The sequence below is a fragment of the Pleurodeles waltl genome, chromosome 8, assembly GCF_031143425.1.
Source record: "Pleurodeles waltl isolate 20211129_DDA chromosome 8, aPleWal1.hap1.20221129, whole genome shotgun sequence".
Lineage (NCBI taxonomy): Eukaryota > Metazoa > Chordata > Amphibia > Caudata > Salamandridae > Pleurodeles > Pleurodeles waltl.
In genome coordinates this window covers 1,226,514,790-1,226,658,968 of record NC_090447.1, presented here as the reverse complement: position 1 = coordinate 1,226,658,968, position 144,179 = coordinate 1,226,514,790, and positions in this window count along the sequence as shown.

Here is a 144,179-nt window from a genome sequence, read left to right as displayed (position 1 = left end):
CTCTGGGGGCTCTCTGAGTTGCTGAGCGCCCCCTCTGTCTCCTCCTCAAAGGGGCGACATCCTGGTCCTTCCTGGTCCTCATCAGCACCCAAAATCCTTAACTGCGACTCTTGCAGCTAGCAAGGCTTGTTTGCGGTATTTCTGCGTGGAAACACTCATGCATCCTTCAGCACACAGTGGGATATCTTCTGACCAAAGGAGAAGTTCCTGGCACCTTCCGTTGTTGCAGAATCTTTGGCTTCTTCCACCCAGAGGCAGCCCTTTTGCACCTTCATCTGGGGTTTAGTGGGCTGCTGCCCCCCCTGAACACTTGCGTGACTCTTGGACTTGGTCCCCTTCCTTTGGAGGTCCTCAGGCCCAGGAATCAATCTTCAGTGCTTTGCAGTCAGTTGTGGTCTTTGCAGAATCCCCTATCTCGACTATACTGTCTTTCTGGGGTAGTAGGGTAACTTTACTCCTAGTTTTCAGGGTCTTGGGGTGGGGTATTCCGGACACCCTTACTGTTTTCTCACAGTCCCAGCGACCCTCTACAACCTCCCATAGGCCTGGGGTCCATTCGTGATTCGCATTCCACTTTTGGAGTATATGGTTTGTGTTGCCCCAGGTCTATGTCTACCTATTTCATCCTATTGTGATTCTACATTGTTTGCACTACTTTTCTTACTGTTACTTACCTATTTTGGGTTTGTGTACATATAATTTGTGTATATTACTTACCTCCTAAGTGAGGGTATCCTCTGAGATACTTTTGGCATATTGTCATTAAAAGTAACTCTGAGTATTGTGTTTTCTTATGATATTGTACTATATGATACAAGTGGTACAGTAGGAGCTTTGCATGTCTCCTAGTTCAGCCTAAGCTTCTTTGCCAAAGCTACCTCTAACAGCCTAAGGTGCTAGAAACACCTTTATTCTACTAATAAGGGATAACTGGCCCTGGCACAAGGTGTAAGTACCCCTAGGTACCCACTATAAGCCAGGCCAGCCTCCTACATTGGTGGTGGAGCGGTGGGCTTTACCACTTTGTCATTTGGTGCTTTTCATAAGAAAATCTTACACCAAATAGTTCAGTATATGTACATTGAACCAAAACAGTTCACTTTTCTGCTCTAAAACTTTCTACTAAGTTTCTGAAAAGTTCTGAAAACTTTTAAAAGTTTTCTGAAAGTTTGAAAAAGTTTTTTCTCTGTACTTTCAAAAGTTCTAAAACTTTTTCTCGCTCTGTCTTAAACCTTTTCTATCATGTCTTCAGTAGAGGTCACTCCCAAAGTTGTTCAGGCAACTTATGAGAGTTTAAACTACAAAAGTTTGAGGGGTCTTTGCTTAGAAAGAGGTTTTAGCCTTGGTAAGAATCCAACAAAAGAGTTTCTCTTTAACCTGCTCTTAGAGGATGACCAGAACCATTCTGGCCCATCTCATAAAAGGGAGGTAGGAGGGGAAGCTTCCCAGTCAGACTCAGAGGAGTTCCCTGAAGAAGCTGGGGAGGGTTCTTACAAAGACCTGCCATCTAGCAGGCCACCTAGGGACACTGGTAATGTTAGAGGGTCACACATTAGTAGGGCATCTTTCACTCCTAGAGGCCAGGTTACTAGGGTCCAGCCAGTTAGGGACAGGTCTCTCTCTGCCAATTCCCAAATCTCCTCTGTATCCAAACATTCCCAAGCCTCCCACCCTGAGGATAACTTAATGGAAAGGGAACTCAGAAAGCTGAGGTTGGAAGAGACCAGACTGAAGCTTAAACACAACAGCTGGCCTTAAACAGGGAATCCCTAGATATAGAGAGGGAAAGACAGAGAATGGGGTTAGGGCCCATGGTGGCAGCAGCAGTATTTCTGATAGCAATCCTGTTAGAGAGCAAGATTCCAGGAATCTGCATAAGATAGTCCCCCCTTACAAGGAGGGTGGTGACATTAATAAGTGGTTTGCTGCACTGGAGAGGGCCTGTATGGTACAGTTGGTCCCTCAAAGGCAGTGTGCTGCTATATTGTGGCTACCTTTCACTGGAAAGGGTAGGGATAGGCTCCTTACTGTCAGAGAAAGTGATGCCAATAATTACAAAGTTTTGAAGGATGCACTCTTGGATGGATTTGGCTTAACCACTGAACAATACAGGATTAAGTTCAGAGACACCAGAAAAGAGTCCTCTCAAGACTGGACAGATTTTGTTGACTGTTCAGTGAAGGCCTTGGAGGGTTGGTTACATGGTAGTAAAGTATCTGACTATGAAAGCCTGTATAGTCTGATCCTGAGAGAGCATATTCTTAACAATCGTGTGTCTGATTTGTTGCACCAGTACTTGGTAGACCCAGATATGACCTCTCCCCAAGAATTGGGAAAGAAGGCAGACAAATGGGTCAGAACAAGAGTGAATAGAAAAGTTTATACAGGAGGTGACAAGGATGGCAAGAAGAAAGATGGTGAGAAATCTCAGGATAAGCATGGGGATAAAGGTAAAACTAAAGATCCTTCTTCAAATCCTAAAAACTCTTCAGGGGGTGGGGATATATCAACTTCTTCCTCTTCTACACAACCCACACACATTAAAAAGTCTTGGTGCTATGTGTGTAAAAATAAAGGCCATAGGCCAGGGGATAAGTCCTGCACAGGTAAACCCCCTGAGCCTACCACCACTAATACATCAAACTCTAGTGCCCCTAGCAGTAGTGGTAATAGTGGTGAGACTGCTGGCAACAGTCAAAATAAGGGTGTAGTTGAGTTCACTTATGGGTCCATCATAGAAACTGTAGTAGTCAGTCCCAAGACAGTTTCTGTCACACCTGGTGGTATTTGCCCTGCCACACTGGTTGCTTGTCCCCTTACAATGGATAAGTACAGGCAGACAGTTTCAATTAATGGTGTTGAGGCCCAGGCCTACAGGGACACTGGTGGCAGTATCACTTTGGTGCCTTAAAACCTAGTGTCTCCTGCACAACACATCATTGGACAACAGTACAAGATTTTTGATGTCCATAACTCCACTAAGTTCCTTCCCTTAGCTATAATTCAGTTTAGTTGGGGTGGAGTTACTGGCCCTAAGCAGGTGGTAGTATCACTTAGCTTACCTGTAGACTGTCTCTTAGGTAATGACCTAGAGGCCTCAGGTTGGGCTGAGGTAGAGTTTAATACCCATGCAGCCATGCTGGGTATCCCTGAGGAATTGCTTCCTCTCATTTGAGCTGAAATGAAAAAGCAAAGGAGAAGCATAGTGGAGCCCCGGGGATGCATGGAATTGGCACCCTAATGCCATATTTGGCATGGGGAGAAATTTTATGATCTTAGACATGTTACATGGCCATATTCGGAGTTACCATTGTGAAGCTACACATAGGTATTGACCTATATGTAGTGCACCCGTGTAATGGTGTCCCCGCACTCACAAAGTCTGTGGAAATGGCCCTGAACTATGTGGGGGCACCTTTGCTAGTGCAAGGGTGTCCTCACACTTAGTAACTTTGCACCTAACCTTCAGCAACTGAAGGTTAGACATCTAGGTGAATTTATAAGTTACTTAAGTGCAGTGAAAATGGCTGTGAAATAACGTGTGTGTTATTTCACTCAGGCTGCAGTGGCAGTCCTGTGTAAAGGTTTGTCTGAGCTCCCTATGGGTGGCAGAAGAAATGCTGCAGCCCATAGGGATCTTCTGGAACCCCAATACTCTGGGTACCCAGGTACCATATACTAGGGAATTATAAGGGTGTTCAAGTGTTCCAATTGAAATTGGTAAAAGTGGTCACCAGCCTATAGTGACAAATGTAAAGGCAGAGAGAACATAAACACTGAGGTTCTGATTAGCAGAGCCTCACTGACACAGTTAGTCACTACACAGGTATACACATTCTGGCCACAAACTATAACCACTGGGGTCCTGGCTAGCAGGATCCCAGTGAGACAGGCAAAAACAAACTGACATACATGTAAAAAATGGGGGTAACATGCCAGGCAAGATAGTACTTTCCTACAAGAGGGTGTTAGCACCTCCACCCAGGAAGGGCTTTGTTCTGTATCCTAGAGGGCAGAAGCCCTCACCTCAGGCGTACAGATTTGTGTCTGGCAGTGGCAGACTGGTCAGGACCAGTCAGCAACCATGCCGGGGTAGTTCGCGTTTGCAGGGCGCACCTCTAAGGTGACTCTGAGGTACATTTTATTATAAATACAACAGTGGTACCTATTTGGATTTATCATTCTGAGTTGTTTGATACCAAACAACCTAGGGTTCAGGGTGACCATCATGTAGCTGTGAAACTCATGTTGACCAGTGTCCAACACATGTTTTAAAATGGCTGCTCTGTTCACTCTCTATGTCCCAGGTTTGGCAAGAACACGGGGGGCATATTCCTCATGCGGCTATGCACTCATATACAATATATTGCGCCCTGCCTTAGGGCTCGAAGGCCTGCCAGAGGGGTGACGTATCTCTATTGCGTGCAATGTGTAGTGGACAGGGTACACAGGCAGTGTGACATGTCAAGTATGCCTTTTAAGATTGCACCAGTACACTTAGCCTGCAAAGGCAGTGCTGGGTACATCTTGATGCATGGCCCTAGAGGGTGGCACAATCAGTGCTACTGTCCTCAAGGGCCTGCCCTTAGTTCCCCGTACCCTGGGTACCTAAGTACCATTTTCCAGGGACTTATAGTGGCAGCTAAAGGTCGTGCCAATTACCTTTGCAATTTTTAGGGAAAGAACACTGGCACTGGGAAACTATTTAGCAGGACCCCAGTGCTCATACGTTTGTGGCCTATATGTGTTCCCTGTGTGGTGCCTAACTGTATCACTGAGGCTCTGCTAACCAGAACCTTAATGTTTATGGTCTCTCTGCTTTTACAATTGTCACTGCAGGCTAGTGACTAATTTTACCTATTCTGATTGGCACACTGGAGCACCCTTATAATTCCCTAGTATATGGTACCTAGGTACTCAGGGTATTGGGGTTCCAGGAGATCCCTATGGGCTGCAGCATTTCTTTTGCCACCCATAGGGAGCGCAGACAATTCTTACACAGGACTGCCACTGCAGCCTGAGTGAAATAACGTCCACGTCATTTCACAGCCATTTTACACTGCACTTAAGTAACTTATAAGTCACCTATATGTCTAACCCTCACTTGGTGAAGGTTAGGTGCAACGTTAATTAGTGTGTGGGCACCCTGGCACTAGCCAAGGTGCCCCCACATTGTTCAGGGCAAATTCCCCAGACTTTGTGAGTGCGGGGACACCATTACACGCGTGCACTACATATAGGTCAAACCTATATGTAGCGTCACCATGGTAACTCCGAACATGGCCATGTGACATTTCTAAGATCATGGAATTGTCACCCCAATACCATTCTGGTATTGGGGGTGACAATTTCATGCATCCCCGGGTCGCTAGCACAGAACCCGGGTACTGCCAAACTACTTTTCCGGGGTCTCCACTGCAGCTGCTGCTGCTGCCAACCCCTCAGACAGGTTTCTGCCCCCCTGGGCCCTGGGCAGCCTGGTCCCAGGAAGGCAGAGCAAAGGATTTCCTCTGCGAGAGGGTGTTACACCCTCTCCCTTTGGAACTAGGTGTGAAGGGCTGGGGAGGAGTAGCCTCCCGCAGCCTCTGGAAATGCTTTGATGGGCACAGATGGTTCCCATCTCTGCATAAGCCAGTCAACACCGGTTCAGGGATCCCCCAGCCCTGCTCTGGTGTGAAACTGGACAAAGGAAAGGGAAGTCACCACTCCCCTGACCAGCACCTCCCAGGGGAGGGGCCTAGAGCTCTTCCAGTGTGTCCCAGACCTCTGCCATCTTGGATTCAGGGGTGTTGGGGCATAATGGACAGCTTTGAGTGGCTAGTGCCAGCAGGTGACGTCAGAGACCCCTCCTGATAGGTGCTTACCTCTCTTAGTAGCCAAGCCTCCTTTCTCAGTAGCCAAACCTCCTTTTTGGGCTATTTAGGGTCTCTCCTCTGGGCTGTTCCTCAGATAACGAATGCAAGAGCTCACCAGAGTTCCTCTGCACTTCCCTCTTCAACTTCTGCCATGTATCGACCGCTGACTGCTCCAGGACGCCTGCAAAACCGCAACAAAGTAGCAAGACGACTACCAGCAACATTGTAGTGCCTCATCCTGCCGGCTTTCTCGACTGTTTCCTGGTGGTGCATGCTCTGAGGGCTGTCTGCCTTCACCCTGCACTGGAAGCCAAGAAGAAATCTCCCGTGGGTCGACGGAATCTTCCCCCTGCCAACGCAGGCACCAAACTTCTGCATCACCGGTCCTCTGGGTCCCCTCTCATCCTGACGAGCGTGGTCCCTGGAACACAGGAGCTGGGTCCAAGTGTCTCCCACAGTCCAGTGGCCCTTCTGTTCACATTTGGTGGAGGTAAGTCCTTGCCTCCCCACGCCAGACAGTAATCCTGTGTACTGCGTGATCTGCAGCTGCTCTGGCTTCTGTGCACTTTTCCAAGGATTCCTTTGTGCACAGCCTAGCCTGGGTCCCAGCACTCCGTCCTGCATTGCCCAACTCGCTGAGTTGGACTCCAACGTCGTGGGACCCTTCTTTGTGACTCTGGGTTGACCGCTGTCCTCAGATCTTCTAAGTGCCTGTTCCTTCGGTGGGTGCTGTCTGCTTCTCTGGGGGCTCTCTGAGTTGCTGAGCGCCCCCTCTGTCTCCTCCTCAAAGGGGCGACATCCTGGTCCTTCCTGGTCCTCATCAGCACCCAAAATCCTTAACTGCGACTCTTGCAGCTAGCAAGGCTTGTTTGCGGTATTTCTGCGTGGAAACACTCCTGCATCCTTCAGCACACCGTGGGACATCTTCTGACCAAAGGAGAAGTTCCTGGCACATTCCGTTGTTGCAGAATCTGTGGCTTCTTCCACCCAGAGGCAGGCCTTTTGCACCTTCATCTGGGGTTTAGTGGGCTGCTGCCCCCCCTGAACACTTGCGTGACTCTTGGACTTGGTCCCCTTCCTTTGGAGGTCCTCAGGCCCAGGAATCAATCTTCAGTGCTTTGCAGTCAGTTGTGGTCTCTGCAGAATCCCCTATCTCGACTATACTGTCTTTCTGGGGTAGTAGGGTAACTTTACTCCTAGTTTTCAGGGTCTTGGGGTGGGGTATTTTGGACACCCTTACTGTTTTCTCACAGTCCCAGCGACCCTCTACAACCTCCCATAGGCCTGGGGTCCATTCGTGATTCTCATTCCACTTTTGGAGTATATGGTTTGTGTTGCCCCAGGTCTATGTCTACCTATTTCATCCTATTGTGATTCTACATTGTTTGCACTACTTTTCTTACTGTTACTTACCTATTTTGGGTTTGTGTACATATAATTTTGTATATTACTTACCTCCTAAGTGAGGGTATCCTCTGAGATACTTTTGGCATATTGTCATTAAAAGTAACTCTGAGTATTGTGTTTTCTTATGATATTGTACTATATGATACAAGTGGTACAGTAGGAGCTTTGCATGTCTCCTAGTTCAGCCTAAGCTTCTTTGCCAAAGCTACCTCTAACAGCCTAAGGTGCTAGAAACACCTCTATTCTACTAATAAGGGATAACTGGCCCTGGCACAAGGTGTAAGTACCCCTAGGTACCCACTATAAGCCAGGCCAGCCTCCTACATTGGTGGTGGAGCGGTGGGCTTTACCACTTTGTCATTTGGTGCTTTTCATAAGAAAATCTTACACCAAATAGTTCAGTATATGTACATTGAACCAAAACAGTTCACTTTTCTGCTCTAAAACTTTCTACTAAGTTTCTGAAAAGTTCTGAAAACTTTTAAAAGTTTTCTAAAAGTTTGAAAAAGTTTTTTCTCTGTACTTTCAAAAGTTCTAAAACTTTTTCTCGCTCTGTCTTAAACCTTTTCTATCATGTCTTCAGTAGAGGTCACTCCCAAAGTTGTTCAGGCAACTTATGAGAGTTTAAACTACAAAAGTTTGAGGGGTCTTTGCTTAGAAAGAGGTTTTAGCCTTGGTAAGAATCCAACAAAAGAGTTTCTCTTTAACCTGCTCTTAGAGGATGACCAGAACCATTCTGGCCCATCTCATAAAAGGGAGGTAGGAGGGGAAGCTTCCCAGTCAGACTCAGAGGAGTTCCCTGAAGAAGCTGGGGAGGGTTCTTACAAAGACCTGCCATCTAGCAGGCCACCTAGGGACACTGGTAATGTTAGAGGGTCACACATTAGTAGGGCATCTTTCACTCCTAGAGGCCAGGTTACTAGGGTCCAGCCAGTTAGGGACAGGTCTCTCTCTGCCAATTCCCAAATCTCCTCTGTATCCAAACATTCCCAAGCCTCCCACCCTGAGGATAACTTAATGGAAAGGGAACTCAGAAAGCTGAGGTTGGAAGAGACCAGACTGAAGCTTAAACACAACAGCTGGCCTTAAACAGGGAATCCCTAGATATAGAGAGGGAAAGACAGAGAATGGGGTTAGGGCCCATGGTGGCAGCAGCAGTATTTCTGATAGCAATCCTGTTAGAGAGCAAGATTCCAGGAATCTGCATAAGATAGTCCCCCCTTACAAGGAGGGTGGTGACATTAATAAGTGGTTTGCTGCACTGGAGAGGGCCTGTATGGTACAGTTGGTCCCTCAAAGGCAGTGTGCTGCTATATTGTGGCTACCTTTCACTGGAAAGGGTAGGGATAGGCTCCTTACTGTCAGAGAAAGTGATGCCAATAATTACAAAGTTTTGAAGGATGCACTCTTGGATGGATTTGGCTTAACCACTGAACAATACAGGATTAAGTTCAGAGACACCAGAAAAGAGTCCTCTCAAGACTGGACAGATTTTGTTGACTGTTCAGTGAAGGCCTTGGAGGGTTGGTTACATGGTAGTAAAGTATCTGACTATGAAAGCCTGTATAGTCTGATCCTGAGAGAGCACATTCTTAACAATCGTGTGTCTGATTTGTTGCACCAGTACTTGGTAGACCCAGATATGACCTCTCCCCAAGAATTGGGAAAGAAGGCAGACAAATGGGTCAGAACAAGAGTGAATAGAAAAGTTTATACAGGAGGTGACAAGGATGGCAAGAAGAAAGATGGTGAGAAATCTCAGGATAAGCATGGGGATAAAGGTAAAACTAAAGATCCTTCTTCAAATCCTAAAAACTCTTCAGGGGGTGGGGATAAATCAACTTCTTCCTCTTCTACACAACCCACACACATTAAAAAGTCTTGGTGCTATGTGTGTAAAAATAAAGGCCATAGGCCAGGGGATAAGTCCTGCACAGGTAAACCCCCTGAGCCTACCACCACTAATACATCAAACTCTAGTGCCCCTAGCAGTAGTGGTAATAGTGGTGAGACTGCTGGCAACAGTCAAAATAAGGGTGTAGTTGAGTTCACTTATGGGTCCATCATAGAAACTGGGGTAGTCAGTCCCAAGACAGTTTCTGTCACACCTGGTGGTATTGGCCCTGCCACACTGGTTGCTTGTCCCCTTACAATGGATAAGTACAGGCAGACAGTTTCAATTAATGGTGTTGAGGCCCAGGCCTACCGGGACACAGGTGGCAGTATCACTTTGGTGCCTTAAAACCTAGTGTCTCCTGCACAACACATCATTGGACAACAGTACAAGATTTTTGATGTCCATAACTCCACTAAGTTCCTTCCCTTAGCTATAATTCAGTTTAGTTGGGGTGGAGTTACTGGCCCTAAGCAGGTGGTAGTATCACTTAGCTTACCTGTAGACTGTCTCTTAGGTAATGACCTAGAGGCCTCAGGTTGGGCTGAGGTAGAGTTTAATACCCATGCAGCCATGCTGGGTATCCCTGAGGAATTGCTTCCTCTCATTTGAGCTGAAATGAAAAAGCAAAGGAGAAGCATAGTGGAGCCCCGGGGATGCATGGAATTGGCACCCTAATGCCATATTTGGCATGGGGAGAAATTTTATGATCTTAGACATGTTACATGGCCATATTCGGAGTTACCATTGTGAAGCTACACATAGGTATTGACCTATATGTAGTGCACCCGTGTAATGGTGTCCCCGCACTCACAAAGTCTGTGGAAATGGCCCTGAACTATGTGGGGGCACCTTTGCTAGTGCAAGGGTGTCCTCACACTTAGTAACTTTGCACCTAACCTTCAGCAACTGAAGGTTAGACATATAGGTGAATTTATAAGTTACTTAAGTGCAGTGAAAATGGCTGTGAAATAACGTGTGTGTTATTTCACTCAGGCTGCAGTGGCAGTCCTGTGTAAAGGTTTGTCTGAGCTCCCTATGGGTGGCAGAAGAAATGCTGCAGCCCATAGGGATCTTCTGGAACCCCAATACTCTGGGTACCCAGGTACCATATACTAGGGAATTATAAGGGTGTTCAAGTGTTCCAATTGAAATTGGTAAAAGTGGTCACTAGCCTATAGTGACAAATGTAAAGGCAGAGAGAACATAAACACTGAGGTTCTGATTAGCAGAGCCTCACTGACACAGTTAGTCACTACACAGGTATACACATTCTGGCCACAAACTATAACCACTGGGGTCCTGGCTAGCAGGATCCCAGTGAGACAGGCAAAAACAAACTGACATACATGTAAAAAATGGGGGTAACATGCCAGGCAATATGGTACTTTCCTACAAGAGGGTGTTAGCACCTCCACCCAGGAAGGGCTTTGTTCTGTATCCTAGAGGGCAGAAGCCCTCACCTCAGGGGTACAGATTTGTGTCTGGCAGTGGCAGACTGGTCAGGACCAGTCAGCAACCATGCCGGGGTAGTTCGCGTTTGCAGGGCGCACCTCTAAGGTGACTCTGAGTTACATTTTATTATAAATACAACAGTGGTACCTATTTGGATTTATCATTCTGAGTTGTTTGATACCAAACAACCTAGGGTTCAGGGTGACCATCATGTAGCTGTGAAACTCATGTTGACCAGTGTCCAGCACATGTTTTAAAATGGCTGCTCTGTTCACTCTCTATGTCCCAGGTTTGGCAAGAACACGGGGGGCATATTCCTCATGCGGCTATGCACTCATATACAATATATTGCACCCTGCCTTAGGGCTGGAAGGCCTGCCAAAGGGGTGACGTATCTCTATTGCGTGCAATGTGTAGTGGGCAGGGTACACAGGCAGTGTGACATGTCAAGTATGCCTTTTAAGATTGCACCAGTACACTTATCCTGCAAAGGCAGTGCTGGGTACATCTTGATGCATGGCCCTAGAGGGTGGCACAATCAGTGCTACTGTCCTCAAGGGCCTGCCCTTAGTTCCCCGTACCCTGGGTACCTAAGTACCATTTACCAGGGACTTATAGTGGCAGCTAAAGGTCGTGGCAATTACCTTTGCAATTTTTAGGGAAAGAACACTTGCACTGGGAAACTATTTAGCAGGACCCCAGTGCTCATAAGTTTGTGGCCTATATGTGTTCCCTGTGTGGTGCCTAACTGTATCACTGAGGCTCTGCTAACCAGAACCTCAATGTTTATGGTCTCTCTGCTTTTAAAATTGTCGCTGCAGGCTAGTGACTAATTTTACCAATTCTGATTGGCACACTGGAACACCCTTATAATTCCCTAGTATATGGTACCTAGGTACTCAGGGTATTGGGGTTCCAGGAGATCCCTATGGGCTGCAGCATTTCTTTTGCCACCCATAGGGAGCTCAGACAATTCTTACACAGGACTGCCACTGCAGCCTGAGTGAAATAACGTCCACGTCATTTCACAGCCATTTTACACTGCACTTAAGTAACTTATAAGTCACCTATATGTCTAACCCTCACTTGGTGAAGGTTAGGTGCAACGTTAATTAGTGTGTGGGCACCCTGGCACTAGCCAAGGTGCCCCCACATTGTTCAGGGCAAATTCCCCAGACTTTGTGAGTGCGGGGACACCACTGCACGCGTGCACTACATATAGGTCAAACCTATACGTAGCGTCACCATGGTAACTCCGAACACGGCCATGTAACATATCTAAGATCATGGAATTGTCACCCCAATACCATTCTGGTATTGGGGGTGACAATTTCATGCATCCCCGGGTCTCTACCACAGAACCCGGGTACTGCCAAACTACTTTTCCGGGGTCTCCACTGCAGCTGCTGCTGCTGCCAACCCCTCAGACAGGTTTCTGCCCCCCTGGGCCCTGGGCAGCCTGGTCCCAGGAAGGCAGAGCAAAGGATTTCCTCTGCGAGAGGGTGTTACACCCTCTCCATTTGGAAATAGGTGTGAAGGGCTGGGGAGGAATAGCCTCTCCCAGCCTCTGGAAATGCTTTGATGGGCACAGATGGTTCCCATCTCTGCATAAGCCAGTCAACACCGGTTCAGGGATCCCCCAGCCCTGCTCTGGCGTGAAACTGGACAAAGGAAAGGAAAGTCACCACTCCCCTGACCAGCACCTCCCAGGGGAGGGGACCAGAGCTCTTCCAGTGTGTCCCAGACCTCTGCCATCTTGGATTCAGGGGTGTTGGGGCATAATGGACAGCTCTGAGTGGCTAGTGCCAGCAGGTGACGTCAGAGACCCCTCCTGATAGGTGCTTACCTCTCTTAGTAGCCAAGCCACCTTTCTCAGTAGCCAAACCTCCTTTTTGGGCTATTTAGGGTCTCTCCTCTGGGCTGTTCCTCAGATAACGAATGCAAGAGCTCACCAGAGTTCCTCTGCACTTCCCTCTTCAACTTCTGCCATGGATCGACCGCTGACTGCTCCAGGACGCCGGCAAAACCGCAACAAAGTAGCAAGACGACTACCAGCAACATTGTAGTGCCTCATCCTGCCGGCTTTCTCGACTGTTTCCTGGTGGTGCATGCTCTGAGGGCTGTCTGCCTTCACCCTGCACTGGAAGCCAAGAAGAAATATCCCGTGGGTCGACGGAATCTTCCCCCTGCCAACGCAGGCACCAAACGTCTGCATCACCGGTCCTCTAGGTCCCCTCTCATCCTGACGAGCGTGGTCCCTGGAACACAGGAGCTGGGTCCAAGTGTCTCACACAGTCCAGTGGCCCTTCTGTTCACATTTGGTGGAGGTAAGTCCTTGCCTGCACACGCCAGACAGTAATCCTGTGTACTGCGTGATCTGCAGCTGCTCTGGCTTCTGTGCACTTTTCCAAGCATTCCTTTGTGCACAGCCTAGCATGGGTCCCCAGCACTCCGTCCTGCATTGCCCAACTCGCTGAGTTGGACTCCAACGTCGTGGGACCCTCCTTTGTGACTCTGGGTTGACCGCTGTCCTCAGATCTTCTAAGTGCCTGTTCCGGTACTTCGGTGGGTGCTGCCTGCTTATCTGGGGGCTCTCTGAGTTGCTGAGCGCCCCCTCTGTCTCCTCCTCAAAGGGGCGACATCCTGGTCCTTCCTGGTCCTCATCAGCACCCAAAATCCTTAACTGCGACTCTTGCAGATAGCAAGGCTTGTTTGCGGTATTTCTGCGTGGAAACACTCCTGCATCCTTCAGCACACCGTGGGACATCTTCTGACCAAAGGAGAAGTTCCTGGCACCTTCCGTTGTTGCAGAATCTTTGGCTTCTTCCACCCAGAGGCAGCCCTTTTGCACCTTCATCTGGGGTTTAGTGGGCTCCTGCCCCCCCCTGGACACTTGCGTGACTCTTGGACTTGGTCCCCTTCCTTTGGAGGTCCTCAGGTCCAGGAATCAATCTTCAGTGCTTTGCAGTCAGTTGTGGTCTTTGCAGAATCCCCTATCTCGACTATACTGTCTTTCTGGGGTAGAAGGGTAACTTTACTCCTAGTTTTCAGGGTCTTGGGGTGGGGTATTTTGGACACCCTTACTGTTTTCTCACAGTCCCAGCGACCCTCTACAACCTCCCATAGGCCTGGGGTTCATTCGTGATTCGCATTCCACTTTTGGAGTATATGGTTTGTGTTGCCCCAGGTCTATGTCTACCTATTTCATCCTATTGTGATTCTACATTGTTTGCACTACTTTTCTTACTGTTACTTACCTGTTTTGGGTGTGTGTACATATAATTTGTGTATATTACTTACCTCCTAAGTGAGGGTATCCTCTGAGATACTTTTGGCATATTGTCATTAAAAGTAACTCTGAGTATTGTGCTTTCTTATGATATTGTGCTATATGATACAAGTGGTACAGTAGGAGCTTTGCATGTCTCCTAGTTCAGCCTAAGCTTCTTTGCCAAAGCTACCTCTAACAGCCTAAGCTGCTAGAAACACCTCTATTCTACTAATAAGGGATAACTGGCCCTGGCACAAGGTGTAAGTACCCCTAGGTACCCACTATAAGCCAGGCCAGCCTCCTACATTGGTGGTGGAGCGGTGGGCTTTACCACTTTGTCATTTGGTGCTTTTCATAAGAAAATCTTACACCAAATAGTTCAGTATATGTACATTGAACCAAAACAGTTCACTTTTCTGCTCTAAAACTTTCTACTAAGTTTCTGAAAAGTTCTGAAAACTTTTAAAAGATTTCTAAAAGTTTGAAAAAGTTTTTTCTCTGTACTTTCAAAAGTTCTAAAACTTTGTCTGGCTCTGTCTTAAACCTTTTCTATCATGTCTTCAGTAGAGGTCACTCCCAAAGTTGTTCAGGCAACTTATGAGAGTTTAAACTACAAAGGTTTGAGGGGTCTCTGCTTAGAAAGAGGTTTTAGCCTTGGTAAGAATCCAACAAAAGAGTTTCTCTTTAACCTGCTCTTAGAGGATGACCAGAACCATTCTGGCCCATCTCATAAAAGGGAGGTAGGAGGGGAAGCTTCCCAGTCAGACTCAGAGGAGTTCCCTGAAGAAGCTGGGGAGGGTTCTTACAAAGACCTGCCATCTAGCAGGCCACCTAGGGACACTGGTAATGTTAGAGGGTCACACATTAGTAGGGCCTCTTTCACTCCTAGAGGCCAGGTTACTAGGGTCCAGCCAGTTAGGGACAGGTCTCTCTCTGCCAATTCCCAAATCTCCTCTGTATCCAAACATTCCCAAGCCTCCCACCCTGAGGATAACTTAATGGAAAGGGAACTCAGAAAGCTGAGGTTGGAAGAGACCAGACTGAAGCTTAAACACAACAGCTGGCCTTAAACAGGGAGTCCCTAGATATAGAGAGGGAAAGACAGAGAATGGGGTTAGGGCCCATGGTGGCAGCAGCAGTATTTCTGATAGCATTCCTGTTAGAGAGCAAGATTCCAGGAATCTGCATAAGATAGTCCCCCCTTACAAGGAGGGGGGTGACATTAATAAGTGGTTTGCTGCACTTGAGAGGGCCTGTATGGTACAGTTGGTCCCTCAAAGGCAGTGTGCTGCTATATTGTGGCTATCTTTCACTGGAAAGGGTAGGGATAGGCTCCTTACTGTCAGAGAAAGTGATGCCAATAATTACAAAGTTTTGAAGGATGCACTCTTGGATGGATTTGGCTTAACCACTGAACAATACAGGATTAAGTTCAGAGACACCAGAAAAGAGTCCTCTCAAGACTGGACAGATTTTGTTGACTGTTCAGTGAAGGCCTTGGAGGGTTGGTTACATGGTAGTAAAGTATCTGACTATGAAAGCCTGTATAGTCTGATCCTGAGAGAGCATATTCTTAACAATCGTGTGTCTGATTTGTTGCACCAGTACTTGGTAGACCCAGATATGACCTCTCCCCAAGAATTGGGAAAGAAGGCAGACAAATGGGTCAGAACAAGAGTGAATAGAAAAGTTTATACAGGAGGTGACAAGGATGGCAAGAAGAAAGATGGTGAGAAATCTCAGGATAAGCATGGAGATAAAGGTAAAACTAAAGATCCTTCTTCAAATCCTAAAAACTCTTCAGGGGGTGGGGATAAATCAACTTCTTCCTCTTCTACACAACCCACACACATTAAAAAGTCTTGGTGCTATGTGTGTAAAAATAAAGGCCATAGGCCAGGGGATAAGTCCTGCACAGGTAAACCCCCTGAGCCTACCACCACTAATACATCAAACTCTAGTGCCCCTAGCAGTAGTGGTAATAGTGGTGAGACTGCTGGCAACAGTCAAAATAAGGGTGTAGTTGAGTTCACTTATGGGTCCATCATAGAAACTGGGGTAGTCAGTCCCAAGACAGTTTCTGTCACACCTGGTGGTATTGGCCCTGCCACACTGGTTGCTTGTCCCCTTACAATGGATAAGTACAGGCAGACAGTTTCAATTAATGGTGTTGAGGCCCAGGCCTACAGGGACACAGGTGGCAGTATCACTTTGGTGCCTTAAAACCTAGTGTCTCCTGCACAACACATCATTGGACAACAGTACAAGATTTTTGATGTCCATAACTCCACTAAGTTCCTTCCCTTAGCTATAATTCAGTTTAGTTGGGGTGGAGTTACTGGCCCTAAGCAGGTGGTAGTATCACTTAGCTTACCTGTAGACTGTCTCTTAGGTAATGACCTAGAGGCCTCAGGTTGGGCTGAGGTAGAGTTTAATACCCATGCAGCCATGCTGGGTATCCCTGAGGAATTGCTTCCTCTCATTTGAGCTGAAATGAAAAAGCAAAGGAGAAGCATAGTGGAGCCCCGGGGATGCATGGAATTGGCACCCTAATGCCATATTTGGCATGGGGAGAAATTTTATGATCTTAGACATGTTACATGGCCATATTCGGAGTTACCATTGTGAAGCTACACATAGGTATTGACCTATATGTAGTGCACCCGTGTAATGGTGTCCCCGCACTCACAAAGTCTGTGGAAATGGCCCTGAACTATGTGGGGGCACCTTTGCTAGTGCAAGGGTGTCCTCACACTTAGTAACTTTGCACCTAACCTTCAGCAACTGAAGGTTAGACATATAGGTGAATTTATAAGTTACTTAAGTGCAGTGAAAATGGCTGTGAAATAACGTGTGTGTTATTTCACTCAGGCTGCAGTGGCAGTCCTGTGTGAAGGTTTGTCTGAGCTCCCTATGGGTGGCAGAAGAAATGCTGCAGCCCATAGGGATCTTCTGGAACCCCAATACTCTGGGTACCCAGGTACCATATACTAGGGAATTATAAGGGTGTTCAAGTGTTCCAATTGAAATTGGTAAAAGTGGTCACTAGCCTATAGTGACAAATGTAAAGGCAGAGAGAACATAAACACTGAGGTTCTGATTAGCAGAGCCTCACTGACACAGTTAGTCACTACACAGGTATACACATTCTGGCCACAAACTATAACCACTGGGGTCCTGGCTAGCAGGATCCCAGTGAGACAGGCAAAAACAAACTGACATACATGTAAAAAATGGGGGTAACATGCCAGGCAAGATAGTACTTTCCTACAAGAGGGTGTTAGCACCTCCACCCAGGAAGGGCTTTGTTCTGTATCCTAGAGGGCAGAAGCCCTCACCTCAGGGGTACAGATTTGTGTCTGGCAGTGGCAGACTGGTCAGGACCAGTCAGCAACCATGCCGGGGTAGTTCGCGTTTGCAGGGCGCACCTCTAAGGTGACTCTGAGGTACATTTTATTATAAATACAACAGTGGTACCTATTTGGATTTATCATTCTGAGTTGTTTGATACCAAACAACCTAGGGTTCAGGGTGACCATCATGTAGCTGTGAAACTCATGTTGACCAGTGTCCAACACATGTTTTAAAATGGCTGCTCTGTTCACTCTCTATGTCCCAGGTTTGGCAAGAACACGGGGGCATATTCCTCATGCGGCTATGCACTCATATACAATATATTGCGCCCTGCCTTAGGGCTGGAAGGCCTGCCAGAGGGGTGACGTATCTCTATTGCGTGCAATGTGTAGTGGGCAGGGTACACAGGCAGTGTGACATGTCAAGTATGCCTTTTAAGATTGCACCAGTACACTTAGCCTGCAAAGGCAGTGCTGGGTACATCTTGATGCATGGCCCTAGAGGGTGGCACAATCAGTGCTACTGTCCTCAAGGGCCTGCCCTTAGTTCCCCGTACCCTGGGTACCTAAGTACCATTTTCCAGGGACTTATAGTGGCAGCTAAAGGTCGTGCCAATTACCTTTGCAATTTTTAGGGAAAGAACACTGGCACTGGGAAACTATTTAGCAGGACCCCAGTGCTCATACGTTTGTGGCCTATATGTGTTCCCTGTGTGGTGCCTAACTGTATCACTGAGGCTCTGCTAACCAGAACCTTAATGTTTATGCTCTCTCTGCTTTTACAATTGTCACTGCAGGCTAGTGACTAATTTTACCTATTCTGATTGGCACACTGGAGCACCCTTATAATTCCCTAGTATATGGTACCTAGGTACTCAGGGTATTGGGGTTCCAGGAGATCCCTATGGGCTGCAGCATTTCTTTTGCCACCCATAGGGAGCTCAGACAATTCTTACACAGGACTGCCACTGCAGCCTGAGTGAAATAACGTCCACGTCATTTCACAGCCATTTTACACTGCACTTAAGTAACTTATAAGTCACCTATATGTCTAACCCTCACTTGGTGAAGGTTAGGTGCAACGTTAATTAGTGTGTGGGCACCCTGGCACTAGCCAAGGTGCCCCCACATTGTTCAAGGCAAATTCCCCAGACTTTGTGAGTGCGGGGACACCATTACACGCGTGCACTACATATAGGTCAAACCTATATGTAGCGTCACCATGGTAACTCCGAACATGGCCATGTGACATTTCTAAGATCATGGAATTGTCACCCCAATACCACTCTGGTATTGGGGGTGACAATTTAATGCATCCCCGGGTCGCTAGCACAGAACCCGGGTACTGCCAAACTACTTTTCCGGGGTCTCCACTGCAGCTGCTGCTGCTGCCAACCCCTCAGACAGGTTTCTGCCCCCCTGGGCCCTGGGCAGCCTGGTCCCAGGAAGGCAGAGCAAAGGATTTCCTCTGCGAGAGGGTGTTACACCCTCTCCCTTTGGAACTAGGTGTGAAGGGCTGGGGAGGAGTAGCCTCCCGCAGCCTCTGGAAATGCTTTGATGGGCACAGATGGTTCCCATCTCTGCATAAGCCAGTCAACACCGGTTCAGGGATCCCCCAGCCCTGCTCTGGTGTGAAACTGGACAAAGGAAAGGGAAGTCACCACTCCCCTGACCAGCAGCTCCCAGGGGAGGGGCCCAGAGCTCTTCCAGTGTGTCCCAGACCTCTGCCATCTTGGATTCAGGGGTGTTGGGGCATAATGGACAGCTCTGAGTGGCTAGTGCCAGCAGGTGACGTCAGAGACCCCTCCTGATAGGTGCTTACCTCTCTTAGTAGCCAAGCCTCCTTTCTCAGTAGCCAAACCTCCTTTTTGGGCTATTTAGGGTCTCTCCTCTGGGCTGTTCCTCAGATAACGAATGCAAGAGCTCACCAGAGTTCCTCTGCACTTCCCTCTTCAACTTCTGCCATGTATCGACCGCTGACTGCTCCAGGACGCCTGCAAAACCGCAACAAAGTAGCAAGACGACTACCAGCAACATTGTAGTGCCTCATCCTGCCGGCTTTCTCGACTGTTTCCTGGTGGTGCATGCTCTGAGGGCTGTCTGCCTTCACCCTGCACTGGAAGCCAAGAAGAAATCTCCCGTGGGTCGACGGAATCTTCCCCCTGCCAACGCAGGCACCAAACTTCTGCATCACCGGTCCTCTGGGTCCCCTCTCATCCTGACGAGCGTGGTCCCTGGAACACAGGAGCTGGGTCAAACTGTCTCCCACAGCCCAGTGGCCCTTCTGTTCACATTTGGTGGAGGTAAGTCCTTGCCTCCCCACGCCAGACAGTAATCCTGTGTACTGCGTGATCTGCAGCTGCTCTGGCTTCTGTGCACTTTTCCAAGGATTCCTTTGTGCACAGCCTAGCATGGGTCCCCAGCACTCCGTCCTGCATTGCCCAACTCGCTGAGTTGGACTCCAACGTCGTGGGACCCTCCTTTGTGACTCTGGGTTGACCGCTGTCCTCAGATCTTCTAAGTGCCTGTTCCGGTACTTCGGTGGGTGCTGCCTGCTTCTCTGGGGGCTCTCTGAGTTGCTGAGCGCCCCCTCTGTCTCCTCCTCAAAGGGGCGACATCCTGGTCCTTCCTGGTCCTCATCAGCACCCAAAATCCTTAACTGCGACTCTTGCAGCTAGCAAGGCTTGTTTGCGGTATTTCTGCGTGGAAACACTCCTGCATCCTTCAGCACACCGTGGGACATCTTCTGACCGAAGGAGAAGTTCCTGGCACCTTCCGTTGTTGCAGAATCTTTGGCTTCTTCCACCCAGAGGCAGCCCTTTTGCACCTTCATCTGGGGTTTAGTTGTCTCCGGTCCCCCCCCTGGACACTTGCGTGACTCTTGGACTTGGTCCCCTTCCTTTGAAGGTCCTCAGGTCCAGGAATCAATCTTCAGTGCTTTGCAGTCAGTTGTGGTCTTTGCAGAATCCCCTATCTCGACTATACTGTCTTTCTGGGGTAGTAGGGTAACTTTACTCCTAGTTTTCAGGGTCTTGGGGTGGGGTATTTTGGATACCCTTACTGTTTTCTCACAGTCCCAGCGACCCTCTACATCCTCCCATAGGCCTGGGGTCCATTCGTGATTCGCATTCCACTTTTGGAGTATATGGTTTGTGTTGCCCCAGGTCTATGTCTACCTATTTCATCCTATTGTGATTCTACATTGTTTGCATTACTTTTTTTTACTGTTACTTACCTGTTTTGGGTTTGTGTACATATAATTTGTGTATATTACTTACCTCCTAAGTGACAGTATCCTCTGAGATACTTTTGGCATATTGTCATTAAAAGTAACTCTGAGTATTGTGTTTTCTTATGATATTGTGCTATATGATACAAGTGGTACAGTAGGAGCTTTGCATGTCTCCTAGTTCAGCCTAAGCTGCTTTGCCAAAGCTACCTCTAACAGCCTAAGCTGCTAGAAACACGTCTATTCTACTAATAAGGGATAACTGGCCCTGGCACAAGGTGTAAGTACCACTAGGTACCCACTATAAGCCAGGCCAGCCTCCTACATTGGTGGTGGAGCGGTGGGGTTTACCACTTTGTCATTTGGTGCTTTTCATAAGAAAATCTTACACCAAATAGTTCAGTATATGTACATTGAACCAAAACAGTTCACTTTTCTGCTGTAAAACTTTCTACTAAGTTTCTGAAAAGTTCTGAAAACTTTTAAAAGTTTTCTAAAAGTTTGAAAAAGTTTTTTCTCTGTACTTTCAAAAGTTCTAAAACTTTTTCTCGCTCTGTCTTAAACCTTTTCTATCATGTCTTCAGTAGAGGTCACTCCCAAAGTTGTTCAGGCAACTTATGAGAGTTTAAACTACAAAAGTTTGAGGGGTCTTTGCTTAGAAAGAGGTTTTAGCCTTGGTAAGAATCCAACAAAAGAGTTTCTCTTTAACCTGCTCTTAGAGGATGACCATAACCATTCTGGCCCATCTCATAAAAGGGAGGTAGGAGGGGAAGCTTCCCAGTCAGACTCAGAGGAGTTCCCTGAAGAAGCTGGGGAGGGTTCTTACAAAGACCTGCCATCTAGCAGGCCACCTAGGGACACTGGTAATGTTAGAGGGTCACACATTAGTAGGGCATCTTTCACTCCTAGAGGCCAGGTTACTAGGGTCCAGCCAGTTAGGGACAGGTCTCTCTCTGCTAATTCCCAAATCTCCTCTGTATCCAAACATTCCCAAGCCTCCCACCCTGAGGATAACTTAATGGAAAGGGAACTCAGAAAGCTGAGGTTGGAAGAGACCAGACTGAAGCTTAAACACAACAGCTGGCCTTAAACAGGGAATCCCTAGATATAGAGAGGGAAAGACAGAGAATGGGGTTAGGGCCCATGGTGGCAGCAGCAGTATTTCTGATAGGAATCCTGTTAGAGAGCAAGATTCCAGGAATCTGCATAAGATAGTCCCCCCTTACAAGGAGGGGGGTGACATTAATAAGTGGTTTGCTTGCACTTGAGAGGGCCTGTATGGTACAGTTGGTCCCTCAAAGGCAGTGGGCTGCTATCTTGTGGCTATCTTTCACTGGAAAGGGTAGGGATAGGCTCCTTACTATCAGAGAAAGTGATGCCAATAATTACAAAGTTTTGAAGGATGCACTCTTGGATGGATTTGGCTTAACCACTGAACAATACAGGATTAAGTTCAGAGACACCAGAAAAGAGTCCTCTCAAGACTGGACAGATTTTGTTGACTGTTCAGTGAAGGCCTTGGAGGGTTGGTTACATGGTAGTAAAGTATCTGACTATGACAGCCTGTATAGTCTGATCCTGAGAGAGCATATTCTTAACAATCGTGTGTCTGATTTGTTGCACCAGTACTTGGTAGACCCAGATATGACCTCTCCCCAAGAATTGGGAAAGAAGGCAGACAAATGGGTCAGAACAAGAGTGAACAGAAAAGTTTATACAGGAGGTGACAAGGATGGCAAGAAGAAAGATGGTGAGAAATCTCAGGATAAGCATGGGGATAAAGGTAAAACTAAAGATCCTTCTTCAAATTCTAAAAACTCTTCAGGGGGTGGGGATAAATCAACTTCTTCCTCTTCTACACAACCCACACACATTAAACAGTCTTGGTGCTATATGTGTAAAAATAAAGGCCATAGGCCAGGGGATAAGTCCTGCCCAGGTAAACCCCCTGAGCCTACCACCACTAATACATCAAACTCTAGTGCCCCTAGCAGTAGTGGTAATAGTGGTGAGACTGCTGGCAACAGTCAAAATAAGGGTGTAGTTGAGTTCACTTATGGGTCCATCATAGAAACTGGGGTAGTCAGTCCCAAGACAGATTCTCTCACACCTGGTGGCATTGGCCCTGCCACACTGGTTGCTTGTCCCCTTACAATGGATAAGTACAGGCAGACAGTTTCAATTAATGGTGTTGAGGCCCAGGCCTACAGGGACACAGGTGGCAGTATCACTTTGGTGCCTTAAAACCGAGTGTCTCCTGCACAACACATCATTGGACAACAGTACAAGATTTTTGATGTCCATAACTCCACTAAGTTCCTTCCCTTAGCTATAATTCAGTTTAGTTGGGGTGGAGTTACTGGCCCTAAGCAGGTGGTAGTATCACTTAGCTTACCTGTAGACTGTCTCTTAGGTAATGACCTAGAGGCCTCAGGTTGGGCTGAGGTAGAGTTTAATACCCATGCAGCCATGCTGGGTATCCCTGAGGAAAAGCAAAGGAGAAGCATAGTGGAGCCCCGGGGATGCATGGAATTGGCACCCTAATGCCATATTTGGCATGGGGAGAAATTTTATGATCTTAGACATGTTACATGGCCATATTCGGCCCTGAACTATGTGGGGGCACCTTTGCTAGTGCAAGGGTGCCCTCACACTTAGTAACTTTGCACCTAACCTTCAGCAACTGAAGGCTAGACATATAGGTGAATTTATAAGTTACTTAAGTGCAGTGAAAATGGCTGTGAAATAACGTGTGTGTTATTTCACTCAGGCTGCAGTGGCAGTCCTGTGTAAAGGTTTGTCTGAGCTCCCTATGGGTGGCAGAAGAAATGCTGCAGCCCATAGGGATCTTCTGGAACCCCAATACTCTGGGTACCTAGGTACCATATACTAGGGAATTATGAGGGTGTTCTAGTGTTCCAGTTGAAATTGGTAAAAGTGGTCACTAGCCTATAGTGACAAATGTAAAGGCAGAGAGAGCATAAACACTGAGGTTCTGATTAGCAGAGCCTCACTGACACAGTTAGTCACTACACAGGTATACACATTCTGGCCACAAACTATAACCACTGGGGTCCTGGCTAGCAGGATCCCAGTGAGACAGGCAAAAACAAACTGACATACATGTAAAAAATGGGGGTAACATGCCAGGCAAGATGGTACTTTCCTACAAGAGGGTGTTAGCACCTCTACCCAGGAAGGGCTTTGTTCTGTATCCTAGAGGGCAGAAGCCCTTACATTGGCTTACTGGAACACCCTTATAATTCCCTAGTATATGGTACTGAGGTACTCAGGGTATTGGGGTTCCAGGAGATCCCTATGGGCTGCAGCATTTCTTTTGCCACCCATAGGGAGCTCTGACAATTCTTACACATGCCTGCCACTGCAGCCTGAGTGAAATAACGTCCACGTTATTTCACAGCCATTTTACACTGCACTTAAGTAACTTATAAGTCACCTATATGTCTAACCTTTACCTGGTAAAGGTTAGGTGCAAAGTTACTTAGTGTGAGGGCACCCTGGCACTAGCCAAGGTGCCCCCACATTTTTCAGGGCAAATTCCCTGGACTTTGTGAGTGCGGGGACACCATTACACGCGTGCACTACACATAGGTCAATACCTATGCGTAGCTTCACAATGGTAACTCCGAATATGGCCATGTAACATGTCTAAGATCATGGAATTGCCCCCTCTATGCCATCCTGGCATTGTTGGCACAATCCCATGATCCCAGTGGTCTGTAGCACAGACCCTGGTACTGCCAAACTGCCTTTTCAGGGGTTTCACTGCAGCTGCTGCCAACCCCTCAGACAGGTTTCTGCCCCCCTGGGGTCAAGCCAGGCTTGTCCCAGGATGGCAGAACAAAGGACTTCCTCTGAGAGAGGGTGTTACACCCTCTCCCTTTGGAAAATGGTGTGAAGGCAGGGGAGGAGTAGCCTCCCCCAGCCTCTGGAAATGCTTTCATGGGCACATCTGTGCCCATTTCTGCATAAGCCAGTCTACACCAGTCCAGGGGACCTCTTAGCCCTGCTCTGGCGCGAAACTGGACAAAGGAAAAGGGAGTGACCACTCCCCTGAGCTGCACCTCCCCTGGGAGGTGTCCAGAGCTCCTCCAATGTGCTCCAGACCTCTGTCATCTTGGAAACAGAGGTGCTGCTGGCACACTGGACTGCTCTGAGTGGCCAGTGCCACCAGGTGACGTCAGAGACTCCTTCTGATAGGCTCCTTCAGGTGTTGCTAGCCTATCCTCTCTCCTAAGTAGCCAAACCCTCTTTTCTGGCTATTTAGGGTCTCTGTCTCTGGGGAAACTTTAGATAACGAATGCAAGAGCTCATCAGAGTTCCTCTGCATCTCTCTCTTCACCTTCTGCCAAGGAATCGACTGCTGACCGCGCTGGAAGCCTGCAAAACTGCAACAAAGTAGCTAACACGACTACTGCAACTCTGTAACGCTGATCCTGCCGCCTTCTCTACTGTTTTCCTGGTGGTGCATGCTGTGGGGGTAGTCTGCCTCCTCTCTGCACTAGAAGCTCCGAAGAAATCTCCTGTGGGTCGACGGATTCTTCCCCCTGCTACCGCAGGCACCAAAAAGCTGCACTACCGGTCCCTTGGGTCTCCTCTCAGCACGACGAGCGAGGTCCCTTGAATCCAGCAACTCTGTCCAAGTGACTCCCACAGTCCAGTGACTCTTCAGTCCAAGTTTGGTGGAGGTAAGTCCTTGCCTCCCCACGCCAGACTGCATTGTTGGAAACCGCGTCTTTTGCAACTTCTCCGGCTCCTGTGCACTTCCGGCGGAAATCCTTTGTGCACAGCCAAGCCTGGGTCCACGGCACTCTAACCTGCATTGCACGACTTTCTAAGTTGGTCTCCGGCGACGTGGGACCCCTTTGTGTAACTTCGGGTGAGCACCGTTTCACGCATCCTCATAGTGCCTGTTTCTGGCACTTCTCCGGATGCTACCTGCTGCTGAGAGGGCTCTTTGTCTTGCTCGACATCCCCTCTCTCTCCTGACGCAATTTGCGACATCCTGGTCCTTCCTGGGCCACAGCAGCATCCAAAAATGCTTACCGCACGATTTGCAGCTAGCAAGGCTTGTTGGCGGTCTTTCGGCGGGAAAACACTTCTGCACGACTCTCCACGGCGAGAGGAATCCGTCCTCCAAAGGGGAAGTCTCTAGCCCTTTGCGTTCCTGCAGAAACCTCAGCTTCTTCTGTCCAGTAGAAGCTTCTTTGCACCCACAGCTGGCATTTCCTGGGCATCTGCCCATCTCCGACTTGCTTGTGACTTTTGGACTTGGTCCCCTTGTTCCACAGGTACCCTAGATTGGAAATCCATCGTTGTTGCATTGCTGGTTTGTGTCTTTTCTGCATTATTCCCCTATCACGACTTCTTTGTCTTCTGGGGAACTTTAGTGCACTTTGCACTCGCTTTTCAGGGTCTTGCGGTGGGCTATTTTTCTAACCCTCACTATTTTCTAATAGTCCCAGCGACCCTCTACAAGGTCACATAGGTTTGGGGTCCATTCGTGGTTCGCATTCCACTTTTGGAGTATATGGTTTGTGTTGCCCCTATCCCTATGTGTCCCCATTGCATCCTATTGTAACTATACATTGTTTGCACTGTTTTCTAAGACTATACTGCATATTTTTGGTATTGTGTACATATAACTTGTGTATATTTGCTATCCTCATACTGAGGGTACACTCTAAGATACTTTGGCATATTGTCATAAAAATAAAGTACCTTTATTTTTAGTATAACTGTGTATTGTGTTTTCTTATGATATTGTACAAGTGACACTAGTGGTACTGTAGGAGCTTCACTCGTCTCCTAGTTCAGCCTAAGCTGCTCTGCTAAGCTACCATTATCTATCAGCCTATGCTGCTAGACACCCTATACACTTATAAGGGATAACTGGGCCTGGTGCAAGTACCCGTTGGTACTCACTACAAGCCAGTCCAGCCTCCTACATTGGTTGTGCAGCGGTGGGATAAGTGCTTTGAGACTACTTACCACTCTTGTCATTGTACTTTTCATAAGAGAAAAATATACAAAACAAGGTCAGTGTGTGTACACATAACTAAAAAGTTTTGCATTTCCTCTTTTCACTCTTTTCTAAGTGCTGAAAAGTACTTCTAAACTTTCTAAAAAGTTCTAAAAAGTTTAAAAGTTTTTTTCTGTCTTTCTAAAAAGTTCTGAAAACTTTTTTCTCTTTTTCTATCACTTTAACTCTCTCTAAAAATGTCTGGCACAGGCCAAAATGTTGACCTCTCCAAGATTGCATATGATCACCTTAGCTGGAAAGAAGCAAGGAGTCTCTGTGTAGAGAGAGGTTTGAGTGTAGGGAAGAATCCTTCCTTGGAATTGTTACTTAACATGCTTAGAGAACAGGATAAGGCAAAAAGTGCCCCAACTGTTGAAAAAGTAGCTAATGGTTCCCAGTCTGATCCAGGGACTCCCCCAGGAAAAGGTTCAGGAAAGAAACTTCTTAGCCTGCCCATTACTAGACAGTCTAGCATAGTTGGTAATGATGAAGAGTCACGCCATACAGATAGTGTTGTCTCACATCATAGCAAGAGCATTCATTCTCACCACAGTAGAAGTGATGTGTCTGTTAGCCAAGCTGCTAGGGTGCCCTCTGTAAGGGACAGGTCTCCTTCTGTTCATTCCCATCATACCTCTGTGTCTAGGAATGTCCCTCCCACCAACCCTGATGACAGATTGTTAGAAAGGGAACTCAATAAGTTGAGGGTGGAACAAACCAGACTGAAGCTTAAGAAGCAACAGCTGGATTTGGATAGACAGTCTTTAGAATTAGAGAAGGAAAGACAGAAGTTGGGTTTTGAAACCCATGGTGGCAGCAGCAGTATTCCCTATAGTCATCCTGCAAAAGAGCATGATTCCAGGAATCTGCACAAGATAGTTCCCCCTTATAAGGAGGGGGATGACATTAACAAGTGGTTTGCTGCACTTGAGAGGGCCTGTGTTGTACAGGATGTCCCTCAAAGGCAGTGGGCTGCTATCCACTGGCTATCATTTAGTGGAAAAGGTAGGGATAGGCTCCTTACTGTGAAAGAAAGTGATGCCAATAATTTTACAGTTCTTAAGAATGCACTCCTGGATGGTTATGGCTTAACCACTGAACAATACAGGATAAAGTTCAGAGAGACCAAAAAGGAGTCTTCACAAGACTGGGTTGATTTCATTGACCATTCAGTGAAGGCCTTGGAGGGGTGGTTACATGGCAGTAAAGTTACTGATTATGAAAGCCTGTATAACACAATCCTGAGAGAGCATATACTTAATAATTGTGTGTCTGATTTGTTGCACCAGTACCTGGTAGACTCTGATCTGACCTCTCCCCAAGAATTGGGAAAGAAGGCAGACAAATGGGTCAGAACAAGGGTGAACAGAAAAGTTCATACAGGGGGTGACAAAGATGGCAATAAGAAGAAAGATGGTGAAAAATCTCAAGATAAGCATGGGGATAAGGGTAAAACCAAAGATCCCACTTCAAATCTTAAACACTCTTCAGAGGGTGGGGATAAAACAAATTCTTCCTCTTCTTCTCAACCCACACACATTAAAAAGCCTTGGTGCTTTGTGTGTAAAAACAGAGGCCATAGGCCAGGGGATAAGTCCTGTCCAGGTAAACCCCCTGAGCCTACCACCACTAATACATCAAGCTCTAGTGCCCCTAGCAGTAGTGGTACTAGTGGTGGGACTGCTGGCAACAGTCAAGCAAAGGGTGTAGTTGGGTTCACTTATGGGTCCATCATAGAAACTGGGGTAGTCAGTCCCAAGACAGTTTCTGTCACACCTAGTGGCATTGGCCTTGCCACACTGGCTGCTTGTCCCCTTACAATGGATAAGTACAGGCAGACAGTTTCAATAAATGGTGTTGAGGCCTTGGTCTACAGGGACACAGGTGCCAGTATCACTTTGGTGACTGAAAACCTAGTGCACCCTGATCAACACATCATTGGACAACAGTATAAGATTATTGATGTCCATAACTCCACTAAGTTTCTTCCCTTAGCTATAATTCAGTTTAGTTGGGGTGGAGTTACTGGCCCTAAGCAGGTGGTGGTATCACCTAGCTTACCTGTAGACTGTCTCTTAGGTAATGACCTAGAGGCCTCAGGTTGGGCTGATGTAGAGTTTTATGCCCATGCAGCCATGCTGGGCATCCCTGAGGAATTGTTCCCTCTCATTTCTACTGAAATGAAAAAGCAAAGGAGAGAAGGCCTGAAAACTCAGGATCCCTCTCCATCAACAGGTAAAAAGGGTATCACAGTATCCCCTAACCACCCTGCCATTCAGGATAGCATTCCTGTGGTGGGAGAAACCTCTCCTGTGGTGGCACCTGTTCCAAGGGAATCATCAGCTGGCAAAGCTGGACTCCCTGAGGTAGAAGTACCTCTCTTTGGGATAACTAACATTGGTGAGAAAAAGAGCACCATTTTAGTCAACATGTAGCATCCCTCCAACCCTCCCAGAGAAACTTTAGTGCAGAAACTCTGCACTGCCTCACAACACTTAGGACAGCATCCCTGCCCTAGTGTGGAGCTCATAGGACAGCATCCCTGCCCTGCTCCAACTCAAGAGAAACAGCATCCCTGTTCTCTCTTCCAGCCATATGGACAAAGTTTTTGCCCAGCTATGGCTTTACTGAGACAGCATCCCTGTCTGGCATTTCCATCATTACAAATAGGTTCAGTGGATAATTCCCACTGCTCTAAACTAAAACTTACTGATAGAAACTCTGAAAATACATCTTCACATTGTTGGTTAGCTAAAAAACTTCAAACAGGGTGATTTACATCCCCACAGGGAAGTAACCATATAGTGGATGATAAAGGGAGTAACCAGTCTATTGCAGAGCTACTCTCTACTTATCACCACTTAGACAATAAAGTCTCAACTGGCCAAGGTTAGCCTTATTGTCCTTCGTTTGGGGGGGGGGTTGTGTGAGAAAGTAGCCTCTTTCTAGCCTTGTTACCCCCACTTTTGGCCTGTTTGTGAGTGTATGTCAGGGTGTTTTCACTGTCTCACTGGGATCCTGCCAGCCAGGGCCCAGTGCTCATAGTGAAAACCCTAGGTTTTCAGTATGTTTGTTATGTGTCACTGGGACCCTGCTATTCAGGACCCCAGTGCTCATAAGTTTGTGGCCTATATGTGTGTGTTCCCTGTGTAGTGCCTAACTGTCTCACTGAGGCTCTGCTAATCAGAACCTCAGTGGTTATGCTCTCTCATTTCTTTCCAAATTGTCACTAACAGGCTAGTGACCATTTTTACCAATTTACATTGGCTTACTGGAACACCCTTATAATTCCCTAGTATATGGTACTGAGGTACCCAGGGTATTGGGGTTCCAGGAGATCCCTATGGGCTGCAGCATTTCTTTTGCCACCCATAGGGAGCTCTGACAATTCTTACACAGGCCTGCCACTGCAGCCTGAGTGAAATAACGTCCACGTTATTTCACAGCCATTTTACACTGCACTTAAGTAAGTTATAAGTCACCTATATGTCTAACCTTTACCTGGTAAAGGTTAGGTGCAAAGTTACTTAGTGTGTGGGCACCCTGGCACTAGCCAAGGTGCCCCCACATTGTTCAGAGCCAATTCCCTGAACTTTGTGTGTGCGGGGACACCATTACACGTGTGCACTACATATAGGTCACTACCTATATGTAGCTTCACAATGGTAACTCCGAATATGGCCATGTAACATGTCTATGATCATGGAATTGCCCCCTCTATGCCATCCTGGCATAGTTGGCACAATCCCATGATCCCAGTGGTCTGTAGCACAGACCCTGGTACTGCCAAACTGCCCTTCCTGGGGTTTCACTGCAGCTGCTGCTGCTGCCAACCCCTCAGACAGGCATCTGCCCTCCTGGGGTCCAGCCAGGCCTGGCCCAGGATGGCAGAACAAAGAACTTCCTCTGAGAGAGGGTGTGACACCCTCTCCCTTTGGAAAATGGTGTGAAGGCAGGGGAGGAGTAGCCTCCCCCAGCCTCTGGAAATGCTTTGTTGGGCACAGAGGTGCCCAATTCTGCATAAGCCAGTCTACACCGGTTCAGGGGACCCCTTAGCCCTGCTCTGGCGCGAAACTGGACAAAGGAAAGGGGAGTGACCACTCCCCTGACCTGCACCTCCCCTAGGAGGTGTCCAGAGCTCCTCCAGTGTGCTCCAGACCTCTGCCATCTTGGAAACAGAGGTGCTGCTGGCACACTGGACTGCTCTGAGTGGCCAGTGCCACCAGGTGACGTCAGAGACTCCTTGTGATAGGCTCCTTCAGGTGTTGCTAGCCTATCCTCTCTCCTAAGTAGCCAAACCCTCTTTTCTGGCTATTTAGGGTCTCTGTCTCTGGGGAAACTTTAGATAACGAATGCAAGAGCTCATCCGAGTTCCTCTGCATCTCTCTCTTCACCTTCTGCCAAGGAATCGACTGCTGACCGCGCTGGAAGCCTGCAAACCTGCAACATAGTAGCAAAGACGACTACTGCAACTCTGTAACGCTGATCCTGCCGCCTTCTCGACTGTTTTCCTGCTTGTGCATGCTGTGGGGGTAGTCTGCCTCCTCTCTGCACCAGAAGCTCCGAAGAAATCTCCCGTGGGTCGACGGAATCTTCCCCCTGCAACCGCAGGCACCAAAAAGCTGCATTACCGGTCCCTTAGGTCTCCTCTCAGCACGACGAGAGAGGTCCCTTGAATCCAGCAACTCTGTCCAAGAGACTGCCACAGTCCAGTGACTCTTCAGTCCAAGTTTGGTGGAGGTAAGTCATTGCCTCCCCACTCCAAACTGCATTGTTGGTAACCGCGACTTTTGCAACTTCTCCGGCCCCTGTGCACTTCCGGCGGAAATCCTTTGTGCACAGCCAAGCCTGGGTCCACGGCACTCTAACCTGCATTGCACGACTTTCTAAGTTGGTCTCCGGCGACGTGGGACTCCTTTGTGCAACTTCGGCGAGCACCGTTTCACGCATCCTCGTAGTGCCTGTTTCTGGCACTTCTCCGGGTGCTACTGGCTTCAGAGAGGGCTCCTTGTCTTGCTCGACGTCCCCTCTCTCTGCTGGTCCAATTTACGACCTCCTGGTCCCTCCTGGGCCTCAGCAGCGTCCAAAAACGCTAACCGCACGATTTGCAGCTAGCAAGGCTTGTTGGCGTTCTTTCGGCGGGACAACACTTCTGCACGACTCTCCACGGCGAGAGGGATCCGTCCACCAAAGGGGAAGTCTCTAGCCCTTTTCGTTCCTGCAGAAACCTCAGCTTCTTCTGTCCAGGAGAAGCTTCTTTGCACCCGCAGCTGGCATTTCCTGGGCATTTGCCCATCTCCGACTTGCTTGTGACTTTTGGACTTGGTCCCCTGGTTCCACAGGTACCCTAGATTGGAAATCCACAGTTGTTGCATTGCTGGTTTTTGTCTTTCCTGCATTATTCCTCTAACACGACTTCTTTGTCCTTAGGGGAACTTTAGTGCACTTTGCACTCACTTTTCAGGGTCTTGGGGAGGGTTATTTTTCTAACTCTCACTATTTTCTAATAGTCCCAGTGACCCTCTACAAGGTCACATAGGTTTGGGGTCCATTCGTGGTTCGCATTCCACTTTTGGAGTATATGGTTTGTGTTGCCCCTATCCCTATGTTTCCCCATTGCATCCTATTGTAACTATACATTGTTTGCACTGTTTTCTAAGACTATACTGCATATTTTTGCTATTGTGTATATATATCTTGTGTATATTTCCTATCCTCTCACTGAGGGTACACTCTAAGATACTTTGGCATATTGTCATAAAAATAAAGTACCTTTATTTTTAGTATAACTGTGTATTGTGTTTTCTTATGATATTGTGCATATGACACTAGGTGGTACTGTAGTAGCTTCACACGTCTCCTAGTTCAGCCTAAGCTGCTCTGCTAAGCTACCATTATCTATCAGCCTAAGCTGCTAGACACCCTATACACTAATAAGGGATAACTGGGCCTGGTGCAAGGTGCAAGTACCCCTTGGTACTCACTACAAGCCAGTCCAGCCTCCTACATTGGTTGTGCAGCGGTGGGATAAGTGCTTTTAGACTACTTACCACTCTTGTCATTGTACTTTTCATAAGAGAAAAATATACAAAACAAGGTCAGTGTATATACACATAGCCAAAAAGTTTTGCATTTCCTCTTTTTACTCTTTTCTAAGTGCTGAAAAGTACTTCTAACTTTCTAAAAAGTTCTAAAAAGTTTTAAAAGTTTTTTTCTGTGTCTTTCTAAAAGCTCTGACAAACTTTTTATCTTTTACTATCACTTTAACTCTCTCTCAAAATGTCTGGCACAGGCCAAAATGTTGATGTGTCCAAACTTGCATATGATCACCTTAGCTGGAAAGGAGCAAGGAGTCTCTGCATAGAGAGAGGTTTGAGTGTAGGGAAGAATCCTTCCTTAGAACTGTTAATTAACATGCTTAGAGTACAGGATAAGGCCATAAGTGCCCCATCTGTTGAAAAAGTAGCTAATGGTTCTCAATCTGATCCAGGGACTCCCCAAGGAAAAGATGCAGGAAAGAAACTTCTCAGCCTGCCCATTACTAGACAGTCTAGTATAGTTGGTACAGAGGTTGAATCACACCATACTGATGGTGTGCTCTCACATTATACTGTTAGCCAAGCTGTTAGGGTGCCCTCTGTAAGGGACAGGTCTCCTTCTGTCCATTCTCACCATACTTCTGTTTCAAGGCATGTCCCTCCCACCCACCCTGATGACAGATTGTTAGAAAGGGAGCTCAATAGATTGAGAGTGGAACAAACCAGACTGAAGCTCAAGAAGCAACAGCTGGATTTGGATAGACAGACTTTAGAAGTAGAGAAGGAGAGACAGAAACTGGGTTTAGAAACCCATGGTGGCAGCAGCAGTATTCCCCATAGTCATCCTGTAAAAGAGCATGATTCCAGGAATCTGCACAAGATAGTTCCCCCTTACAAGGAGGGGGATGACATTAACAAGTGGTTTGCTGCACTTGAGAGGGCCTGTGTTGTACAGGATGTCCCTCAAAGGCAGTGGGCTGCTATCCTATGGCTATCATTTAGTGGAAAAGGTAGGGATAGGCTCCTTACTGTGAAAGAAAGTGATGCCAATAATTTTACAGTTCTTAAGAATGCACTCCTGGATGGTTATGGCTTAACCACTGAACAATACAGGATAAAGTTCAGAGAGACCAAAAAGGAGTCTTCACAAGACTGGGTTGATTTCATTGACCATTCAGTGAAGGCCTTGGAGGGGTGGTTACATGGCAGTAAAGTTACTGATTATGAAAGCCTGTATAACACAATCCTGAGAGAGCATATACTTAATAATTGTGTGTCTGATTTGTTGCACCAGTACCTGGTAGACTCTGATCTGACCTCTCCCCAAGAATTGGGAAAGAAGGCAGACAAATGGGTCAGAACAAGGGTGAACAGAAAAGTTCATACAGGGGGTGACAAAGATGGCAATAAGAAGAAAGATGGTGAAAAATCTCAAGATAAGCATGGGGATAAGGGTAAAACCAAAGATCCCACTTCAAATCTTAAACACTCTTCAGAGGGTGGGGATAAAACAAATTCTTCCTCTTCTTCTCAACCCACACACATTAAAAAGCCTTGGTGCTTTGTGTGTAAAAACAGAGGCCATAGGCCAGGGGATAAGTCCTGTCCAGGTAAACCCCCTGAGCCTACCACCACTAATACATCAAGCTCTAGTGCCCCTAGCAGTAGTGGTACTAGTGGTGGGACTGCTGGCAACAGTCAAGCAAAGGGTGTAGTTGGGTTCACTTATGGGTCCATCATAGAAACTGGGGTAGTCAGTCCCAAGACAGTTTCTGTCACACCTAGTGGCATTGGCCTTGCCACACTGGCTGCTTGTCCCCTTACAATGGATAAGTACAGGCAGACAGTTTCAATAAATGGTGTTGAGGCCTTGACCTACAGGGACACAGGTGCCAGTATCACTTTGGTGACTGAAAACCTAGTGCACCCTGATCAACACATCATTGGACAACAGTATAAGATTATTGATGTCCATAACTCCACTACGTTTCTTCCCTTAGCTATAATTCAGTTTAGTTGGGGTGGAGTTACTGGCCCTAAGCAGGTGGTGGTATCACCTAGCTTACCTGTAGACTGTCTCTTAGGTAATGACCTAGAGGCCTCAGGTTGGGCTGATGTAGAGTTTTATGCCCATGCAGCCATGCTGGGCATCCCTGAGGAATTGTTCCCTCTCATTTCTACTGAAATGAAAAAGCAAAGGAGAGAAGGCCTGAAAACTCAGGATCCCTCTCCATCAACAGGTAAAAAGGGTATCACAGTATCCCCTAACCACCCTGCCATTCAGGATAGCATTCCTGTGGTGGGAGAAACCTCTCCTGGGGTGGCACCTGTTCCAAGGGAATCATCAGCTGGCAAAGCTGGACTCCCTGAGGTAGAAGTACCTCTCTGTGGGATAACTAACATTGGTGAGAAAAAGAGCACCATTTTAGTCAACATGGAGCATCCCTCCAACCCTCCCAGAGAAACTTTAGTGCAGAAACTCTGCACTGCCTCACAACACTTAGGACAGCATCCCTGCCCTAGTGTGGAGCTCATAGGACAGCATCCCTGCCCTGCTCCAACTCAAGAGAAACAGCATCCCTGTTCTCTCTTCCAGCCATATGGACAAAGTTTTTGCCCAGCTATGGCTTTACTGAGACAGCATCCCTGTCTGGCATTTCCATCATTACAAATAGGTTCAGTGGATAATTCCCACTGCTCTAAACTAAAACTTACTGATAGAAACTCTGAAAATACATCTTCACATTGTTGGTTAGCTAAAAAACTTCAAACAGGGTGATTTACATCCCCACAGGGAAGTAACCATATAGTGGATGATAAAGGGAGTAACCAGTCTATTGCAGAGCTACTCTCTACTTATCACCACTTAGACAATAAAGTCTCTACTGGCCAAGGTTAGCCTTATTGTCCTTCGTTTGGGGGGGGGGTTGTGTGAGAAAGTAGCCTCTTTCTAGCCTTGTTACCCCCACTTTTGGCCTGTTTGTGAGTGTATGTCAGGGTGTTTTCACTGTCTCACTGGGATCCTGCCAGCCAGGGCCCAGTGCTCATAGTGAAAACCCTAGGTTTTCAGTATGTTTGTTATGTGTCACTGGGACCCTGCTAGTCAGGACCCCAGTGCTCATAAGTTTGTGGCCTATATGTGTGTGTTCCCTGTGTAGTGCCTAACTGTCTCACTGAGGCTCTGCTAATCAGAACCTCAGTGGTTATGCTCTCTCATTTCTTTCCAAATTGTCACTAACAGGCTAGTGACCATTTTTACCAATTTACATTGGCTTACTGGAACACCCTTATAATTCCCTAGTATATGGTACTGAGGTACCCAGGGTATTGGGGTTCCAGGAGATCCCTATGGGCTGCAGCATTTCTTTTGCCACCCATAGGGAGCTCTGACAATTCTTACACAGGCCTGCCACTGCAGCCTGAGTGAAATAACGTCCACGTTATTTCACAGCCATTTTACACTGCACTTAAGTAACTTATAAGTCACCTATATGTCTAACCTTTACCTGGTAAAGGTTAGGTGCAAAGTTACTTAGTGTGTGGGCACCCTGGCACTAGCCAAGGTGCCCCCACATTGTTCAGAGCCAATTCCCTGAACTTTGTGAGTGCGGGGACACCATTACACGCGTGCACTACATATAGGTCACTACCTATATGTAGCTTCACAATGGTAACTCCGAATATGGCCATGTAACATGTCTATGATCATGGAATTGCCCCCTCTATGCCATCCTGGCATAGTTGGCACAATCCCATGATCCCAGTGGTCTGTAGCACAGACCCTGGTACTACCAAACTGCCCTTCCTGGGGTTTCACTGCAGCTGCTGCCAACCCCTCAGACAGGCATCTGCCCTCCTGGGGTCCAGCCAGGCCTGGCCCAGGATGGCAGAACAAAGAACTTCCTCTGAGAGAGGGTGTGACACCCTCTCCCTTTGGAAAATGGTTTGAAGGCAGGGGAGGAGTAGCCTCCCCCAGCCTCTGGAAATGCTTTGTTGGGCACAGAGGTGCCCAATTCTGCATAAGCCATTCTACACCGGTTCAGGGGACCCCTTAGCCCTGCTCTGGCGCGAAACTGGACAAAGGAAAGGGGAGTGACCACTCCCCTGACCTGCACCTCCCCTAGGAGGTGTCCAGAGCTCCTCCAGTGTGCTCCAGACCTCTGCCATCTTGGAAACAGAGGTGCTGCTGGCACACTGGACTGCTCTGAGTGGCCAGTGCCACCAGGTGACGTCAGAGACTCCTTGTGATAGGCTCCTTCAGGTGTTGCTAGCCTATCCTCTCTCCTAAGTAGCCAAACCCTCTTTTCTGGCTATTTAGGGTCTCTGTCTCTGGGGAAACTTTAGATAACGAATGCAAGAGCTCATCCGAGTTCCTCTGCATCTCTCTCTTCACCTTCTGCCAAGGAATCGACTGCTGACCGCGCTGGAAGCCTGCAAACCTGCAACATAGTAGCAAAGACGACTACTGCAACTCTGTAACGCTGATCCTGCCGCCTTCTCGACTGTTTTCCTGCTTGTGCATGCTGTGGGGGTAGTCTGCCTCCTCTCTGCACCAGAAGCTCCGAAGAAATCTCCCGTGGGTCGACGGAATCTTCCCCCTGCAACCGCAGGCACCAAAAAGCTGCATTACCGGTCCCTTAGGTCTCCTCTCAGCACGACGAGCGAGGTCCCTTGAATCCAGCAACTCTGTCCAAGAGACTGCCACAGTCCAGTGACTCTTCAGTCCAAGTTTGGTGGAGGTAAGTCCTTGCCTCCCCACTCCAAACTGCATTGTTGGTAACCGCGACTTTTGCAACTTCTCCGGCCCCTGTGCACTTCCGGCGGAAATCCTTTGTGCACAGCCAAGCCTGGGTCCACGGCACTCTAACCTGCATTGCACGACTTTCTAAGTTGGTCTCCGGCGACGTGGGACTCCTTTGTGCAACTTCGGCGAGCACCGTTTCACGCATCCTCGTAGTGCCTGTTTCTGATGGATACAACTACCTGTGGATTCCTCACCTCATGAATACTCCCATGGCGCCAGCATTCGACGGAAATCTTCTTACTAGTCTCTGCACGTCGACGAGGACGTCACTGTCTCGCACGCGAGGCCGTCTGACGTCATACAGGCAATAAGAGGTCCTCGACGACGTGCGGACGTCAGTTCCCTTTTTTCCGTGCATTCGAAACGGTTATCTTCGAGGGAGCAACTGTTACTCTTGCGGTTACAGTGTATATCTTGCTGCGTACTCTTTCTCTGTGGAAATAATGTCGCAGAGAAAGTCTGGATTTAAGCCTTGTCGTGAGTGTGGAGGCAAGATGTCGGTGACGGATCCTCATTCCGATTGCCTTTGGTGTTTGAGCTCCGACCACGACGTCTCGACTTGTGATTCATGTCAGCACATGAATCCGAAGGCCCTTAAAGAACGTGAGGCGAAGCTGTTTATGGCCAAGTCAAAGGAGAAGCATCACAAGAAGTCTTCTCCAAGACATCGGCGTCATCGAGACTCCCGGCGCCGTAGAGAATCTCGGCGTCATTCAAGGGAGGCTCGTTCCAGGTCTCCGGATCGGCGCCGAAAGACATGGGAGGTCAGCCCCACGGTGACGCCGCATCCTTCGACGCCGTTGCCCTCTCCGGCGTCACCAACTTCGCCTGGACAGGCGTCGGTGATTGAGGTATTGGAGCCTCAAGTGTTTTCTCCGGCGCAGACGCCGAGGCCGGCGTCGGGGTCGCCTCTGAGACAGGCACCCCAGTATCCGGCTTTTCCCACCCCTGGAGCCGATAGTTCCGCATTCTTGAATGCGATGTATGCCATCTTCCAACAGATGGCTCCAGGGGGTGCTCCGGCTGGTCCTTTGGCCTTTTCTTTGGGTGATCCTGCGCCTCTTCGGCCGGCACCCTTTATGCCCTTTCTCCCGTTTGGGAACGTGGGCTCGGCGCCAGTGTCGGCGCCGGTGGCCGCTCCGGTGGCTTCGGAGGGATTGGCCCCAGGGATTTCCATCCCGTCGACGTCGAGATTTCGGCCTGTGACTCCGGTGGGTCCATCTGTTTCAGCTGCTCTTCAGTCGGCGCCGAAGTTACCCGTGGCGCCGGATGCGGCGTCGGTGGCTTCGGAAGATCGGAGCCGATCTCCGACTTCGGCGGAGGCATTGTCGACTCCGCGGATTGAGCAACGACTGCATTCAAGGAGGCGTGCTCTCCGGGTACTAGAAGAGCAGGAGTACCAACGAGCCCTAGAGGAAGGAGAGCTAGAGGACTCGGGTGATGGGCTGCGTGGACTGGAGTCGGCCAGTGGGCTGGACACTTCCCCTGAGTGGGACCTTTCGTCCCCGGGGGAATATACTGAGGAAGCTGCTTCCTTTCATACAGTGGTACGGAAGGCAGCTAGTTTTTTGGACCTGCCTTTGCCGGTGGTGGAGGCAAAACAAAACCTTTTGACGGAGGTGTTGCATCCGGCCTCAGCCGCGGCGGAGGCTCTGTTACCTTTTAATGACGCTCTGCTGGATCCGGTTTTAGAGGTGTGGAAGAGGCCGGCATCTTCCCCAGCAGTTCACAGAGCCGTGGCCAGGAGGTATCGGACGGCTCCAACTGATCCTGGTTTCCTATCTAGGCACCCTACGCCGGAGAGCTTGGTAGTGCAGGCCTCCTGTTCGTCCAAGTCAGCGCCTGGTTCTTTCCCGACGGTGCCTGGGGACAGAGACTCAAAAAAGCTAGAGGCGCAGTCGAAGAAGATTTTTTCGTCCTGCAGTCTGGCGTTAAAAGCCACTAATGCGACCTGTATCCTGGGGAGGTATATTCATGCTCTGATGGATGACATCTCCTCTTCGTTTACAGAGCTTCCCAGGGTCTTTTGGATCTTGTCTCTGATGCCCAGGCTGCTGCGACCCAAATTATCCAGACGGGACTGGATACCACCGACTCGGTAGCCAGAGCAATGGGCACAACTGTGGTGGAAAGGAGACAGGCCTGGCTCCGTAACTCGGGCTTTTCGGCAGATGTACAGTCCACATTGTTGGATCTCCCGTTTGATGGGGACAAACTGTTTGGGGCTAAGGCTGATTCGGCCTTGGAACGTTTTAAGGAGAGCAGGGCCACGGCTAAGTCGTTGGGACTCCAAGCTCCTTCTTCCACGGCCTCTTCCAGATTCTTCAGGAGGTTTCGTGGATTTGGGCGTGGCTCTTCCTCCTCTTCCTTTCGGGGAAGATATCAGCAACCTGCCTCTTCCCATCCCTATAGATCTTTTAGGGGGAGGGGTAGGGTCCGCACCAGGGGAGCCTCTCAGCAGCACTCTGCCTCTTCCTCATCCTCTGGCGGGGTGCAGCAGGGGAAGCAGCCTTAGGCTTCCACCATTTCCCACTCACTCCTCTCCTGTAGGGGGAAGATTACAGCATTTTCTCACCAAATGGGAGACTGTTACGTCGGACACTTGGGTTCTCAGTGTTGTGGGAAAAGGCTACACCCTTCCCTTTCGGGAGTTTCCGCCCCTCATCCCGCCCCGCCCTTCGTATTGTTCACAAGAACACCTCCTGTTGCTAGAACAGGAGGTAGAAGTCCTCCTTTTAAAGGGCACGGTGGAGTTGGTCCCGGAGCAGGAAAGGGGTCAAGGAGTTTACTCAAGGTATTTCCTGATTCCCAAGAAGGATGGTCGTTTGAGACCAATTCTGGACCTGAGGATCTTGAATTGGTTCCTCAAGCAGGAAAAGTTCAAGATGCTGACCCTAGCACAGGTGCTTTTGGCGTTGAACATGGAAGACTGGATGGTGTCTGTCGACTTGCAGGATGCTTACTTTCATATCCCGATACTCAAGTCACACAGGAAGTATCTCCGGTTTGTGGTGGGATCGCAACACTACCAGTTTGCGGTCCTTCCGTTTGGTCTTACTTCAGCACCTCGAGTCTTCACGAAGGTGATGTCGGTGGTTGCGGCAGAGCTCAGAAGGAAGGGGATAGCAGTATTCCCTTACTTGGACGATTGGTTGATCAAAGCCAAGTCCCCGGAGCTTGTGTTGCGTCATCTGCAGTCAACAACCCAGTTGTTGTTCGACCTGGGCTTTTCGGTGAACGAGCCCAAATCTCACCTGGAGCCCTCTCAGCGCCTCCTGTTCATAGGGGCAGTACTGGATACAACATTGGGTCGGGCCTTTCCTCCGCCTCAGCGGATTCAAGATATTCAGGATTTGGTTCCAATGTTTCGAAATGGAGCGGTAGTTCCAGTCCTCAAGGTCCTTCGTCTGCTCGGTCTTTTTGCCTCCTGCATTCTGTTGGTCACGCATGCTCGCTGGCACATGAGGGCTCTTCAGTGGTGCCTCCGAAGGCAGTGGTCTCAACACAGAGGGGATCTAGAGGGTACTGTCAAGATCTCCAGAGATGCTGCTGTGGATTTGAAGTGGTGGATTGCAAGCAACAATCTTTCACAAGGAAAGCCGTTCCAGCAGTCGCCACCAGTGGCCACAGTCATAACGGATGCTTCCACTCTAGGGTGGGGAGCTCATCTGGGGGATCTGGAGATCAAAGGTCTTTGGTCTCCAGAGGAACAGATTTTTCACATCAATCTGTTAGAGTTACGGGCTGTACGTCTGGCTCTCAAGGCCTTCCTCCCTTCCCTTCGTGGTCAGTCGGTACAGGTCCTAACGGACAATACTACCACGATGTGGTACATAAACAAGCAGGGTGGAGTGGGGTCGTACCTTCTCTGCAGAGAAGCTCTTCGACTATGGTCCTGGGCAAAGGACCATCGGATTAGCTTGATAGCAAACCATCTGGCCGGAGTCTTGAACGTGCGTGCGGACAGTCTCAGTCGCCACTTCTCGGCAGACCACGAGTGGCGTCTCCATCCAGATCAAGTCCGTTTAATCTTCCAGAAGTGGGGGTTTCCTCGGGTAGATCTGTTCGCCACTCGAGAGAACGCGCATTGTCCGTTGTTCTGCAGCCTTCAGTATCCGATGCAGGAAGCGTTGGGGGACGCGTTTCAAATGACCTGGTGCGGCCAGTTGCTTTACGCGTTTCCTCCCATACCCTTGATTCCTCGAGTATTGAGGAAGATTCGCCAAGACCGGGCTCTAGTAATCTTAATAGCTCCGGATTGGCCAAGGAGGGTGTGGTACTCCGACCTTCTCCAACTCTCAACGTGCCCGCCGCTCCGTCTCCCTTTCAGGGCAGACCTCCTCTCACAGTCGCAGGGGCAGGTTCTACACCCCAACCTCCAGAGTCTGCACCTACATGCCTGGAGATTGAACGGGGCAACCTGAGTTCCTTCTCTCTCCCGCCTGAGGTAGTGGATGTTATATTAGCGGCCAGGCGACACTCCACTAAATCTATCTACGCTAATAGGTGGTCTAAATTTGTTGCGTGGTGTGGAGAGAGGCAGATTGATCCTTTACATGCTCATCTATCGGACGTTTTGTCTTTTGCTCTATCTCTGGCGCAGAAAGGTTGTGCAGTGGCTACCATTAATGGTTATTTATCGGCCTTGTCAGCCTTCATATGTCTTCCAGACCAACCATCTTTATTTAAATCCCCTATTGTTATCAGATTCTTGAAAGGTCTTCTAAATCAATATCCTCCAAAGCCATTCGTTATGCCGCAATGGGATTTGTCCTTAGTCCTGACTTTCCTTATGGGGTCCCCTTTTGAACCTATGCATTCTTGCCCCTTGAGGTATTTGGTTTTAAAAACAGTCTTCCTGATAGCTATAACATCAGCAAGGAGAGTGAGTGAGTTGCAGGCCTTATCAGTAAAACCCCCTTATACAACTTTTTATGGGGATAAGGTGGTGTTGAGGACCAAGGCTGCTTTCCTCCCGAAGGTTGTTTCACCCTTCCATTTGGCTCAGGCAATTACTTTGTCCACGTTCTATCCTCCGCCTCATCCTTCCAAAGAGGAAGAAAGACTGCACCGTCTGGACCCAAAGAGAGCGTTGAGCTTCTTTATCGATAGAACAAAGGATTTCAGGCTGGAGGATCCGCTGTTTATTGGATACGTGGGCAAGAGGAGAGGAAAGGCAGTCCACAAGAGAACACTATCCAGGTGGGTTGTTCTTTGCATTAAAATATGTTACTCTTTGGCAAAGAAGGATCCTCCTGAGGGCATTAGAGCTCATTCCACCAGAGCTAAGTCGGCCACTTCGGCCTTAGCCAGAGGTGTTCCTGTGGTCGACATCTGCAAGGCCGCAACTTGGTCGTCCCTTCACACTTTTGCAAAACATTACTGTTTAGATTCTGAGGTTAGAAGGGACGGCCATTTTGCACGGTCAGTGCTGCAGGATTTCTTGGTTTGACCATTTAGGCACCCACCGCCGGGCGTGGTACTGCTTTGGGACTCTATTCATGAGGTGAGGAATCCACAGGTAGTTGTATCCATCAGAAGAACGAGTTACTTACCTTCGGTAACGACTTTTCTGGTGGATACATTAGCTACCTGTGGATTCCTCACGGTCCCACCCGCCTCCCCGTTGCCTTTATGGTCTTGCCAAGTAATCCTTGAGTGCGCTCCTCTTGATCTTTGAGGGTGCAATAGATGTATATATATAATATATTTATATATATATAGGTATATGTGTATATATCTTTATGTATATACTTGGTGTGTGTATATATTTTAAAAGAGAGAGTTTTATATATATATATATATATATATGTACATAAAAAGATTTACAGTTATTCATACAATGTGGTGTATTTTTACAATATAATGGATGTTGCTTTGTTCTTTCATTGCATTGCCTGGTTGTTCTCATGCACGTAAAAAATGATTGGTACTGACGTCCGCACGTCGTCGAGGACCTCTTATTGCCTGTATGACGTCAGACGGCGTCGCGTGCGAGACAGTGACGTCCTCGTCGACGTGCAGAGACTAGTAAGAAGATTTCCGTCGAATGCTGGCGCCATGGGAGTATTCATGAGGTGAGGAATCCACAGGTAGCTAATGTATCCACCAGAAAAGTCGTTACCGAAGGTAAGTAACTCGTTCTTCTGGCACTTCTCCGGGTGCTACTGGCTTCAGAGAGGGCTCCTTGTCTTGCTCGACGTCCCCTCTCTCTGCTGGTCCAATTTGCGACCTCCTGGTCCCTCCTGGGCCTCAGCAGCGTCCAAAAACGCTAACCGCACGATTTGCAGCTAGCAAGGCTTGTTGGCGTTCTTTCGGCGGGACAACACTTCTGCACGACTCTCCACGGCGAGAGGGATCCGTCCACCAAAGGGGAAGTCTCTAGCCCTTTTCGTTCCTGCAGAAACCTCACCTTCTTCTGTCCAGGAGAAGCTTCTTTGCACCCGCAGCTGGCATTTCCTGGGCATTTGCCCATCTCTGACTTGCTTGTGACTTTTGGACTTGGTCCCCTGGTTCCACAGGTACCCTAGATTGGAAATCCACAGTTGTTGCATTGCTGGTTTTTGTCTTTCCTGCATTATTCCTCTAACACGACTTCTTTGTCCTTAGGGGAACTTTAGTGCACTTTGCACTCACTTTTCAGGGTCTTGGGGAGGGTTATTTTTCTAACTCTCACTATTTTCTAATAGTCCCAGTGACCCTCTACAAGGTCACATAGGTTTGGGGTCCATTCGTGGTTCGCATTCCACTTTTGGAGTATATGGTTTGTGTTGCCCCTATCCCTATGTTTCCCCATTGCATCCTATTGTAACTATACATTGTTTGCACTGTTTTCTAAGACTATACTGCATATTTTTGCTATTGTGTATATATATCTTGTGTATATTTCCTATCCTCTCACTGAGGGTACACTCTAAGATACTTTGGCATATTGTCATAAAAATAAAGTACCTTTATTTTTAGTATAACTGTGTATTGTGTTTTCTTATGATATTGTGCATATGACACTAGGTGGTACTGTAGTAGCTTCACACGTCTCCTAGTTCAGCCTAAGCTGCTCTGCTAAGCTACCATTATCTATCAGCCTAAGCTGCTAGACACCCTATACACTAATAAGGGATAACTGGGCCTGGTGCAAGGTGCAAGTACCCCTTGGTACTCACTACAAGCCAGTCCAGCCTCCTACACCTTGTTCTGACCCATTTGTCTGCCTTCTTTCCCAATTCTTGGGGAGAGGTCAGATCTAAGTGGTGATAAGTAGAGAGTAGCTCTGCAATAGACTGGTTACTCCCTTTATCATCCACTATATGGTTACTTCCCTGTGGGGATGTAAATCACCCTGTTTGAAGTTTTTTAGCTAACCAACAATGTGAAGATGTATTTTCAGAGTTTCTATCAGTAAGTTTTAGTTTAGAGCAGTGGGAATTATCCACTGAACCTATTTGTAATGATGGAAATGCCAGACAGGGATGCTGTCTCAGTAAAGCCATAGCTGGGCAAAAACTTTGTCCATATGGCTGGAAGAGAGAACAGGGATGCTGTTTCTCTTGAGTTGGAGCAGGGCAGGGATGCTGTCCTATGAGCTCCACACTAGGGCAGGGATGCTGTCCTAAGTGTTGTGAGGCAGTGCAGAGGTTCTGCACTAAAGTTTCTCTGGGAGGGTTGGAGGGATGCTCCATAATATGCAGTATAGTCTTAGAAAACAGTGCAAACAATGTATAGTTACAATAGGATGCAATGGGGAAACATAGGGATAGGGGCAACACTAACCATATACTTCAAAAGTGGAATGCGAACCACGAATGGACCCCAAACCTATGTGACCTTGTAGAGGGTCGCTGGGACTATTAGAAAATAGTGAGAGTTAGAAAAATAACCCTCCCCAAGACCCTGAAAAGTGAGTGCAAAGTGCACTAAAATTCCCCTAAGGACAAAAGAGTCGTGTTAGAGGAATAATGCAGGAAAGACACAAACCAGCAATGCAACAACTGTGGATTTCCAATCTAGGCTACCTGTGGAACAAGGGGACCAAGTCCAAAAGTCACAAGCAAGTCGGAGATGGGCAGATGCCCAGGAAATGCCAGCTGCGGGTGCAAAAAAGCTTCGACTGGACAGAAGAAGCTGAGGTTTCTGCAGGAACGAAAAGGGCTAGAGACTTCCCCTTTGGTGGACGGATCCCTCTCGCCTTGGAGAGTCGTGCAGAAGTGTTTTCCCGCCGGAAGGACGCCAACAAGCCTTGCTACACGCAAATCGTGCGTTTGGCGTTTTTGGACGCTGCTGGGGCCCAGGAGGGACCAGGAGGTCGCAAATTGGACCTGCAGAGAGAGGGGACGTCGAGCAAGACAAAGAGCCCTCACTGAAGCAGGTAGCACCCGGAGAAGTGCCAGAAACAGGCACTACGAGGATGCGTGAAACGGTGCTCGCCGAAGTTGCACAAAGGAGTCCCACGTCGCCGGAGACCAACTTAGAAAGTCGTGCAATGCAGGTTAGAGTGCCGTGGACCCAGGCTTGGCTGTGCACGAAGGATTTCCGCCGGAAGTGCACAGGGGCCGGAGTAGCTGCAAAGTCGCGGTTCCCAGCAATGCAGCCCAGCGAGGTGAGGCAAGGACTTACCTCCACCAAACTTGGGCTGAAGAGTCACTGGACTGTGGGGGTCACTTGGACAGCGTCGCTGGATTCGAGGGACCTCGCTCGTCGTGCTGAGAGGAGACCCAAGGGACCGGTAATGCAGCTTTTTGGTGCCTGCGGTTGCAGGGGGAAGATTCCGTCGACCCACGGGAGATTTCTTCGGAGCTTCTGGTGCAGAGAGGAGGCAGGCTACCCCCACAGCATGCACAAGCAGGAAAACAGTCGAGAAGGCGGCAGGATCAGCGTTACAGAGTTGCAGTAGTCGTCTTTGCTACTATGTTGCAGGTTTGCAGGCTTCCAGCGCGGTCAGCGGTCGATTTCTTATCAGAAGGTGAAGAGGGAGATGCAGAGGAACTCGGCTGAGCTCATGCATTCGTTATCTAAAGTTTCCCCAGAGACAGAGACCCTAAATAGCCAGAAAAGAGGGTTTGGCTACCTAGGAGAGAGGAAAGGCTACTAACACCTGAAGGAGCCTATCAGCAGGAGTCTCTGACGTCACCTGGTGGCACTGGCCACTCAGAGCAGTCCAGTGTGCCAGCAGCACCTCTGTTTCCAAGATGGCAGAGGTCTGGAGCACACTGGAGGAGCTCTGGACACCTCCCAGGGGAGGTGCAGGTCAGGGGAGTGGTCACTCCCCTTTCCTTTGTCCAGTTTCGCGCCAGAGCAGGGGCTAAGGGGTCCCTGAACCGGTGTAGACTGGCTTATGCAGAATTGGGCACATCTGTGCCCAACAAAGCATTTCCAGAGGCTGGGGGAGGCTACTCCTCCCCTGCCTTCACACCATTTTCCAAAGGGAGAGGGTGTCACACCCTCTCTCAGAGGAAGTTCTTTGTTCTGCCATCCTGGGCCAGGCCTGGCTGGACCCCAGGAGGGCAGCTGCCTGTCTGAGGGGTTGGCAGCAGCAGCAGCTGCAGTGAAACCCCAGGAAGGGCAGTCTGGCAGTACCAGGGTCTGTGCTACAGACCACTGGGATCATGGAATTGTACCAACAATGCCAGGATGGCATAGAGGGGGCAATTCCATGATCATAGACATGTTACATGGCCATATTCGGAGTTACCATGGTGAAGCTACATATAGGTAGTGACCTATATGTAGTGCACGCGTGTAATGGTGTCCCCGCACTCACAAAGTTCAGTGAATTGGCTCTGAACAATGTGGGGGCACCTTGGCTAGTGCCAGGGTGCCCTCACACTAAGTAACTTTGCACCTAACCTTTACCAGGTAAAGGTTAGACATATAGGTGACTTATAAGTTACTTAAGTGCAGTGTAAAATGGCTGTGAAATAACGTGGACGTTATTTCACTCAGGCTGCAGTGGCAGGCCTGTGTAAGAATTGTCAGAGCTCCCTATGGGTGGCAAAAGAAATGCTGCAGCCCATAGGGATCTCCTGGGACCCCAATACCCTGGGTACCTCAGTACCATAAACTAGGGAATTATAAGGGTGTTCCAGTAAGCCAATGTAAATTGGTAAAAATGGTCACTAGCCTGTCAATGACAATTTGGAAAGAAATGAGAGAGCATAACCACTGAGGTTCTGATTAGCAGAGCCTCAGTGAGACAGTTAGTCACTACACAGGTAACACATTCAGGCACACTTATGAGCACTGGGGCCCTGGGTTACCAGGGTCCCAGTGACACATACAACTAAAACAACATATATACAGTGAAAAATGGGGGTAACATGCCAGGCAAGATGGTACTTTCCTACACAACCCCCCCCCAAACGAAGGACAATAAGACTAGCCATTACCTGATGAGTCTTCATTGTCTAAGTGGAAATATCTGGAGAGTCCATCTGCATTGGAGTGGCTACTCCCAGGTCTATGTTCCACTGTATAGTCCATTCCCTGTAGGGATATGGACCACCTCAACAATTTAGGATTTTCACCTTTCATTTGTTTTAGCCAAAGTAGAGGTTTGTGGTCTGTCTGAACAATGAAGTGAGTGCCAAACAGGTATGGCCTCAACTTCTTCAGAGCCCAGACCACAGCAAAGGCCTCCCTCTCAATGGCAGACCAACGCTTTTCTCTAGGGGTCAACCTTCTACTAATAAAAGCAACAGGTTGATCCTGGCCCTCAGAATTAAGTTGTGATAGGACTGCCCCTACTCCTAATTCAGATGCATCAGTTTGGACATAGAATTTTTTAGAGTAACAAGGGCTTTTCAGGACAGGTGCAGAGCACATGGCCTGCTTCAGCTCCTCAAAAGCTTTCTGACAGCTTGCTGTCCATAATACCTTTTTAGGCATTTTCTTGGATGTGAGGTCATTAAGAGGGGCTGCAATGGAGCCATAGTTCTTAATGAACCTCCTGTAATAGCCAGTGAGGCCTAGGAAGGCTCTCACCTGAGTCTGAGTGGTAGGGGGAACCCAATCAATAATAGTTTGGATTTTCCCCTGAAGTGGTGCAATCTGTTCCCCACCAACAAGGTGTCCCAGATAAACCACCTTACCCTGCCCTATCTGGCACTTTGAAGCCTTGATAGTGAGGCCTGCCTTTTGCAGGGCCTCCAAAACTTTCCATAGGTGGACCAGGTGATCATCCCAGCTGGAGCTAAAGACAGCTATATCATCCAAATATGCTGCACTGAAAGCTTCCAGCCCTTGCAGGACTGTGTTCACCAACCTCTGAAAAGTGGCAGGTGCATTTTTCAAACCAAAAGGCATTACAGTAAACTGGTAATGTCCTCCAATGGTAGAAAATGCAGTCTTAGGTTTAGCATCTTCTGACAATTTGATCTGCCAATACCCTGCAGTCAAATCAAAAGTGCTTAGATACTTGGCAGATGCCAGTGTATCTATAAGCTCATCTGCCCTGGGTATAGGGTGAGCATCAGTTTTGGTTACCAAGTTGAGACCTCTATAGTCTACACAAAACCGCATTTCCTTCTTTCCATCTTTAGAATTGGGTTTTGGTACCAGTACCACAGGAGAAGCCCATGGACTGTCAGAGTGCTCAACCACTCCTAGTTCCAACATTTTCTGAACTTCTTGCTTTATGCAGTCCCTGACATGGTCAGGCTGCCTATAGATCTTACTTTTGACAGGTAAACTGTCTCCAGTATCTATAGTGTGCTCACACCAAGAAGTGGTGCCTGGCACAATGGAGAAGAGTTCTGAAAATTGTCCTAGGAGATTTATGCAATTATCTTTCTGCTCAGCAGTAAGACAATCAGCCAAAACTACACCTTCCACAAGAGCATCTTGTTCTTTGGAAGAGAAGAGATCAGGTAGAGGATCACTGTCTTCTTCCTGTCCCTCATCAGTTGCCATGAGCAGGGTGAGATCAGCCCTGTCATAGTAGGGTTTCAGGCAGTTGACATGGAGCACCCTAAGGGGACTCCTGGCAGTGCCTAAGTCAACCAAGTAGGTGACTTCACCCTTCTTTTCAACAATTGTGTGGGGTCCACTCCATTTATCTTGGAGTGCTCTTGGGGCCACAGGCTCCAAGACCCACACTTTCTGCCCTGGTTGGTACTGAACCAAAACAGCCTTCTGATCATGCCATTGCTTCTGGAGCTCTTGGCTGGCCTGAAGGTTTTTACTGGCCTTTTTCATGTACTCAGCCATCCTTGATCTGAGGCCAAGTACATAATCCACAATATCCTGCTTAGGAGCTTTTAAAGGTTGTTCCCAACCCTCCTTTACAAGTGTGAGTGGACCCCTAACAGGGTGTCCAAAAAGAAGTTCAAAGGGGCTGAAGCCCACTCCTTTCTGGGGTACCTCCCTGTAGGCAAAAAGGAGGCATGGTAGAAGGATATCCCATCTCCTGCAGAGTTTTTCAGGGAGTCCCATAATCATGCCTTTGAGAGTTTTATTAAATCTCTCCACCAGTCCATTTGTTTGTGGATGATAGGGTGTTGTGAACTTGTAAGTTACACCACACTCCTTCCACATGGCCTTTAAGTATGCAGACATGAAATTGCTTCCTCTGTCTGATACTACTTCCTTTGGGAAGCCCACTCTGGAAAATATTCCCAGGAGGGCCTTTGCCACTGCAGGAGCTGTAGTGGTCCTTAAAGGAATAGCTTCAGGATATCTTGTGGCATGGTCCACTACCACCAAGATAAACCTATTGCCTGAAGCAGTAGGAGGGTCAAGGGGGCCAACTATGTCAACCCCTACCCTTTCAAAGGGAACCCCAACCACAGGCAGTGGGATAAGGGGTGCCTTTGGGGTGCCACCTGTCTTGCCACTGGCTTGACAGGTTTCACAGGACTTGCAAAATTCCTTTGTGTCCTCAGACATCCTAGGCCAATGAAACAATGGTACCAATCTGTCCCAAGTTTTCATTTGACCCAGGTGCCCAGCTAAGGGAATGTCATGTGCCTGTGTTAGGAGGAACTTTCTGTACTCCTGAGGAATCACTAATCTCCTGGCAGCTCCAGGTTTAGGATCCCTATGCTCAGTGTACAAAAGATTGTCCTCCCAGTAAACTCTGTGAGAGTCACTGACATCCCCATTAGCTTGTTTGACAGCTTGCTGTCTGAGACCCTCTAATGTGGGACAGGTTTGCTGTGCCACACTCAGCTCCTCTCTGGCAGGCCCCCCTTCACCCAAAAGCTCAGCAGTGTCTGCTTCCAGCTCCTCTGGTGTAGGTTCTGCACAGGGAGGGAATTCTTCTTCCTCAGAAGTAGAATCCACTGTAGAGGGAGGGATAGTAGGAAGTGGTTTGCTTCTACTAGCCCTAGCTTTAGGGAGCACTTGGTCCATTGTTCCAGGATCCAAGCTTCCCTGTCCTTTTTGCTTTTTGGCCTGAGCCCTTGTCAAAGCAAAAATATGCCCTGGAATGCCCAGCATTGCTGCATGGGCCTCCAACTCCACATCTGACCAAGCTGATGTCTCCAAATCATTCCCTAATAGACAGTCTACCGGTAAATCTGAAGCTACCACAACTTTCTTTGGACCAGTTACCCCCCCCCCAGTTGAGATTTACAACAGCCATGGGGTGGCTTTGTGTTATGTTGTGAGCATCGGTTACTTGGTACTGGTGTCCAAGTATGTGTTGTTCAGGGTGCACCAGTTTCTCAATCACCATTGTGACACTGGCACCTGTGTCCCTGTAGGCCTGGACCTCAACACCATTTATTAGGGTTAGTTGCTTGTACTTCTCCAAGTTATGGGGGCAAGCAACCAAAGTGGCTAAATCAATAGCCCCTTCAGAGACTAAAGTAGCCTCTGTGGTCTCCCTAATCAGACCAACCCCAACTAAATTACCAAAAGTGAGCCCAGCTACTCCCTTGGATTGGCTATTAGTAGGTTTGCTCCCACCACCACTGCTATTAGTAGGGACACTAGGTGTAGCAGTAGGGGTTGTAGTGGTAGGAGCTGTGGTGCCTTTCTTTGGACAACTGGGATCTGTTGTCCAATGGCCTTTTATTTTACATAAATAGCACCATGGTTTCTTTTCCTTGTTCTGATTAAAGGAGGATTTGGGCCCACCACCCCCACCAGAGTGTTTTTGTGGGCCTGATGAAGACTCATTTTTAGATTTGTCCCCACCCTTGTCAGAAGACTTACCATCCTTCTTTTTGTTGCCATCTTTGTCACCCCCTGTATGAACTTTTCTGTTCACTCTTGTTCTGACCCATTTGTCTGCCTTCTTTCCCAATTCTTGGGGAGAGGTCAGATCAGAGTCCACCAAGTACTGGTGCAACAAATCAGACACACAATTATTAAGAATATGCTCTCTCAGGATCAAGTTATACAGGCTGTCATAATCAGTAACTTTACTGCCATGTAACCACCCCTCCAAGGCCTTCACTGCCTGGTCAATGAAATCAACCCAGTCTTGTGAAGACTCCTTTTTGGTCTCTCTGAACTTTATCCTGTACTGTTCAGTGGTTAAGCCATAACCATCCAGGAGTGCATTCTTAAGAACTTGGAAATTATTGGCATCATTTTCTTTCACTGTAAGGAGCCTATCCCTACCTTTTCCACTAAATGATAGCCATAGGATAGCAGCCCACTGCTTTTGAGGGACATCCTGTACAGCACAGGCCCTCTCAAGTGCAGCAAACCACTTGTTAATGTCATCCCCCTCCTTATAAGGGGGAACTATCTTGTGCAGATTCCTGGAATCATGCTCTTTTGCAGGATGACTATGGGGAATACTGCTGCTGCCACCATGGGTATCTAAACCCAACTTCTGTCTTTCCCTCTCTATTTCTAAAGACTGTCTATCCAAATCCAGCTGTTGCTTCTTGAGCTTCAGTCTGGTTTGTTCCACTCTCAATCTATTGAGCTCCCTTTCTAACAATCTGTCATCAGGGTGGGTGGGAGGGACATTTCTAGATACAGAGGTATGATGGGAATGAACAGAAGGAGACCTGTCCCTTACAGAGGGCACCCTAACAGCTTGGCTACCAGCATAATGTGAGAGCACACCATCAGTATGGTGTGATTCAACCTCTGTACCAACTATGCTAGACTGTCTAGTAATGGGCAGGCTGAGAAGTTTCTTTCCTGAACCTTTTCCTGGGGGAGTCCCTGGATCAGATTGAGAACCATTAGCTACTTTTTCTACAGATTGGGCACTTATGGCCTTATCCTGTACTCTAAGCATATTAATTAACAGTTCTAAGGAAGGATTCTTCCCTACACTCAAACCTCTCTCTATGCAGAGACTCCTTGCTCCTTTCCAGCTAAGGTGATCATATGCAAGTTTGGACAGTTCAACATTTTTTCCTGTGCCAGACATTTTTTAGAGAGAGTTTTAAAGTGATAGCAAAAGAGAAAAAAGTTTTCAGAACTTTTTGGAAAGACAGAAAAAAACTTTTAAAACTTTTAAGAACTTTTTGAAAGTTTTAGAAGTACTTTTCAGCACTTAGAAAAGAGTGAAAAGAGGAAATGCAAAACTTTTTGGCTATGTGTATATACACTGACCTTGTTTTGTATATTTTTCTCTTATGAAAAGTACGATGACAAGAGTGGTAAGTAGTCTCAAGCACTTATCCCACCACTGCACAACCAATGTAGGAGGCTGGACTGGCTTGTAGTGAGTACCAAGGGGTACTTGCACCTTGCACCAGGCCCAGTTATCCCTTATTAGTGTATAGGGTGTCTAGCAGCTTAGGCTGATAGATAATGGTAGCTTAGCAGAGCAGCTTAGGCTGAACTAGGAGACGTGTGAAGCTACTACAGTACCACCTAGTGTCATATGCACAATATCATAAGAAAACACAATACACAGTTATACTAAAAATAAAGGTACTTTATTTTTATGACAATATGCCAAAGTATCTTAGAGTGTACCCTCAGTGAGAGGATAGGAAATATACACAAGATATATATACACAATAGCAAAAATATGCAGTATAGTCTTAGAAAACAGTGCAAACAATGTATAGTTACAATAGGATGCAATGGGGAAACATAGGGATAGGGGCAACACAAACCATATACTCCAAAAGTGGAATGCGAACCACGAATGGACCCCAAACCTATGTGACCTTGTAGAGGGTCGCTGGGACTATTAGAAAATAGTGAGAGTTAGAAAAATAACCCTCCCCAAGACCCTGAAAAGTGAGTGCAAAGTGCACTAAAATTCCCCTAAGGACAAAAGAGTCGTGTTAGAGGAATAATGCAGGAAAGACACAAACCAGCAATGCAACAACTGTGGATTTCCAATCTAGGGTACCTGTGGAACAAGGGGACCAAGTCCAAAAGTCACAAGCAAGTCGGAGATGGGCAGATGCCCAGGAAATGCCAGCTGCGGGTGCAAAGAAGCTTCGACTGGACAGAAGAAGCTGAGGTTTCTGCAGGAACGAAAAGGGCTAGAGACTTCCCCTTTGGTGGACGGATCCCACTCGCCTTGGAGAGTCGTGCAGAAGTGATTTCCCGGCCGGAAGGACGCCAACAAGCCTTGCTACACGCAAATCGTGCGTTTGGCGTTTTTGGACGCTGCTGGGGCCCAGGAGGGACCAGGAGGTCGCAAATTGGACCTGCAGAGAGAGGGGACGTTGAGCAAGACAAAGAGCCCTCACTGAAGCAGGTAGCACCCGGAGAAGTGCCAGAAACAGGCACTACGAGGATGCGTGAAACGGTGCTCGCCGAAGTTGCACAAAGGAGTCCCACGTCGCCGGAGACCAACTTAGAAAGTCGTGCAATGCAGGTTAGAGTGCCGTGGACCCAGGCTTGGCTGTGCACGAAGGATTTCCGCCGGAAGTGCACAGGGGCCGGAGTAGCTGCAAAGTCGCGGTTCCCAGCAATGCAGCCCAGCGAGGTGAGGCAAGGACTTACCTCCACCAAACTTGGGCTGAAGAGTCACTGGACTGTGGGGGTCACTTGGACAGCGTCGCTGGATTCGAGGGACCTCGCTCGTCGTGCTGAGAGGAGACCCAAGGGACCGGTAATGCAGCTTTTTGGTGCCTGCGGTTGCAGGGGGAAGATTCCGTCGACCCACGGGAGATTTCTTCGGAGCTTCTGGTGCAGAGAGGAGGCAGGCTACCCCCACAGCATGCACAAGCAGGAAAACAGTTGAGAAGGCGGCAGGATCAGCGTTACAGAGTTGCAGTAGTCGTCTTTGCTACTATGTTGCAGGTTTGCAGGCTTCCAGCGCGGTCAGCGGTCGATTCCTTATCAGAAGGTGAAGAGGGAGATGCAGAGGAACTCGGCTGAGCTCATGCATTCGTTATATAAAGTTTCCCCAGAGACAGAGACCCTAAATAGCCAGAAAAGAGGGTTTGGCTACCTAGGAGAGAGGAAAGGCTACTAACACCTGAAGGAGCCTATCAGCAGGAGTCTCTGACGTCACCTGGTGGCACTGGCCACTCAGAGCAGTCCAGTGTGCCAGCAGCACCTCTGTTTCCAAGATGGCAGAGGTCTGGAGCACACTGGAGGAGCTCTGGACACCTCCCAGGGGAGGTGCAGGTCAGGGGAGTGGTCACTCCCCTTTCCTTTGTCCAGTTTCGCGCCAGAGCAGGGGCTCAGGGGTCCCTGAACCGGTGTAGACTGGCTTATGCAGAATTGGGCACATCTGTGCCCAACAAAGCATTTCCAGAGGCTGGGGGAGGCTACTCCTCCCCTGCCTTCACACCATTTTCCAAAGGGAGAGGGTGTCACACCCTCTCTCAGAGGAAGTTCTTTGTTCTGCCATCCTGGGCCAGGCCTGGCTGGACCCCAGGAGGGCAGCTGCCTGTCTGAGGGGTTGGCAGCAGCAGCAGCTGCAGTGAAACCCCAGGAAGGGCAGTCTGGCAGTACCAGGGTCTGTGCTACAGACCACTGGGATCATGGAATTGTACCAACAATGCCAGGATGGCATAGAGGGGGCAATTCCATGATCATAGACATGTTACATGGCCATATTCGGAGTTACCATGGTGAAGCTACATATAGGTAGTGACCTATATGTAGTGCACGCGTGTAATGGTGTCCCCGCACTCACAAAGTTCAGTGAATTGGCTCTGAACAATGTGGGGGCACCTTGGCTAGTGCCAGGGTGCCCTCACACTAAGTAACTTTGCACCTAACCTTTACCAGGTAAAGGTTAGACATATAGGTGACTTATAAGTTACTTAAGTGCAGTGTAAAATGGCTGTGAAATAACGTGGACGTTATTTCACTCAGGCTGCAGTGGCAGGCCTGTGTAAGAATTGTCAGAGCTCCCTATGGGTGGCAAAAGAAATGCTGCAGCCCATAGGGATCTCCTGGGACCCCAAATACCCTGGGTACCTCAGTACCATATACTAGGGAATTATAAGGGTGTTCCAGTAAGCCAATGTAAATTGGTAAAAATGGTCACTAGCCTGTCAGTGACAATTTGGAAAGAAATGAGAGAGCATAACCACTGAGGTTCTGATTAGCAGAGCCTCAGTGAGACAGTTAGTCACTACACAGGTAACACATTCAGGCACACTTACTGGGTTACCAGGGTCCCAGTGACACATACAACTAAAACAACATATATACAGTGAAAAATGGGGGTAACATGCCAGGCAAGATGGTACTTTCCTACACAAGGGTGAACAGAAAAGTTCATACAGGGGGTGACAAAGATGGCAATAAGAAGAAAGATGGTGAAAAATCTCAAGATAAGCATGGGGATAAGGGTAAAACCAAAGATCCCACTTCAAATCTTAAACACTCTTCAGAGGGTGGGGATAAAACAAATTCTTCCTCTTCTTCTCAACCCACACACATTAAAAAGCCTTGGTGCTTTGTGTGTAAAAACAGAGGCCATAGGCCAGGGGATAAGTCCTGTCCAGGTAAACCCCCTGAGCCTACCACCACTAATACATCAAGCTCTAGTGCCCCTAGCAGTAGTGGTACTAGTGGTGGGACTGCTGGCAACAGTCAAGCAAAGGGTGTAGTTGGGTTCACTTATGGGTCCATCATAGAAACTGGGGTAGTCAGTCCCAAGACAGTTTCTGTCACACCTAGTGGCATTGGCCTTGCCACACTGGCTGCTTGTCCCCTTACAATGGATAAGTACAGGCAGACAATTTCAATAAATGGTGTTGAGGCCTTGGCCTACAGGGACACAGGTGCCAGTATCACTTTGATGACTGAAAACCTAGTGCACCCTGATCAACACATCATTGGACAACAGTATAGGATTATTGATGTCCATAACTCCACTAAGTTTCTTCCCTTAGCTATAATTCAGTTTAGTTGGGGTGGAGTTACTGGCCCTAAGCAGGTGGTGGTATCACCTAGCTTACCTGTAGACTGTCTCTTAGGTAATGACCTAGAGGCCTCAGGTTGGGCTGATGTAGAGTTTTATGCCCATGCAGCCATGCTGGGCATCCCTGAGGAATTGTTCCCTCTCATTTCTACTGAAATGAAAAAGCAAAGGAGAGAAGGCCTGAAAACTCAGGATCCCTCTCCATCAACAGGTAAAAAGGGTATCACAGTATCCCCTAACCACCCTGCCATTCAGGATAGCATTCCTGTGGTGGGAGAAACCTCTCCTGGGGTGGCACCTGTTCCAAGGGAATCATCAGCTGGCAAAGCTGGACTCCCTGAGGTAGAAGTACCTCTCTGTGGGATAACTAACATTGGTGAGAAAAAGAGCACCATTTTAGTCAACATGGAGCATCCCTCCAACCCTCCCAGAGAAACTTTAGTGCAGAAACTCTGCACTGCCTCACAACACTTAGGACAGCATCCCTGCCCTAGTGTGGAGCTCATAGGACAGCATCCCTGCCCTGCTCCAACTCAAGAGAAACAGCATCCCTGTTCTCTCTTCCAGCCATATGGACAAAGTTTTTGCCCAGCTATGGCTTTACTGAGACAGCATCCCTGTCTGGCATTTCCATCATTACAAATAGGTTCAGTGGATAATTCCCACTGCTCTAAACTAAAACTTACTGATAGAAACTCTGAAAATACATCTTCACATTGTTGGGTAGCTAAAAAACTTCAAACAGGGTGATTTACATCCCCACAGGGAAGTAACCATATAGTGGATGATAAAGGGAGTAACCAGTCTATTGCAGAGCTACTCTCTACTTATCACCACTTAGACAATAAAGTCTCAACTGGCCAAGGTTAGCCTTATTGTCCTTCGTTTGGGGGGGGTTGTGTGAGAAAGTAGCCTCTTTCTAGCCTTGTTACCCCCACTTTTGGCCTGTTTGTGAGTGTATGTCAGGGTATTTTCACTGTCTCACTGGGATCCTGCCAGCCAGGGCCCAGTGCTCATAGTGAAAACCCTAGGTTTTCAGTATGTTTGTTATGTGTCACTGGGACCCTGCTAGTCAGGACCCCAGTGCTCATAAGTTTGTGGCCTATATGTGTGTGTTCCCTGTGTAGTGCCTAACTGTCTCACTGAGGCTCTGCTAATCAGAACCTCAGGGGTTATGCTCTCTCATTTCTTTCCAAATTGTCACTAACAGGCTAGTGACCATTTTTACCAATTTACATTGGCTTACTGGAACACCCTTATAATTCCCCAGTATATGGTACTGAGGTACCCAGGGTATTGGGGTTCCAGGAGATCCCTATGGGCTGCAGCATTTCTTTTGCCACCCATAGGGAGCTCTGACAATTCTTACACAGGCCTGCCACTGCAGCCTGAGTGAAATAACGTCCACGTTATTTCACAGCCATTTTACACTGCACTTAAGTAACTTATAAGTCACCTATATGTCTAACCTTTACCTGGTAAAGGTTAGGTGCAAAGTTACTTAGTGTGTGGGCACCCTGGCACTAGCCAAGGTGCCCCCACATTGTTCAGAGCCAATTCCCTCAACTTTGTGAGTGCGGGGACACCATTACACGCGTGCACTACATATAGGTCACTACCTATATGTAGCTTCACAATGGTAACTCCGAATATGGCCATGTAACATGTCTATGATCATGGAATTGCCCCCTCTATGCCATCCTGGCATAGTTGGCACAATCCCATGATCCCAGTGGTCTGTAGCACAGACCCTGGTACTGCCAAACTGCCCTTCCTGGGGTTTCACTGCAGCTGCTGCTGCTGCCAACCCCTCAGACAGGCATCTGCCCTCCTGGGGTCCAGCCAGGCCTGGCCCAGGATGGCAGAACAAAGAACTTCCTCTGAGAGAGGGTGTGACACCCTCTCCCTTTGGAAAATGGTGTGAAGGCAGGGGAGGAGAAGCCTCCCCCAGCCTCTGGAAATGCTTTGTTGGGCACAGAGGTGCCCAATTCTGCATAAGCCAGTCTACACCGGTTCAGGGGACCACTTAGCCCTGCTCTGGCGCGAAACTGGACAAAGGAAAGGGGAGTGACCACTCCCCTGACCTGCACCTCCCCTGGGAGGTGTCCAGAGCTCCTCCAGTGTGCTCCAGACCTCTGCCATCTTGGAAACAGAGGTGCTGCTGGCACACTGGACTGCTCTGAGTGGCCAGTGCCACCAGGTGACGTCAGAGACTCCATGTGATAGGCTCCTTCAGGTGTTGCTAGCCTATCCTCTCTCCTATGTAGCCAAACCCTCTTTTCTGGCTATTTAGGGTCTCTGTCTCTGGGGAAACTTTAGATAACGAATGCAAGAGCTCATCCGAGTTCCTCTGCATCTCTCTCTTCACCTTCTGCCAAGGAATCGACTGCTGACCGCGCTGGAAGCCTGCAAACCTGCAACATAGTAGCAAAGACGACTACTGCAACTCTGTAACGCTGATCCTGCCGCCTTCTCGACTGTTTTCCTGCTTGTGCATGCTGTGGGGGTAGTCTGCCTCCTCTCTGCACCAGAAGCTCCGAAGAAATCTCCCGTAGGTCGACGGAATCTTCCCCCTGCAACCGCAGGCACCAAAAAGCTGCATTACCGGTCCCTTGGGTCTCCTCTCAGCACGACGAGCGAGGTCCCTTGAATCCAGCAACTCTGTCCAAGAGACTGCCACAGTCCAGTGACTCTTCAGTCCAAGTTTGGTGGAGGTAAGTCCTTGCCTCCCCACTCCAGACTGCATTGTTGGTAACCGCGACTTTTGCAACTTCTCCGGCCCCTGTGCACTTCCGGCGGAAATCCTTTGTGCACAGCCAAGCCTGGGTCCACGGCACTCTAACCTGCATTGCACGACTTTCTAAGTTGGTCTCCGGCGACGTGGGACTCCTTTGTGCAACTTCGGCGAGCACCGTTTCACGCATCCTCGTAGTGCCTGTTTCTGGCACTTCTCCGGGTGCTACCAGCTTCAGAGAGGGCTCCTTGTCTTGCTCGACGTCCCCTCTCTCTGCTGGTCCAATTTGCGACCTCCTGGTCCCTCCTGATCCCTCCTGGGCCTCAGCAGCGTCCAAAAACGCTAACCGCACGATTTGCAGCTAGCAAGGCTTGTTGGCGTTCTTTCGGCGGGAAAACACTTCTGCACGACTCTCCACGGCGAGAGGGATCCGTCCACCAAAGGGGAAGTCTCTAGCCCTTTTCGTTCCTGCAGAAACCTCCGCTTCTTCTGTCCAGTAGAAGCTTCTTTGCACCCGCAGCTGGCATTTCCTGGGCATTTGCCCATCTCCGACTTGCTTGTGACTTTTGGACTTGGTCCCCTGGTTCCACAGGTACCCTAGATTGGAAATCCACAGTTGTTGCATTGCTGGTTTGTGTCTTTCCTGCATTATTCCTCTAACACGACTTCTTTGTCCTTAGGGGAACTTTAGTGCACTTTGCACTCACTTTTCAGGGTCTTGGGGAGGGTTATTTTTCTAACTCTCACTATTTTCTAATAGTCCCAGCGACCCTCTACAAGGTCACATAGGTTTGGGGTCCATTCGTGGTTCGCATTCCACTTTTGGAGTATATGGTTTGTGTTGCCCCTATCCCTATGTTTCCCCATTGCATCCTATTGTAACTATACATTGTTTGCACTGTTTTCTAAGACTATACTGCATATTTTTGCTATTGTGTATATATATCTTGTGTATATTTCCTATCCTCTCACTGAGGGTACACTCTAAGATACTTTGGCATATTGTCATAAAAATAAAGTACCTTTATTTTTAGTATAACTGTGTATTGTGTTTTCTTATGATATTGTGCATATGACACTAGGTGGTACTGTAGTAGCTTCACACGTCTCCTAGTTCAGCCTAAGCTGCTCTGCTAAGCTACCATTATCTATCAGCCTAAGCTGCTAGACACCCTATACACTAATAAGGGATAACTGGGCCTGGTGCAAGGTGCAAGTACCCCTTGGTACTCACTACAAGCCAGTCCAGCCTCCTACAATAACTCCACTAAGTTCCTTCCCTTAGCTATAATTCAGTTTAGTTGGGGTGGAGTTACTGGCACTAAGCAGGTGGTAGTATCACCTAGCTTCACCTAGCTTACCTGTAGACTGTCTCTTAGGTAATGACCTAGAGGCCTCAGGTTGGGCTGAGGTAGAGTTTAATACCCATGCAGCCATGCTGGGTATCCCTGAGGAATTGCTTCCTCTCATTTGAGCTGAAATGAAAAAGCAAAGGAGAAGCATAGTGGAGCCCCGGGGATGCATGGAATTGGCACCCTAATGCCATATTTGGCATGGGGAGAAATTTTATGATCTTAGACATGTTACGTGGCCATATTCGGAGTTACCATTGTGAAGCTACACATAGTTATTGACCTATATGTAGTGCACCCGTGTAATGGTGTCCCCGCACTCACAAAGTCTGTGGAAATGGCCCTGAACTATGTGGGGGCACCTTTGCTAGTGCAAGGGTGCCCTCACACTTAGTAACTTTGCACCTAACCTTCAGCAACTGAAGGTTAGACATCTAGGTGAATTTATAAGTTACTTAAGTGCAGTGAAAATGGCTGTGAAATAACGTGTGTGTTATTTCACTCAGGCTGCAGTGGCAGTCCTGTGTAAAGGTTTGTCTGAGCTCCCTATGGGTGGCAGAAGAAATGCTGCAGCCCATAGGGATCTTCTGGAACCCCAATACTCTGGGTACCCAGGTACCATATACTAGGGAATTATAAGGGTGTTCAAGTGTTCCATTTGAAATTGGTAAAAGTGGTCACTAGCCTATAGTGACAAATGTAAAGGCAGAGAGAACATAAACACTGAGGTTCTTATTAGCAGAGCCTCACTGACACAGTTAGTCACTACACAGGTATACACATTCTGGCCACAAACTATAACCACTGGGGTCCTGGCTAGCAGGATCCCAGTGAGACAGGCAAAAACAAACTGACATACATGTAAAAAATGGGGGTAACATGCCAGGCAAGATGGTACTTTCCTACAAGAGGGTGTTAGCACCTCCACCCAGGAAGGGCTTTGTTCTGTATCCTAGAGGGCAGAAGCCCTCACCTCAGGGGTACAGATTTGTGTCTGGCAGTGGCAGGCTGGTCAGGACCAGTCAGCAACCATGCCGGTAGTTCGCGTTCGCAGGGCGCACCTCTAAGGTGACTCTGAGGTACATTGTATTATAAATACAACACTGGTACCTATTTGGATTTATCATTCTGAGTTGTTTGATACCAAACAACCTAGGGTTCAGGGTGACCATCATGTAGCTGTGAAACTCATGTTGACCAGTGTCCAGCACATGTTTTAAAATGGCTGCTCTGTTCAATCTCTATGTCCCAGGTTTGGCAAGAACACGGGGGGCATATTCCTCATGCGGCTATGCACTCATATACAATATATTGCGCCCTGCCTTAGGGCTGGAAGGCCTGCCAGAGGGGTGACATATCTCTATTGCGTGCAATGTGTAGTGGACAGGGTACACAGGCAGTGTGACATGTCAAGTATGCCTTTTAAGATTGCACCAGTACACTTAGCCTGCAAAGGCAGTGCTGCGTACATCTTGATGCATGGCCCTAGAGGGTGGCACAATCAGTGCTACTGTCCTCAAGGGCCTGCCCTTAGTTCCCCGTACCCTGGGTACCTAAGTACCATTTACCAGGGACTTATAGTGGCAGCTAAAGGTCGTGCCAATTACCTTTGCAATTTTTAGGGAAAGAACACTGGCACTGGGAAACTATTTAGCAGGACCCCAGTGCTCATAAGTTTGTGGCCTATATGTGTTCCCTGTGTGGTGCCTAACTGTATCACTGAGGCTCTGCTAATCAGAACCTCAATGTTTATGCTCTCTCTGCTTTTAAAATTGTCACTGCAGGCTAGTGACTAATTTTACCAATTCTGATTGGCACACTGGAACACCCTTATAATTCCCTAGTATATGGTACCTAGGTACTCAGGGTATTGGGGTTCCAGGAGATCCCTATGGGCTGCAGCATTTCTTTTGCCACCCATAGGGAGCTCAGACAATTCTTACACAGGACTGCCACTGCAGCCTGAGTGAAATAACGTCCACGTCATTTCACAGCCATTTTACACTGCACTTAAGTAACTTATAAGTCACCTATATGTCTAACCCTCACTTGGTGAAGGTTAGGTGCAACGTTAATTAGTGTGTGGGCACCCTGGCACTAGCCAAGGTGCCCCCACATTGTTCAGGGCAAATTCCCCAGACTTTGTGAGTGCGGGGACACCATTACACGCGTGCACTACATATAGGTCAAACCTATATGTAGCGTCACCATGGTAACTCCGAACATGGCCATGTAACATTTCTAAGATCATGGAATTGTCACCCCAATACCATTCTGGTATTGGGGGTGACAATTTCATGCATCCCCGGGTCTCTAGCACAGAACCCGGGTCCTGCCAAACTACTTTTCTGGGGTCTCCACTGCAGCTGCTGCCAACCCCTCAGACAGGTTTCTGCCCCCCTGGGCCCTGGGCAGCCTGGTCCCAGGAAGGCAGAGCAAAGGATTTCCTCTGCAAGAGGGTGTTACACCCTCTCCCTTTGGAAATAGGTGTGAAGGGCTGGGGAGGAGTAGCCGCCCGCAGCCTCTGGAAATGCTTTGATGGGCACATATGGTTCCCATCTCTGCATAAGCCAGTCAACACCGGTTCAGGGATCCCCCAGCCCTGCTCTGGTGTGAAACTGGACAAAGGAAAGGGAATTCACCACTCCCCTGACCAGCACCTCCCAGGGGAGGGGCCCAGAGCTCTTCCAGTGTGTCCCAGACCTCTGCCATCCTGGATTCAGGGGTGTTGGGGCATAATGGACAGCTTTGAGTGGCTAGTGCCAGCAGGTGACGTTAGAGACCCCTCCTGATAGGTGCTTACCTCTCTTAGTAGCCAAGCCTCCTTTCTCAGTAGCCAAACCTCCTTTTTGGGCTATTTAGGGTCTCTCCTCTGGGCTGTTCCTCAGATAACGAACGCAAGAGCTCACCAGAGTTCCTCTGCACTTCCCTCTTCAACTTCTGCCATGGATCGACCGCTGACTGCTCCTGGACGCCAGCAAAACCGCAACAAAGTAGCAAGACGACTACCAGCAACATTGTAGCGCCTCATACTGCTGGCTTTCTCGACTGTTTCCTGGTGGTGCATGCTCTGAGGGCTGTCTGCCTTCACCCTGCACTGGAAGCCAAGAAGAAATCTCCCGTGGGTCAACGGAATCTTCCCCCTGCCAGCGCAGGCACCAAACTTCTGCATCTCCGGTCCTCTGGGTCCCCTCTCATCCTGACGAGGGTGGTCCCCGGAACACAGGAGCTGGGTCCAAGTGTCTCCCACAGCCCAGTGGCCCTTCTGTCCACATTTGGTGGAGGTAAGTCCTTGCCTCCCCACGCCAGACAGTAATCCTGTGTACTGCATGATCTGCAGCTGCTCTGGCTTCTGTGTACTTTTCCAAGAATTCCTTTGTGCACAGCCTAGCCTGGGTCCCCAGCACTCCGTCCTGCGTTGCCCAACTCTCTGAGTTGGACTCCAACGTTGTGGGACCCTCCTTTGTGACTCTGGGTTGACCGCTGTCCTCAGATCTTCTAAGTGTCTGTTCCGGTACTTCGGCGGGTGCTGCCTGCTTTTGTGGGGGCTCTCTGAGTTGCTGAGTGCCCCCTCTGTCTCCTTCTCAAAGGGGCGACATCCTGGTCCTTCCTGGTCCTCATCAGCACCCAAAATCCTTAACTGCGACTCTTGCAGCTAGCAAGGCTTGCTTGCGGTATTGCTGTGTGGAAACTCTCCTGCATCCTTCAGCACACCGTGGGACATCTTCTGACCAAAGGAGAAGTTCCTGGCACCTTCCGTTGTTGCAGAATCTTTGGCTTCTTCCACCCAGAGGCAGCCCTTTTGCACCTTCATCCAGGGTTTAGTGGGCTTCTGCCCCCCGGACACTTGCGTGACTCTTGGACTTGGTCCCCTTCCTTTACAGGTCCTCAGGTCCAGGAATCCATCTTCAGTGTTTTGCTGGTGGTTGTGGTTCTTGCGGAATCCCCTATGTCGATTATACTGTCTTTCTGGGGTAGTAGGGTAACTTTACTCCTACTTTTCAGGGTCTTGGGGTGGGGTATTTTGGACACCCTTACTGTTTTCTCACAGTCCCAGCGACCCTCTACAACCTCCCATAGGCCTGGGGTCCATTCGTGATTCGCATTCCACTTTTGGAGTATATGGTTTGTGTTGCCCCAGGCCTATGTCTACCTATTGCATCCTATTGTGATTCTACATTGTTTGCACTACTTTTCTTACTGTTACTTACCTGTTTTGGGTTTGGATACATATAATTTGTGTATATTACTTACCTCCTAAGTGAGGGTATCCTCTGAGATACTTTTGGCATATTGTCACTAAAATAAAGTACCTTTATTTTTAGTAACTCTGAGTATTGTGTTTTCTTATGATATTGTGCTATATGATACACGTGGTATAGTAGGAGCTTTGCATGCCTCCTAGTTCAGCCTAAGCTACTTTGCCAAAGCTACATCTAACAGCCTAAGCTGCTAGAAACACCTCTATTCTACTAATAAGGGATAACTGGACCTGGCACAAGGTGTAAGTACCACTAGGTACCCACTATAAGCCAGGCCAGCCTCCTACATTGGTGGTGCAGCGGTGGGATAAGTACTTGTAACTGCTTTACCACTTTGTCATTTGGTGCTTTTCATAAGAAAATCTTATACCAAATAGTTCAGTATATGTACATTGAACCAAAACAGTTCACTTTTCTGCTGTAAAACTTTCTACTAAGTTTCTGAAAAGTTCTGAAAACTTTTAAAAGTTTTCTAAAAGTTTAAAAAAGTTTTTTCTCTGTACTTTCAAATGTTCTAAAACTTTTTCTCTCTCTGTCTTAAACCTTTTCTATCATGTCTTCAGTAGAGGTCACTCCCAAAGTTGTTCAGGCAGCTTATGAGAGTTTAAACTACAAAAGTTTGAGGGGTCTGTTCTTAGAAAGAGGTTTTAGCCTTGGTAAGAATACAACAAAAGAGTTTCTCTTTAACCTGCTCTTAGAGGATGACCAGAACCAGTCTGGCCCATCTCATAAAAGGGAGGTAGGAGGGGAAGCTTCCCAGTCAGACTCAGATGAGTTCCCTGAAGAAGCTGGGGAGGGTTCTTACAAAGACCTGTCATCTAGCAGGCCACCTAGGGACACTGGTAGTGTTAGAGGGTCACACATTAGTAGGGCATCTTTCACTCCTAGAGGCCAGGTTACTAGGGTCCAGCCAGTTAGGGACAGGTCTCTCTCTGCCAATTCCCAAATCTCCTCTGTATCCAAACATTCCCAAGCCTCCCACCCTGAGGATAACTTAATGGAAAGGGAACTCAGAAAGCTGAGGTTGGAAGAGACCAGACTGAAGCTTAAACAGCAACAGCTGGCCTTAAACAGGGAATCCCTAGATATAGAGAGGGAAAGACAGAGAATGGGGTTAGGGCCCATGGTGGCAGCAGCAGTATTTCTGATAGCAATCCTGTTAGAGAGCAAGATTCCAGGAATCTGCATAAGATAGTCCCCCCTTACAAGGAGGGGGATGACATTAATAAGTGGTTTGCTGCACTTGAGAGGGCCTGTATGGTACAGTTGGTCCCTCAAAGGCAGTGGGCTGCTATCTTGTGGCTATCTTTCACTGGAAAGGGTAGGGATAGGCCCCTTACTGTCAGAGAAAGTGATGCCAATAATTACAAAGTTTTGAAGGATGCACTCTTGGATGGATTTGGCTTAACCACTGAACAATACAGGATTAAGTTCAGAGACACCAGAAAAGAGTCTTCTCAAGACTGGACAGATTTTGTTGACTGTTCAGTGAAGGCCTTGGAGGGTTGGGTACATGGCAGTAAAGTATCTGACTATGAAAGCCTGTATAGTCTGATCCTGAGAGAGCATATTCTTAACAATCGTGTGTCTGATTTGTTGCACCAGTACTTTGTAGACCGAGATATGACCTCTCCCCAAGAATTGGGGAAGAAGGCAGACAAAGGGGGTCAGAACAAGAGTGAACAGAAAAGTTTATACAGGAGGTGACAAGGATGGCAAGAAGAAAGATGGTGAGAAATCTCAGGATAAGCATGGGGATAAAGGTAAAACTAAAGATCCTTCTTCAAATCCTAAAAAGTCTTCAGGGGGTGGGGATAAATCAACTTCTTCCTCTTCTACACAACCCTCACACATTAAAAAGTCTTGGTGCTCTGTGTGTAAAAATAAAGGCCATAGGCCAGGGGAGAAGTCCTGCCCAGGTAAACCCCCTGAGCCTACCACCACTAATACATCAAACTCTAGTGCCCCTAGAAGTAGTGGTAATAGTGGTGGGACTGCTGGCAACAGTCAAAATAAGGGTGTAGTTGGGATCACTTATAGGTCCATCATAGAAACTGAGGTAGTCAGTCGCAAGACAGTTTCTCTCGTAGGGGATTTCCATGTATAGTCATAAGCACTGAATAGTTCTGTGCGCCTGCGGGGACCCCGGAGCACTGTTCTGTAATGTATTCTTAAGTGTAGATGCCAGCCTTTCTTGACAAAAGGCCTGTTAAAAAACACTTAAGAATAACACTGCGCAGCCTATGTGAACAGCTACACAGGCCAAATTGTTTATTCTTGAGGTTGGAAAGAAAGACAGCTGTAGCATAAATACACCTTTAAACACACATTTATTCTAGAAATGTAATAAAAAATATATTCTTACACTTTATTTGCACCTCCAAATGAGAATAAAACAATGTAGGGCAGTGTAGCCCATAGGCTGCCATTATACAGGATGTAAATAGAGCTGTGCCTTTAAGAAAGGAAAGTCTTCCTGTATCCCATCATGCACAGCAAAAGGCAGTTGCCTCAGTTCTTTTGTCCGGCTCCATCTGACACAACCCTGAAGCATTGAGCTGTACCTTTCATAGCCATTTTTGACAGAAAATTCAATTAAAATCCTTTGTATTTCAATTTCACTCGACGTTTTTCATCTAGAGTGAACATTTGCTAGCCTTTCCTGTCAAATTCTGACAGAAATTTAAAGTTTTTCCGTCTTTAGAATGCCTTCACTTTTTGACAAGTGCCCTAGCGGTGGCAGGAAAAAGGCCAAAACAGACCCACACCAGGTCTGCATTATTTGCCTATCATCAAGTCACAAACCTGATGCCTGTGACATTTGGAAAGCTTTCTCCAGAAGAACTCTTCGCGACAGGGAGAAAATGTGGCTTCAGGCAAAAGAGGACAGGAGAAGAAGAGGGCAATCTGCCACAGAGCGAGGGGAAGGTCAGTCTTCTACCAGGGCTCTCACTGTGTCCTCTGGAGCAGCTGCCAGAACTGCTCACAAACGCCATAGGTCTCCGACGACATCAAGAGCATCGACGTCGAGACCGTGAACGGCGCCAACATGTTCGCCGTCGAGGACCGGCTCACCGTCGAGTAAGAGACATCGTTCGACGTCGAGACGGCGTAGACACTCGCAGTCAAAAAGGTCTTGGTCCAGGTCGCCGTCACTGCGACGGGGACGATCGACGTCGGTGGACAGTACTTGTCGTCGAAGACGCTCGCCGTCATCTCATCAACGTTGAGGGAGATCACCGTCGAGAGGATCTCAGCGGCGAGAGGAGTCAACGCCGAGAGGTACTCGCCGTTATCGTACTCGACGTCGAGAAGTGTGTCGACGTCGAGGAGGCACTCAAAGAGGCCTACGAGGGTTTATACCACCTCAGAATCCTCGGCTTCTCTCATTCTTCTACCAACTTCACCTCAGTCGTTTCTTCAGCCGTCACCTCTACCACAGACACCTCTGGCACCTACAGCTCCTCCGCCGCCTCCTCCATCAGAGTCCGCTCCAGTGACTCCAGCGGAATCCACAAGATATTCCCGTCACTCTTCGAGATGCTCCTCTTCCTCTCAACACCATCGTCGACGTGAATCGGTTCAAAGATCTCCACGTTCCCACCATAGACATTCCTCCTCATCCACAAGGGATTACTCTCCGACCCTATCTGACTCACCGTCTCCGAGAGTTTCTCCCATAGACGCCGTCAACACCTTCCAAGAGGTCCTGGTTCGCGGTGCTACCAAATTAAACATTCCGCTGGCGGTACCCGCTCCAACAACCTCTGTGATTTTCGATAAATTACACCAGCATCCATCTTCAAGACCATTACTACCGCTGGTCCCAGGGCTTCTTGAACCGGCAATGGCCATATTTTCAACACCATCCACAGCTAAAACTGCTCCTTCCAGGCTTATAAAGAAATATCGTCCTCCGGAGCAGGACCCTCTATTCCTAAGGTCGGATCCGGTGCCTGACTCAGTGGTCATAGTGGCTGCAAAAAAGTTGCATTCTACATCTCCGTCTTCCTCCTCACCACCGGACAAAGAGAGTAGAAAGATTGATGCCGCAGGCCGCAAAGTATGCTCTACCTCAGCCAGCACGATGAAAGCAGCCAGTGCTACTGCGCTGTTAGGCAGGTATGATCGTGCCCTTTGGGACTCTGTGCTGCAATTTGCGGAACATCTCCCTAAAGAGAAAAGAGAAGATTTTTTGGAGATCGGGAGTGAAGGTGCCATGGTCTCCAATCAAGTGATCAGCGCCACTGCTGACCTTCGGTGCTATCCGCCCATAATTATGCTCATGGAGTGTCCTTAAGAAGACACGCTTGGCTACGCCTGACGTCACTTAAACCAGAGGCACAACAGAGAATTCAAAATTTGCCCTTCTTAGGTTCCACTTTGTTTGGCTCTCATGCTGACGACGAGATGTCGAGAATGAAAACTGAACTAGACACTCTGAAAGCGGTGGGCATCGAGAGACCGAGAGAGCAACGGAAAACATTCCGTCCCTACTATCGAAGGCTCTTTACTCAGAGATATCAAACGCCACAGTTGATGTCTTCAAGACCCCAGCAACAGCATCAAAGAACCTTCTCGACCCAACAAAAGCCGACAAGGGGTCTCTCTACACCGCAAACCCAGACAGCTCGTCAGGCACCAGCGTCTAAGCCCTGAGTCCTCGCTTCCCCCTCCTCCGTTACCCACTCCGGTAGGGGGAAGTATCTCAAATCATCTGGACGAGTGGCAACGCATTACATCAGACGCCTGGGTGTTGAATATTGTGCGGAATGGCTACTCTCTCAGGTTCATCAGCCCTCCGCCGTCTATTCCACCCAAACCAGTGAGTCACCACCTCAACGCTCTTCAGTTTAGAAGTAACAACCCTATTACAAAAGAGAACAATAGAACCTGTCCCGATCCATCAGCACGGAAAGGGAATCTACTCAAGGTATTTTTTGGTACCAAAGAAAGACAAACAAGAGTTTCGTCCCATTCTAGACCTAAGGGTAGCAAACAAGTGGATTCGCAGGGAAAAATTCAGGATGCTCTCCTTGCACCAAATTTACCCCCAACTTCATCAGGTCGACTGGCTCTGCGCCATAGATCTCCGCGACGCTTACTTTTACATTCCGGTGATCGAGAAGCATCAAACGTTTCTAAGGTTCATTGTCGGAAAAAGTCATTACCAATTTGCGGTACTACCTTTCGGCCTCAAATCAGCATCGAGAACTTTTTCCAAATGCATGGTGGTGGTGGCAGCCCATTTGAGGAAAGATCGAATATTCGTCTACCCCTAACTAGACGATTGGCTCATAAAAGCTTCCACGTATCTAGAGGCTCAACAGCATTTCAACTGGTCTCACCAGCTTCTCCAGAGTCTGGGCCTTCAAGTCAATCTCCCCAACTCCACAGCAACACCTGTTCAGAGGCTGCATTACTTAGGTGCCATCATAGATACCAAACAAGGAAAGGTGTTTCCTTCGGAGGAACGACGATTATCAATCCTCCAAAAGTGCCAGCAGCTCGAGAAAACACCTCAGACCACTGCAAGAGCGATATCCTCCCTCCTGGGCTCGATGGGTTCTTGCATCCACCTCATTCCCAATGCTCGCCTCCATATGAGACCCTTACAGCAATGTCTGGAGGATCAATGGTGTCAACTAGTGGACGATTGGGAGAACAGCGTCCTTCTTTCTCACCACGCCTTACAATCCCTCAAGTGGTGGTGTTCGCCCAACAATCTTCTGGAGGGGATTCCATTCCAACAACAGCCCCCAACTCAAACAATTGTCACAGACGCATCGCTGCTCGGATGGGGAGCGCATATGGATCACCTTAGAGTCCAAGGCAAGTGGTCACAGAGAGAGCGACTGTATCACATCAACCTGTTGGAGCTTCGCGCAGTCCATCTTGCGCTCAAGGCCTTCCTCCCATCTCTGAAGACGAAAACTCTGCTTCTCGAGACGGACAACGTGGCCACCATGTATTATTTAAACAAACAAGGAGGCACCAGATCCAAGACTCTGTTGACAGAGGCTCAAACAATCTGGCACTGGCTTCTAGCCAGGAACCTCTCGCTAGTGGCAACTCATCTTCCAGGCACACAGAATGTTCAAGCGGATGCCCTCAGCTGCGCAATAGATGAAAACCACGAATGGGTTTTGCACAACGACGTCGTCCGTTCCATTTTTGCCATTGGGGTACCCCCTCTATAGACCTATTCGCAACCCCAGAAAACAAAAAATGCCAAAACTTTGCCTCCAGATACTACCATCCAGGAACGCTGGGGAATGCCCTGTGGATAAACTGGTCAGGAGCATTTCTTTACGCCTTTCCACCACTTCCCCTGATACCGGCAGTCCTCCTGAAGCTGTCCAATGCTCACTCCAAGATGATTCTCATTGCCCCAGAATGGCCACGCCAGTGGTGGTTTCCAGACCTCCTTCACCGGTCACTCAAACCACACATCAGGCTGCCTTGTCGCCCAGACCTTCTCACGAAGTTCCGAGGCCAGATATCTCATCCCAACCTCCCATCGTTGAATTTGGCAGCATGGTGACTGAGTTAGTACAATATGGTCACCTGAACCTACCTCAGGACTGCATGGAGATTCTAAGGGAGGCAAAGCGCCCCTCCACAAGAACAGCTTATGCCTGCAAATGGAAAAGGTTCTGCGTGTGGTGCTTAGACAATAATGTTGACCCAATATCCTGCGGAGAGGAAACTATTCTGCCATACTTATTAGGTTTGGCAAAGTCTGGATTGCAATTGTCATCAATAAAAGTACACCTGGCGGCTCTAACGGCATATAGAAAGAGCCCTTCCCAAACCTCTTTCTTTAGGATTCCAATCATAAAAGACTTCCTGGAGGGTTTGAAAAAGGTCTTCCCTCCCATTAGAAGACCATCTCCTCCATGGGAACTGAATATTGTCCTCTCGCGTCTGATGCTACCTCCGTTTGAACCAATACATAAAGCATCACTCCAACATCTTACGTGGAAAACTGCTTTTCTGGTTGCAATCACATCAGCTCGTAGGGTCAGTGAGATCCAGGCCCTTTACGCTCAAGAACCTTATACGGTTTTTCATTCTTCGAAAGTAGTTATGAGGACACATCCAAAATTTTTGCCTAAAGTCATTTCAGACTTCCATGTGAACCAAACCATTTCATTACCAACTTTCTTCCAAAATCCATCTACCCCTGCCGAGAGAACCCTACATTCTCTCGACGTAAAGAGGGTTTTAACATTTTACTTGGACAGGACAAAATGCTTGCGTAAATCACAGCAGCTGTTCATTAACTATGGCCCAGTTAGAACAGGGTTAGCCACTTCCAAACAATCCTTATCCAGGTGGATTGTCTCATGTATCGTTTTTTGTTATCAGTTAGCAAATAAATCTCTTGACAGTAGGCCAAGAGCCCATTCTACTAGAGGGAAGGCAACGACTGCTGCCTTGATGAGAAATATTCCTTTGACAGAAATGTGCAAAGCGGCCACTTGGAAATCGGCCCATATCTTTACTAAGGATTACTGCCTTGATTCAGATGCTAGGGCAGATGCGCAGGTCGGACAGGCCTCTCTCGAGAATTTATTTGCATAATTTATGGTTTCAGTATTATTCTGTCTACTCCACCGCGGTTATGGGGATGGGCTTGCTAATCTATTCAGTGCTTATGACTATACATGGAAATCCCCTACGAGAGAAGGAATGGTTTCTTACCTGTAACTCCAGTTCTCTCGTAGGGGTATTTCCATGATAGTTATAAGCAACCCTCCCTCCTCCCCGGTGGACTTGACATAGGAAAAGTTGCAATAATCATAACGATGTTGGTACTACAAAGAATGTTCATGTTTCTTCATGTCATGTTACAAGCCTACAAAAAAGAACTGAGGCAACTGCCTTTTGCTGTGCATGATGGTATACAGGAAGACTTTCCTTTCTTAAAGGCACAGCTCTATTAACATCCTGTATAATGGCAGCCTATGGGCTACACTGTCCTGCATTGTTTTATTCTCATTTGGAGGTGTAAATAAAGTGTAAGAATATATTTTTTATTACATTTCTAGAATAAATGTGTGTTTATAGGTGTATTTATGCTACAGCTGTCTTTCTTTCCAACCTCAAGAATAAACAATTTGGCCTGTGTAGCTGTTCACATTGGCTGCACAGTGTTATTTTTAAGTGGTTTTTAACAGGCCTTTTTTCAAGAAAGGCTGGCATCTACACTTAAGAATACATTACATAACAGTGCTCCGGGGTCCCCGCAGGCACGCGGAACTATTCAGTGCTTATGACTATCATGGAAATACCCCTACGAGAGAACTGGAGTTACAGGTAAGAAACCATTCCTTCTGTCACACCTGGTGGCATTGGCCCTGCCACACTGGCTGGTTGTCCCCCTACAATGGATAAGTACAGGCAGACAGTTTCAATTAATGGTGTTGATGCCCAGGCCTACAGGGGCACAGGTTGCAGTATTGCTTTGGTGCCTGAAAACCTAGTGTCTCCTGCACAACACATCATTGGACAACAGTACAAGATTATTGGGCCCATATTAATACTTTTTGATGGAAAACTGCGCCGGCGCAGTTTTGCATCAAAAAAATTACCGACGGCTAACGCCATTTCGTAGTGCCGTGCGGGCGTCATATTTATACTTTGACGCACGGCGGCGCAAAGAACAGGTGGGAGTCATTATTTTTGACGCACACCGCGGCGTCAAGTCGTAAAGGAAAACGGCGTTAACGCGGCGGAAATTACTGTGGGTCGATTTACGACACCGCAACCCGAATATGTGCAGTTTTTTTACGCAATAGCGTCAAAAAAACCCGCGAACACTGCCAGTTCACCAGAGGAGAGCCAAAATGGATCCCAGATGCCACTACATACCCCAGGACGATGAGAGCAGACCAGGAACCAGCCAGGAGGATCCATACAAGAACCAGGACCTTTATAGAAAGAAAAGAAAGTGTCGCTTCAGTGCAGAGGAGCAGGAAATCCTGGTTAAAGAGGTGACAGAACACCAGCACCAACTGTTTATCACCTCAAAGTTGCCAATCAGTAGGAGAGAGGCTATATGGCAACAAATTGTCGACAAGATCAACAGCGTGGCAGAAGTACGCAGAACAGTCACCGAGTGCAAGAAACGCTGGCATGACTGCAAACGCAGGACCAAGGAAAAGATGGCCAGGAACAGGAAGGCAGCACTGCAGACTGGAGGGGGGAGTCCAGCACACCAGGAGGCCCTGGACTACATGGAGGAGATGGTCGCAGTCGTCATCCCTGAGGAGATCGTCACAGGGATTCAAGGACAGGACAGCGCAGACTACCACGAGACAACGCACATGCAGGGTAAGTCGCATGGGGAATTATAATGCAAGAATATCAACTGTGAGCGGGGGGAAATACCTACTACACATTGCATGTAAGTCATCATATACATGGAGTGGCATGGGTAAAGGGGCACTGTAGGAGGCTGGACTGGCTTGTAGTGAGTACCAAGGGGTACTTACACCTTGCACCAGGCCCAGGTATCCCTTATTAGTGTAGAGGGGTGTCTAGCAGCTTAGGCTGATAGAAAAGGTAGCTTAGCAGAGCAGCTTAGGCTGAACTAGGAGACGAGTGAAGCTCCTACAGTACCACTAGTGTCACTTGCACAATATCATAAGAAAACACAATACACAGATATACTAAAAATAAAGGTACTTTACTTGTATGACAATATGCCAAAAGTATCTCAGTGAGTACCCTCAGTATGAGGATAGCAAATATACACAAGATATATGTACACAATACCAAAATATGCAGTAATAGCAATAGAAAACAGTGCAAACAATGTATAGTCACAATAGAATGCAATGGGGGCACATAGGGATAGGGTCAACACAAACCATATACTCTAGAAGTGGAATGCGAACCACGAATGGACCCCAAACCTATGTGACCTTGTAGAGGGTCGCTGGGACTGTAAGGAAACAGTGAGGGTTAGAAAAATAGCCCACCCCAAGACCCTGAAAAGTAGGTGCAAAGTGCACCTAAGTTCCCCAAAGAGCACAGAAGTAGTGATAGGGGAATTCTGCAAGGAAGGCCAACACCAGCAATGCAACAATGAAGGATTTCCTGACGAGAGTACCTGTGGAACAAGGGCACCAAGTCCAAAAGTCACGATCAAGTCAGGAGTGGGCAGATGCCCAGGAAATGCCAGCTGTGGGTGCAAAGAAGCTGCCACCGGATGGTAGACGCTGGGGATTCTGCAAGAACGACAAGGGCTAGAAACCTCCCCTTTGGAGGATGGATGTCCCACGTCGTGAAGAGTCGTGCAGAGGTGTTTCCGTGCAGAAAGACCGCAAACAAGCCTTGCTAGCTGCAAGGGTCGCGGTTAGGGTTTTTGGATGCTGCTTTGGCCCAGGAGGGACCAGGATGTCGCCAATTGCGTGAGGAGACAGAGGGGGCGTCCAGCAAGACAAAGAGCCCACTCAGAAGCAAGCAGCACCTGCAGAAGTGCCGGAACAGGCACTATGAAGTGGAGTGAACCGGAGCTCACCCGAAGTTGCACAAGAGGGTGCCACGAATCCGGAGGACAACTCAGGAGGTCGTGCAATGCAGGTTAGAGTGCCGGGACCCAGGCTTGGCTGTGCACAAAGGAAATCCTGGAAGAGTGCACAGGAGCCGGAGTAGCTGCAAAACATGCGGTTCCCAGCAATGCAGTCTAGTGTGGGGAGGCAAGGACTTACCTCCACCAAACTTGGATTGAAGAGTCACTGGACTGTGGGAGTCACTTGGACAGAGTTGCTGAGTTCAAGGGACCTCGCTCGTCGTGCTGAGAGGAGACCCAGAGGACCGGTTGTAGGAGGCTGGACTGGCTTGTAGTGAGTACCAAGGGGTACTTGCACCTTGCACCAGGCCCAGTTATCCCTTATTAGTGTATAGGGTGTCTAGCAGCTTAGGCTGATAGATAATGGTAGCTTAGCAGAGCAGCTTAGGCTGGACTAGGAGACGTGTGAAGCTACTACAGTACCACTTAGTGTCATATGCACAATATCATAAGAAAACACAATACACAGTTATACTAAAAATAAAGGTACTTTATTTTTATGACAATATGCCAAAGTATCTTAGAGTGTACCCTCAGTGAGAGGATAGGAAATATACACAAGATATATATACACAATAGTAAAAATATGCAGTATAGTCTTAGAAAACAGTGCAAACAATGTATAGTTACAATAGGATGCAATGGGGAAACATAGGGATAGGGGCAACACAAACCATATACTCCAAAAGTGGAATGCGAACCACGAATGGACCCCAAACCTATGTGACCTTGTAGAGGGTCGCTGGGACTATTAGAAAATAGTGAGAGTTAGAAAAATAACCCTCCCCAAGACCCTGAAAAGTGAGTGCAAAGTGCACTAAAGTTCCCCTAAGGACAAAAGAGTCGTGTTAGAGGAATAATGCAGGAAAGACACAAACCAGCAATGCAACAACTGTGGATTTCCAATCTAGGGTACCTGTGGAACAAGGGGACCAAGTCCAAAAGTCACAAGCAAGTCAGAGATGGGCAGATGCCCAGGAAATGCCAGCTGCGGGTGCAAAGAAGCTTCGACTGGACAGAAGAAGCTGAGGTTTCTGCAGGAAAGAAAAGGGCTAGAGACTTCCCCTTTGGTGGACGGATCCCTCTCGCCTTGGAGAGTCGTGCAGAAGTGTTTTCCCGCCGAAAGGACGCCAACAAGCCTTTCTAGACGCAAATAGTGCGTTTGGCGTTTTTGGACGCTGCTGGGGCCCAGGAGGGACCAGGAGGTCGCAAATTGGACCTGAAGAGAGAGGGAACGTCGAGCAAGACAAAGAGCCCTCACTGAAGCAGGTAGCACCCGGAGAAGTGCCAGAAACAGGCACTACGAGGATGCGTGAAACGGTGCTCGCCGAAGTTGCACAAAGGAGTCCCACGTCGCCGGAGACCAACTTAGAAAGTCGTGCAATGCAGGTTAGAGTGCCGTGGACCCAGGCTTGGCTGTGCACAAAGGATTTCCGCCGGAAGTGCACAGGGCCCGGAGTAGCTGCAAAGTCGCGGTTCCCAGCAATGCAGCCCAGCGAGGTGAGGCAAGGACTTACCTCCACCAAACTTGGGCTGAAGAGTCACTGGACTGTGGGGGTCACTTGGACAGCGTCGCTGGATTCGAGGGACCTCGCTCGTCGTGCTGAGAGGAGACCCAAGGGACAGGTAATGCAGCTTTTTGGTGCCTGCGGTTGCAGGGGGAAGATTCCGTCGACCCACAGGAGATTTCTTCGGAGCTTCTGGTGCAGAGAGGAGGCAGGCTACCCCCACAGCATGCACAAGCAGGAAAACAGTCGAGAAGGCGGCAGGATCAGCGTTACAGAGTTGCAGTAGTCGTCTTTGCTACTATGTTGCAGGTTTGCAGGCTTCCAGCGCGGTCAGCGGTCGTTTCCTTATCAGAAGGTGAAGAGGGAGATGCAGAGGAACTCGGATGAGCTCTTGCATTCGTTATCTAAAGTTTCCCCAGAGACAGAGACCCTAAATAGCCAGAAAAGAGGGTTTGGCTACCTAGGAGAGAGGAAAGGCTACTAACACCTGAAGGAGCCTATCAGCAGGAGTCTTTGATGTCACCTGGTGGCACTGGCCACTCAGAGCAGTCCAGTGTGCCAGCAGCACCTCTGTTTCCAAGATGGCAGAGGTCTGGAGCACACTGGAGGAGCTCTGGACACCTCCCAGGGGAGGTGCAGGTCAGGGGAGTGGTCACTCCCCTTTCCTTTGTCCAGTTTCGCGCCAGAGCAGGGGCTAAGGGGTCCCTGAACCGGTGTAGACTGGCTTATGCAGAATTGGGCACATCTGTGCCCAACAAAGCATTTCCAGAGGCTGGGGGAGGCTACTCCTCCCCTGCCTTCACACCATTTTCCAAAGGGAGAGGGTGTCACACCCTCTCTCAGAGGAAGTTCTTTGTTCTGCCATCCTGGGCCAGGCCTGGCTGGACCCCAGGAGGGCAGCTGCCTGTCTGAGGGGTTGGCAGCAGCAGCAGCTGCAGTGAAACCCCAGGAAGGGCAGTTTGGCAGTACCAGGGTCTGTGCTACAGACCACTGGGATCATGGAATTGTACCAACAATGCCAGGATGGCATAGAGGGGGCAATTCCATGATCATAGACATGTTACATGGCCATAATCGGAGTTACCATGGTGAAGCTACATATAGGTAGTGACCTATATGTAGTGCACGCGTGTAATGGTGTCCCCGCACTCACAAAGTTCAGGGAATTGGCTCTGAACAATGTGGGGGCACCTTGGCTAGTGCCAGGGTGCCCTCACACTAAGTAACTTTGCACCCAACCTTTACCAGGTAAAGGTTAGACATATAGGTGACTTATAAGTTACTTAAGTGCAGTGTAAAATGGCTGTGAAATAACGTGGACGTTATTTCACTCAGGCTGCAGTGGCAGGCCTGTGTAAGAATTGTCAGAGCTCCCTATGGGTGGCAAAAGAAATGCTGCAGCCCATAGGGATCTCCTGGAACCCCAATACCCTGGGTACCTCAGTACCATATACTAGGGAATTATAAGGGTGTTCCAGTAAGCCAATGTAAATTGGTAAAAATGGTCACTAGCCTGTTAGTGACAATTTGGAAAGAAATGAGAGAGCATAACCACTGAGGTTCTGATTAGCAGAGCCTCAGTGAGACAGTTAGGGGGTGATTCTGATTCTGGCGGGCGGCGGAGGCCACCCGCCAGAATTCCGCCCCCATTATACCGCTCCGCGGTCAGAAGACCGCGGAGGGTATTATGAGTTTTTCCCTGGGCTGGCGGGCGGTCTCCAAAAGACCGCCCGCCAGCCCAGGGAAAAACTCCCTTCCCACGAGGATGCCGGCTCGTAATCGAGCCGGCGGAGTGGGAAGGTGCGACGGGTGCAGTGGCACCCGTCGCGTATTTCAGTGTCTGCAAGGCAGACACTGAAATACTTTGCGGGGCCCTCTTACGGGGGCCCCTGCCATGCCATTGGCATGGGCACGGCATGGGCCCCCAGGGGCCCCGCGACCCCCCCTACCGCCATCCTGTTCATGGCGGCTTTCCCGCCATGAACAGGATGGCGGTAGGGGGGGGTCAGAATCCTCATGGCGGCGGAGCGCGCTCCGCCGCCATGAAGGATTCCCCCGAGCAGCGGTAAGTCGGCGGGAGCCCGCCGACTTGCCGCTTCTGACCGCGGCTGAACCGCCGCGGTCAGAATGCTCGTGGGAGCACCGCCAGCCTGTTGGCGGTGCTCCCGTGGTCGGTGGCCCTGGCGGCCACCGGCCGCCAGGGTCAGAATGACCCCCTTAGTCACTACACAGGTAACACATTCAGGCACACTTATGAGCACTGGGGCCCTGGGTTACCAGGGTCCCAGTGACACATACAACTAAAACAACATATATACAGTGAAAAATGGGGGTAACATGCCAGGCAAGATGGTACTTTCCTACACCGGTGATGCAGTTCTTTGGTGCCTGCGGTTGCAGGGGGAAGATTCCGTCACCCACAAGAGATTTCTTCGGAGCTTCTAGTGCAGAGAGGAGGCAGACTACCCCCACATCATGCACCACCAGGAAAACAGTCGAGAAGGCGGCAGGATCAGCGTTACAAGGTCGCAGTAGTCGTCTTTGCTACTTTGTTGCAGTTTTGCAGGCTTCCAGCGCGGTCAGCCGTCGATTCCTTGGCAGAAGGTGAAGAGAGAGATCCAGAGGAACTCTGATGAGCTCTTGCATTCGTTATCTAAGGGCTTCCCCAAAGCAGAGACCCTAAATAGCCAGAAAAGGAGGTTTGGCTACTTAGGAGAGAGGCTAGGCTAGCAACACCTGAAGGAGCCTATCAGAAGGAGTCTCTGACGTCACCTGCTGGCACTGGCCACTCAGAGCAGTCCAGTGTGCCAGCAGCACCTCTATTTCCAAGATGGCAGAGGTCTGGAGCACACTGGAGGAGCTCTGGGCACCTCCCAGGGGAGGTGCAGGTCAGGGGAGTGGTCACTCCCCTTTCCTTTGTCCAGATTCGTGCCACAGCAGGGCTGAGGGATCCCTGAACTGGTGCAGACTGGCTTATGCAGAGATGGGCACCATCTGTGCCCATCAAAGCATTTCCAGAGGCTTGGGTAGGCTACTCCTCCCAAGCCCTAACACCTTTTTCCAAAGGGAGAGGGTGTAAAACCCTCTCTCTGAGGAAGTCCTTTGTTCTGCCTTCCTGGGCCAGGCCTGGCTGGACCCCAGGAGGGCAGAAACCTGTTTGAGGGGTTGGCAGCAGCTGCAGTGAAACCCCGGGAAAGGTAGTTTGGCAGTACCCGGGTCTGAGCTAGAGACTCGGGGGATCATAGAATTGTCTCCCCAATGCCAGAATGGCATTGGGGTGACAATTCCATGATCTTAGACATGTTACATGGCCATGTTCGGAGTTACCATTGTGACGCTATACATATGTCGTGACATATGTATAGTGCACGTGTGTAATGGTGTCCCCGCACTCACAAAGTCCGGGGAATTTACCCTGAACAATGTGGGAGCACCTTGGCTAGTGCCAGGGTGCCCACACACTAAGTAACTTAGCACCCAACCTTTACCAGGTAAAGGTTAGACATATAGGTGACTTATAAGTTACTTAAGTGCAGTGGTAAATGGCTGTGAAATATCGTGGACGTTATTTCACTCAGGCTGCCTGGCAGGCCTGTGTAAGAATTGTCAGATCTCCCTATGGGTGGCACAAGAAATGCTGCAGCCCATAGGGATCTCCTGGAACCCCAATACCCTGGGTACCTCAGTACCATATACTAGGGAATTATAAGGGTGTTCCAGGATGCCAATGTAAATTGGTGAAATTGGTCACTTGCCTGTTAGTGACAATTTGGAAAGAAATGGGAGAACATAACCACTGAGGTTCTGGATAGCAGTGAGACAGTTAGTCATAACACAGGTAACAAATACAGGGCACACTTATGAGCACTGGGGCCCTGGCTGGCAGGGTCCCAGTGACACATACAACTAAAACAACATATATACAGTGAAATATGGGGTAACATGCCAGGCAAGATGGTACTTTCCTACAGGCACGGAAGGGGGGCATGGCCTGCACAAACATAAGCTGGGGCACACCATTACACTACACCAACAACAGTCCCATGGGGGCATGCTGTGATGCCAACGATGGAGCAAAGGGAAAGCCCCGACAGGAGGGAAGGCCACTAAGTCAAACTTACATCCTGGCACTCGTCAGCCAACATATCTCCTACATGAACTAAGGCCCTATTAGCAATCCTCTAGCCAAACCGACAACTGCATTGTAAGTGCAACAACAGTTGCCACCACCACCTCTGCTCTGTGTGCAGCTCAAGTAGCCAATGGCAGTAACCTCCCCATGGAACATACATACCTAAATTAGGGGGTGAGGATAACATCTGCAACAATCTCCCGAAACAAGACAAAGGCCCCAGTACACTCAAATGTCAATGCCCATAGTTGTCACAAACATCAGCCAATGTAAACAACAATAGGAGTGACACAGCACTAAGGACACACCCATGCTGCATATGTCAGGGTCCATCCTGTGCCTGGCTAACAAGGCAACATCACAAATGACATACTGCTCAGACAACAGCATTGAGGAGGGGACACATGTAACTGGTCACTGAAATACACCTGCACAGTCAGAGAACGAAATAAGACACTGATACGACTATCAGGGCAATCCAATGTAACACACATTACCCAACATCAGCAAGACAGATCAACAATGTCAACATCCATATCACATCATAACATAGCCATGCATAGGATATGCTACATGTCAATTACAATTAAGTCGATGTGAAAGATCAGGGATTGGGGCAGGTCCTGACAGTTAAGTGTGCTGCCTGGGCCATCAGAACACCCACAGCCAGTGAAAGGTTTCACCATGAGAATGGATATACACGGAGGGTCGAGTAGGACAAAAAGGTGGCTATTCTCTATTTGGCATAAAGCAACACCTAGAGGCAATGAGGCTGACAAGTCTGATAACTCACTAACATACATGTAAGACACAGGTGGGCCATAGGCCTGAAACAATGCCCATCTGAAGGACTGCAGATATTAATACAAAACAAGATCACAAAGTGAATTCATCAAAAGGCAGGCACGTCACGTCAAAATTGTCACAACACAGACACACTAATTGTACCCTGTTTCATTGCAGAGGAAGATGGATCTACTGCCGATATGCCTGTCCCAGATTTCCCTGATGACATGGATGACGAGCCCATAAACATTCCCCAGGAGACCATCCAAAAGGTCCATGAAACCCTCCAGACCCCACCTTCAGTCACAAGGAGGAGCACAGAACAAGCAGCCATCGCAGAGGATCCACCCACGACCCCAATTGTAAGACCTGCCAGCTCCAATACAGCTGAGGACTCAGACGACACTGGAACCAGCATTGAGAGAACTGTAGTTGAAGTACAGCGGGAGCTGGCCAAGGAGGTGCAGGTGGGGTGCAAACTATGGCAGCGAGCCTTGAGGGGGTGCGCTCATGCATGATGTCATCTGCAGATCAGGCAGCAGCTATGCAAGCCCTAACATCCATACTGCAAGGACTACAAGAAACTGTCAAGGAATTCACCACTGCAGTAAGGGAGTTCTGCACCCCAAACCTTCCACTGCATGCATGAATGCAATCATGACTCCCTCAGGGCCGACCTGGCTGCCAACCATCGTGATGTGGCTGCTATTCTCAGGAACCAGCAGATCTTCCTTGCTGCAGTACTGCCCTTAAGACCTTCACAGGGAGCTGCGACCGGGATGTCTGACTCCACGTCTTGTAACACTGAGGTGTGTGTTGCCCCTTCACAACCAACAACAACAAGGACAAAGCAGGCAACACACACATCAGAAGAAGAAGACATGGAACAGATCACATTCACACGGAAGAGTACCCGGAAGCACTAGTTCCTGCATCATGGCCTACTTTTACCAAGGTCCTATGTTTTGTCAAATGCCAGTCTTAGAACAACTCTACTCAATGACTGTTCTGCTAACCACTGTATATCTTGTCAGCATGCCCAGTTAATGTCTCTCTCCTACTAATCGGCAAATCCTGTCCCTCTGCACTGTCTGTAATATCACCCCAGCATGTCAGTGGCATTACCTACACCCCTTCTGTAGGATCACAATGTAAGATTTCACTAGAACGGACTCATCAAACATGGACAATGTACATATTGCACTACAGCACTTTTCAATAAATAGTCCTTGCACAACAAATATGTCTCTGTGTAATTTGACACATCAACTGTGCAGTAGATAACACAAATGTGCCTGTGTTCCAATCATGTAGATTGTCAATACAACTGTCCTGACATCATGTAGTCATATACATCTGCATAGTGCCCAGGATTGCATCATAGCCTGCCCATTCTGAGGTGAATAACTGATGAAGTGAGAAACCACACACCATCATGCTGTGTTGGACAGAATAATGCTTCCTCAAGGGATATCAAAGTCAACTAATAGTGGCTGATAAATGTTGTCACCATGCAATACTAACACATAGAACTGTGCAGTCTAATCTAAGCAAACACTACAAAACACAGCATGAATCAATCTTTCTGAGTTAACATCCAAACAGGTAATCATGCTGAATATTGACACAAATGATCTCTGCCAGTTATGAAGACAAGAGTGTTAACAAGAACTCATCTTAGAAGGTGTCCCTGAACATCACACTGCAGTCAGACCTAAAACTGTCCCCACAATACCAAGTCTGGAAGCACACTTTGTGACGTAGAAAACATACTCATCAACAAAAATCCTTTGTGATCCATGTCAACTCCGATTGGGGGTTCAAACAAATGGTGGATTCTTACCAAGGTAGCTCTGGGGTAGCTGCCATTTTACACCTCAGTTTGTATTTGTTTGTAGCATAGGACACAAATGTCATAGAACAACAATCATCTACACTGATGCCAAGGCCATGAGCAAGTAGCAGTTAACACATAATGTAAAGGGTTATCTATATATTTATTCAAAAGTAATCACACAAGAGGAAACTAAGGGAAAAGTCATACCTACCCTAATCTAACCTGACTACTCATTACCCACAACTGTCCCTAACTAACCTAAGCCAAACTTACTCATCACATATAACGAATCGTTCTAAACATCAACCCCCCACCCCCCATTATGAGACAGGACACGTGGAGGACAACACATACTAACCTACACACATTCTATACTATCCTAAACAATCATATATTTTTTTGTAATTTTTTTCTTCATATTTTTAATTTTTTTTTTAAACACACAGGAACCCCAACATTGGCCCCCACCCACCCACCCACACACTTAATAAGGAAAAGTAGAAAGAATCAGGACCCCCACCCCCCTCCCTTAACACTAACTAAACTAACAACCTATACTAACCTAACACTAATCCCCCATCCCACTAATCATGAGAACAAGGAAAGAGGAGGGAGGGGAGGGAATCATGTCCATAGCAAAAAGATATTCCTAGAGGTTGGCCCTCCGGACGGTCCGCCTGATCGATTTGACCCGCTTCTTTATGTAGCTGACATCCTGGCTAAGATCGTTCACCTTCTTTAAAACTCTGTCCATCTTATATTCCAAAGCCAGGAATGCCGCTGGGTCGACTGTTGGTGCTGGTGCCGTTTGTGTCCCGGCCGAGGTGCTCTGTGGCCGTGTGGAGCCTAGCCCACTGGACTGTCCTGCAGCTGTCACACTGCTGGGGCCTGGGTGTGCTGCAGATGTTGGGACAAAAGTCCCCGCTGTGGGTGGGGCCACCTGGGGAGAACCGGTGGTTGTGGTGGTGGTGGCTGTAGTGGGCAACGCTGGGCCACCCTGTGGTGAAGCCCACCATGCTCCGGAGGCCCGATCGGACTGGTATGTACGGGCCATCCTTCGGAACCCCGACTGCACCTGCAGGATGTGTCTGTATCTCATGGCCCGCCTCTCAAATTCATGCTTCTGGGCGGGTGTCATGTTTGCAGCTGTGAAGACAAAGGGCAACTATTTACCATAGGAACTGCATTGTGTGAAATAGCACAAGTGGTCAATCTGACAATACAACTACTGTACTTGTAACAGCTCATATCACCATACAGATCATTGAAAGTCTCAGAGTAAGTAAATGGAAAGCCTGCCTACAAAGGTCATCTCACACATAGCACATCCAAAACCTACATGATTGGTAACAACTGGCAATAACTTGTCATCAAAGTACTGACAGTTGTCAGCTAACAATCATGCTGCACATCCTCCGCCTATTGCCTGGACTACCTATGTCAATGTATGTGATGATAATCACAAACTACAAGGTCTGCTATTTGTAATAGGATTTGCTAGTACAGTACTCATGTGCCATACCTGAGTGTGTGTACACTAGGTTCAAAACAAAATTTCATATAGTCACAAGTATGTGTAACATACTGGTTGCTTCAGTCCTAGGTACCCTATTCACAAACCCATGCCTGTGTTTGAGGGGGGGGGTGGAAGAACAACAAACAATTCCAAACTATATGCACACCCAGGAGTGTATAGAAAGCTCAACATGTGTTTGGCTCTACAAACACACCACCACTAAGGGCGATCAACAAATTGGAGTCAGCTAAACCTTGTCCTATCCAAGGCCCACACATGTCAGAATGTACTGACCTAGGTCAACATCACATACTTCCAGTTAGGCATAATTTTCAACAGATACAGAGTAGCAAGAACACCCATGATCATGAATAGCATGCACACCTAGGCCTTTGCACTCTACTTCCACACACTTGTAGTACAACATGTGGAAGTACATGCTCCCAGAAGGTTCTACCTACAGTGTACTCAGTACATCAGTTAATAGGGAAGCAGCAGTCTTCAGAAAAGCCATTTGCAGAAGCTATCTTGGAGAATGTGAGTCTGACATGCAGACTCAGTCAGAGACGAGTCCCAGTGCAACTCTTATTGTAACTAGTGTATTCCACATGGCTCACCCCAGTTCTCATAGCGGGCCCTACAGGAATGGCCTACAAACCCTAGATCAGACAAATGGATAAGCATTGGTCAACTCGAAATGTTCTAAGATCTGAAATCCCACTAATGGAACAACACTAATGATTGGGCAGCGCATCACACCTTGCAATGTGTTCAACACACAGGAGTCCATCACACATCACCAGCAAACACAAAACATAACACACATGTCAACACTCACTGTAGGTGTCGGGGTCCTCAAAACGAGCCACCTCTCCCACTGTGTACGGTGCAGGTCCACCTGTAAAGCATGGAAGGAAGAATATGCTCAGAATCAGTGCACTGACAAACAATTTCCATTACAAAAACAATGTGTAAGCTGACATGAGTAATGAAACCCTTTCAGACATGCTCATAGTGCATGGAATATTTCACGGCCAACATTTACATAGGATGGGTCTCCTGCTACAGTTACACACACTTCTACACACATGCAGTGGCCCTGACTGTCATGTGGTGGCAAACATGCACCTCCATTAGTGAGCAGCAACAATATTGGTGTGTATTCGTCTCATCATGTGCATCCAAGAGAGACATCCAAAGCCTGGTTACTTGAGGACTGTATGACCTGTCAAACAGCCTGTGTGGTCATGACACATTTGTGACAGATAGGTACATTGTACAGAGGGGCAGGGACTTTGGCAATACCTCATGGTATTAAAGTTTCAAAAATTGATGTGTCCCAACAATGGGGATTGGCACCAAACATAGATGTTTGTACCCTAGTCCATACCTTTGGACTGCCTTCCCTAATCGGATTTTGGCACAAGAAACAAAAAATACCTGTCTAAGATGTTTGCTGAGGGCACCTGACTCCTTTCCAAAAATGGTTCATGTCCAGATCTGGCATGTATCAATAAAATATGAAGGAGCACATTAATCCCTAACAGGCATAGCACTTCCGTGAACACTTTCCTTACACACTCACCAGACACACATGAGACATTTGTCTGGGCCACATTGCTATCATCAATTGACGTGAAGGCCGCACTCATTTTCAGCATCATGTAGGGTTTCCAATGTCAGTCTAGCTATAGCGTCAGCATATGTAGGTATGATGTTAGTACATCCATACTTCACTGGCAATTGTGACCTGTAGAGTCATGATTGCCTCATTAATGTTTCGCTTGTCTGACACAAAGGCGGCACTAAATTACATTCAGCAACAAGCAACCTGTAAGTTTGCCGAGCATGAGCTGCCTGACTGCTAGCATTTGTCATCCTTCACATAGTGCATCAATTACCCTGTATGTTTCATCAGCATTACACACAGTCAGCAACTTATCTGGCAGATTGTGTACTAATCATCTCATGTCACTACCCAGCTTTTAATTGTGCACATTTACATGATCTGTTCTCACCAACAGTGCCACCAATCATGATTCCCAGGTTGTCCAGCAGATCTTGCTCCCTGGAGATCAGGTCAGCCCAGCGGTGCTTCAGCTGGTGGACTTTGCGTTGGCTCCCATACAGACGCATCAAGTGATGGCTTACCTTCCCCCACCGGACTTTTCGGGCCTCAGTGTGATACCCCTGTATCACCTTACCCCCAGCCTCGAGCAGCAGTGGGAGGAAATGGCACACCAGCCATATGAACCCCCCCAATTCCTCCTCACCCATCCTGGAAAGACGTGGCCTACCCGACATTTCTGCACAGAAAAGGGGAAAATGTAGTGGGAAAAAAAGAAGAAAGGTGAAAATGGGGAAAGTAGGAGTAAAGAAATACAAAGTAAACTTAACAAATAGAAGAGCCCATCTATCCCTTATATAACAGTACCCACAACAGACTCCCACAGACAATAAATACAACACTGGAATGGACAAATGTAAACAACACACACTCAGACAGTATTCTACAACAATATTGAAATGACAAAACAACAAGTAAGATGGCACTCTGGACACAAAAGCACAAAATCACAGGACAACACTTTGCACACAGCCACACAGTCTAGAATAATCACAGACTGCAAAGTGAAAGTGAAAGTACACCCACTGTACAGAATCTGTAAACAGGATATCCTATTACATCACATCCTGCATAACATGGCCGCTGTTTTTTTCCAATATGCGTCATATTTTCACGCATACAGCTTGTGCGTCATATTTTTTGACGCACAGGAGTGCAAATAATGCTGCATCCAAATATTTTTAATGATTCGTAAATAATATTTGGATGCAGCAGAATTTTCACTTCCAGAGGTCATCTCTATTATTTGGATAATGTTACTCAGCGTGTGAACTGAAAGGGTCCTAAAATGTGTAGACTTTTCATGGACATTATCTGAGGTTGCTGGTTCTGCTGGAGGCCACGTACACCATCCCAGGCTATGGCCCAGTTACACTGTCACACTTTGTAGTTTAGGCATTATTGAGGCCCAGACAACGGATGGGGCATGATTTAGCTATTCAAGGGCACTGTAACAAATATGATACAAATAAAAGTCAGATGATGCAATACAATGTATTTGAGTATACATTGATGAGGCAAATGACAAATTAGCCTCTGAGGAAAGAGAGGTTTTGAACAACAAGTGTGGTCCATATGTGGCCACCGGGAATCTTTAGGGTGGCCCACGGACAGGTGCCAGTCAGGCTGACAGGATGCAGGGTCAATCAGGATCCGGCTCTTTCACAATTGACATGATCAGTGGTCTGACTAAGACTGGTCGGAGGGAGCAGACAGTTGACATGTCAAACTGTGTATGTCCTGTGTTGTTTTGAAGGTGACACATGAACCCAGATACAGTGTTACACAGCTACATTAGTAGCAATGCTTAGCGGTGTAATTGCCAAAATGACAACATCTATGCCGTAGGAGGCATCAGCAGGGACGGTGCATGGAGGTGATCACTGGTGTGGCCTCCATCAGTGTCTCACAAGTCCTGTCGGATGAAATTAGCTTTCAAATGGCATACAGTACCTTTCACACGGGAAGCAATCTACAGGTGATACCAGGCCTTATAAACTCCAAACCAGTGTATTCTTTGAGCTGACGTCCATGCATTCAGATAGTACTATGACAAAGGTATACCATCGGAAAGGGTGTTGCACACTGGATGACTGGATGTTTGTGTGTGTGTGTGTAGATGAGGGAATATCAGGGTACACATATTTGTATTCCAGGGACCTCTTCAGACAGGTGGGGTGTGACCAGGCGCATGGGTGCATCAGGTTTTTGGAAAAGGGCTGACATGTAGATGGGATGTGATGTGCTGGATGCTTGTCATATGTGTGGCACTTATGCTGTGTATGTATGTAACTCTAGTGATAGATAGTCTTTGCAAAGATTGTATGTAGTTGGACTTACTGCTGTCAAGGGTCTGGTCATACATTCCTGTTCCTGAAGCAAAAGCATGTCAACTGCCTGATGTATGAGGCCTGTTTTCCCCTAGTTGAGTGATGGTGTTTTAGTTGTGTGCCATATGCTGCGATGAACCATGTTTCCAACATGTATGTGTGTAATAGGTGTGGTCCTCCGCTATTGCCCTTCAATGGTGAACTGTACAGGATGTCAGTCATTTACATTGTGTGTGTATGTGACCGTTGTATGATAGGCATCACATTTGTAGTGGGATTTTCTGTGTCCTGATTGTTATATCATCAATGCTCCATGAGGCGACACTCTTCTTCTGATAGTTAGAGCTAAAGGTGTGCAGAAATGATTAGCCAGACCATGATGTGGTGTTTCTTATCAGTGTTTATTTACAATAGTTCATTAAGTGGTGATGGTGATAATATTTAAAAGAAAATTGTTCACAATGTGTTGGCGCCTACGCACTCCAGCAGCCGTGTTTGGTTGTTCCCCCTCATGTTGCAAGGCAGCATCCTCCTCTTCCTCGTCTTCAGGCATGTATGGGTCTGGTTCCAGGAGGGGAATGTTCCTTCTTATGCAAATGTTGTGCAGGATGGAACATGTTAGTATGATCTTACAGACCATCTCGGGGGAATATAGTAGGCTACTACCAGTGATGTCGAGGCAGCGGAACCTTGACGTGAGGATGCCGAAGGTCCGCTCGACAATGCTGCGTGTCCTCCTATGGGCCTCGTTGTATGCTCGCTCTGCAGCTGTACTAGGGTTGCCAAATGGTGTCATTATCCATGGCTGGATGCCATACCCCTGATCAGCTGCAAGAGAAAAAGAATGGGATCATGTTGATGTAGCTGGCACTATTGAAAAGACCTTTAATGGCAGTAGTTGTCTTGTGTTGTCTGTGACTCTTTTGTGTACTAATGTGACATCCTATACTTGTAGGCTATACCATCTGCATTGTGTTGTTTCCTTGGCTGAGCAAGTGTTTGTCTGCTAACCGTTTGTCAGCAGTATGTTTTGGGATTTTCAATACAGTGTGCCCTCCCTAGCATTGTGACTTGTGATACAGGTGTCCATGTGTCTTCACTGGGGGAGAGATGATAGTTCCATGCAGAGTTAAAATTGAAAGTGTTGTTAACACGTTCATATCAAAGTACCCTGGACATCCCATACCTTTAGACTTATGCAATGTATTAACGTAAAGGTCATTGGGACACTTACAATTTGCAAGGTGACATTTCGGCAACCACACTCATTAATGTCTTAACATTAGGCTGTACAGTAAATTCCGATGTGTGACAGGTTCAATGGTGACTTAAGAAACATGGCTAGTGATGTCAGGACCTCAGTGTGTCCCTGTTGACATGTTGCTGTTGTGGTGTATGTGTTGTGTGTCCTAGAGGGTTGCTGTGCAGTGTATATATATATGTAGCTTTTTGTACTTACCAACAAGTAGTCCGTTGCCATACCGTCCATCCTGGAAGTGTTGATTGATGGTGCAGTGACGGAAGATGAATGAGTCATGTACACTCCCGGGATATTTAGCCACGATGTTGGTGAACATTCCTTGGTGATCGACAATGGCATGCACGTTGATTGAATGTGTGTGCTTCCTGTTGCGGTAGAGGTGTTCAGTTGCAGCAGGTGGCACAAGGCGTACATGTGTGCAGTCGATTGCACCAAGGACGTGTGGGAAGCCACTGATTGCGTAGAACCCCTGTTTAGTTTCCTGCTGCTTCTGCAGTGTGTTAGGGAAGCAGATGTGGCGGGGTGTCAGTCGAATGATGGCATCCAGTACTTTTGGCAAAAATGCGGAGAATGATGGTTGTGATATTCCGCCTACCAGGGCACCAGTTGTGTGAAAAGAGCCACTTTCCAGCATGTGAAGTACGGCAAGCAGCTTTGTTTCTGTTAGGATGGTGCGGGGTGTCACCAAAGTGAGGGCCAACTGCTGTTCAATGTTTTGCAGCAGCTGCTGAATGGCCTGCCAGTTCAACCGGTACCTCTGTATGATGTTGTGTTCCCTGAGGCCCTGAAGGGTTGTTCTTGGGCGGAATATCCTCTCCTGCCGTCTGCGCTGCCTTTGGGGTCCCTGCTGGTGTTGTTGTAGCTGCTGTTCTTGCTGCTGGGCTCTGCGTCTGCGTGCATGCTGGATTAGAATCACCTCCATGGCTCCCTGTTGCTGCTCGCTGTTTGTTCTGTGTGTTCTGATTAAATACAGGTGTGTTTGCCACATTTTAACGCCTGCCCTGACCCAGGCGTTAATTTTTGACGTAAATCAGGCTCTGCGTCATTTTCTGGCTCCGCCTCCCGGCCGTGCGTCATTTTTGCCCGAAAGCATAAATACGACGCACGGCCGTTTAAGCCATTTTTTGGACGGGAACGCCTACCTTGCATATCATTAACGCAAGGCGGGTTGCCGCATCCAAAAAATGATGCACACAGCGGAATTTTGTCGTCTGCGGGCTTGGGCGTCAAAGTTTAAATACGGGGCAACGTTTGCGCTGATTGTGCGTCAAAATGTTTGACGCACAATCGGCGCAGACGGAGTATAAATATGCCCCTTGATGTCCATAACTCCACTAAGTTCCTTCCCTTAGCTATAATTCAGTTTAGTTGGGGTGGAGTTACTGGCCCTAAGCAGGTGGTGGTATCACCTAGCTTACCTGTAGACTGTCTCTTAGGTAATGACCTAGAGGCCTCAGGTTGGGCTGATGTAGAGTTTCATGCCCATGCAGCCATGCTGGGCATCCCTGAGGAATTGTTCCCTCTCATTTCAAGTGAAATGAAAAAGCAAAGGAGAGAAGGCCTGAAAACTCAGGATCCCTCTCCATCAACAGGTAAAAAGGGTATCACAGTATCCCCTAACCACCCTACCATTCAGGATACTATTCCTGTGGTGGGAGAAACCTCTCCTGGGGTGGCACCTGTTCCAAGGGAATCATCAGCTGGCAAAGCTGGACTCCCTGAGGTGGAAGTACCTCTCTGTGGGATAACTAACATTGGTGAGAAAAAGAGCACCATTTTAGTTAACATGGAGCATCCCTCCAACCCTCCCAGAGAAACTTTAGTGCAGAAACTCTGCACTACCTCACAACACTTAGGACAGCATCCCTGCCCTAGTGTGGAGCTGATAGGACAGCATCCCTGCCCTGCTCCAACCCAAGAGAAACAGCATCCCTGTTCTCTCTTCCAGCCATATGGACAAAGTTTTTGCCCAGCTATGGCTTTTCTGAGACAGCATCCCTGTCTGGCATTTCCATCATTACAAATAGGTTCAGTGGATAATTCCCACTGCTCTAAACTAAAACTTACTGATAGAAACTCTGAAAATACATCTTCACATTGTTGGTTAGCTAAAAAACTTCAAACAGGGTGGTTTACATCCCCACAGGGAAGTAACCATATAGTGGATGATAAAGGGAGTAACCAGTCTATTGCAGAGCTACTCTCTACTTATCACCACTTAGACAATAAAGTCTCAACTGGCCAAGGTTAGCCTTATTGTCCTTCGTTTGGGGGGGGGGTTGTGTGAGAAGGTAGCCTCTTTCTAGCCTTGTTACCCCCACTTTTGGCCTGTTTGTGAGTGTATGTCAGGGTGTTTGTCACTGTTTTCACTGTCTCACTGGGATCCTGATAGCCAGGCCTCAGTGCTCATAGTGAAAACACTATGTTTTCAGTATGTTTGTTATGTGTCACTGGGATCCTGCTGGTCAGGACCCCAGTGCTCCTAGGTTTGTGGCCTATATGTATGTGTCACTGGGACCCTGTCACACAGGGCCCCAGTGCTCATAGGTGTGCATGTATATGTTCCCTGTGTGGTGCCTAACTGTCTCACTGAGCCTCTTTCTAGCCTTGTTACCCCCACTTTTGGCCTGTTTGTGAGTGTATGTCAGGATGTTTGTCACTGTTTTCACTGTCTCACTGGGATCCTGATGGCTAGGCCCCAGTGCTCATGGTGAAAACACTATGTTTTCAGTATGTTTGTTATGTGTCACTGGGACCCTGCTGGTCAGGACCCCAGTGCTCATAAGGTTGTGGCCTATATGTATGTGTCACTGGGACCCTGTCACACAGGGCCCCAGTGCTCATAGGTGTGCATGTATGTGTTCCCTGTGTGGTGCCTAACTGTCTCACTGAGGCTCTGCTAATCAGAACCTCAGTGGTTATGCTCTCTCATTTCTTTCCAAATTGTCACTGACAGGCTAGTGACCATTTTTACCAATTTACATTGGCTTACTGGAACACCCTTATAATTCCCTAGTATATGGTACTGAGGTACCCAGGGTATTGGGGTTCCAGGAGATCCCTATGGGCTGCAGCATTTCTTTTGCCACCCATAGGGAGCTCTGACAATTCTTACACAGGCCTGCCACTGCAGCCTGAGTGAAATAACGTCCACGTTATTTCACAGCCATTTTACACTGCACTTAAGTAACTTATAAGTCACCTATATGTCTAACCTTTACCTGGTAAAGGTTAGGTGCAAAGTTACTTAGTGTGAGGGCACCCTGGCACTAGCCAAGGTGCCCCCACATTGTTCAGAGCCAATTCACTGAACTTTGTGAGTGCGGGGACACCATTACACGCGTGCACTACATATAGGTCACTACCTATATGTAGCTTCACCATGGTAACTCCGAATATGGCCATGTAACATGTCTATGATCATGGAATTGCCCCCTCTATGCCATCCTGGCATTGTTGGTACAATTCCATGATCCCAGTGGTCTGTAGCACAGACCCTGGTACTGCCAGACTGCCCTTCCTGGGGTTTCTCTGCAGCTGCTGCTGCTGCCAACCCCTCAGACAGGCAGCTGCCCTCCTGGGGTCCAGCCAGGCCTGGCCCAGGATGGCAGAACAAAGAACTTCCTCTGAGAGAGGGTGTGACACCCTCTCCCTTTGGAAAATGGTGTGAAGGCAGGGGAGGAGTAGCCTCCCCCAGCCTCTGGAAATGCTTTGTTGGGCACAGATGTGCCCAATTCTGCATAAGCCAGTCTACACCGGTTCAGGGACCCCTTAGCCCCTGCTCTGGCGCGAAACTGGACAAAGGAAAGGGGAGTGACCACTCCCATGACCTGCACCTCCCCTGGGACGTGTCCAGAGCTCCTCCAGTGTGCTCCAGACCTCTGCCATCTTGGAAACAGAGGTGCTGCTGGCACACTGGACTGCTCTGAGTGGCCAGTGCCACCAGGTGACGTCAGAGACTCCTGCTGATAGGCTCCTTCAGGTGTTAGTAGCCTTTCCTCTCTCCTAGGTAGCCAAACCCTCTTTTCTGGCTATTTAGGGTCTCTGTCTCTGGGGAAACTTTAGATAACGAATGCATGAGCTCAGCCGAGTTCCTCTGCATCTCTCTCTTCACCTTCTGATAAGGAATCGACCGCTGACCGCGCTGGAAGCCTGCAAACCTGCAACATAGTAGCAAAGACGACTACTGCAACTCTGTAACGCTGATCCTGCCGCCTTCTCGACTGTTTTCCTGCTTGTGCATGCTGTGGGGGTAGTCTGCCTCCTCTCTGCACCAGAAGCTCCGAAGAAATCTCCCGTGGGTCGACGGAATCTTCCCCCTGCAACCGCAGGCACCAAAAAGCTGCATTACCGGTCCCTTGGGTCTCCTCTCAGCACGACGAGCGAGGTCCCTCGAATCCAGCGACGCTGTCCAAGTGACCCCCACAGTCCAGTGACTCTTCAGCCCAAGTTTGGTGGAGGTAAGTCCTTGCCTCACCTCGCTGGGCTGCATTGCTGGGAACCGCGACTTTGCAGCTACTCCGGCCCCTGTGCACTTCCGGCGGAAATCCTTCGTGCACAGCCAAGCCTGGGTCCACGGCACTCTAACCTGCATTGCACGACTTTCTAAGTTGGTCTCCGGCGACGTGGGACTCCTTTGTGCAACTTCGGCGAGCACCGTTTCACGCATCCTCGTAGTGCCTGTTTCTGGCACTTCTCCGGGTGCTACCTGCTTCAGTGAGGGCCCTTTGTCTTGCTCGACGTCCCCTCTCTCTGCAGGTCCAATTTGCGACCTCCTGGTCCCTCCTGGGCCCCAGCAGCGTCCAAAAACGCCAAACACACGATTTGCGTGTAGCAAGGCTTGTTGGCGTCCTTCCGGCGGGAAAACACTTCTGCACGACTCTCCAAGGCAAGAGGGATCCGTCCACCAAAGGGGAAGTCTCTAGCCCTTTTCGTTCCTGCAGAAACCTCAGCTTCTTCTGTCCAGTCGAAGCTTCTTTGCACCCGCAGCTGGCATTTCCTGGGCATCTGCCCATCTCCGACTTGCTTGTGACTTTTGGACTTGGTCCCCTTGTTCCACAGTTACCCTAGATTGGAAATCCACAGTTGTTGCATTGCTGGTTTGTGTCTTTCCTGCATTATTCCTCTAACACGACTTCTTTGTCCTTAGGGGAACTTTAGTGCACTTTGCACTCACTTTTCAGGGTCTTGGGGAGGGTTATTTTTCTAACTCTCACTATTTTCTAATAGTCCCAGCGACCCTCTACAAGGTCACATAGGTTTGGGGTCCATTCGTGGTTCGCATTCCACTTGTGGAGTATATGGTTTGTGTTGCCCCTATCCCTATGTTTCCCCATTGCATCCTATTGTAACTATACATTGTTTGCACTGTTTTCTAAGACTATACTGCATATTTTTGCTATTGTGTATATATATCTTGTGTATATTTCCTATCCTCTCACTGAGGGTACACTCTAAGATACTTTGGCATATTGTCATAAAAATAAAGTACCTTTATTTTTAGTATAACTGTGTATTGTGTTTTCTTATGATATTGTGCATATGACACTAAGTGGTACTGTAGTAGCTTCACACGTCTCCTAGTTCAGCCTAAGCTGCTCTGCTAAGCTACCATTATCTATCAGCCTAAGCTGCTAGACACCCTATACACTAATAAGGGATAACTGGGCCTGGTGCAAGGTGCAAGTACCCCTTGGTACTCACTACAAGCCAGTCCAGCCTCCTACAAGTGGTCACTAGCCTATAGTGACAAATGTGAAGGCAGAGAGAGCATAAACACTGAGGTTCTGATTAGCAGAGCCTCACTGACACAGTTAGTCACTACACAGGTATACACATTCTGGCCACAAACTATAACCACTGGGGTCCTGGCTAGCAGGATCCCAGTGAGACAGGCAAAAACAAACTGACATACATGTAAAAAATGGGGGTAACATGCCAGGCAAGACGGTACTTTCCTACAAGAGGGCATTAGCACCTCCACCCAGGAAGGGCTTTGTTCTGTATCCTAGAGGGCAGAAGCCCTCACCTCAGGGGTACAGATTTGTGACTGGCAGTGGCAGGCTGGTCAGGACCAGTCAGCAACCATGCCAGGGTAGTTCGTGTTCGCAGGGGGCACCTCTAAGGTGACTCTGAGGTACATTTTATTATAAATACAACACTGGTACCTATTTGGATTTATCATTCTGAGTTGTTTGATACCAAACAACCTAGGGTTCAGGGTGACCATCATGTAGCTGTGAAACTCATGTTGACCAGTGTCCAGCACATGTTTTAAAATGGCTGCTCTGTTCACTCACTATGTCCCAGGTTTGGCAAGAACACTGGGGGGGGCATATTCCTCATGCGGCTATGCACTCATATACAATATATTGCACCCTGCCTTAGGGCTGGAAGGCCTGCCAGAGGGGTGACGTATCTCTATTGCGTGCAATGTGTAGTGGACAGGGTACACAGGCAGTGTGACATGTCAAGTATGCCTTTTAAGATTGCACCAGTATACTCAGCCTGCAAAGGCAGTGCTGGGTACATCTTGATGCATGGCCCTAAAGGGTGGCACAATCAGTGCTACTGTCCTCAGGGGCCTGCCCTTAGTTCCCCGTGCCCTGGGTACCTAAGTACCATTTACCAGGGACTTATAGTGGCAGCTAAAGGTTGTGCCAATTACCTTTGCAATTTGTAGGGAAAGAACACTGGCACGGGGAAACTATTCAGCAGGACCCCAGTGCTCATAAGTTTGTGGCCTATATGTATGTTTTCCCTGTGTGATGACTAACTGTCTCACTGAGGCTCTGCTAACCAGAACCTCAGTGGTTATGCTCTCTCTGCTTTACAAATTGTCACTAACAGGCTAGTGACCAATTTCACCAATTCACATTGGCATACTAGAACACCCTTATAATTCCCTAGTATATGGTACTGAGGTACCTAGGGTATTGGGTTTCCATGAGATCCCTATGGGCTGCAGCATTTATTTTGCCACCCATAGGGAGCTCTGACAATTCTTACACAGGCCTGCCACTGCAGCCTGAGTGAAATAACGTCCACGTTATTTCACAGCCATTTACTACTGCACTTAAGTAACTTATAAGTCACCTATATGTCTAACCTTTACCTAGTAAAGGTTGGGTGCTAAGTTACTTAGTGTGTGGGCACCCTGGCACTAGCCAGGGTGCCCCCACATCGTTCAGGGCAAATTCCCCGGACTGAGTGCGGGGACACCATTACACGCGTGCACTGTACATAGGTCACTACCTATGTACAGCGTCACAATGGTAACTCCGAACATGGCCATGTAACATGTCTAAGATCTTGGAATTGTCACCCCAATGCCATTCTGGCATTGGGGAGACAATTCCATGATCCCCCGAGTCTCTAGCACAGACCCGGGTACTGCCAAACTACCTTTCCCGGGGTTTCACTGCAGCTGCTGCTGCTGCCAACCCCTCAGACAGGTTTCTGCCCTCCTGGGGTCCAGCTAGGCCTGGCCCAGGAAAGCAGAACAAAGGACTTCCTCAGAGAGAGGGTGTTACACCCTCTCCCTTTGGAAAAAGGTGTCAGGGCTGGGGAGGAGTAGCCTCCCCCAGCCTCTGGAAATGCTTTGATGGGCCCAGATGGTGCCCATCTCTGCATAAGCCAGTCTACACCGGTTCAGGGATCCCCCAGCCCTGCTCTGGCGTGAAACTGGACAAAGGAAAGGGGAGTGACCACTCCCCTGACCTGCACCTCCCAGGGGAGGTGCCCAGAGATCCTCCAGTGTGCTCCAGACCTCTGCCGTCTTGGAAACAGAGGTGACGTCAGAGACTCCTTCTGATAGGCTCTTACCTGTGTTGCTACCCTATCCTCCTTCCTAGGTAGCCAAACCTCCTTTTCTGGCTATTTAGGGTCTCTGCTTTGGGGAATTCTTTAGATAACAAATGCAAGAGCTCATCAGAGTTCCTCTGCATCTCTCTCTTCACCTTCTGCCAAAGGATCGACCGCTGACTGCTCAGGACGCCTGCAAAACCGCAACAAAGTAGCAAAGACTACTGCAATCTTGTATCGCTGATCCTGCCGCCTTCTCAACTGTTTCCTGGTGGTGCATGCTCTGGGGGTAGCCTGCCTCCTCTCTGCACTAGGAGCTCTGAATAAATCTCCCGTGGGTCGACGGAATCTTCCCCCTGCAACCGCAGGCAACAAAAGACTGCATCACCGGTCCTCTTGGTCCCCTCTCAGCACGACGAGCGTGGTCCCCGGAACTCAGCAACTCTGTCCGAGTGACTCCCACAGTCCAGTGACTCTTCAGTCCAAGTTTGGTGGAGGTAAGTCCTTGCCTCCCCACGCTAGACTGCATTGCTGGGTACCACGTGATTTGCAGCTCCTCCGGCTCCTGTGCACTCTTCCAGGATTTCCTTCGTGCACAGCCAAGCCTGGGTCCCCGACACTCTAACCTGCAGTGCACAACCTCCCGAGTTGTCCTCCGGCGTCGTGGGAATTCCTTTTGTGTCTTCGGGTGAGCTCCGGTTCACTCCTCTTCATAGTGCCTGTTCCGGCACTTCTGCGGGTGCTGCCTTCTTCTGTGAGGGCTCCCTGACTTGCTGGGCGCCCCCTCTGTCTCCTCATCCAAGTGGCGACATCCTGGTCCCTCCTGGGCCACAGCAGCATCCAAACACCCTAACCGCGACCATTGCAGCTAGCAAGGCTTGTTTGCGGTCTTTCTGCGTGGGAACACCTCTGAAAGCTTCTTCACGACGTGGGACATCCATCCTCCAAAGGGGAAGTTGCTAGTCCTCTTCATTCTTGCAGAATCCACAGCTTCTGCCATCCAGTGGCAGCTTCTTTGCACCCTCAGCTGGCATTTCCTGGGCATCTGCCCTATCTCGACTTTGTTGCAACTCTTGGACTTTGTCCCCTTGTTCCACAGGTACTCTCGTCCGGAAATCCACTTTGGTTGCAGTGCTGGTGTTGGTCTTCCTTGCAGAATTGCCCTATCACGACTTCTGTGCTCTCTGGGGAATATAGGTGCACTTTACACCTACTTTTCTGGGTCTTGGGGTGGTCTATTTTTCTAACCCTCACTGTTTTCTTACAGTCCCAGCGACCCTGTACGCATTCCACTTTTGGAGTATATGGTTTGTGTTGCCCCTATACCTATGTGCTCCTATTGCAATCTACTGTAACTTTACATTGCTTGCCTTACTTCCTTTTGCTATTACTGCATATTTTTGGTATTGTGTACATATATCTTGTGTATATTTGGCATCCTCATACTGAGGGTACTCACTGAGATACTTTTGGCATATTGTCATAAAAATAAAGTACCTTTATTTTTAGTATATCTGTGTATTGTGTTTTCTTATGATATTGTGCATATGACACCAGTGGTATAGTAGGAGATTTGCATGTCTCCTAGTTCAGCCTAAGCTGCTCTGCTATAGCTACCTTCTATCAGCCTAAGCTGCTAGAAACACCTCTTCTATACTAATAAGGGATAACTGGACCTGGTACAGAGTGTAAGTACCCCTTGGTACCCACTACAAGCCAGGCCAGCCTCCTACAGACACTGGTAGTGTCAGAGGGTCTCACATTAGTAGGGCATCTTTCTCTCCTAGAGGCCAGGTTACTAGGGTCCAGCCAGTTAGGGACAGGTCTCTCTCTGCCAATTCCCAAATCTCCTCTGTATCCAAACATTCCCAAGCATCCCACCCTGAGGATAACTTAATGGAAAGGAAACTCAAAAAGCTGAGGTTGGAAGAGACCAGACTGAAGCTTAAACAGCAACAGCTGTCCTTAGACAGGGAATCCCTAGATATAGAGAGGGAAAGACAGAGAATGGGGTTAGGACCCATGGTGGCAGCAGCAGTATTTCTGATAGCAATCCTGTTAGAGAGCAAGATTCCAGGAATCTGCATAAGATAGCCCCCCCTTACAAGGAGGGGGATGACATTAATAAGTGGTTTGCTGCACTTGAGAGGGCCTGAGTGGTACAGTTGGTCCCTGAAAGGCAGTGGGCTGCTATCTTGTGGCTATCTTTCACTGGAAAGGGTATGGATAGGCTGCTTACTGTCGGAGAAAGTGATGCCAATAATTACAACGTTTTGAAGGATGTACTGTTGGATATATTTGGCTTAACCACTGAACAATACAGGATTAAGTTCAGAGACACCGGAAAAGAGTCCTCTCAAGACTGGACAGATTTTGTTGACTGTTCAGTGAAGGCCTTGGAGGGTTGGTTACATGGCAGTAAAGTATCTGAATATGAAAGCCTGTATAGTCTGATCCTGAGAGAGCATATTCTTAACAATCGTGTGTCTGATTTGTTGCACCAGTACTTGGTAGACCCAGATATGACCTCTCCCCAAGAATTGAGAAAGAAGGCAGACAAATGGGTCAGAACAAGAGTGAACAAAAAAGTTTATACAGGAGGTGACAAGGATGGAAAGAAGAAAGATGGTGAGAAATCTCAGGATAAGCATGGGGATAAGGGTAAAACTAAAGATCCTTCTTCAAATCCTAAAAACTCTTCAGGGGGTGGGGATAAATCAACTTCTTCCTCTTCTACACAACCCACACACATTAAAAAATCTTGGTGGTATGTGTGTAAAAATAAAGGCCATAGGCCAGGGGATAGGTCCTGCCAAGGCAAACCCCCTGAGCCTACCACCACTAATACATCAAACTCTAGTGCCCCTAGCAGTAGTGGTAATAGTGGTGGGACTGCTGGCAACCGTCAAAATAAGGGTGTAGTTGGGTTCACGTATGGGTCCATCATAGAAACTGGGGTAGTCAGTCACAAGACAGTTTCTTTCAAACCTGGTGGTATTGGCCCTGCCACACTGGCTGCTTGTCCCCTTACAATGGATAAGTACAGGCAGACAGTTTCAATTAATGGTGTTGAGGCCCAGGCCTACAGGGACACAGGTGGCAGTATCACTTTGGTGCCTGAAAACCTAGTGTCTCCTGCACAACACATCATTGGGCAACTGACTCTTAGGTAATTACCTAGAGGCCTCAGTTTGGGATGAGGTCCAGGAATCCGTCTTCAGTGTTTTGCTGGTGGTTGTGGTTCTTGCAGAATCCCCTGTCTTGACTATACTGTCTTTCTGGGGTAGTAGGGTAACTTTACTCCTACTTTTCAGGGTCTTGGGGTGGGGTATTTTGGACACCCGCACTGTTTTCTCACAGTCCCAGCAACCCTCTACAACCTCCCATAGGCCTTGGGTCCATTCGTGATTTGCATTCCACTTTTGGAGTATATGGTTTGTGTTGCCCCTAGGCCTATGTCTACCTATTGCATCCTATTGTGATTCTACATTGTTTGCACTACTTTTCTTACTGTTACTTACCTGTTTTGGGTTTGGGTAGATATAATTTGTGTATATTACTTACCTCCTAAGTGAGGGTATCCTCTGAGATACTTTTGGCATATTGTCACTAAAATAAAGTACCTTTATTTTTAGTAACTCTGAGTATTGTGTTTTCTTATGATATTGTGCTATATGATACAAGTGTTATAGTAGGAGCTTTGCATGTCTCCTAGTTCAGCCTAAGCTGCTTTGCTATAGCTACCTCTAACAGCCTAAGCTGCTAGAAACACCTCTATTCTACCTATAAGGGATAACTGGACCTGGCACAAGGTGTAAATACCACTAGGTACCCACTATAAGCCAGGCCAGCCTCCTACAAAATTGCATCATGAAACCAGGCAAACAGTGTGTGTGTTTGGGGGGGGGGGGGACTGCAACAAAGTGCCAGTTTTCCACACTTATGATATCAACTCTATCCAATTCAAACCTTGACCCTGGCTTAGATTTTGTCTTATACGCCCGATCAAAACCAAATTTAGAGCATAATCTTGATTCTAAACCCAGTTTTTGAATTGACAGATATAGTCTGGAGTGTGAGAAAGTAGCCTCTTTCCAGCATAGTTACCCCTACTTTTGGCCTGTTTGTCAGTGTGTGTCAGTGTGTTTTTACTGTGTCACTGGGATCCTGCAAGTCAGGACCCCAGTGCTCATAGTGACAACCCTATATGTCAGTGTGTTTTGCCTGTCTCACTGAGATCCTGCTAGCCAGGACCCCAGTGCTCATAGTTTGTGGCCTAATGTGTGTGTTGTCAGTAGTGCTTAACTGTGTCACTGAAACTCTGCTAACCAGAACCTCAGTGCTCATGCTCTCTCTGCTTTTAAATTTGTCACTATAGGCTGGTGACTTCATTCACCAATTTCAATTGGCACACTGGACCCCGCTTATAAGTCCCTAGTATATGGTACCTAGGTACCCAGGGCATTGGGGTTCCAGTAGATCCTTATGGGCTGCAGCATTTCTTTTGGCATCCATAAGGAGCTCAGACAAACCCTTCCACAGGCCTGCCATTGCAGCCTGTGTGAAATAGTGCACAGCTATTTCACAGCCATTTTCACTGCACTTAAGTAACTTATAAGTCACCTATATATCCAACCTTCGTTTTATGAAGGCTAAGTGCAAAGTTACTAAGTGTGAGGGCACCCTTGCACTAGCAAAGGTGCCCCCACATAGTTCAGGGCCAATTCCCCAGACTTTGTGAATGCGGGGACCCTTACACAATGGTAACTCTGAATATGGCCATGTAAGATGTCTAAGATCATGGAATTGCTCCATCATTCCAAATCAGGTGTTGGGGAGCCAATTTCATGCATCCTAGGGGCCCCACCATGGACCCCCAGTACTGCCAAGCAAGCTCTCTGAGACTTGCCCTGTAGCTACAGCTGCTGCCACCTCACAGACAGGCTTCTGCCCTCCTGGGGTCTGAGCAGCTCACTCCCAGGAAGACAAAATAAAGCATTTCCTTTGGGAGGAGGGTGTTACACCCTCTCCCTTTGGAAATAGGTGTTACAGGCTGGGGAGGGGTAGCCCCCCCTCAGCCTCTGGAAGTGCTTTGAAGGGCACAGATGGTGCCCTCCTTGCATAAACCAGTCTACACCGGTTCAGGGACCCCCCAGTCCCTACTCTGGCGTGACACTGGACAAAGGAAAGGGGAATGATGACTCCCCTGTCTATCACCACCCCAGGGGTGGTTCCCAGAGCTCCTCCAGTGTGTCCCAGACTTCAGCCCTCTTGTTTTCCAAGGTGTGGGGACACTCTGGATGCCTCTGAGTTGCCACTGCCAGCAGCTGACGTCAGAGACCCCTCCTGATATGTCCATACCTGCTAAGGTAGCCAATCCCCCTCTCAGGGCTATTTAAGGTTCCCCTTCAGAGTCTACTGTAGGAGGCTGGCCTGGCTTGTAGTGGGTACCAGAGGTACTTACACCTTGTGCCAGGTCCAGTTATCCCTTATTAGTGTAGAAGAGGTGTTTCTAGCAGCTTATGCTGATAGAAGGTAGCTATGGCAAAGCAGCTTAGGCTGAACTACGAGACATGTAAAGCTCCTACTATACCACTAGGGTCATATGCACAATATCATAAGAAAACACAATACACAGAAGTACTAAAAATAAAGGTACTTTATTTTTATAACAATATGCCAAAAGTATCTCAGTGAGTACCCTCAGTATGAGGATAAGATATATACACAAGATATATGTACACAAACCAAAATTATGCAGGTAATAGCAAGAAAAGTAATGCAAGCAGTGTAGAATTACAGTAGATTGCAATAGGAGCACATAGGTATAGGGGCAACACAAACCATATACTCCAAAAGTAGAATGCGAACCACAAATGGACCCCAAACCTATGTGAGCTATGACACCAGTGGTATAGTGGGAGCTTTATATGTCTCCTAGTTCAGCCTAAGCTGCTTTGCCATAGCTACCTTCTATCAGCCTAAGCTGTTAGAAACACCTCTTCTACACTAATAAGAGATAACTGGACCTGGCACAAGGTGTACAAGCCAGGCCAGCCTCCTACATTGGTTGTGCAGCGGTGGGATAAGTACTTGTAACTACTTACCACTTTATCATTGTGTACTTTTCATAAGAGAATAATATACAAAACAAGTTCAATGTATGTACACCTAACCAAAAAGTTTTGCTTTTCTTCTCCTACACCTTCTACTAAGTGCTGAAAAGTACTTCTAAACTTCTAAAAAGTTTGAAAAAGTTTTTTTTTTTCTGTTCTTTAAAAAGTCCTGAAACTTTTACTCTCTTCTCACTGTCTCTAACCCTTCTTCTATCATGTCTGATGTAGGAACTTCTCTTAAAATGGTCAATACAACTTATGACAATTTAAACTTTAAGAGCCTAAGGAGTCTCTGCATTGATAGAGGTTTAGTGAAAGGAAAGAACCCTTCAAGAGAATTTCTATTTAACCTGCTCATTGAGAATGATAAGTCCCTAGCAGGTACTTCAACTGAGAAGTTAGTAGATAGCTCACATTCTGACTCAGTGGAACCCCTTGAGGGAGGTGTGGAGGGTTCTATTCCAAATCTGCCCCTCAGCAGACCTCAGAGCAATGCTGGTAGTAATAGGAGCTCCCATCATAGTAGGGATGTTTTTATTCCTGGAGGCCAGGTTGCTAGAGTCCAAGCTGTTAGGGACAGATCTCCCTCTGTTGGTTCCAATTTATCCTCAGTGTACAAGCATTCCCAAACCACCCACCCTAAAGACAACATGTTAGAAAGGGAACTCAAAAAGTTGCGAGTGGAAGAGACCAGGCTGAAGCTTAAACAGCAACAGCTGGCTCTAGACAGGGAATTCCTAGACCTGGAGAAGGAGAGACAGAGATTGGGGTTTGGACCCCATGGTGGCAGCAGCAGTATTCCTGATAGTGATCATGTGAGAGAGCATGATTCCAGGAATCTGCACAAGATAGTTCCCCCTTACAAGGAGGGGGATGACATTAACAAGTGGTTTGCTGCACTTGAGAGTGCCTGTATAGTACAGGGGTTCCCTCAAAGGCAGTGGGCTGCTATATTGTTGCTATCTTTCAATGGAAAGGGTAGGGATAGGCTCCTTACTGTTAGAGAAAGTGATGCTAACAATTTTGCAGTTTTGAAGGATGCACTCTTGGATGGATATGGCTTAACCACTGAACAATACAGGATTAAGTTAGGAGACACTAGAAAAGAGTCCTCCCAAGACTGGATAGACTTTGTTGACTGTTCAGTGAAGGCCATGGAGAGATGGTTACATGGCAGTAAAGTTTTTGACTATGAAAGCCTGTATAATCTTATTCTGAATAACTGTGTGTCTGACTTGTTACACCAATATCTATTGGACTCATACTTGACCTCTCCCCAAGAATTGGGAAAGAAGGCAGACAAATGGGTCAGAACAAGAGTGAAAAGAAAGGTTCATACAGGGGGTGACAAGAATGGCAAGAAGAAGGACGGTAAGTCTTCTGACAAGGGTGGGGACAAATCTAAAAATGAGTATTCATCAGGCCCACAAAAATCCTCTGGTGGGTCCAAATCCTCTTCAAATCAAGTAAAAAAGCCTTGGTGTTATTTATGTAAAGTAAAAGGCCATTGGACAACTGATGCCAGTTGTCCAAAGAAAAAAACCAAATCTCCCACTACTACAACCCCTACTGCAAACTCTAGTGCCCCTAGTAATAGCAGTGGTGGTGGGAGCAAACCTACTAATAGCCAATCCAAGGGAGTAGCTGGGCTCACTTTTGGTAATTTAGTTGGGGTTGGTCTTGTTAGGGAGACCACAGAGGCTGTGTTAGTCTCTGAAGGTGCCATTGATTTGGCCACCTTGGTTGCTTGTCCCCTTAATATGGATAAGTACAATCAACTTCCCCTAATCAATTGTGTTGAGGTTCAGGCCTACAGGGACACAGGTGCCAGTGTTACCATGGTGATAGAGAAACAGGTACACCCTGAACAACACCTACTTGGCCACCAGTACCAAGTGACAGACGCTCATAACAACACTCTTAGCCACCCCATGGCTGTTGAGAATCTCAACTGGGGGAGGGGGGGGTTACTGGTCCAAATAAAGTTGTGGTTGCTTCAGATTTACCTGTAGACTGTCTACTAGGAAATGATTTAGAGACATCAGCTTGGGCAGAAGTGGAGTTGGAGGCTCATGCAGCAGTGCTGGGCATTCCAGGGCATATTTTTGCTTTAACAAGGGCTCAGGCCAAAAAGCAAAAAGGACAGGGTGACTTGGATCCTGGAACAATGGACCAAGTGCTCCCTAAAGATAGGGGTAGCAAGGGTAAATCCCTACCTACTATCCCTCCCTCTACAGATGATTCTTCTACTGAGGAAAAAGAATTTCCTCCCTGTGCAGAACCTTCACCAGATGAGCTGGCAGCAGACACTGCTGAGCTTTTCGGTGGAGGGGGGCCTGCCAGGGAAGAGCTGAGTGTGGCACAGCAATCCTGTCCCACATTAGAGGGTCTCAGACAGCAAGCTGTCAAGCTGCAAAATGGGGATGTCAGTGACTCACATAGAGTTTACTGGGGGGACAACCTCTTGTACACAGAGGCAAGGGACCCAAAACCTGGAGCAGCCAGGAGATTGGTCATTCCCCTGCAGTACAGAGAGTTCCTTCTAACTCTGGCACATGACATTCCTTTGGCTGGGCATTTGGGCCAGATTAAAACATGGGAAAGGCTTGTCCCCCTGTTTCACTGGCCTAGGATGTCAGAGGACACAGAAGATTTTTGTGAGTCTTTCATGACCTGCCAAGCCAGTGGCAAAACTGGTGGCACACCAGAGGCTCCCCTTATTCCACTGCCTCCTGCTGCTTCAGGCAATAGGTTTATCTTGGTGGTTGTGGACCATGCCACAAGATATCCTGAAGCAATTCCTCTAAGGACCACTACAGCACCTGCAGAGGCAAAAGCCCTCCTGGGAATCTTTTCTGGGGTGGGTTTTCCAAAAGAGGTTGTATCAGACAGGGGTAGCAACTTTATGTCTGCATACTTGAAGGCTATGTGGAAGGAATGTGGTGTAACATACAAATTCACCCCACCTTATCATCCACAGACAAATGGACTGGTAGAGAGGTTTAATAAAACTCTCAAAGGAATGATAATGGGACTCCCTGAAAAACTCAGGAGGAGATAGGATGTCCTATTACCTTGCCTCCTTTTTGCTTACAGGGAGGTACCCCAGAAAGGAGTGGGCTTCAGCCCCTTTGAACTCCTATTTGGGCACCCTGTAAGAGGTCCACTAACACTTGTGAAGGAGGGTTGGGAACAACCTTTTAAAGCTCCCAAACAGGATATAGTGGACTATGTACTCTGCCTAAGATCCAGAATGGCCGAGTGCATGAAAAAGACCAGTAAAAACCTTCAGGCCAACCAAGAGCTCCAAAAGCAATGGCATGACCAGAAGGCTGTTCTGATTAAGTACCAACCAGGACAGAAGGTGTGGGTATTGGAGCCTGTGGCCCCAACAGCACTCCAAGACAAATGGAGTGGACCCCACCTAATTGTTGAAAAGAAGGGCGAGGTCACCTACTTAGTTGACCTAGGCACTGCCAGGAGTCCCCTTAGGGTGATTCATGTCAACCGCCTAAAACCCTACTATGACAGGGCTGATCTCACCCTGCTCATGGCAACAGATGAAGGAGAGTGTGAGAAAGAAGCCTCTTTCTAGCCTTGTTACCCCCACATTTGGCCTGTTTGTGAGTGTATGTCAGGGTGTTTTCACTGTCTCACTGGGATCCTGCTAGCCAGGGCCCAGTGCTCATAGTGAAAACCCTATCTTTTCAGTATGTTTGTTATGTGTCACTGGGACCCTGCTAGTCAGGACCCCAGTGCTCATAAGTTTGTGACCTATATGTATGTGTTCCCTCTGTAGTGCCTAAATGTCTCACTGAGGCTCTGCTAATCAGAACCTCAGTGGTTATGCTCTCTCATTTCTTACAAATTGTCACTAACAGGCTAGTGACCAATTTTACCAATTTACATTGGCTTACTGGAACACCCTTATAATTCCCTAGTATATGGTACTAAGGTACCCAGGGTATTGGGGTTCCAGGAGATCCCTATGGGCTGCAGCATTTCTTTTGCCACCCATAGGGAGCTCTGACAATTATTACACAGGCCTGCCACTGCAGCCTGAGTGAAATAATGTCCACGTTATTTCACAGCCATTTTACACTGCACTTAAGTAACTTATAAGTCACCTATATGTCTAACCTTTACCTGGTAAAGGTTAGGTGCAAAGTTACTTAGTGTGAGGGCACCCTGGCACTAGCCAAGGTGCCCCCACATTGTTCAGGGCCAATTCCCCGGACTTTGTGAGTGCGGGGACACCATTACACGCGTGCACTACATATAGGTCACTACCTATATGTAGCTTCACAATGGTAACTCCGAATATGGCCATGTAACATGTCTATGATCATGGAATTGCCCCCTCTATGTCATCCTGGCATAGTTGGCACAATCCCATGATCCCAGTGGTCTGTAGCACAGACCCTGGTACTGCTAAACTGCCTTTCCTGGGGTTTCACTGCAGCTGCTGCTGCTGCCAAACCCTCAGACAGGTTTCTGCCCCCCTGGGGTCAAGCCAGGCTTGTCCCAGGATGGCAGAACAAAGGACTTCCTCTGAGAGAGGGTGTTACACCCTCTCCCTTTGGAAAATGGTGTGAAGGCAGGGGAGGAGTAGCCTCCCCCAGCCTCTGGAAATGCTTTGTTGGGCACAGATGTGCCCAATTCTGCATAAGCCAGTCTACACCGGTTCAGGGGACTCCTTAGCCCTGCTCTGGCGCGAAACTGGACAAAGGAAAGGGGAGTGACCACTCCCCTGACCTGCACCTCCCCTGGGAGGTGTCCAGAGCTCCTCCAGTGTGCTCCAGACCTCTGCCATCTTGGAAACAGAGGTGCTGCTGGCACACTGGACTGCTCTGAGTGGCCAGTGCCACCAGGTGACGTCAGAGACTCCTTCTGATAGGCTCCTTCAGGTGTTAGTAGCCTATCCTCTCTCCTAGGTAGCCAAACCCTCTTTTCTGGCTATTTAGGGTCTCTGTCTCTGGGGAAACTTTAGATAACGAATGCAAGAGCTCATCCGAGTTCCTCTGCATCTCTCTCTTCACATTCTGCCAAGGAATCGACTGCTGACCGCGCTGGAAGCCTTCAAACCTGCAACATAGTTGCAAAGACGACTACTGCAACTCTGTAACGCTGATCCTGCCGCCTTCTCGACTGTTTTCCTGCTTGTGCATGCTGTGGGGGTAGTCTGCCTCCTCTCTGCACCAGAAGCTCCGAAGAAATCTCCTGTGGGTCGACGGAATCTTCCCCCTGCAACCGCAGGCACCAAAAAGCTGCATTACCGGTCCCTTGGGTCTCCTCTCAGCACAACGAGCGAGGTCCCTCGAATCCAGCGACTCTGTCCAACTGACCCCCACAGTCCAGTGACTCTTCAGCCCAAGTTTGGTGGAGGTAAGTCCTTGCCTCACCTCGCTGGGCTGCATTGCTGGGAACCGCGACTTTTGCAGCTACTCTGGCCCCTGTGCACTTCCGGCGGAAATCCTTTGTGCACAGCCAAGCCTGGGTCCACGGCACTCTAAACTGCATTGCACGACTTTCTAAGTTGGTCTCCGGCGACGTGGGACTCCTTTGTGCGACTTCGGGTGAGCACTGTTTCACGCATCCTTGTAGTACCTGTTTCTGGCACTTCTCCGGGTGCTACCTGCTGCTGAGAGGGCTCCTTGTCTTGCTCGACGTCCCCTCTCTCTCCTGGTCCAATTTGCGACCTCCTGGTCCCTCCAGGGCCACAGCAGCGTCCAAAAACGCTAACCGCACGATTTGCAGCTAGCAAGGCTTGTTGGCATTCTTTCGGCGGGAAAACACTTCTGCACGACTCTCCACGGCGAGAGGGATCCGTCCACCAAAGGGGAAGTCTCTAGCCCTTTTCGTTCCTGCAGAAACCGCAGCTTCTTCTGTCCAGTAGAAGCTTCTTTGCACCCGCAGCTGGCATTTCCTGGGCATATGCCCATCTCCGACTTGCTTGTGACTTTTGGACTTGGTCCCCTTTTTCCACAGGTACCCTAGATTGGAAATCCACAGTTGTTGCATTGTTGGTTTGTGTCTTTCCTGCATTATTCCTCTAACACGACTTCTTTGTCATTAGGGGAACTTTAGTGCACTTTGCACTCACTTTTCAGAGTCTTGGGGAGGTTTATTTTTCTAACTCTCACTATTTTCTAATAGTCCCAGCGACCCTCTACAAGGTCACATAGGTTTGGGGTCCATTCGTGGTTCGCATTCCACTTTTGGAGTATATGGTTTGTGTTGCCCCTATCCCTATGTTTCCCCATTGCATCCTATTGTAACTATACATTGTTTGCACTGTTTTCTAAGACTATACTGCATATTTTTGCTATTGTGTATATATATCTTGTGTATATTTCCTATCCTCTCACTGAGGGTACACTCTAAGATACTTTGGCATATTGTCATAAAAATAAAGTACTTTTATTTTTAGTATAACTGTGTATTGTGTTTTCTTATGATATTGTGCATATGACACTAAGTGGTACTGTAGTAGCTTCACACGTCTCCTAGTTCAGCCTAAGCTGCTCTGCTAAGCTACCATTATCTATCAGCCTAAGCTGCTAGACACCCTATACACTAATAAGGGATAACTGGGCCTGGTGCAAGGTGCAAGTACCCCTTGGTACTCACTACAAGCCAGTCCAGCCTCCTACAGAGAGGAAGAAGAGAGTGACCCTGTCCCTGATCTCTTCTCTTCCACTTAAGATGATGCTTTAGTGGAAGGTGTAGTTTTGGCAGACTGTCTTACTGCTGAACAGAAAGACAACTGCATAAATCTCCTTGGACAGTTTTCTGAACTCTTTTCAACTGTGCCAGGCACCACATCTTGGTGTGAACATACAATTGATACTGGAGACAGCTTGCCTGTCAAAAGTAAATTCTATAGGCAGCCTGACCATGTCAGGGGCTGCATAAAGCAAGAAGTTCAGAAAATGCTTGGTGTAGGAGTGGTTGAACCTTCTGAAAGCCCATGGGCCTCTCCTGTGGTGCTTGTACCAAAGCCTCACTCAAAAGATGGAAAAAGGGAGATGAGGTTTTGTGTAGATTACAGAGGTCTCAACCAGGTAACAAAAACTGATGCTCACCCTATACCCAGGGCAGATGAGCTCATAGATACACTGGCATCTGCCAAGTATCCAAGCACCTTTGATTTGACTGCAGTATATTGGCAGATCAAATTGGCAGAGGATGCTAAAGCTAAAACTGCATTTTCAACTATAGGAGGGCACTACCAATTTACAGTGATGCCCTTTGGGTTGAAAACTGCACCTGCCACTTTTCAGAGGTTGGTGAATACAGTCCTGCAAACGTTGGAGGCTTTTAGTGCAGCATATCTAGATGATATAGCTGTCCTTAGTTACACCTGGGATGATCACCTGGTCCACCTGTGAAAAGTTTGGGAGGCCCTGCAAAAGGCAGGCCTCACTATCAAGGCTTCAAAGTGCCAGATAGGGCAGGGAAAGGTGGTTTATCTGGGACACCTGGTAGGTGGAGAACAGATTGCACCACTTCAGGGGAAAATCCAAACAATCATAGATTGGGTTCCCCCTACAACACAGACCCAGGTGAGAGCCTTCCTAGGCCTCACTGGGTATTACAGGAGATTCATTAGAAACTATGGCTCCATTGCAGCCCCACTTAATGATCTCACTAGCAAGAAGATGCCTAAAAAGGTATTGTGGACAGCTAGCTGTCAGAAAGCTTTTGAGGAGCTCAAACAGGCCATGTGCACTGCACCTGTCCTAAAAAGCCCATGTTACTCCAAGAAATTGAATGTTCAGACTGATGCATCTGAATTAGGGGTAGGGGCAGTCTTATCACAACTTAACTCTGAGGGCCAGGATCAACCAGTAGCTTTTATCAGCAGAAGGTTGACCCCTAGAGAAAAGCGTTGGTCTGCCATTGAGAGGGAGGCCTTTGCTGTGGTCTGGGCACTGAAGAAGTTGAGGCCATACCTGTTTGGCACTCACTTCATTGTTCAGACAGACCACAAACCTCTACTTTGGCTAAAACAAATGAAAGGTGAAAACCCTAAATTGTTGAGGTGGTCCATATTTCTACAGGGAATGGACTATACAGGGCCCCAGTGCTCATAAGTATGTGCCCTGTATGTGTTCCCTGTGTGATGACTAACTGTCTCACTGAGGCTCTGCTAATCAGAACCTCAGTGGTTATGCTCTCTCATTTCTTACAAATTGTCACTAACAGGCTAGTGACCAATTTTACCAATTTACATTGGCTTACTGGAACACCCTTATAATTCCCTAGTATATGGTACTAAGGTACCCAGGGTATTGGGGTTCCAGGAGATCCCTATGGGCTGCAGCATTTCTTTTGCCACCCATATGGAGCTCTGATAATTCTTACACAGGCCTGCCCCTGCAGCCTGAGTGAAATAACGTCCACGTTATTTCACAGCCATTTTACACTGCACTTAAGTAACTTATAAGTCACCTATATGTCTAACCTTTACCTGGTAAAGGTTAGGTGCAAAGTTACTTAGTGTGAGGGCACCCTGGCACTAGCCAAGGTGCCCCCACATTGTTCAGGGCCAATTCCCCGGACTTTGTGAGTGCGGGGACACCGTTACACGCGTGCACTACATATAGGTCACTACCTATATGTAGCTTCACAATGGTAACTCCGAATATGGCCATGTAACATGTCTATGATCATGGAATTGCCCCCTCTATGTCATCCTGGCATAGTTGGCACAATCCCATGATCCCAGTGGTCTGTAGCACAGACCCTGGTACTGCCAAACTGCCTTTCCTGGGGTTTCACTGCAGCTGCTGCTGCTGCCAACCCCTCAGACAGGTTTCTGCCCCCCTGGGGTCAAGCCAGGCTTGTCCCAGGATGGCAGAACAAAGGACTTCCTCTGAGAGAGGGTGTTACACCCTCTCCCTTTGGAAAATGGTGTGAAGGCAGGGGAGGAGTAGCCTCCCCCAGCCTCTGGAAATGCTTTGTTGGGCACAGATGTGCCCAATTCTGCATAAGCCAGTCTACACCGGTTCAGGGGACCCCTTAGCCCTGCTCTGGCGCGAAACTGGACAAAGGAAAGGGGAGTGACCACTCCCCTGACCTGCAACTCCCAGGGGAGGTGCCCAGAGTCCTCCAGTGTGCTCCAGACCTCTGCCATCTTGGAAACAGAGGTGCTGCTGGCACACTGGACTGCTCTGAGTGGCCAGTGCCAGCAGGTGACATCAGAGACTCCTTCTGATAGGCTCTTACCTGTTTTGCTAGCCTATCCTCCTTCCTAGGTAGCCAAACCTCCTTTTCTGGCTATTTAGGGTCTCTGGTTTGGGGAATTCTTTAGATAACGAATGCAAGAGCTCATCAGAGTTCCTCTGCATCTCTCTCTTCACCTTCTGTCAAAGGATCGACCGCTGACTGCTCAGGACGCCTGCAAAACCGCAACAAAGTAGCAAAGACGACTACTGCAACCTTGTATCGCTGATCCTGCCGCTTTCTCGTCTGTTTCCTGGTGGTGCATGCTCTGGGGGTAGCCTGCCTCCTTCTTGCACCAGGAGCTCTGAAGAAATCTCCCGTTGGTCAATGGAATCTTCCCCCTGCAACCGCAGGCAACAAAAGAGTGCATCACCAGTCCTCTGGGTCCCCTCTCAGCACGACAAGCGTGGTCCCTGGAACTCAGCAACTCTGTCCAAGTGACTCCCACAGTCCAGTGACTCCTCAGTCCCAGTTTGGTGGAGGTAAGTCCTTGCCTCCCCACGCTAGACTGCATTGCTGGGTACCGTGTGATTTGCAGCTGCTCCGGCTCCTGTGCACTCTTCCAGGATTTCCTTCGTGCACAGCCAAGCCTGGGTCCCAACACTCTAACCTGCAGTGCACAACCTTCTGAGTTGCCCTCCGGCGTCGTGGGACTTCCTTTTGTGTCTTCGGGTGAGCTCCGGTTCACTCCTCTTCCAAGTGCCTGTTCCGGTACTTCTGCAGGTGCTGTCTGCTTCTGTGAGGGCTCCCTGACTTGCTGGGCGCCCCCTCTGTCTCCTCATCCAAGTGGCGACATCCTGGTCCCTCCCGGGCCACAGCAGCATCCAAAAACCCTAACCGCGACCCTTGCAGCTAGCAAGGCTTGTTTGCGGTCTTCCTGCGTGGGAACACTTCTGCAAGCTTCTACACGACGTGGGACATCCATCCTCCAAAGGGGAAGTTTCTAGCCCTCTTCGTTCTTACAGAATCCATTGCTTCTACCATCCGGTGGCAGCTTCTTTGCACCCTCAGCTGGCATTTCCTGGGCATCTGCCCACTCTCGACTTTGTCGCAACTCTTGGATTGGGCCCCTTGTTCCACAGGTACTCTCGTCCGGAAATCCACTTTGGTTGCTTTGCTGGTGTTGGTCTTTCTTGCAGAACTCCCCTATCCCGACTTCTGTGCTCTCTGGGGAATATAGGTTCACTTTACACCTACTTTTCAGGGGCTTGGGGTGGGCTATTTTTCTAACCCTCACTGTTTTTTTACAGCCCCAGCGACGCTCTACAAGCTGACATAGGTTTGGGGTCCATTCATGGTTTGCATTCCACTTTTGGAGTATATGGTTTGTGTTGCTTTTATACCTATGTGCTCCTATTGCAATCTACTGTAACTTTACATTGCTTGCATTACTTCCTTTTGCTATTACTGCATATTTTTGGTATTGTGTACATATTTCTTGTGTATGTTTGGTATCCTCATACTGAGGGTGCTCACTGAGATACTTTTGGCATATTGTCATCAAAATAAAGTACCTTTATTTTTAGTATATCTGTGTATTGTGTTTTCTTATGATATTGTGCATATGACACCAGTGGTATAGTAGGAGCTTTGCATGTCTCCTAGTTCAGCCTAAGCTGCTCTGCTATAGCTACCTTCTATCAGCCTAAGCTGCTAGAAACACCTCTTCTACACTAATAAGGGATTACTGGACCTGGTAAAGAGTGTAAGTACCCCTTGGTACCCACTACAAACCAGGGCAGCCTCCTACACAAGCGGAGCTGATTGTTTGGCTGCTCTTGTGGCTGCTGCCGCCATATTAGCGGTGCGGCTGAAATCTCGTGTCTCCCTTGTCCAGTAATAGGAGGGGCAGGAGGTTACTTGAGCCTCCTGGCTCTCAGACAAAGCTCCTTGCTCCAGCCAGACTTGTAAGTCTCATACCTGCCTAGCCAGGGGGGTCCATCCCAATACTTGCCCTGGGGGGGTAACCCTCCTGGAGCCCTCGTGGGTGCGTTGGGGTCCCTGTCCCTCCCCTGCACCCGATGTAGTGGGCGAGGAAGGCTATGCGCTGGTCCCGGGCTGCAACGGTGATCGAAACTAGAGTTGGGGCTAGCTGGTACCTCCTTGCAGTGTGCTTCACCCCGGGGGCACCGTTAGGAGTGTGCTTACTGCATTCTACACTTGGCGTGCCCCGGGAGCACTAAGCACAGCGCGCTTTCAAATCGCTCGATGTTCTTCAAATGCCCAGGTAGCAGCGGTGATTCCTTAAGCACAGGAAGCGCTCCCAGGTACCTGGTAAGTAAACAAAGGCGCTCTAAGGAAATAAAGAAAGCAACAGACCAGTACAAAGTGGATGCAGTCACTGGCAATTCCTCCAAGTGACCCAGCAGGTCACAGGTCAGCACAGCAGCACAAGTCCATGGCGGTTCCTGGTGAGTCCTCCCAGCAGCAATCTGTGTCCAGTTACATGTATGTTTCTTGTGTGTCTTTATGGGGAAAAATCCCCTGTACTTATACTCAATTTTGCAAAGCATTTCCAATGAGGGGGATAGGAGGTTCCAACCAGTTACAAGTGGTTCTGGGAGTGTCCCCTCTGTCCTCCAGGACAGGGTCCAAACATCAGTTGGGGGTTAACAAGCTCTTTGTGTGAGGCCAGGGCACAGCCTTTACAGATGCAAGTATGCCTTGCCTCCCCTTCTCTCAACCCAGAAAGACCATTCAATATTCAGATGCACTCTTGTGACACCTCCACCCTCCCTGTGTACAGGCTGTCTGAAAAGTATGCACAAAGCCCAACTGCCACGCTGCCCAGTTGTGGATTGGAGTCAAGCTGCAAAACACCACAGTCATAAGCATAGAGAAATGCTCACTTTCTAGAAGAGGCATTTCTATAATGAAAATAAAAATCCATCCAAACCAGTAAGCAGCATTTCTCACTACCATTACAACCATATCAAACATGCCTACGCTACCCCTCATAGACAATGTGAAAATACCCCCTTAACATAAGTGTAGGAGGCTGGACTGGCTTGTAGTGAGTACCAAGGGGTACTTACACCTTGCACCAGGCCCAGGTATCCCTTATTAGTGTATAGGGTGTCTAGCAGCTTAGGCTGATAGATAATGGTAGCTTAGCAGAGCAGCTTAGGCTGAACTAGGAGACGAGTGAAGCTCCTACAGTACCACTAGTGTCACTTGCACAATATCATAAGAAAACACAATACACAGATATACTAAAAATAAAGGTATTTTATTTTTATGACAATATGCCAAAGTATCTCAGTGAGTACCCTCAGTATGAGGATAGCAAATATACACAAGATATAGGTACACAATACCAAACATATGCAGTATAGTCTTAGAAAACAGTGCAAACAATGTTTAGTTACAATAGGATGCAATGGGAGCACATAGGGATAGGGGCAACACAAACCATATACTCCAAAAGTGGAATGCGAACCACGAATGGACCCCAAACCTATGTGACCTTGTAGAGGGTCGCTGGGACTGTAAGAAAACAGTGAGGGTTAGAAAAATAGCCCACCCCAAGACCCTGAAAAGTGAGTGCAAAGTGCACTAAAGTTCCCCAAAGAGCACAGAAGTCGTGATAGGGGAATTCTGCAGGAAAGACACGAACCAGCAATGCAACAACAATGGATTTCCAGACGAGGGTACCTGTGGAACAAGGGGACCAAGTCCAAAAGTCACAAGCAAGTCGGAGATGGGCAGATGCCCAGGAAATGCCAGCTGTGGGTGCAAAGAAGCTGCTACTAGGCAGTAGAAGCTGAGGATTCTGCAGGAACGACAAGGGCTAGAAACTTCCCCTTTGGAGGATGGATGTCCCACGTCGTGAAGAGTCGTGCAGAAGTGTTTTCCTGAAGAAAGACCGCAAACAAGCCTTGCTAGCTGCAAATCGTGCGGTTAGGGTTTTTGGATGCTGCTGTGGCCCAGGAAGGACCAGGATGTCGCCAATTGCGTCAGGGGGCAGAGGGGCGCCCAGCAAGACAAGGAGCCCTCTCAGAAGGAGGCAGCACCCGCAGAAGTGCCGGAACAGGCACTACGAAGAGGAGTGAAACGGTGCTCACCCAAAGTGGCACAAAGGAGTCCCACGCCGCCGGAGGACAACTTAGAAAGTCGTGCAATGCCGGTTAGAGTGCCGTGGACCCAGGTTTGGCTGTGCACAAAGGATTTCCGCCGGAAGTGCACAGAAACCGGAGTAGCTGCAAAAGACTCGGTTCCCAGCAATGAAGTCTGGCGTGGGGAGGCAAGGACTTACCTCCACCAAACTTGGACTGAAGAGTCACTGGACTGTGGGAGTCACTTGGACAGAGTTGCTGGATTCAAGGGACCTCGCTCGTTGTGCTGAGAGGAGACCCAGGGGACCGGTGATGCAGTTCTTTGATGCCTGCGGTAGCAGGGGGAAGATTCCGTAGACCCACGGGAGATTTCTTCGGAGCTTCTAGTGCAGAGAAGAGGCAGACTACCTGTAGGAGGCTGGACTGGCTTGTAGTGAGTACCAAGGGGTACTTGCCCCTTGCACCAGGCCCAGTTATCCCTTATTAGTGTATAGGGTGTCTAGCAGCTTAGGCTGATAGATAATGGTAGCTTAGCAGAGCAGCCTAGGCTGAACTAGGAGACGTGTGAAGCTACTACAGTACCACTTAGTGTCATATGCACAATATCATAAGAAAACACAATACACAGTTATACTAAAAATAAAGGTACTTTATTTTTATGACAATATGCCAAAGTATCTTAGAGTGTACCCTCAGTGAGAGGATAGGAAATATACACAAGATATATATACACAATAGCAAAAATATGCAGTATAGTCTTAGAAAACAGTGCAAACAATGTATAGTTACAATAGGATGCAATGGGGAAACAGGGATAGGGGCAACACAAACCATATACTCCAAAAGTGGAATGCGAACCACGAATGGACCCCAAACCTATGTGACCTTGTAGAGGGTCGCTGGGACTATTAGAAAATAGTGAGAGTTAGAAAAATAACCCTCCCCAAGACCCTGAAAAGTGAGTGCAAAGTGCACTAAAGTTCCCCTAAGGACAAAAGAGTCGTGTTAGAGGAATAATGCAGGAAAGGCACAAACCAGCAATGCAACAACTGTGGATTTCCAATCTAGGGTACCTGTGGAACAAGGGGACCAAGTCCAAAAGTCACAAGCAAGTCGGAGATGGGCAGATGCCCAGGAAATGCCAGCTGCGGGTGCAAAGAAGCTTCGACTGGACAGAAGAAGCTGAGGTTTCTGCAGGAACGAAAAGGGCTAGAGACTTCCCCTTTGGTGGACGGATCCCTCTCGCCTTGGAGAGTCGTGCAGAAGTGTTTTCCCGCCGGAAGGACGCCAACAAGCCTTGCTACACGCAAATCGTGCGTTTGGCGTTTTTGGATGCTGCTGGGGCCCAGGAGGGACCAGGAGGTCGCAAATTGGACCTGTAGAGAGAGGGGACGTCGAGCAAGACAAAGAGCCCTCACTGAAGCAGGTAGCACCCGGAGAAGTGCCAGAAACAGGCACTACGAGGATGCGTGAAACGGTGCTCGCCGAAGTTGCACAAAGGAGTCCCACGTCGCCGGAGACCAACTTAGAAAGTCGTGCAATGCAGGTTAGAGTGCCGTGGACCCAGGCTTGGCTGTGCACAAAGGATTTCCGCCGGAAGTGCACAGGGGCCGGAGTAGCTGCAAAGTCGCGGTTCCCAGCAATGCAGCCCAGCGAGGTGAGGCAAGGACTTACCTCCACCAAACTTGGGCTGAAGAGTCACCGGACTGTGGGGGTCACTTGGACAGAGTCGCTGGATTCGAGGGACCTCGCTCGTCGTGCTGAGAGGAGACCCAAGGGACCGGTAATGCAGCTTTTTGGTGCCTGCGGTTGCAGGGGGAAGATTCCGTCGACCCACGGGAGATTTCTTCGGAGCTTCTGGTGCAGAGAGGAGGCAGGCTACCCCCACAGCATGCACAAGCAGGAAAACAGTCGAGAAGGCGGCAGGATCAGCGTTACAGAGTTGCAGTAGTCGTCTTTGCTACTATGTTGCAGGTTTGCAGGCTTCCAGCGCGGTCAGCGGTCGATTCCTTATCAGAAGGTGAAGAGAGAGATGCAGAGGAACTCGGCTGAGCTCATGCATTCGTTATCTGAAGTTTCCCCAGAGACAGAGACCCTAAATAGCCAGAAAAGAGGGTTTGGCTACCTAGGAGAGAGGATAGGCTACTAACACCTGAAGGAGCCTATCAGCAGGAGTCTCTGACGTCACCTGGTGGCACTGGCCACTCAGAGCAGTCCAGTGTGCCAGCAGCACCTCTGTTTCCAAGATGGCAGAGGTCTGGAGCACACTGGAGGAGCTCTGGACACCTCCCAGGGGAGGTGCAGGTCAGGGGAGTGGTCACTCCCCTTTCCTTTGTCCAGTTTCGCGCCAGAGCAGGGGCTAAGGGGTCCCTGAACCGGTGTAGACTGGCTTATGCAGAATTGGGCACCTCTGTGCCCAACAAAGCATTTCCAGAGGCTGGGGGAGGCTACTCCTCCCCTGCCTTCACACCCTTTTCCAAAGGGAGAGGGTGTCACACCCTCTCTCAGAGGAAGTTCTTTGTTCTGCCATCCTGGGCCAGGCCTGGCTGGACCCCAGGAGGGCAGCTGCCTGTCTGAGGGGTTGGCAGCAGCAGCAGCTGCAGTGAAACCCCAGGAAGGGCAGTTTGGCAGTACCAGGGTCTGTGCTACAGACCACTGGGATCATGGGATTGTGCCAACTATGCCAGGATGGTATAGAGGGGGCAATTCCATGATCATAGACATGTTACATGGCCATATTCGGAGTTACCATGGTGAAGCTACATATAGGTAGTGACCTATATGTAGTGCACGCGTGTAATGGTGTCCCCGCACTCACAAAGTTCAGGGAATTGGCTCTGAACAATGTGGGGGCACCTTGGCTAGTGCCAGGGTGCCCTCACACTAAGTAACTTTGCACCTAACCTTTACCAGGTAAAGGTTAGACATATAGGTGACTTATAAGTTACTTAAGTGCAGTGTAAAATGGCTGTGAAATAACGTGGACGTTATTTCACTCAGGCTGCAGTGGCAGGCCTGTGTAAGAATTGTCAGAGATCCCTATGGGTGGCAAAAGAAATGCTGCAGCCCATAGGGATCTCCTGGAACCCCAATACCCTGGGTACCTCAGTACCATATACTAGGGAATTATAAGGGTGTTCCAGTAAGCCAATGTAAATTGGTAAAAATGGTCACTAGCCTGTCAGTGACAATTTGGAAAGAAATGAGAGAGCATAACCACTGAGGTTCTGGTTAGCAGAGCCTCAGTGAGACAGTTAGTCACTACACAGGTAACACATTCAGGCACACTTATGAGCACTGGGGCCCTGGGTTACCAGGGTCCCAGTGACACATACAACTAAAACAACATATATACAGTGAAAAATGGGGGTAACATGCCAGGCAAGATGGTACTTTCCTACAACTCACTTTTCAGGGTCTTGGGGAGGGTTATTTTTCTAACTCTCACTATTTTCTAATAGTCCCAGCGACCCTCTACAAGGTCACATAGGTTTGGGGTCCATTCGTGGTTCGCATTCCACTTTTGGAGTATATGGTTTGTGTTGCCCCTATCCCTATGTTTCCCCATTGCATCCTATTGTAACTATACATTGTTTGCACTGTTTTCTAAGACTATACTGCATATTTTTTGCTATTGTGTATATATATCTTGTGTATATTTCCTATCCTCTCACTGAGGGTACACTCTAAGATACTTTGGCATATTGTCATAAAAATAAAGTACCTTTATTTTTAGTATAACTGTGTATTGTGTTTTCTTATGATATTGTGCATATGACACTAAGTGGTACTGTAGTAGCTTCACACGTCTCCTAGTTCAACCTAAGCTGCTCTGCTAAGCTACCATTATCTATCAGCCTAAGCTGCTAGACACCCTATACACTAATAAGGGATAACTGGGCCTGGTGCAAGGTGCAAGTACCCCTTGGTACTCACTACAAGCCAGTCCAGCCTCCTACACAAAGGCTTCCATGTATTATGTCCTTCTCAAGCACACATACATCTCTGTGTGCTCACACAACACACATTTGCAGGCTCCTATGTATTGTATCACTTTCCAGGCACACATAAATCCCAGTGTTCACACTCAGACATTGATCGCTTCTTGGTGCTGCACCCTTCACAGGCACACCTGCATCCCAGTGTGCACAGGCAGAAATGCGCTTTCTTCCATGTGCTGTTTCCCTCAAAGGCAAACCTACATCACAGGACACACACGCAGACATGTCCGCATTTTTCCATATATTGATCCTTTTGTGTAGTGCTGCCATGACCGCACTTTACAACTCCTTTGTACCCCTGTCCTGAGACTTCTGTGGGTATTGTCTGGCCTTCTGAGGGCTCTCGGAAATGCTGAGAGCCCCTCTGTCTCCTCAGTCCACATTGAGACCCCCAGCTCCCTCCTGGGTCCAGGCAGCCTCTCTTTGATGCAAAATACGTTCTTGCGCGAACCAAGGCTTGTTGGCAGAATCCAGCGACGGAAACAGCCTGCATCCAACGACTCGACGTGGGACATCTCCTGCACCAAGCAGGAACCTGCAGCTATCTTCTTTGATGCATTATTGTACTTGTCTTCTAACCAAAGGATCCACTTTTGCACCTTCCTCCAGGTGGGCAGGGGCTCCTGTTCTTCCTGGACTCTTCATCGACTTCTGAACTTGGTCTCCTCTTTCCACAGGTCTACAGGTCCAGGAATGCATTGTTAATTTCCTGCAGTCTTGCTTGGTGCTTGCATAATTCTTCATCATGACTTCTAGTGTGTTCTGAGGAAAACTTGCTGTACTTTACTCTTGGTGTTTTCTTACACTCACATCGCGCCTCTACACACTACACTTGCCTAGGGGGGAATTCGACATTCGTATTTCACTATTTTAGAATATGGTTTGTGTTGCCCCTAGATCAATTGCAACCTATTGTGTTTTTCACTGTTTGCACTATTTTCTTACTATGTACTTACCTGATTTTGGTTACTAGTGTATATAGATTGTGTGTAATACTTACCTCCAGTAGGAGTATTGCCTGTAAGATATTTTTGGCCTTGTGTCACTAAAATAAAGTACCTTTATTTTTTGGTAACACTAAGTATTGTCTTTTATTGTGTATAAGTACTGTGTGACTATAGTGGAATTGCAAGAGCTTTGCAAGTCTCCTAGTTCAGCCTTGGCTGCTCTGCTACAGCTACCTCTAGCCAGCCTAAGCTGCTAGATACTGCCTACATTTCACTAAGGTGGATCACTGGACCTGATATAAGGTGTAAGTACCTCTGGCACCACTACAAACCAGGTCAGCTTCTCACAGACTGTCCCTGGGTCCCTACGTTAGGACAAGGTTGCTGTCCTAAGGGTTGTAATGCTAGACAGGGGTGCTGTCTGAGAAGGTCTAGAGCGGGACAAAATGGTTGTCCCAAGGGCTCTACGTAAGGACAGGTTTGCTGTCCTAAGTTGTTAGGGGTGGGGCAGGGATGCTGCACTAAGGTTTCTCTGGGAGTGTTGGAGGGTTGCTCCAAGTTTTGGAAGCGGGGCAGGTTTGCTGTTATGTCTTAGCTTCCTCACAGAGGGGTACTGTAGGAGGCTGGACTGGCTTGTAGTGAGTACCAAGGGGTACTTGCACCTTGCACCAGGCCCAGTTATCCCTTATTAGTGTATAGGGTGTCTAGCAGCTTAGGCTGATAGATAATGGTAGCTTAGCAAAGCAGCTCAGGCTGAACTAGGAGACGTGTGAAGCTACTACAGTACCACTTAGTGTCATATGCACAATATCATAAGAAAACACAATACACAGTTATACTAAAAATAAAGGTACTTTATTTTTATGACAATATGCCAAAGTATCTTAGAGTGTACCCTCAGTGAGAGGATAGGAAATATACACAAGATATATATACACAATAGCAAAAATATGCAGTATAGTCTTAGAAAACAGTGCAAACAATGTATAGTTACAATAGGATGCAATGGGGAAACATAGGGATAGGGGCAACACAAACCATATACTCCAGAAGTGGAATGCGAACCACGAATGGACCCCAAACCTATGTGACCTTCTAGAGGGTCGCTGGGACTATTAGAAAATAGTGAGAGTTAGCAAAATAACCCTCCCCAAGACCCTGAGAAGTGAGTGCAAAGTGCACCAAAGTTCCCCTAAGGACAAAATAGTCGTGTTAGAGGGAAAATGCAAGGAAAACACAAATCAGCAATGCAACAACAATGGATTCCTGACTGAGGGTACCTGTGGAACAAGGGGACCAAGTCCAAAAGTCACAAGCAGCTCGGAGATGGGCAGATGCCCAAGAAATGCCAGCGGTTGGTGCAAAGAAGCTCTTACTAGGCTGAAGAACTGTAAATACTGCAGGAACGACAAGGGCTAGAGACTTCCCCTTTGGAGGATGGATCCCCCACGCCTTGGAGAGTCGTGCAGAAGTGTTTTCCCGCCGGATGGACGCCAACAAGCCTTGCTACACGCAAATCGTGCGTTTGGCGTTTTTGGACGCTGCTGGGGCCCAGAAGGGACCAGGAGGTTGCAAATTGGACCTGCAGAGAGAGGGGACGTCGAGCAAGACAAAGAGCCCTCACTGAAGCAGGTAGCACCCGGAGAAGTGCCAGAAACAGGCACTACGAGGATGCGTGAAACGGTGCTCGCCGAAGTTGCACAAAGGAGTCCCACGTCGCCGGAGACCAACTTAGAAAGTCGTGCAATGCAGGTTAGAGTGCCGTGGACCCAGGCTTGGCTGTGCACGAAGGATTTCCGCCGGAAGTGCACAGGGGCCGGAGTAGCTTGCAAAGTCGCGGTTCCCAGCAATGCAGCCCAGCGAGGTGAGGCAAGGACTTACCTCCACCAAACTTGGGCTGAAGAGTCACTGGACTGTGGGGGTCACTTGGACGGTGTCGCTGGATTCGAGGGACCTCGCTCGTCGTGCTGAGAGGAGACCCAAGGGACCGGAGATGCAGCTTTTTGGTGCCTGCGGTTGCAGGGGGAAGATTCCGTCGACCCACGGGAGATTTCTTCGGAGCTTCTGGTGCAGAGAGGAGGCAGACTACCCCCACAGCATGCACAAGCAGGAAAACAGTCGAGAAGGCGGCAGGATCAGCGTTACAGAGTTGCAGTAGTCGTCTTTGCTACTATGTTGCAGGTTTGCAGGCTTCCAGCGCGGTCAGCGGTCGATTCCTTATCAGAAGGTGAAGAGGGAGATGCAGAGGAACTCGGCTGAGCTCATGCATTCGTTATCTGAAGTTTCCCCAGAGACAGAGACCCTAAATAGCCAGAAAAGAGGGTTTGGCTACCTAGGAGACAGGAAAGGCTACTAACACCTGAAGGAGCCTATCACAAGGAGTCTCTGACGTCACCTGGTGGCACTGGCCACTCAGAGCAGTCCAGTGTGCCAGCAGCACCTCTGTTTCCAAGATGGCAGAGGTCTGGAGCACACTGGAGGAGCTCTGGACACCTCCCAGGGGAGGTGCAGGTCAGGGGAGTGGTCACTCCCCTTTCCTTTGTCCAGTTTCGCGCCAGAGCAGGGGCTAAGGGGTCCCTGAACCGGTGTAGACTGGCTTATGCAGAATTGGGCACATCTGTGCCCAACAAAGCATTTCCAGAGGCTGGGGGAGGCTACTCCTCCCCTGCCTTCACACCATTTTCCAAAGGGAGAGGGTGTCACACCCTCTCTCAGAGGAAGTTCTTTGTTCTGCCATCCTGGGCCAGGCCTGGCTGGACCCCAGGAGGGCAGCTGCCTGTCTGAGGGGTTGGCAGCAGCAGCAGCTGCAGTGAAACCCCAGGAAGGGCAGTCTGGCAGTACCAGGGTCTGTGCTACAGACCACTGGGATCATGGAATTGTACCAACAATGCCAGGATGGCATAGAGGGGGCAATTCCATGATCATAGACATGTTACATGGCCATATTCGGAGTTACCATGGTGAAGCTACATATAGGTAGTGACCTATATGTAGTGCACGCGTGTAATGGTGTCCCCGCACTCACAAAGTTCAGGGAATTGGCTCTGAACAATGTGGGGGCACCTTGGCTAGTGCCAGGGTGCCCTCACACTAAGTAACTTTGCACCTAACCTTTACCAGGTAAAGGTTAGACATATAGGTGACTTATAAGTTACTTAAGTGCAGTGTAAAATGGCTGTGAAATAACGTGGACGTTATTTCACTCAGGCTGCAGTGGCAGGCCTGTGTAAGAATTGTCAGAGCTCCCTATGGGTGGCAAAAGAAATGCTGCAGCCCATAGGGATCTCCTGGAACCCCAATACCCTGGGTACCTGTACCATATACTAGGGAATTATAAGGGTGTTCCAGTAAGCCAATGTAAATTGGTAAAAATGGTCACTAGCCTGTTAGTGACAATTTGAAAGTAATGAGAGAGCATAACCACTGAGGTTCTGGTTAGCAGAGCCTCAGTGAGACAGTTAGGCACCACACAGGGAACATATACATGCACACCTATGAGCACTGGGGCCCTGTGTGACAGGGTCCCAGTGACACATACATATAGGCCACAAACCTAGGAGCACTGGGGTCCTGACCAGCAGGATCCCAGTGACACATAACAAACATACTGAAAACATAGTGTTTTCACTATGAGCACTGAGGCCTGGCTATCAGGATCCCAGTGAGACAGTGAAAACAGTGACAAACACCCTGACATACACTCACAAACAGGCCAAAAGTAGGGGTAACAAGGCTAGAAAGAGGCTACCTTCTCACACAACCCCCCCCCCCAAACGAAGGACAATAAGGCTAACCTTGGCCAGTTGAGACTTTATTGTCTAAGTGGTGATAAGTAGAGAGTAGCTCTGCAATAGACTGGTTACTCCCTTTATCATCCACTATATGGTTACTTCCCTGTGGGGATGTAAACCACCCTGTTTGAAGTTTTTTAGCTAACCAACAATGTGAAGATGTATTTTCAGAGTTTCTATCAGTAAGTTTTAGTTTAGAGCAGTGGGAATTATCCACTGAACCTATTTGTAATGATGGAAATGCCAGACAGGGATGCTGTCTCAGAAAAGCCATAGCTGGGCAAAAACTTTGTCCATATGGCTGGAAGAGAGAACAGGGATGCTGTTTCTCTTGGGTTGGAGCAGGGCAGGGATGCTGTCCTATCAGCTCCACACTAGGGCAGGGATGCTGTCCTAAGTGTTGTGAGGTAGTGCAGAGTTTCTGCACTAAAGTTTCTCTGGGAGGGTTGGAGGGATGCTCCATGTTAACTAAAATGGTGCTCTTTTTCTCACCAATGTTAGTTATCCCACAGAGAGGTACTTCCACCTCAGGGAGTCCAGCTTTGCCAGCTGATGATTCCCTTGGAACAGGTGCCACCCCAGGAGAGGTTTCTCCCACCACAGGAATAGTATCCTGAATGGTAGGGTGGTTAGGGGATACTGTGATACCCTTTTTACCTGTTGATGGAGAGGGATCCTGAGTTTTCAGGCCTTCTCTCCTTTGCTTTTTCATTTCACTTGAAATGAGAGGGAACAATTCCTCAGGGATGCCCAGCATGGCTGCATGGGCATGAAACTCTACATCAGCCCAACCTGAGGCCTCTAGGTCATTACCTAAGAGACAGTCTACAGGTAAGCTAGGTGATACCACCACCTGCTTAGGGCCAGTAACTCCACCCCAACTAAACTGAATTATAGCTAAGGGAAGAAACTTAGTGGAGTTATGGACATCAATAATCTTATACTGTTGTCCAATGATGTGTTGTTCAGGAGGCACTAGGTTTTCAGTCACCAAAGTGAAACTGGCACCTGTGTCCCTGTAGGCCAAGGCCTCAACACCATTTATTGAAACTGTCTGCCTGTACTTATCCATTGTAAGGGGACAAGCAGCCAGTGTGGCAAGGCCAATGCCACTAGGTGTGACAGAAACTGTCTTGGGACTGATTACATCAGTTTCCACTATGGACCCATAAGTGAACCCAACTACACCCTTTGCTTGACTGTTGCCAGCAGTCCCACCACTAGTACCACTACTGCTAGGGGCACTAGAGCTTGATGTATTAGTGGTGGTAGGCTCAGGGGGTTTACCTGGACAGGACTTATCCCCTGGCCTATGGCCTCTGTTTTTACACAGAAAGCACCAAGGCTTTTTAATGTGTGCAGGTTGGGAAGAAGAGGAAGAATTTGTTTTATCCCCACCCTCTGAAGAGTGTTTAAGATTTGAAGTGGGATCTTTGGTTTTACCCTTATCCCCATGCTTATCTTGAGATTTTTCACCATCTTTCTTCTTATTGCCATCTTTGTCACCCCCTGTATGAACTTTTCTGTTCACCCTTGTTCTGACCCATTTGTCTGCCTTCTTTCCCAATTCTTGGGGAGAGGTCAGATCAGAGTCTACCAGGTACTGGTGCAACAAATCAGACACACAATTATTAAGTACAGGGAGTGCAGAATTATTAGGCAAATGAGTATTTTGACCACATCATCCTCTTTATGCATGTTGTCTTACTCCAAGCTGTATAGGCTCGAAAGCCTACTACCAATTAAGCATATTAGGTGATGTGCATCTCTGTAATGAGAAGGGGTGTGGTCTAATGACATCAACACCCTATATCAGGTGTGCATAATTATTAGGCAACTTCCTTTCCTTTGGCAAAATGGGTCAAAAGAAGGACTTGACAGGCTCAGAAAAGTCAAAAATAGTGAGATATCTTGCAGAGGGATGCAGCACTCTTAAAATTGCAAAGCTTCTGAAGCATGATCATCGAACAATCAAGCGTTTCATTCAAAATAGTCAACAGGGTCGCAAGAAGCGTGTGGAAAAACCAAGGCGCAAAATAACTGCCCATGAACTGAGAAAAGTCAAGCGTGCAGCTGCCACGATGCCACTTGCCACCAGTTTGGCCATATTTCAGAGCTGCAACATCACTGGAGTGCCCAAAGGCACAAGGTGTGCAATACTCAGAGACATGGCCAAGGTAAGAAAGGCTGAAAGACGACCACCACTGAACAAGACACACAAGCTGAAACGTCAAGACTGGGCCAAGAAATATCTCAAGACTGATTTTTCTAAGGTTTTATGGACTGATGAAATGAGAGTGAGTCTTGATGGGCCAGATGGATAGGCCCGTGGCTGGATTGGTAAAGGGCAGAGAGCTCCAGTCCGACTCAGACGCCAGCAAGGTGGAGGTGGAGTACTGGTTTGGGCTGGTATCATCAAAGATGAGCTTGTGGGGCCTTTTCGGGTTGAGGATGGAGTCAAGCTCAACTCCCAGTCCTACTGCCAGTTCCTGGAAGACACCTTCTTCAAGCAGTGGTACAGGAAGAAGTCTGCATCCTTCAAGAAAAACATGATTTTCATGCAGGACAATGCTCCATCACACGCGTCCAAGTACTCCACAGCGTGGCTGGCAAGAAAGGGTATAAAAGAAGGAAATCTAATGACATGGCCTCCTTGTTCACCTGATCTGAACCCCATTGAGAACCTGTGGTCCATCATCAAATGTGAGATTTACAAGGAGGGAAAACAGTACACCTCTCTGAACAGTGTCTGGGAGGCTGTGGTTGCTGCTGCACGCAATGTTGATGGTGAACAGATCAAAACACTGACAGAATCCATGGATGGCAGGCTTTTGAGTGTCCTTGCAAAGAAAGGTGGCTATATTGGTCACTGATTTGTTTTTGTTTTGTTTTTGAATGTCAGAAATGTATATTTGTGAATGTTGAGATGTTATATTGGTTTCACTGGTAATGATAAATAATTGAAATGGGTATATATATTTTTTTGTTAAGTTGCCTAATAATTATGCACAGTAATAGTCACCTGCACACACAGATATCCCCCTAACATAGCTAAAACTAAAAACAAACTAAAAACTACTTCCAAAAATATTCAGTTTTGATATTAATGAGTTTTTTGGGTTCATTGAGAACATGGTTGTTGTTCAATAATAAAATGAATCCTCAAAAATACAACTTGCCTAATAATTCTGCACTCCCTGTATATGCTCTCTCAGGATTGTGTTATACAGGCTTTCATAATCAGTAACTTTACTGCCATGTAACCACCCCTCCAAGGCCTTCACTGAATGGTCAATGAAATCAACCCAGTCTTGTGAAGACTCCTTTTTGGTCTCTCTGAACTTTATCCTGTACTGTTCAGTGGTTAAGCCATACCCATCCAGGAGTGCATTCTTAAGAACTGTAAAATTATTGGCATCATTTTCTTTCACTGTAAGGAGCCTATCCCTACCTTTTCCACTAAATGATAGCCATAGGATAGCAGCCCACTGCTTTTGAGGGACATCCTGTACAGCACAGGCCCTCTCAAGTGCAGCAAACCACTTGTTAATGTCATCCCCCTCCTTATAAGGGGGAACTATCTTGTGCAGATTCCTGGAATCATGCTCTTTTGCAGGATGACTATGGGGAATACTGCTGCTGCCACCATGGGTATCTAAACCCAACTTCTGTCTTTCCCTCTCTATTTCTAAAGACTGTCTATCCAAATCCAGCTGTTGCTTCTTGAGCTTCAGTCTGGTTTGTTCCACTCTCAATCTATTGAGCTCCCTTTCTAACAATCTGTCATCAGGGTGGGTGGGAGGGACATTTCTAGATACAGAGGTATGATGGGAATGAACAGAAGGAGACCTGTCCCTTACAAAGGGCACCCTAACAGCTTGGCTACCAGCATAATGTGAGAGCACATCATCAGTATGATGTGATTCAACCTCTGTACCAACTATGCTAGACTGTCTAGTAATGGGCAGGCTGAGAAGTTTCTTTCCTGAACCTTTTCCTGGGGGAGTCCCTGGATCAGATTGAGAACCATTAGCTACTTTTTCTACAGATTGGGCACTTATGGCCTTATCCTGTACTCTAAGCATATTAATTAACAGTTCTAAGGAAGGATTCTTCCCTACACTCAAACCTCTCTCTATGCAGAGACTCCTTGCTCCTTTCCAGCTAAGGTGATCATATGCAAGTTTGGACAGTTCAACTTTTTGGCCTGTGCCAGACATTTTTTAGAGAGAGTTAAAGTGATAGCAAAAGATAAAAAAGTTTTCAGAACTTTTTGGAAAGACAGAAAAAAACTTTTTAAACTTTTAAGAACTTTTTGAAAGTTTAGAAGTACTTTTCAGCACTTAGAAAAGAGTGAAAAGAGGAAATGCAAAACTTTTTGGCTATGTGTATATACACTGACCTTGTTTTGTATATTTTTCTTTTATGAAAAGTACAATGACAAGAGTGGTAAGTAGTCTCAAAGCACTTATCCCACCGCTGCACAACCAATGTAGGAGGCTGGACTGGCTTGTAGTGAGTACCAAGGGGTACTTGCACCTTGCACCAGGCCCAGTTATCCCTTATTAGTGTATAGGGTGTCTAGCAGCTTAGGCTGATAGATAATGGTAGCTTAGCAAAGCAGCTCAGGCTGAACTAGGAGACGTGTGAAGCTACTACAGTACCACTTAGTGTCATATGCACAATATCATAAGAAAACACAATACACAGTTATACTAAAAATAAAGGTACTTTATTTTTATGACAATATGCCAAAGTATCTTAGAGTGTACCCTCAGTGAGAGGATAGGAAATATACACAAGATATATATACACAATAGCAAAAATATGCAGTATAGTCTTAGAAAACAGTGCAAACAATGTATAGTTACAATAGGATGCAATGGGGAAACATAGGGATAGGGGCAACACAAACCATATACTCCAGAAGTGGAATGCGAACCACGAATGGACCCCAAACCTATGTGACCTTCTAGAGGGTCGCTGGGACTATTAGAAAATAGTGAGAGTTAGCAAAATAACCCTCCCCAAGACCCTGAGAAGTGAGTGCAAAGTGCACCAAAGTTCCCCTAAGGACAAAATAGTCGTGTTAGAGGGAAAATGCAAGGAAAACACAAATCAGCAATGCAACAACAATGGATTCCTGACTGAGGGTACCTGTGGAACAAGGGGACCAAGTCCAAAAGTCACAAGCAGCTCGGAGATGGGCAGATGCCCAAGAAATGCCAGCGGTTGGTGCAAAGAAGCTCTTACTAGGCTGAAGAACTGTGAATACTGCAAGAACGACAATGGCTAGAGACTTCCCCTTTGGAGGATGGATCCCCCACGCCTTGGAGAGTCGTGCAGAAGTGTTTTCCCGCCGGATGGACGCCAACAAGCCTTGCTACACGCAAATCGTGCGTTTGGCGTTTTTGGACGCTGCTGGGGCCCAGGAGGGACCAGGAGGTTGCAAATTGGACCTACAGAGAGAGGGGACGTCGAGCAAGACAAAGAGCCCTCACTGAAGCAGGTAGCACCCGGAGAAGTGCCAGAAACAGGCACTACGAGGATGCGTGAAACGGTGCTCGCCGAAGTTGCACAAAGGAGTCCCACGTCGCCGGAGACCAACTTAGAAAGTCGTGCAATGCAGGTTAGAGTGCCGTGGACCCAGGCTTGGCTGTGCACGAAGGATTTCCGCCGGAAGTGCACAGGGGCCGGAGTAGCTTGCAAAGTCGCGGTTCCCAGCAATGCAGCCCAGCGAGGTGAGGCAAGGACTTACCTCCACCAAACTTGGGCTGAAGAGTCACTGGACTGTGGGGGTCACTTGGACGGTGTCGCTGGATTCGAGGGACCTCGCTCGTCGTGCTGAGAGGAGACCCAAGGGACCGGAGATGCAGCTTTTTGGTGCCTGCGGTTGCAGGGGGAAGATTCCGTCGACCCACGGGAGATTTCTTCGGAGCTTCTGGTGCAGAGAGGAGGCAGACTACCCCCACAGCATGCACAAGCAGGAAAACAGTCGAGAAGGCGGCAGGATCAGCGTTACAGAGTTGCAGTAGTCGTCTTTGCTACTATGTTGCAGGTTTGCAGGCTTCCAGCGCGGTCAGCGGTCGATTCCTTATCAGAAGGTGAAGAGGGAGATGCAGAGGAACTCGGCTGAGCTCATGCATTCGTTATCTGAAGTTTCCCCAGAGACAGAGACCCTAAATAGCCAGAAAAGAGGGTTTGGCTACCTAGGAGAGAGGAAAGGCTACTAACACCTGAAGGAGCCTATCACAAGGAGTCTCTGACGTCACCTGGTGGCACTGGCCACTCAGAGCAGTCCAGTGTGCCAGCAGCACCTCTGTTTCCAAGATGGCAGAGGTCTGGAGCACACTGGAGGAGCTCTGGACACCTCCCAGGGGAGGTGCAGGTCAGGGGAGTGGTCACTCCCCTTTCCTTTGTCCAGTTTCGCGCCAGAGCAGGGGCTAAGGGGTCCCTGAACCGGTGTAGACTGGCTTATGCAGAATTGGGCACATCTGTGCCCAACAAAGCATTTCCAGAGGCTGGGGGAGGCTACTCCTCCCCTGCCTTCACACCATTTTCCAAAGGGAGAGGGTGTCACACCCTCTCTCAGAGGAAGTTCTTTGTTCTGCCATCCTGGGCCAGGACTGGCTGGACCCCAGGAGGGCAGCTGCCTGTCTGAGGGGTTGGCAGCAGCAGCAGCTGCAGTGAAACCCCAGGAAGGGCAGTCTGGCAGTACCAGGGTCTGTGCTACAGACCACTGGGATCATGGAATTGTACCAACAATGCCAGGATGGCATAGAGGGGGCAATTCCATGATCATAGACATGTTACATGGCCATATTCGGAGTTACCATGGTGAAGCTACATATAGGTAGTGACCTATATGTAGTGCACGCGTGTAATGGTGTCCCCGCACTCACAAAGTTCAGGGAATTGGCTCTGAACAATGTGGGGGCACCTTGGCTAGTGCCAGGGTGCCCTCACACTAAGTAACTTTGCACCTAACCTTTACCAGGTAAAGGTTAGACATATAGGTGACTTATAAGTTACTTAAGTGCAGTGTAAAATGGCTGTGAAATAACGTGGACGTTATTTCACTCAGGCTGCAGTGGCAGGCCTGTGTAAGAATTGTCAGAGCTCCCTATGGGTGGCAAAAGAAATGCTGCAGCCCATAGGGATCTCCTGGAACCCCAATACCCTGGGTACCTGTACCATATACTAGGGAATTATAAGGGTGTTCCAGTAAGCCAATGTAAATTGGTAAAAATGGTCACTAGCCTGTTAGTGACAATTTGAAAGTAATGAGAGAGCATAACCACTGAGGTTCTGGTTAGCAGAGCCTCAGTGAGACAGTTAGGCACCACACAGGGAACATATACATGCACACCTATGAGCACTGGGGCCCTGTGTGACAGGGTCCCAGTGACACATACATATAGGCCACAAACCTAGGAGCACTGGGGTCCTGACCAGCAGGATCCCAGTGACACATAACAAACATACTGAAAACATAGTGTTTTCACTATGAGCACTGAGGCCTGGCTATCAGGATCCCAGTGAGACAGTGAAAACAGTGACAAACACCCTGACATACACTCACAAACAGGCCAAAAGTGGGGGTAACAAGGCTAGAAAGAGGCTACCTTCTCACAGGTACTTTTACCCCTGTGAGCTCAGATGTGGCAGCTTTTGCCTCCTGTAGTACAGGCTCCACCCTGGGGGTGGTATCCTCCCTCAGAGAAATTGGATCTTTAGTGGGAGGGTGGGCAGGGGATAATTTGGTATCCTGAATGCCTGTGTTTTTAGGAATGCCCTGGGCCATTATTTCAGGCTCCATGGCTCCTTTCCTACTTTGCTCTTTATTTTCCTTTGCGATTAGAGGGAGCAAATGTTTGGGCATATCCAGCATAGATGCATGGGTAAGGAACTCTACCTCAGCTCAATCTGAGGTCTCTAGTCCATTTCCTAAGAGACACTCAATAGGTAAGCTAAGTGACACTACTATCTGTTTAGGGCCAGTAACTCCACCCCAGCTAAGGTGTACTACAGCTAAGTGGAGGGACTGAGTGGAGTTGTTAATATCAGTGACTTGGTACTGGTGACCAAGTAGGTGCTGTGCAAGTGACACTAAGGCCCATATTTATACTTTTTTAGTGCCGCATTTGCGCTGTTTTTTAACGCAAAAACGGCACAAACTTTCAAAATACAATTGCATTTTAGAAGTTTGCGCCACTTTTGCGTCAAAAAATTATGCAAATGCGGTACTAAAAAAGTATAAATATGGGCCTAAGTTTTCAGTAACTATGGTGATACGGGCACCATTTATCTGAATGTGTTGCTTGTTCTTATCCATATGAAGGGGACAAGCAGCTAGGGTGGCAAGGCCAGCCCCACCCTGTGAGGCAGAAACTGTCTTGGGGGTTTCTATACCAACCCCAGTTCCTACTACAGACCCAAATGTGAACCCAGCTACACTTTTGAACTGACTTCTGCCAGTATTCCCATCACTATTACTACTACTACTAGGGGCACTAGGAGTGGAAGTGGAGGTAGTAGTGGTGGAAGGCTTCGGACCTTTATCAGGACAGCAGCTCTCCCCTGGCCTATGGCCTTTATTTCTGCACACATAGCACCAAGGCTTTTTACTGTGTGCAGAGGAGGAAGAAGTTTTAGACCCACCCCCAGAGGAGTTGTGTGGGCCTGATGAGGATTCTTTACTTTTATCCTTGTCCCTACCTTTGTCATGAGACTTACCAACTTTCTTTTTCTTGTCTTTGTTACCCCCTGTATGAGCTTTTCTCCTCACCATTGTTCTGACCCATTGGTCTGCCCTCATAATCAGGCACTTTGCTGCCATGTAATCAGCCTTCCAAAGCTTTAACAGAACAGCCTACAAAGTCTATCCAATCTTGTGAGGACTCTGTTCTGGTCTCCCCGAACTTTATTCTATATTGTTCAGTGGTGAGACCAAACCCATCTAACAATGCTGACTTAAGAATGTTGTAATTGCCTGTATCCTCTTCTTTGACAGTGAGAAGGCTATCCCTTTCCTTATCGGAGAAGGTCAACCAGAGGATAGCAGCCCACTGCCTTTGAGGGACCCTCTGAACTTTACAGGCCTTCTCAAGTGCAGCAAACCCCTTATAAATATCATCCCCAACCTTGTAGAAGGGAACCATTTTGTGCAGGTTTCTAGAGTCACAAGAATCCTCCCTGACCCTGTGCTCTCTAAAACCTGAGCTTCTGCCACCATGGGGTGTTAGCCCTAACCCATGCCTTTCCCTTTTAACTGCTAAGGCCTCCCTATCTAGGGTTAGCTGTTGCTTCTGCAGCCTCAGCTTGGCCTCTTCCAACTTCTGTTTCCTGAGCTCCCTGACTATGGGGTCTCCCTCTGGGTTGGAACAATTTGTCCCCTCAGACACTGAGCTGACATGGGAATGGGCAGAGGAGGATCTGTCCCTAGGCTTACTGACCCCTTCCACTAGCCCTCTGGGTGTAAAGGGAGTCCTACTAGTATGGCTGTCCCTCCCACTTCTTCCAGTGTTTCCAGCTATGGTAGTGGGTCTGCTAAGAACTTTGTGACCCTGTGAGGAATCAAGCTGATCCTCTCCCAGAGCTAGAATATCTTTTTCCACCTCTGAGGAGTTAGAATCTACTCTGTCCTACCCCTGGTCACCAGCTTGTTCATGGTCATCCTGAAAAAGGAGGCCTAAGAGCAGGCTCTTATAAGGATTCCTCCCCATGTCTAACTTCCTTTCTGCACACATCCCTTTCAATTCCTTGAAGGTCAAGTTCTCATAAGGAGAATCCATGGCCTTAGAGGTGTGCCCAGTTGCAGACATGGTATGTGTTAGGGTGGTGTAGGGTGTGCCTAACCTCCCTAACTTCTAATCACTCTCAAGAAGTTTGCAGCAAGGGCTATGCCTAAACCCCTAGCTTACCCAAACCCAGAGATTAGATTCCTAACACTAGGTACTATGTGTACCTCTGTAGGAGGCTGGACTGGCTTGTAGTGAGTACCACGGGGTACTTACACCTTGCACCAGGCCCAGGTATCCCTTATTAGTGTATAGGGTGTCTAGCAGCTTATGCTGATAGATAATGGTAGCTTAGCAGAGCAGCTTAGGCTGAACTAGGAGACGAGTGAAGCTCCTACAGTACCACTAGTGTCACTTGCACAATATCATAAGAAAACACAATACACAGACATACTAAAAATAAAGGTACTTTATTTTTATGACAATATGCCAAAGTATCTCAGTGAGTACCCTCAGTATGAGGATAGCAAATATACACAAGATATATGTACACAATACCACAAATATGCAGTATAGTCTTAGAAAACAGTGCAAACAATGTATAGTTACAATAGGATGCAATGGGGACACATAGGGATAGGGGCAACACAAACCATATACTCCAAAAGTGGAATGCGAACCACGAAGTCGTGATAGGGGAATTCTGCAGGAAAGACACAAACCAGCAATGCAACAACAATGGATTTCCAGTCGAGGGTACCTGTGGAACAAGAGGACCAAGTCCAAAAGTCACAAGCAAGTCGGAGATGGGCAGATGCCCAGGAAATGCCAGCTGTGGGTGCAAAGAAGCTGCTACTAGGCAGTAGAAGCTGAGGATTCTACAGGAACGACAAGGGCTAGAAACTTCCCCTTTGGAGGATGGATGTCCCACGTCGTGAAGAGCCGTGCAGAAGTGTTTTCCTGAAGAAAGACCGCCAACAAGCCTTGCTAGCTGCAAATCGTGCGGTTAGGGTTTTTGGATGCTGCTGTGGTCCAGGAGGGACCAGGATGTCGCCAATTGCGTCTGGGGACAGAGGGGGCGTCGAGCAAGACAGGGAGCCCTCTCAGAAGCAGGCAGCACCCGCAGAAGTGCCGGAACAGGCACTACGAAGAGGAGTGAAACAGTGCTCACCCGAAGTTGCACAAAGGAGTCCCACGCCGCCGGAGGACAACTTAGAAAGTCGTGCAATGCAGGTTAGAGTGCCGTGGACCCAGGCTTGGCTGTGCACAAAGGATTTCCGCCGGAAGTGCACAGAGGCCGGAGTAGCTGCAAAAGACGCGGTTCCCAGCAATGCAGTCTGGTGTGGGGAGGCAAGGACTTACCTCCACCAAACTTGAACTGAAGAGTCACTGGACTGTGGGAGTCACTTGGACAGAGTTGCTGGATTCAAGGGACCTCGCTCGTCGTGCTGAGAGGAGACCCAGGGGACCGGTGATGCAGTTCTTTGGTGCCTGCGGTAGCAGGGGTAAGATTCCGTCGACCCACAGGAGATTTCTTCGGAGCTTCTAGTGCAGAGAGGAGGCAGACTACCCCCACAGCATGCACCACCAGGAAAACAGTCGAGAAGGCGGCAGGATCAGCGTTACAGAGTTGCAGTAGTCGTCTTCGCTACTTTGTTGCAGTTTTGCAGGCTTCCAGCACGGTCAGCAGTCGATTCCTTGGCAGAAGGTGAAGAGAGAGATGCAGAGGAACTCTGATGAGCTCTTGCATTCGTTATCTAAGGAATTCCCCAAAGCAGAGACCCTAAATAGCCAGAAAAGAGGGTTTGGCTACTTAGGAAAGAGGATAGGCTAGCAACACCTGAAGGAGCCTATCAGAAGGAGTCTCTGACGTCACCTGCTGGCCCTGGCCACTAAGAGCAGTCCAGTGTGCCAGCAGCACCTCTGTTTCCAAGATGGCAGTGGTCTGGAGCACACTGGAGGAGCTCTGGGCACCTCCCAGGGGAGGTGCAGGTCAGGGGAGTGGTCACTCCCCTTCCCTTTGTCCAGTTTCGCGCCAGAGCAGGGCTGAGGGGTCCCTGAACCGGTGTAGACTGGCTTATGCAGAAATGGGCACCATCTGTGCCCATGAAAGCATTTCCAGAGGCTGGGGGAGGCTACTCCTCCCCTGCCTTAACACCTTTTTCCAAAGGGAGAGGGTGTAACACCCTCTCTCTGAGGAAGTACTTTGTTCTGCCATCCTGAGCCAAGCCTGGCTGGACCCCAGGAGGGCAGAAACCTGTCTGAGGGGTTGGCAGGCAGTTTGGCAGTACCCGGGTCTGGGCTACAGGGGCTAGAGGGGGCAATTCCATGATCATAGACATGTTACTTGGCCATATTCGGAGTTACCATTGTGAAGCTACACATAGGTAGTGACCTATGTGTAGTGCACGCATGTAACGGTGTCCCCGAACTCACAAAGTCCGAGGAATTTGCCCTGAACAATGTGGGGGCACCTTGGCTAGTGCCAGGGTGCCCACACTCTAAGTAACTTTGCACCTAACCTTTACCAGGTAAAGGATAGACATATAGTTGACTTATAAGTTACTTAAGTGCAGTGGTAAATGGCTGTGAAATAACGTGGACATTATTTCACTCAGGCTGCAGTGGCAGGCCTGTGTAAGAATTGTCAGAGCTCCCTATGGGTGGCAAAAGAAATGCTGCAGCCCATAGGGATCTCCTGGAACCCCAATACCCTGGGTACCTTAGTACCATATACTAGGGAATTATAAGGGTGTTCCAGTATGCCAATGTGAATTGGTGAAATAGGTCACTAGCCTGTTAGTGACAATTTGGAAAGAAATGAGAGAGCATAACCACGGAGGTTCTGGATAGCAGAGCCTCAGTGAGACAGTTAGTCATAACACAGGTAACACTTTCAGGCACACTTATGAGCACTGGGGCCCTGGCTGGCAGGGTCCCAGTGACACATACAACTAAAACAACATATATACAGTGAAAAAATGGGGGTAACATACCAGGCAAGATGGTACTTTCCTACAACCTCTAAGTAAGGAGTGGTCTTTCGTGTGGAAAGTACCAGGTGACAGAGTGATAAGGGAACGTAGGTGCATATCCCACCTCTGTACCACCTTTTTTCTGGATGAATTAGTCAGTAGGACCCATGCCTCATTTTTACCCCAAGTGGTCACAACTTTACACATCGGGCAAACCATCACACTGCCTACTTTCTCCACCTCCCTGATCACTCTGTCACCGGTGCACTACCCATGTAATAAGCTGGCCTGGTTTGTAGTGGATACCAAAGGTACTTACACCTTATACCAGGTCCAGGTATCCTCTAATGGTGAAATGTAGTCAGTGTCTAGAAGCCAGGCTCTCAAGAGGTAGCTGTGGATAAGCAGCCAAGGCTTATCTAGGAGACATGCAAAGCTCATGCAATACTTCTATAGTCACACAGCACTTACACACATGAAAGAATACACTCAGTGTGACAAACATAAAGGTACTTTATTATGGTAACACAACATCAAAATTACTATAGAGGCAATACTCCCTTAGGAGGTAAGTAATAGACAAGATATATATATATATACACTAGTTGTCAGAAATAGGCATAAGAAGTTAGAAAACAGTGCAAGTAGTGTATAACACAGCAGAGAACAGTGAACCTAGGGGGAGCACAAACCATATAATAAAACAATGGAATGCAAGAGTGTCACCCCCACCCAGGTAAGTGGAGTGTGTAGAGGGTCACTGGGGGTACTAGGAAAGCGCAAAGATAAGTACCACAACACCCCCTAGCAACCAGGAAAGCAGGAGTAAATGACTAGAATTTCTCCAGAACACTCACTTAGAAGAAAAGGAGGGAATTGCAAAGCCCAGAGATGAGTGCAAGAAACCAATGGTGGATTGCTATGAGGAAGACCTGTGGAAAGAGGGGACGAAGTCCGGAAGATACAGCAGAGTCTAGTGGGGGCAGGAGCCCCTACCCACCAAGCTGAGGATTGCAGAAATTGGTCGACAGTGATGAAGAAGAGTCAGCACTGCAGCCCTGGAGTCGTGTTGAGTTCCTGGAGGATGCAGGTAATGTCCTACGCTGGAAGGAGATTGCATTTAGGTTTACATGTCCGGATTCCACCAACAAGCCCTGGCACAGGCAAAACTCGCAGTTGGTGGAAAGTGGTGCTGCTGTGGACCAACAAGGCCCAGGAGGGCTCAACCCTGGGTGGGGGGGGAGTCATAGTAGACCTCCAGCGTCACAGAGTGTCCACAGAAGCACAGGCAACATACACAGGAGTCCCACAGGACGGGGATACGGAAGTAGCAAAATTAGCCCACGCAGCACTACAAAAAGGAATCCCACACCGCAGAAGAGTCACTCAGGAAGCTGTGTATCACGAGAAGGAGTGCAGGTGGCTGGAGCTACGTGAAAACTGAAGGCCCCTTGGAAGAAGTACCAACAAGCCTTGACAGCTGTAAAGGAGGGAGTGCACGGGGGTACTGTCCTGCGTGGGCAGTAAAGGGCTTACCTCCACCCAAGTTGGACAGCTGGTGGAGAGGACTGTCTGGACCACATCTGACCACCACCCATGTTGCAGGATCCACGCACCTCAGCAGGAGAAGGGACCCAGGCAGCCTGTCGTCGTTGCTGTTGGTGCCTGTAGATGCAGGGGAGTGACTCCTTCCCGCCAAGGGAGATTCCTTCTTTTTTCCGCCATCCTCAGAGGATGCACGACTGGGAAAATGTTGCAGAAGTTGGAAGGAGCCGGAGAAACAATGTTTCAGGCAAAGTCTTCGTCTTTATTGCAGATTGTCGGGTTCTGGAGAGTCCAGATTCAGTTTCTTTGGTCAGAAGTCAAATTAAGGGATGCAGCGGAATCCTTCTGGAATCTTGCAAACAACCCAAAAGAGAGACCTTAAATAACCCTGAAAGGGGGATTGGTCACCTAGCTGGGTGACCACCTATCCGAAGGGGGCTCTGACGTCACCTGCCTGGCCTGGCCACTTAGATTCTCCCAGAGTTCCCTGCAAACCTTGGATTCAAGATGGCCAAACCAAGGGACTCTCTGGAGGAGCTCTAGGCACCTTCCCTGGGGTGGTGATGGACAGGGGAGTGGCCACTTCCCTTTCCATTGTCCAGTTTTGTGCCAGAGCAGAGACTGGTGGACCCTGAACTGGTGCAGACTGGTTTATGCACGGAAGGCACCAAATGTGACATTCAAAGCATGCCAGTGGCTCTGGGAGGCTACTCCTCCCAAGCCATGTAATACCTATTTCCAAAGGGAGAGGGTGCAAAACTCCTCCCCCAACGGAAATCCTTTGTTCTGCCTTCCTGGGCTTGAGATGCTCAAGCAACAGGAGGGCAGAAACCTGTCTGTGAGGTGGCAGCATACCTTGGTCCCTCAATGCCCTGAGTACCTGGGTACCATATACTAGGGGCTTACATGGGGGCACCAGTATGCCAGTTGTGGGATGAAATACAGTTGGGAGAGAGAGCATAATTACTGGGGTCCTGGTTAGCAAGACCCCAGTGAACACAGTCAAAACACAGTGACAAACAGGCCATTAGTGGGGGTAACCTAGCTAGAAAGAGGCTACTTTCCTACAATCTGTAATATGCCTTTGTGAGAAACTGGGTTGTTGGTAGACTGGGGTGTGAGGCATGGTAAAGCAACAGCCACATTCCCTTGCAGGGTGAACAACAAAAAGTCACAAATTTAACCTGTGCTTAACTCTGGGTAGCTTGTCACAGAAAGCATTCAGGCTAAACTTAGAGGCAATGTGTTAAATATTTATGCTGTACACAAACAGTGACAAGGTGAATACACAATAAAATAGAAGTCCCAAACCAATTAGGGAAAATAGGAAAAAATAATAAATGATTTAACAACAAAACCATCAAAATCCAATTAGTTAAAGTTTAAGGTTCAAAATAGTGCTTAAAAGTAGAAAGCACCAACTGTGGACAGCTGTTTGCACTAGCTGTGGGCAAAGTCAAAAGTTAAGGCCAACCTCAATGGAGTGTGGGTTGGATACACAAAGTGGATTTGGCCAAGTGAGCGCATACCTTCAGATTTTGAACAGTTTTGGAGGAAAAGTCTCTGAGGAGGTAGAAGTTTAGCAGGGAAAGGCTGCAGCAGTGTCAGAGGAGGGAGTGTTGTCAATGCATAGCTGTGGAGCGAAGCACTGGTGAATATTTTTACCTTTGGATTAAGTCCTTGAGATGGAAGTTGAAAATCTCCAGCAGGACAAAGCAGAAGACTGTAGTCAAAGACTGTTCCATGAGGTCAGATACCCTTTTCGCGAAGGACCGCTTAAATGGATTTCTTGCTGCGGAGAAGAATTAGCAGGCGGAGCAGTAAGGTCAATCTGGTGATAGGTGAGCAGGTTGGTGGCGGTTTTCTCCTAGTTCTCAGATGACTTTTTTAGCCACATTTTATGAAAGTCCTCAGTTTTAGAAATTGACCATTTGGGCACCTTCAGCACCACAACCATGGATCCAGGTGTGTATGGAGATGCCTTGAGGGTTTAGGCTAGGTTGAGGTGTGGGGGTCAAGATGGTGGGTGCCTGTTTTGTCCCTGTGACTCTGAACAGGAGGCCAGCAAACTTGCCCAGGCAGTCACTTTTGGAAATCCTGTGTGCAGGCAAAGATGCAGGGCTCAACCACAGGGCAGGCAGGCTTCAAACAGCAAAGCAGTCCTTCCAGGTACAGCAGCAGTTTAGAAGAGTGCAAAGCAGGTCACAGTAGCAGTCAGTCCTCTGATAGTCCTTCCACAGGTCCAGTAGTGAACTGAAGACTGGGTCTGAGAGCCTTTTTCGTATACCCTGGTGCCCTGCTCCTAGAAGTGGGACAGGTTTCCAGAAAGGGTATTTGTATTCCCAGGAGTTTCCTGCCTCCCCTACCCTCGCTCCCCGCTGGCTGCACTGACAATACAAGCTTTTGTTTGCATATAGAGTGGTGGCAGAGCACAGTCTATTCAGGTGTAGGAAGGGCTGTGCTCAGCTCCGCCTCTTTGTAGGAGGCTGGACTGGCTTGTAGTGAGTACCAAGGGGTACTTGCACCTTGCACCAGGCCCAGTTATCCCTTATTAGTGTATAGGGTGTCTAGCAGCTTAGGCTGATAGATAATGGTAGCTTAGCAGAGCAGCTTAGGCTGAACTAGGAGACGTGTGAAGCTACTACAGTACCACTTAGTGTCATATGCACAATATCATAAGAAAACACAATACACAGTTATACTAAAAATAAAGGTACTTTATTTTTATGACAATATGCCAAAGTATCTTAGAGTGTACCCTCAGTGAGAGGATAGGAAATATACACAAGATATATATACACAATAGCAAAAATATGCAGTATAGTCTTAGAAAACAGTGCAAACAATGTATAGTTACAATAGGATGCAATGGGGACACATAGGGATAGGGGCAACACAAACCATATACTCCAAAAGTGGAATGAGAACCACGAATGGACCCCAAACCTATGTGACCTTGTAGAGGGTCGCTGGGACTATTAGAAAATAGTGAGAGTTAGGAAAATAACCCTCCCCAAGACCCTGAAAAGTGAGTGCAAAGTGCACTAAAGTTCCCCTAAGGACAAAGAAGTCGTGTTAGAGGAATAATGAAGGAAAGACACAAACCAGCAATGCAACAACTGTGGATTTCCAATCTAGGGTACCTGTGGAACAAGGGGACCAAGTCCAAAAGTCACAAGCAAGTCGGAGATGGGCAGATGCCCAGGAAATGCCAGCTGCGGGTGCAAAGAAGCTTCTACTGGACAGAAGAAGCTGAGGTTTCTGCAAGAACGAAAAGGGCTAGAGACTTCCCCTTTGGTGGACAGATCCCTCTCGCCTTGGAGAGTCGTGCAGAAGTGTTTTCCCGCCGAAAGAACGCCAACAAGCCTTGCTAGCTGCAAATCGTGCTGTTAGCGTTTTTGGACGCTGCTGGGGCCCAGGAGGGACCAGGAGGTCGCAAATTGGACC